This window comes from Agelaius tricolor, unplaced genomic scaffold (assembly GCF_023055355.1).
Source record: "Agelaius tricolor isolate 1412-34295 unplaced genomic scaffold, bAgeTri1.0.p SCAF_2, whole genome shotgun sequence".
Classification (NCBI taxonomy): domain Eukaryota; kingdom Metazoa; phylum Chordata; class Aves; order Passeriformes; family Icteridae; genus Agelaius; species Agelaius tricolor.
In genome coordinates this window covers 55,804,078-55,948,256 of record NW_027269262.1, presented here as the reverse complement: position 1 = coordinate 55,948,256, position 144,179 = coordinate 55,804,078, and the positions used below count along the sequence as shown (strand labels likewise).

General features: G+C 36.9%; 2 protein-coding genes across 4 annotated transcripts in view; one reads left to right on the top strand and one right to left on the bottom strand.

The window, feature by feature from the left end:
• Positions 1–3,352, bottom strand: part of NPBWR1 (neuropeptides B and W receptor 1) — a 3,950-nt gene extending 598 nt beyond the window's left edge. Inside the window, exons 1-2 of the mRNA XM_071419431.1 lie at positions 2,275–3,352; positions 1–1,483 (exon numbers count right to left, since the gene is read on the bottom strand). The exon at positions 1–1,483 is cut by the window's left edge and continues 598 nt beyond it. Coding sequence (XP_071275532.1) covers positions 456–1,439 — 984 coding nt within the window. The 5' untranslated portion in view covers positions 1,440–1,483; positions 2,275–3,352 and the 3' untranslated portion in view covers positions 1–455. The remainder of the gene's footprint in view (positions 1,484–2,274) is intronic.
• Positions 3,353–66,128: 62,776 nt separating this feature from the next.
• RB1CC1 (RB1 inducible coiled-coil 1) lies at positions 66,129–132,041 on the top strand. Of its 3 annotated transcripts, none has more exons than XM_071419413.1 (24): positions 66,129–66,397; positions 79,245–79,353; positions 81,338–81,465; positions 83,869–83,995; positions 84,261–84,431; positions 94,151–94,353; positions 95,415–95,850; positions 99,722–99,892; positions 101,689–101,873; positions 102,842–103,028; positions 103,110–103,191; positions 104,031–104,092; positions 105,115–105,218; positions 107,650–107,776; positions 112,839–114,754; positions 118,571–118,730; positions 120,997–121,105; positions 121,225–121,465; positions 123,050–123,101; positions 124,153–124,200; positions 127,198–127,256; positions 128,998–129,125; positions 130,664–130,734; positions 131,074–132,041. In XM_071419413.1, the coding sequence occupies exons 3-24, from the start codon at positions 81,395–81,397 to the stop codon at positions 131,149–131,151; spliced, it is 4,788 nt and encodes a 1,595-aa protein (XP_071275514.1). In that variant the 5' UTR covers positions 66,129–66,397; positions 79,245–79,353; positions 81,338–81,394; the 3' UTR covers positions 131,152–132,041. The 3 variants fall into 3 exon arrangements, with proteins under 3 accessions (XP_071275514.1, XP_071275504.1, XP_071275523.1); XM_071419403.1 differs by having other exon boundaries at positions 128,998–129,134; XM_071419422.1 differs by lacking the exons at positions 66,129–66,397; positions 79,245–79,353; positions 81,338–81,465; positions 83,869–83,995 and adding an exon at positions 89,628–89,682 and having other exon boundaries at positions 84,371–84,431; positions 128,998–129,134.
• The last annotated feature ends 12,138 nt before the right edge of the window (positions 132,042–144,179 follow it).

Sequence of the window (144,179 nt, the reverse complement as noted above, 5' to 3'; positions counted from 1 at the left end):
CCGTAGGTAGGAAAGAGGCTGTGGTATTATTAAGCAAGACACTTGGTAACACACTTTTATTGAGCTTTACAAATCACTGATAGTTTAGACAGTCATGTGGCTTGAGTTCACAAAGCAATGCCTTTTAAAAGGGAAAAGGGAGCTGTGACAGCTCTGTGAGCTCCAAACCCAGGTCAGAAAGAGCATTAGAGAGAAGGAATTAAAAAAAAAAAACAAAAAACAAAAAAAACCCCACAAATAAACTAACAAAAAAAGCCAGGGCAGTGCTAAGGAAATGAGTGCAGGACAGGTGAGAGAGATCCACCCGGCCCCAGTTCATGTCTTGGGTAGTGCAACAACCTGAAGCCCAGTGGGCCATCACAAGGAGACTGGAGAGAAAGCACTCTCTGGGCTGGAATCACCCAGGAAAAGCAGGTGACTGTGAGAGGGACACAGGAGAGAGGGCTGGGCTGGCTTTATGAGGTGGCTCTGCAATCGATCAGTCTTCGAAAGCTCCTCCGGAAGCTTTCATCCAGAAAGGCGTACAGGCAAGGGTTGAAGCAGCTGTTGGCATAGCTTAGGCTGGTGATGAAATAGGAAATCCCAATGACCAGGGGAGTTTGTGGGATGTCCATGATTAGGGCCACCACTGTGCTAAGGTGAAAGGGCGTCCAGCAGAGCAGACACACACCCAGGATAGCAACCACCATCAGCGTCACCTTTTTTTTGGCTTTGTCCAGAGCTTTTGCATTGCAGTGGAGCTGCACGTGTCTCAGTCTGCACAGCATGGTGGTGTACAGGGTACAGATGGTGGACACTGGGATAACAAAGCCTAATATAAGGGTGTAGATCCGACTGCCTTTCCACCACACGCTCTCGGGATGCGGGAACATGAAGACGCAGTGGGAGCGCCCCTGCTCCTCGTGTATCTTGGCAAAGACGGCGAAGGGCAGGATGATGATGGTGACAAAGGACCAGACACAGAGGCTGACAATCTTGGCTGCTCGGTAGGTACGGTAGGACACCTTCCTGGACTTGGTGGTGGCTGCCACAACGAGGTAGCGGTCGATGCTCATGACAGTGAGGAAGTAGATGCTGGAGAAAATGTTGTATTGGTCTATGGAGATGATGAGCTTGCACATGAACTCTCCAAAGGGCCACTGCAGGAGCAGGTAGTCAGCTATATTGATGGGCAGCACCAGGGTAAAGAGTTCATCAGCAATGGCCAGGTTGAGGATGAAGATGTTGGTTACTGTTTTCATCTTTGGTGCTTTGAGAATGACATAGATGACAGCAGTGTTGCCTGTCAGTCCCACGGCACAGATGACAGAGTAGATGACAGGCACTGTGATGTAGTACCTGGGGCTTACTGGAGTAGTGGACATATTCAGACTCCCATGTCCTCTTCCAGTGCAGTCTGCACATGAGGAATTGATTTCAGGGAGGGAGGAGTTTTCCATGGCTACAGGAGAGGATGGCTAGGCTCACTGGTGGTGAGGATGACCTGGAAGTGGGGAAAAATAAGTGAGACCTCTGCTCTTCACTAGGCTGTCTCCTCTGGCACATCCAACCGCCAAAATCTCACATATGCTTCCACTGGCACCCTGATGGCAGCAAAGGAAGATCACCAAGGGCTTCGCCAGCAGCCAAGTGTCCCAGTGGCTGCCCCTTCCCTCCTCCCACATCGTGGGAGCGCCGCTCGGGGACAGTGCCCAGCCTGGGGTTCCCCCCAAAGCCATCCCAGGGTGACAGCGCTAAGCCTGGGGCTCCCCCAAAGTGCCCAGCCATCCCAGGGGGACAGCTCTCACCCTCGGGCTCCCCCAAAGTGCCCAGCCCTGCCAGGGGGACAGCGCTCAGCCTCGGGCTCCCCCAAAGTGCCCAGCCCTGCCAGGGGGACAGCGCTCACCCTCGGGCTCCCCCAAAGTGCCCAGCCCTGCCAGGGGGACAGCGCTCACCCTCGGGCTCCCCCAAAGTGCCCAGCCCTGCCAGGGGGACAGCGCTCAGCCTCGGGCTCCCCCGAAGTGCCCAGCCATCCCAGGGTGACAGTGCTCAGCCTGGGGCTCCCCCAAAGTGCCCAGCCATGCCAGGGGGATAGCGCTCTCCTGGGAGCCCAGAGGCGCTGCCCGGTCCCTTCCCCGCCGGCGCTCGGCGGCGCCTCTGGGTCGGCGCTGCGCGGACTGCGGGGCTCCTGCTCTCGGGGTGAGCCGGTACCCTCGGTGTGCTCCCCGAAAAGCAAAACGCACCCCCTTCCCGACTGGAGAGAGCGCTGTGAAGGGGGAGCAAGGCTGCACTGACCTCTTCCAGCCCGGCCGCGGCGGTGCGGCTCCCGGAGCGGCGGGATGCTCTGCTGGCAGGAGGGATGTGCCGGCACCGCTCCCTTGCTGGATTCTGAGTTACAGCCGTGTCCGACTGATCTGGGCAGCAAGAAACAGGTGACGCGAACAGCAGAGAGGATGGTTTAAGAGTCGGAAGCTGGAGCATTGCAAAGGGGTTTGTGCGGTTACCTGGACTCAAATCTCCTCCCGCGGTCCGGCAGCGCAGCAATGGGGACAGAGATCCCAGCTGGAGCATCTGGAGCCTCTGCTGCTCCTGCTGGGGCTGAGAGCTCAGTACTCAGCGCCTGCCGGGCCCCGGGCGCGGGGCGGGGGCAGAGCGATGCTGTACATCAGGCTCCGATGCTGTACATCAGGCTCCGATGCTGTACATCAGGCTCCGATGCTGTACATCCTCCGAGCAGGGTCCAGGGGAAGGTGCCCCTGCTCATCGCGGGGGGTTGGACTAGGCGGCCTTTCAGTTCCCTTCCGGCCCAGACTAATTTATGGTTCTGGGAGCTTGCCAGGAAAACCCATTTTTCATGGGATGTGGGATTCAGAAGCAGGATGGATGCACAGTAGTTCTGGTTCTGCCTGATACTTTGACTCCTTCACACTGTGCTAGCAATAAATTGGAATATAATCCTGGGAAGGCAATCTTCAGAGCTCCTGATTATTGGTGGTTTTTTTCCAAAAGTACATGGTATAAAATTTATCTAACTTTAGTTTCATTTTGTTGCCTTTTCAATGGGAGAATTTTATGGGCTTGTAATACATTTGACAAAACTTCTGCATGTCTAAAATTGGAAGTGTAAAGAACATTTTTTTTTTTTTAATGCTGCAGGCAGGACTGACTGCATACATTTTCAATAATTATTAATAAATTACTAATAGCATAATAAATTAATCTTTTGGCAAACTGACTTTATTGTTTATTATCTGTAAGCTAGTACCATGGAGAGAGGTAAACACCGCCTGGCTCTGACTCTCCCATATTTTGATGTATAATTACCTAGATCAGCAGGATATCACAAACCTTAAAATCCAAGCAAATAAATTATTAAGTAAATACCTGAAAAAGGACCAGCAAAGTACCTTTGCTTCATTATGGCTATGATTTTGTAGCATTCTGTCTTACATTATTTCATATTTCTAGTTACATTATATAGCAAAGGATACTTCACCATACAGAGTATAGTGCTCCATGATTCTTAACTTCCTTTACAGAAATGTCTGAGATAAAAATGTGCTCACACACTTGTGTACTCCCATGAGAATAACATAAATACTATGCTGCAGACTCATCATGGAGCTCTGCTTCCCTTTTATTTCTGCCTATAGTTTCACAATCCAAGTAATGAAAATACCCCATTTCCTATGGTTTTTATTAGAAGCTAGCATTTGAGCTAGGTTTTGTGACCTAGTTTTAAGTTTTAAGCACAGTTGTCTTAAAGTGAATGTAGCTTTGGAAACTCAATGTGCTTATTCCCCATACTGTAGCAGTAGTAGGACAGAGGTGACCCCCTTCTGAGGTTCTTGGGGAGTTCTTCCACACTGGTGCTTTGTAGGTACTTAATTGCTTACATGCAAGTTCTGGGGGTGACATAACCTAAATGTGCACAAAAATTTTATCACAATGCTTTTGCCATGGTGGTTGTACCCGCTCTCTTCCTTTCAGTTCATCACTGGTTCAATGAGGAATCTTCTTGTTCCCTTCTTGTTCCCAGAAAAAGATCCCCTAACTTTAGCAATAACTTCATTCTGTGGAGTGAACGTCTTGGGGTCTTTTGACTCTGCAGGGTTAAAATTGCAATTCTAATAGAATGCTGACCAGGAAGAATCTGCATTTTTCCTCTCTCTTGGTAGCTGAAGAGATAGATTTGTGGCCTATTAAATTTCTGATGTGTTTATGTGAACTGCTGTCATTACTGAGGCAATTGTAGCTGTCTGTACAGCAAGTCTATAAACAACTTGCCTCTATTATCAGGTGTTCATTGCTGATACTGGTGTAGTGTTTGAAGGCATCAAAAGACATCAGGTCTCATATACTGTTGCAGTGTGATGCCATTTCCTGTTTCACCTATCCCAACCCCCCAGGTGTGCCAACCTCTCCTTTCCCCTCCTCCTGTCCCCGGGTTTAAAAGGAGATGGGACCATGCGGTCGGGATTCTGTTGGGAGCTGTTGCAAGATTCAGAGGTCTGTCATCCTGGAATAAAACTCTGGATTAAAACTCTACGGCAGAATCCTCTCCTTTTTCTCTTCACCATCACCTGAACCTTTTCCACCTGAGGTAAATTGAGTTTCTACTATGCCTGGATTTGTTCCGAGTGCCCAGCTGCAGCATCCAGCCGGCCAAAGGCATCTCCGAGGTGATAAACCACAGCTGCCCCTTTGGCCCAGCAGCAAGGGCCAGACGAGCCCAGGCACATCCCACCCGGAAATATTTGGATTAATATTCCATAATATACAGCAGTTAAAGTAATTATTTTCCCCTTTTTAAACATCAGTTTCCCAGAAAGGCAGTCAAAGGGCTTTATAAGTTTATAGCTGACTTCTGTAAACTTAGAAATTCTCTTTTTGTGTGGATAGTTCCCAGCCCCAGCATGTGTCTCAATGTCTCAGCAGGTGCAAAGACCATCTTCCTTTCAGCTGAAAGGAAACAGAAATAAGAAGTGTTAGGAATAACTTCTACAAGGTGAGGCTGTCAGGATTGGCAAGTTTAGACCGACAAGCACAGCAGATTCTGTGGGAGCCATTAAAATCTGTAGGGCAAATCCAGCTCTTGGCCAGTGAAGTGTGACCCCATTACCTCTGGTGGAGCTGTGCCTGTTGACAAACAGTTGTACTGGATGGTCATTAGGCATGTTCACAGCTTTTGAGAAGATATTGATTTGTAATCATTCTCTTGCATACAGAATATCTCTGACTGTGTTTCCTTCTGGATCCTTTAAGCAGTTTGTGCTACCCAGGTTAGAAGAAGTCATACATCATTTTCTTTGAGCAGTTTAAGTCATAATTGGCTTTTTGCTATATTTCAGTATCATTATCTGGTGATCTAGATGAGCAACAAAGGAGAAAATGACTTCATGAATTGCCACTAAGAGCTGAGATTTCACCATAATGAGCCTACAAGTCTTGTACCTTCTTTATGCAATTGATCCATGTCTGAATTTCAGAATATATCCTTTATTCCTGTGGGCTAAATCCATTTGAGAGAGATCCATTTTAGTGGAGGACTGGGTCAGTTTTGAAGAACTTCCATCATCTCAAGTGGGGAAAAAAGCACCACATAATTCTTTTTGAAGGACTGCATCATCAATCAGTACAGAAAATAGCTCAGCAGTGGAGCAAGGCTGCAGCTTCTGTGAAGCACTTATTCTCTACCTTTGGCACTGACTTATTTACCAACATAATCTGCAGATGTGGAGGAATTTAAAAATATTCAGTTGAGAGGCTCCTTCTGTGATGTTGGGCTAATAGATCTATTTATCAGGTGGAAAGAAATAAAATTGCCAGGAGACATCCAGATCAGACTTCTCTATTCTTCACAAATTCTGTCAATCTTTTCAGTCTTGCATGAGTTCTTTCAAAAAACATCCAGTGATGGCAGAACCACACCCTCTACAGAATATTTGCTCAATAAAATCTGCTCTTCAAACACTGACCTTTTGTCACAATCAAAAACCCTTTGGTTATTTTCCTGCCCCAAATGTAACACAACATTTTCTGTCCTCTGTGGTGATCTTTTCCATGTGTGAACACTTTAATGTCTTTTCTCTAGAGCTGAAAAACACAGTTCTTACTATTTCCTTTTGCCATATCTGTTTGAGATCAGAGGAGAAGTTATTTCAATTCAGTCGTTTTTTGGGGTTATTTTTGTGTTTTCAGGTTTTTTTGGTTTTTCGTGGTGTCTTCTATCAGGCTTTTTAGTATTTATTATCTGTCCTTTGTTTGTGATAGTATCAAAGCAGGGTTTCACATCAGTGAACAAGGCCTGTGGCAAAGCTTCAGATTGTTTTGATTTAGCCAGAGTTGGCAAGCTTCTGTAAACTCAGTATTTGGAGAAATAAAGAGTCCTGTGAGGTAGGACGGGAGCACTGGGAAGTTGTTATGAAAGAACATGTGCACAGTATCTTCTGCTCTGCATTACTCAGCAAGAAAACAACCTGTGTTTATCACATCTTACTGGTTTCAATTCAAAATCACCCCAGTAAAATGAGCTTGTGTCCCACAGAGCAAACTATCTCTCTGCCCTGTGTTTCCTGGGAGCAGCTGAGTTCTGGCACTGCATCAGTGTGAATAAGTGTTAGACCTCAGCGTGCTGGAAGGACAGCAGATCATGCAGGCCTTGGAAATCAATTCTAAGCCTTTTAAAAACATGATTGGTACCAGGAGCTTTTTTAAAACAAAAGATAAGACAGCTTGTTCTAAACCCAAGTTTATATATATGTGTGTGAAGTTAATTCGTGCATTATGAGTGAAGTATAACAAGGGTAATTGAGGAGAAGCAAAGCAGTAGCTGAATAATAAAAAATAAACAAATCCAACAACAAGCCCTATGTGCATGTTTTTGTTGTCTTTGGGGTTTGGGGTTTTTGGTAATAGAAAATTCACTGAACTTCAATGGATTCATCACTTTCTTGGTCTATTTTTATTCCCATTTGTGAAAGAGACTGTCCAGCCTCATCAGTCTGATGAACGTAGAAATTAAGTCCATTAACTTCAGTAGGTACTTACAAATATTTTGGGCTTGTATTAGACTCTGTGCTTGCTGTGTTGGGAATTAGTTCCATAAATTCTTCATTTACCTTGCTATTCTAACATGAGAATTGGAAGGACATTTAAATTTTTAAGGAAAAGGAATCCATTTTCAAGGCAAAAAAATTAGCAACAGAACAGAAGTAACTGCAATACAAAATGCAGCTGTCCAAACTTGATCAAAACTTCTGAAAGACTTGAGTGCTCTTCAGCCTACAAATGCTGAAATAGAAATGTCTGCTTTTTATCTTCCCTGTTAAGATCTCTAACTTATGGAATTCTTTTTCTCTAAGGCAGATCTTTAATAAAAACACAACAAAACTGTAAGATAGTTAAGGTCTTCCTGGCAAGCTTCAAAAATTGGTTCAAATTTTTAGCTTTGCCATGGCAAGACCTCATAGCAAACCTTAACTCTAAACTGTTTTCAACACACAGTGAAGGCTTCCTGGGCAAGTTCTCTGACATTTAAAAAACATTGTAGGGCATGGTGAGGTTTCTTCTTATACCCCTAGCCTAACATGGTGCATCACTCCTCCTCCTACCTGATGAAAATAGAGTCAAGTTATTTTGCTTTTTCCCTCTGTCAGATTTGACATTGTATGCAAGCTCACACTCTTAAATGGTTTCTCATCTGCTGCTGGTTTTCTTAGCTCACTATTAAAGCTCTCAGATTATAGGACTGAATTTGTGTGTAGCTGCCACTTAAACTTTGCAATTCTCCTAAGAAAAATTTTGTGACTGAAATGTGGAAGCCATCTGGTAACATTACACCAAAAAGGTGATAAAATTGTTAAAAAGTTTCATCAGCAATTGCTGAAGTGCAGTCCAATAATTGATTGCCTGCCAGATCTTGGGGGCTGAAGGCAAATAAAAGTTTCCTGCTGCAGAAAACCTTGCTGAAATAAAAATCAGGGAGCTGAGCAGAGTAGCAAATACTGATTATTTGGCATAATGATGAAACTACATGCTGTGTTTTCTTTTCTTTACAATATTTATCAGGCCAAAGTTATCAGTCTCAGAGTCAGCCTTCATACCTTTTCCACCCCACTATTCTCCTTTTAGTTAAGTGTTCAAATAAAATGCTTCCAAGCCTTTTTTAGTCTATGAACCACCAACACCTGGCACCTTGTGACTTGTTTTGTTCCCTTTCCAGAGGCAGTCATCTGTGCTGGGGCAAAGCCAGTTCTGGTCTTGAGGCTGCTGCTTAGCTTTCATCTCCCTTAACCATGATGTGTTTATCACCACATTCAGGCTACAAAAAGCTTCCCCAGAATGAGGAACATTGTCAGAAAGCCCATGCTATTCAAATCATCACAAAGCATGAAGAACAAATTTGTGTACTTCTAAGGCAATGCCCTGGCAATATGGTGTAGGGACAGAAGACAAAAAGCTCCTGTAGTCCTTTATCTAGAAAACCAGCCTGAGAGATGCTTAAAAGCAATCCAGAGATTTCTTTTGTGGACCACCCTCCAAAGTAAAATAAAATTAAAAAAAAAAAACAACAAAAAATGCCCCCAAAAAACCAAACAATAAACCTCCCACAAAACCCCAATTCATAGGCAGAGAGGACTGGAAAAAAAAAGAAGAAAAGAGGTCTATGAAAATAAGTTATCACATACAGTCTTGATTTCTGTGGGTTGGGAAAGACAGAAAGTAGACTTTGTAAGAGGCACCTACTAAGAAATCATTTAAAGAGTGAAATAAATGAAGAAGCAGCACCTACATCTTCCACAAATGTAAAATAGGAAAATAAACAACGAAGGAAGCCATGTTGCTTTTATACATATATAGGGGGATTTATATACAGATATAGTCCCCATTTCCTCCCTAGTTTATTGCTTAGATGCTGGCTAATGAATGTTTTCTGTATGTGAGCTGAAATACAAGGACTTAGCACTTCACTCAGAAAACTAAAATAATTTCTTCTAAACTCTTCATGTTACCTTTAAAATTGTGCCACACAAATAGCAAGCGCAGTGCTTGTTGTTTCATGCTTTGCTTGTGCATGAGCTGTTGATTACCTATGTTTCCAAGACACTGAAGTTTTGGAATACTATTACCTATTTTGTGATGAGTGCCCTTGACAGAAAATTTTTCATTGCTTCTTGACTACAATTGCTTCTGTTTTCTGTCTGTGGCTTCAGCAGGCAGCCATAAGTTTGATTGCTATGGTAAGTGATTTGTATTTGTGGCCTGAGGCCACTTTGCAGCAAGGCCTACGATACTTTTCACCTCTTTGACCAGCTCTAGATCTAAGCCAAGCCTAGACACTGAGTGTTCTTCTTCAGTTTGCTGTATATTCACAGGAGCATTGGCATTCTCAGCTGCTGGGGGCTAGGCCAGTGCAGCCTTGTATGCATGACGATGATTTTGGGCAAACTGTGGTTTATATGGGATGCATTATTCCACCTTGCTGTTGTTCCCACCATGTGTAAATACAGAGCAATACACCTGCTGATGGACTGATATACCTAAATTTCCAGCTGGACTGCCCTGGCCTAGGAATCTTTCTGTCCCCTCTGTCCTGGGACATTATCTGTCCTGTCATTTTCATGGAAGTCATCCCTGCCCATGACAAGGGGGCTGGAACTAGGTTATCTTTAAGGACCATTCCAATTTAAAGCATTCTAAAATTCTGTGATTAATTTTAAGTTGTGTTTCTTCTTGGGTCATTTGTTTTAATGTTTAAATAAAACATAATCATTTCCAAGGTGGAGTGGAGAGGCTTGAAGCTGGCTGCAAAAGCTAAAATAATGTAGAGAGCCAGAGGAGTAGATCTGGACCATCAGCATTTCTCACAGACAGCTTGAAGAGGAGGACCTGCTTCAGTGCCCCAGTCAATCTCTTGATACAGAAGGAGGAGTATGTTCAACCTTTCTGCTGGTAACTCTTTTTATAGGATGAGGAATGAGACAGTTCAAGCACTGCCATCTCTAATCATGGTAGCACTAACACAGATGGAGTTTCCCAAAATAGTTTGTTTCTTTCCTTCTCTCTTAGTAAAAGAAAAGAGAAATTCATGACATCCTCAACTCAATCTGGATAGCAGCAGGCAGCCAGCAATTCTCCTGTAAAGAATATAGCAGGCTAGCAAGCAAAGAATAGATTTAAATCTTTCCCTAGGACCCATAATGTTGCCAGTCAGTATAAAGAGGCAAAAAAGTCAGGCTTGTGGCCAAGACTGTGAAAAATGGGTACATCATTAACTATTTTGACTTGCAGTAAAACCCAGCATCCAGCCATTTTTGCCTCGTATTGAATACTCAGGTATTAAATACTCAATTTTTCCCCTAAGTGCTAAAATATAGAACCTTAAATTGCAAAATGCTGTAATTGGCATGCAAGCAAAACTAATTTAAGATGTGCAGTGTGCAATTTCTTGTCTGCACAGGGACAATGAACTGTTATCTGGAGTTATTTATTACTTTTCAGATACTGAGGTCAGTAGGAAAAAACAGTACTAAAGTGCTAAATCTTATCTTAGGATCCTGTCCTTAGTTCTAAATCCTGTCTCCAAATCACTGGCTTGAGGGGCACTGCTCACTAAGAATGATCCTTAGCCTCTCCTGAGCAGTGCCAGGGAATTGCTTTGGAAAATTGGCTGGCCCAAGTGGACAACACATCAGGGAAAGTTCGGACTGAAAAAAAAAAAGTTATTGGTGGAACTATTTAACCTTCTAAAAGGAATAATTAATTTTGGTGAGATTACTGCTCTCCTGAGTGCTGTTTATCCCACATGTGGGGAGAGCCATAGGCCTGGTGTCAATGTCTGTCAGCAATGAGAAATCTGCCAGTTCTGTCTCTTGGCCAGCAGAACTTTTTCCTTGCAAATACTGACTTGTCATTTATTTCAGCCACAGGAAATGGGATTCTTGTATGCCTGAAATATGTCCATGTCATATTTGAGCATTTTAAAGTAGGTAACAACTTTTATTTCCTTTTCCTATAATGAACAGCATAATAATTATATTACTCTAGAGGCTATCAATGGTGCATTTTTTAGTCAACTGTAATAGCAGAAGTTTTTTTGAGGTTACTTGAGAATGCTTGTGTGAACAGCTTAAAAACAGCTTGAAAATTGTATAAGGAGTAGCTAATGGGAGCAGCTTGAACTCTGAAGACCCAGGCTGGTCACAGTGTGGGAAGCAGTTGGGATTGTGGAAGAGGTGGTCCGGAAAATTTCTCATGGCAAAAGCATCTGTTCTCACCTTTTTTTTTTTTTCTTGTTGCAAATGAAGCAATTTGGAGGCAGAAGAGGAGCCAGTGTCTTAGTGTGGGAGGTGGGGATACAGGCCAGGGAGGAATATGACTGAGCAGGAAGGAGTATTTTTTCCAGGTCCTTCTCTCCAACATGTCCGTGGCTGTTCTTGGTCTCACCTTCTTAACCTGCTGTATGAAACTTCGATCAAAAGTCAGTGGGAAGAGTAAGCTGAGTTTCTCTGTGAATCTTAGAAATGTTCCCTTCACTCTGACAGGAAATCTGGAAATTGGAAATGTTCCCTTCACTCTGACAGGAAATCTCCACTCCTTCCTGAATCTTATTTTAGCACTTCCGTTTTTTTTTGGTTTTTGTTTTTTTTTTCCCCTCTATGTGTTTTCATCTATTCTGCGTTATTGAGTCTCAAGTTTTCGCATAATTTCTAAAACTTGGCTTCGGCCCCCTCCAAGTGATCCTAAGGAGGCTATTCCCTACTCATGCCTTCAACATTGCCATAAGAAACTGCCCATTTTCTCTGGCAGCTAATTTTGACCAGTAAGATATACTTACAGTCTTCTGAGGTTTGCAGACTTCTGAGATTTGTCTCAGCACAAGTGAAAGGATATAGTGTATCTTCATAAATATTTAAAAAGTCACTACTTTATTTCTGCCACTTTTCAGCCACATTTCCAATCAGCCAGAGTTTCACAGGCATGCTCAGCTTTCAGTTCTGATGGAATTTGATGTGAAAATTCATAAAGAAGCCCTTTGCTGCCATGTAGCTTTGGAGCCATGGAAACAGTACCCTGCCCAGAAGGGAACTTGGGTTAAGGCGTGGAGGGAAAACTGGGGATGTGTTCCATTTTGCTGAAGCTGGGGATTTGTTTTCAGAATAAATTAGGTCTTAGAAGGCAGAAATTAGGCTAGGGTGGTAAATGCCAAGAGTTTTCTTCATTCCAAGATTATGTCTTTTTATCATGGTCAGGATGCCAGTTCGCAAGGAATCTTCAAAAAGTATTGCTACTTAACATGTCCACTGGGGCATCAAATGTATCACACAGAAGTAGATGAAAAATTCAGCATTTTTTTAAAATTTCAATATGAAAAGACATCTGTCCCATTAGTACCATTATCAGCCACTACACATTTCATATGTTCACATTTGCCAGCTGCAGAATGAGAATACCAGTGAATAATCATTTTTGTTGCCTGAGTGTGTCCATTGCATCTTAAATTTTAGCTCCTTTGGAGTGTGTGAAGGTAGGGAGAAAAAAAATTATGCTTTAATTTAGCCTAACAAAAAAAAATTACTAAGGTCTGTGACTTCAATTAGGGACAGATGAGCAGGTAAAAGCATTTTCTCTGAGCTTCAGCAACTGGGAAAATTCATTATTTGTTTAATTTATCAACCAAACCAGGGCTTCCAGCATAGGCTGGTAGTGACTTTAGGGCTAACCTAGACTCTTCCAGAGGACCTCTTGATAATAAATTGTCAATAATGATAACAATGACAACCACAGCAACAACAATAACAATAATAAAAATATATCTGGTAAGAATAAAGCCATAAACAGCTGAAAAAATATTAATGAGAACTGGCCAGTATGCCTTCACATAAAATGATTAATAATATGCCTTTTGAAGCTTAGTCCTAATAGACTGCTGTAGCTCAAAGCTGTTTAAAAAGCTTACCCTAAATCTATTCTTACCTTTCTCAAGAACCCATCCTTAAGCTTGTCAATCTTTAGGAATAAATACTAGAATAGACTTATACAATCCTCAGGCAAGGGGAAAAAGGATGTATCTTTTAATACTTGTGGGATTATTGACTAGTGGTTAAACCTTGACATTGCTGTCTTATGATTTTGATTAAATAATGCTATGAAATGCAGCAAGACAGTGACTGAGAAATAAATCCACACAAATATATGATTCTTTGTTTATCATATAATGTCCTTTGAGATTGAACTATTAAAGCTGTAGAGGGTTCTACAGGTAGAAATATTAAATTGTGGGTCTATACATTGACTGTCAGTTTCAGATATCACATTAATTTCAGATAACAGTTAATTTTTCTTCTGCAGACAAAATGATTACAAACTGCTTATCCCAAGTCAGTTTTGTTGGCGTGCCAATTTCTGCATTCTGCAAGTCATAAATTTTAGTGCTTAGGGGGGAAAAAATTGAGGCAATTCGGAATAAGATCCATGCAGTGAACCCCCACTTTCATCAGTACCATTTCATGCTTGGGGACAGGGGAATGGACTGCAGTACTGAAAAGCCCCCGGATGCAGTTCTTGTTTCCCTTAAACAATTCCAGTTCCTAAGTTTAATGAAAATATTATTAATATCAATAAAAATAATAATGATAAAATAACCCTAACTGCACTAGGTGGTGATCACATTTAATTTGGATTAGGAAATCCATGAAATTTCAGGAAATATGGGAACCTGTGCAGTTGAGCAAATATTTCTGCATCAGGAAACTAACATGCACCATACCACACTGGCTCCTTCAGTAAAATTGCGAAGGAAGACTCAGAGCCCTTTAGCTTCATTAGCAAAACTACACCTTTTCTGAAGCTAGCCTTTCTGTTGACTAATTAGACATTTCTTACTAGTTCTGAAGGTATTGATTTTCATTTCTTAACCAAATCAAACAAAAAAACCTCAACATCTTCAAAGGAGAAATGATTTTAAAAATACCCTGTGCAGTGACTGTGAGCACTCATTGTCCATCCTTATCACCGTGCATGTGGACTGATGGAGTGTTTCCACAGTTGCCTCCCAGTACACTATTAATCCATGATGAGAACAGTCATGTCTCTCATGTCAAGTGATTGATAGTGATGTTTGTTTACCACATTACCAAGCCCTTTTCAATATTCTGCAATTTGATTTTCTGTGGGTTTTTTATTGTCCTTCACTCTGATTTATTAATTTGTATTTTTATTTATGCTCCTTGATGTCCATTTTCTACAGAGGGAAATAAACAATGATGGAGAGACTTCAAGGGTTTCTGTGAGTCTTGGAGAGGGTTAGCCTTAGATGGAGAGTATCAGAGTGCCATTTTTTTGGTGGATTTCAGACTTTGTCCTATTTATGTCTCATTCACCTTGCACAGAAGCTGCCCAAGTACAGTGTCTTTTCTACACCAGATGTGACGGAAATGAAGTTTGCCTGCCTTGGATTGCACTGTGATGTATACAGCTGGTAAAGCAGATAAGGTGGCCTGTGTAAATCTGTTTGAATGTCACAGTTATCCGTGCCATGTGTGCTGGGATTCATATTTCCAGGATTGGAAACAGTAAAGACCTGGAATTAGCTAAGTCACTGTGTGTGAAAGCACATTGCAAAACTTGTCCTTAGCTCAAGGCAGCCTGAGACCAACATTTAAAAATTCACTTTACAGTGTATTTTACCTCCTCTTGTCTTTCATACATCTATTTTTCCATTTTATTAATAAAATAAGGAGGGAATCATGGCATTAATCATGCCCAAATACAGTGCTGTTTGCTCATCAATAACACATTCTACTTTTCCAGTTGGATAATATATACCAGAAATAAATAATTCTCTTGTCCTGAAAAGATTGCAAAGGGAACTGTCAGGTGCTAAACCCAACATTATTCTTTAGCAAGAAACAAAGTAGTCCTTAACTACTTACTGTTGGATGGTATATGACCAGGTTTTTTCTTTTGGAGTTTTTTCTTTTGCTTTTCTTCTTTTGGAGTTCTTTTTTTACTGCTGAAAAATTTGCTATCTCTCATGTCCAACTATTTTAACATAAAATCACCTTTTAAAATATAAAATATTATAATCTAGAAAAATCCAGAGCTCTTCACAGGAAGTGTTTCTGTTTCTAGAACATCTATTTTGACTTTATCCAAAAGAAGCAACACTTAGCATGGTAATTGGATAGAGCCAGCAATGAGTACAGGGATGAAAAAATGGATTCACAAATTTTAAAGTTAGCTTTTGATATGTATAGAATAATCTTTACAGAGGGATCAGCTTGTGAATGTATAGAGTGGCTACTAAAAAAGCAGTCAAATGTAACACTAACTAATTTACTAGAGGTAAAATTCTTTCTGAGAGTTATCTTCTTGGACTCAGGGAATGACATTCTGGTAGTCTAGATTATTAGGTTAAGACCCTCTAAAACAAAAACAAACAAAAAACCCCAAACAAACAACAACAAAAACCACAACCAAAACCAAAACCAAACCAACCAAACAGAAAAACTACTCCAACACTGAACAACCCCCCGCCCCCAAATTAAACCAAAAGAAAAACCAACAAAAACAGAAAAAAAAAAAAAAAGAAATTGCAGTTGGCATTAACAGAGACCAGATTCCTGTTCCCACGAGCACCAAGACCTCATAAGTCAAGTTGTTCAGATGCCAGAAAAAGAGAAACATTAATTGAACAGAGTCAAAGGCTCTGCTGGCAGCAATGTTTCAGAATTGCTTTCTCACTTTAGGCCCATCGGCTTCAAATACAGAGCCACTTTGTCATCTGAAACAGAGAGGTATCACTGGAGTGTAACCAGATCCCCTGTTAATGCCACAGGCTTTTACTAAGGAGTCACCTGGGTTATGCTGAGATTTTGCAAATCACACTGCAAGAATGTGTATTTTTAGTAAACACCTGCAAACTAATAGCAATGATAATTTTGGCTAATGGAAATTTTTAATCTCAAAAAAAAGTCAAATGATTGAAAAACCTTGAATTTCTAGCCACCTACCCCAGGCATTTGAGAGTTTTACCACTCACCATGTTGTGAAAAATAATTTATTCTTGTTTTTTTGAGGCTTAGGGAGATGTAAAAATTTTGGATTTTTTCTTCCAAAGAACAGTATCTAATCAGATAATTTACACTTTTTCCTCAAAGTAAGTATCATAAAAGTACCTGTATTATGAAAGGAGCAGGTATCCATGGTGATCAGCAATTTACCATCTTTTGTTCTCAGTTTTCACTTCAAAGAAAATAAAATAGTGACTCACTATTTGGTCTAATGGCTAATTTTTTCATAAGAGAATATAAACTGTAAAATGTCGGAACAGGGTTATAAATTACTTGCTATATTAGAGAAACTCATCTCTGTCAAGCCTACATCTTCAATAGAATCATGCTATCAATAATATATTTTCATTCTAAATGAAAACAAGATATTGCAAGACATTATACAAGGAGAGGTATACCAACATCTTTATTTGGGTTTTTTTTGGTTTGTTTTAAATTAAGAAATTAAAAATTGAAAATCAAGAAATCTGCCAAGACTGAATCTCACAATCTGCACAGAATTAAGGAATGAATATCTGTAGTTTCCTCCTGTTAGCTGCAGAGTGGTTGCAAATTCTGAAGATGACCAAGTTGAATCCTTCTTTCAAGTCCACATTAACATTGTTGTTCTACTGGAATGATATTACTGAAAATGTTACTTTAACATCTTTTTTTTCTTGTGTGAGAACCACAAGACCTCATTTTCTTACTATAACTTTTATTTATCATCTTAACTCTCACACACAGTATTAAAAGACAGAGAAGACGTTGAGCAGCTGAAACCTTGATGGCTTTCCTCCATGTCGTACTAGAACATACAGAAAACTCTTCAGGCTTGATTAGTGAAATAAAGGGGGAAATAGGGAAAACCCTTTTTGCCGTAATGAATTGTATGGGGCTGAAAGAACTTGCCACTTGGCATAAACACTGAAGCCTACTGAGTTAGATGGTTAGATTGAGGTAGATTGAGAAGGGACTCTGTGTCCTGAATGGTGAGGAGAGGATAAAGTCAACAGGATGTGCTGAGTGGGCTTGTGGGAGTTGTTCACTTGTCTGCCTCTCCTGCTAAAGAGGTTAGTCCTCTAATTTCTAGCTAGGAACTACAGCTAGACCTCGTGGATGACACAGGCTGCCAGGCTGGAAAGGTCTCTGGCCACACCCAAACCCAGCCACTCCTACCTTGTTCTTAAATATTCAGATATGCAGATGAATGTATCTTCAGCAAAGCAATGGAAATGAGGTATGCTTCAGGATTATATAACCCTATTAATGTTCTATTCATTCATCATCAATTGATGCCTAACTATGGGTCTGTAGCATGAAGATCTAAAAAAGATGATGGTGGTTCTGAAGTTTATGTATTTTCAAGGAAAGCAAAACTTCTATCTTTTACATTTTCTCACTCTTTATTATGCAACCAGAAATAAGATAGAGATTAGATAGAAAATAAGATAGAGATTAGAATTTGAATAGAAGAAAGTATTTAATGCTGAAACTTTGAAGAATTCTAAAAAGGGGAATTTAGAATAGGTATTATTATTATTATTAGTAGTAGTAGTAGTAAAAAGAGATCAGTATTGATACCATTTAATGAGAAATTGTCAGTTTTACATCAGTGGATGCAGAGAGAATAAAGACATGGTTATAATTTTTTGCTACTTTAGTCTTCCAAAGCTACAGAAGATGTTGCAAGTGAAATAGAGCAGATTTCAATAGCAATTAAAATGCCCTTTTATTAGATTTATTCATCCAGAATTTAAAGAAAATTTTCTGTAAACTAAAAATGAAAGTGTGAGGAACAAATACTGCTCTCCTTGATGAAGCCTAGACATAGGTTTTGAGTCCTATTAGTCTTGCAGACTAACCACTCCAATTAGTCAGCCTCCTAAGTATAAAGGTAGATTGCTGGCAAGAAAAGGCTATTAAGTCTGTACTGTCTGGCTTGAAACTCTGAATTCAATATCTTCTTTTAGATAAATGGGGCTATGGAGCTTGACAAATTTGTTACTACCCAGAGACATATGTTTCTAGCAAAACCTATTGGTAAATAAAGGCCATTTAAATTGCTTCTCAAATCAAATGAATGCTTTTCTATCTCTAAAATAAAGATAAAAAGGGAAAGATTGGTAAAAGTCCAGACACCAGCCTTTTAGCGTACAATCTCTCTGTCTGCACTTAGATTACATTTTTTTCCAGCCTTTTGTTGTAGGATATTCTAGTGTGGTTTTGATTAAAAGTAATTTGCTTCCTAGCTCATTCTATCTGTGCAGCAAATAAATGGTCCTCTGAATCTTTTCATATGCTCTACAGCACAGTATTTTGCAGATGTTCTCGTATTCTTACAATAGCTCTCAAACAGCTTTTCATGGAGAAGTTGTGATGCTGGAGATGCCCAGATAGGCAGCTGAGTAATAACAATTCTTCAGACTTTTGACTTTTTTCGCTCAAAATGATATTCTCCAGCATCACTACAAATTATTTTCCAAAATATCATTTCTCACAGTTGTGATTCCTGGCATTACTTACAGTTGGACTTCATTCAGAGCATGTGAAAAGCAAGGAAAGCAAAGCTTTGCTTGAATGTTCTTTATAGTGCCCATAGGGGTTCCACAGTTGTCAACACCACTGTGCAGCCACATGGGAAACCAAACCTCTCTCACCCATAAGCCACAGAGAGCAATTGTCCAGCAATAAACTGTGGATAGTAAATATTTAAAATGTAAACATGATAAGTAAAAAGGAGTCTGCTCTATGGTTAAAAATGAAGGCTGCATTTTCCTTTCAGGCTGTTATGCTGTGATACAACTTAAGGCAAGAGCACTTCATACAAGGTGTCATCATTTCAGTTTTACTTGCTCTTTTCCAGACATGCAAAATGTCCTGAATCCAACAGCAGCACCCTGAGTGGGGTTGTTGGAGGAAGTTTTTTTCCATACCCTTACCTGCAGACTGATGCAATGTCTAGGCATTCAAGTGATGCTAAGACCCACTCTAGACTGCTTGCCCAACACTGTAAACAGTGTGCTCATCCTTCCTCTCCCACTTCATGGCCTCAGAGGGAAATTAAAAAAAAAGAGTGATAATAAAATCACTAAAAGTACATTGACAAAGAAAGTAAGACTTTTATCTGGTTTGGTACTTCAGGGAAGAGTGTTGGGATGTTTATTGTGAATGAATGGCATATTTTTGTCCTCAGGCCTCAGAACCAAAATAACAAAACAGTTACTAATTTTTAGAACAACAGCTTGTCAGATCTAGCCTTCCTATTGTTGAAACAAAGTACTGTGTTGTTATAGGATTAAAAATTAAGAACCAGAAAAGAGCATTAGTTTATCATACGAAATGACAGAGCTTTAGGCTGAGGAATTGTTCTGAGCCCTGTGAGGTGACTAGTGGCAGGTGTTTGCTAGCAGGAAGATGCTGAATTTTTCCTTCAGCTTTATCAGATTAGTTACCTGAGTGTTTTTTTCCTGGGCAGCTTCATATCTGTGATAGCTAGGTGAAACTAGTACCCAGGTACACACATGGGAGTAGAAGAGCCTGTCAGGTCAGTCTGGATTTTCTACAAGAAGTTATCTTTACTTGGGGGGTCTCCAGGCAGAGTCAGTAAGTCTGGCTGCCTTGGTAGGACTTGCAGCCAGACTTATGTATCCTCATACATGGAACCAGTCAATAAACCAGTGCTGCTCTTTTTAAGCTGGGATAGTTCATTGACATCTTCCTGGATGTCCTGAATTCTCAGCCAGTATCCATCTCCAGGAGTTCCTCTGAATGTTAACACTACTTTTCTCAAGGGATCACCTGAGCTTTTTGGGATAAAATACCTGCAGTATTTTTGTGGCAAGAATATAACAACATAATTTACTCAGATACATATTGTTGTATTAGTGCATTTATCTATCTATTCTATTTATTGTTCAGCTATAAACCTTTGTATTTACACTTTTTACTTGTATCAAAAATTAAATTTAAAGGGACTTCCTGTGAAACAGAACACTTCACTGTAGCTGGGGCTTTCACAGACATTCTGCCCTTGCTGTGGAACTATTCCTATAGACAGATTTTTCAATATGACTTGCAGGAAAAGGTTGGACTATGTTGTTTGAGGAAAACATAAATTCTCTAATTAGAAACCAAAGTAGTTCATGAATTTAAAGGTTCTGGTGAAAACACCACTGGGTGCTGTGTTGAAATCTATTGCACCCCCCTCAGCTAACCTGGAAGTTATTGTGAAGTGCTCATCTCAGCACTCAGAGCTCAGGCACCAAACCATCATTTGGTTTTATTTCACCAGAGCCCCCATCCATCACAGCCCACTGTAAGGATGCACAGCACAGCCCCACCATTTCTATGGGTCTATAAAGTTACTGCCTACAGGCAGTGATGTACCATGTTGTTATCCTTCAGTAATTCAAAAGATTCAGTCATGTTTTCAAAGGCAAACAGATTTCTTGCCAGAGTTTGATATTGTTTTCTAAACCCTGTGCCCCTACAAAGTATAATCTCAGCTCAGCTTTAAATATTTATGCTTCAAACCTTTCTCCCTTCTGGGACTGGAGTGTCACTGAGGAGAGACTTGCACAGTTTTGAAATGGCAGTATGATATAAATTGCCATAAATTGAGCTGGTGACTTGAAGGAAGTGTTTGTGAATAATGTAGCATATTTTTCTCAGTATTTTGAAAGTTCTGGAGTGTTTCTTATTCTGAAACAAGAAATAGAAGTAGATAAATAATTTTCATGAGCCTCAACTGATTTGGGAGCATTGTTGTGGATGTAGTGGCATTGGATAAACACATTGAGAAATAACTTCTGTTCATTATATGCCAATATTAAAATCAAAGAATAAGAATTACAAGGTACCTAATGGGACAAATGTTGGAAAAAATTTCTCATTATTTCTATTTAATATTTTTTTCCAATTTAGTAAAAATTAAAATACAATAAATCTGTACAACCCACGCTAATATAATTTTCATTTTCTTACAGTATTGTGTCTTTGTATCTAATATAGTGATACATAACACAATAAATACTTTGAGACTGTATATTGCTGGTGATCTTTTGATATAGGCTGTAGATACAGTATTGCTTTATTGTCCATTCCCTTAAAATCAGAAATTTTGAATGTGTTAATTTGCATGTTTGCTAGGCATATATCCCAAATTTCTGGGGACTTGATTTCTATGGCTGGACATCAGGAGCCAAGGACTAATTCTCACTGACTTATGCTGCATCATTGGTTGTACACTAGTCTGTGAAATTAGTGTCACAGCAAAAAGCTCTTTTGCTATGTGTCAAAGAATTATTTCTCCACTTTAAAACTTAGGGAGGATGGAGGGGTATCTTGGGACCTTTGTCTACTTCTGGGCTCCACAATCTGCTGGAGTTGACAAAATGCCATGGTAAATAGATAACATAATCTCCCTGGAGTCAAACAGTGAACAATTGAAAAGCCTATTTCAACTCACATCTCTCTTGTTGGTAGCTACCCAATTGTGGTTGCATGATCCCACCAGGGAGCAGAAGAGGAAACATGCATTTATCATCTCTGCCCTCTAACCAGTTCTCTGGCTCTTTTCTCCCAATTTTTGTTAAAACCTTTCTCAGCTGTTATGACAGGTTTAGCAGCAGTAGAGCAGAGTGCCATGAAGGATTTTTGAAGCTGGGACATGAGGAATTTCAATCTCTTCAGTCACCATTTTCAGCAATGAAAATTTCCGATGTGTGCAAGAAAAATATTTTGGCAATGAGAGAGGTAAATCACTGGAGCAGGTAATCAGACAGATTGTATAACCTTCATCCATTGGGATGCTCAAATTTGGTTGGACATGGCCCTGAGCAACTTGATACAATTTGGAGGTTTGATTTTGTTATCCCTGTTTCGAATGGGGAGTTCTAATGAAATCCTCATTTTCCTTTAAAGAGGTGATCAACTTCTGCATTCAAATTCTCACAGTTCTGCAGCCAGTTTAGAAGAATAAATTATTGAGAAGCTTTGTAGAAAATGGCATGGTCCTTTTAGGTGTCTTTTTATTTCTGTGGTATGTTTAGAAACATTTTAAGATTTTGGTGCATCCCAGTTTTCATAGTTCCCACGTAGATGAGTAAACATGATAAATTGTCCTGTTATTCTCTTCAAAAAAACACTATATAAGGTCCAACTTTTTCATGAGTGCAGTGTCTGGGAAATTCTGGGGGTCCACAAGTACAAAGTTAATTCCTGTACCTAATAACTGGGTCAGAGTTCTGTGGCATATCAGATGATTATGTCTGCCTGCTCTGAAATTCATGAAGTCTGGTTCACTTTCTGCTTTCCTCTGGGTTGATTTAATCACAGTGAAAATTCACTTACATATGTGGCAGCACAAGACCAAAACCAGAATTTAAAAAACTAACCTTGAATACTGATTCTTACTCCCACAACCCTATTCAAGCATATAACTCACCCTTCTTTTAGTAACACTTGAGAATCTTCACTATATTGGCAGCACTTGGTTTATAGAAAAATTATAGTGTGAAGATAGAATCAGGAACATAACTGAAAATGGAAAATTTGCATAAATCATATATATATATATAGATATATATATAGTGTAGTATACTCTATACATGTACAAAGTATACTATAAAAGATAAGGTTCTCACAAGTTCTCACAAGGTTTTTTTGGTTGGTTTTGTGGTTTTTTCTGGGTCTTTTTTAAAATAATAAATATAATACTTGATAAATACAAGGCATTAATCTGGAGACTGTGAGAACTGCAGACACACTCAGACAAAATGATAATGGCGAATAGACTTGGCCATCCCTTGTGGCTCAAGTTGGAATATGTAAAGACCTAACTGATAATAAGAAGTTGCTAATTACTTTTCTTTAGTTTTGACTGTAACTTTGAAGCAAAGTATATCCCTAGAGTCTTTACAAGGTTCTTTAGCTTCCAAAAAGGCCACTGGAGAGCCCACAGGAAGAATTTTGTATCTACACTGTAATAAGCACTGATGAAGGTCTTGAATTGAGAACATTGACAGCAAAAATAGCATAATTGCCTTTGAATAACCTTTTTTTGATAGAGGGTAATAACTTTGGTTTTTATCCAGTTTCCTTACAGATTGAAATTCCATAAACCAGAGAGAGCTCCATGGTAAGAATAAGCAGGACTGCAGCTCTCACCTACTATTTGAGGAACCACTGTAGAATGGAAAAAATAATTTGTTTCAATGCTTTGGCCCAGGGATAATTAGCATAAACAAAAATTTTTTAAATGAAAAATATAGGAATGTATTGAGGAAAAAAGTACAGATCCTGTGACCTGTCATGTTTTTAAATATCTGGCCTTATAATTCAGCATCTTAAGCTGCAGGTGCCACAGCAACAATGCTAGTATACCAATAGCATTGAATTCATAGAGGCAGAATAATGAGGCCAAGCTTTATTATGCTGATTAAAAAAATGGTTTCTGAGTTCTGTTCCTGGTCCTGGGAGAGCAATTGTCTGCATCTGAATAAACTGCAAAACTATTCATTATTGATTTTGCCCCTCTCTATTTTTCTTCCCCTACATAGGAGGAGGTACACAGTGCAGAATAAAATGTGAGCTTTTCATTTTCGTAAGCCAGCTGTTCAGGCAATCAGTCATGAGTCTGAGCCTCAGAGTAGGACCATCTCCAGGGAGAAGGATTATTTCCAGGAGAAGAAGGGATAATGGTACTTTTGAAGGCTAATCAAACACATTTGAAGGAACAGAGTTGGGAAGAAGGAGAAATGGAAAGAAAAATCTGGAATGCACAGAATACTGTCTAATCTTTATGAAGTGGGGTTTTGAGAGCTTCTCCTAAGAGTGTGAGAAGAAGAACTGGTTAAAAAAGAGACTCAGAGTAAAAGAAGCCATTAAATTTTGTGACTGCCACCCCACCACCCTGCCAATAAATAAAAAATTCCCCCAGAAAAATCCAGTTTTGCTTTGATTGTGGTTCTATTTTCTTTTCCAGCTTAATCCTGCTCAGTGGTGGCCTGAACTGTAACTGGAAGTTTTTCCTCAGAAGTGTTTCTGAAGTTTTGCTGGGAGTATGTATTAGAAATAGTACCTTCAATATATTAGCTCCTCACTCTACATTTGGCAGTTTTTATTTCTCATTATTTGGCCACAAAAATTATAAGAGTTTTTGTGGCTTTTAATAGCTGTCATTGTATTTTAAAATTTCAATTAATTCAATAATTTGAATTTATGTGATCTCATTGTATATAGCAATTTGAATGCACATGACATGTTGAACTTCATGAGTCTCTGACTCTTTGGAAGCAACAGGGAATAACATCTGTCTTTTTTCACAGGCTGATCATAATACTGACTTTTGGTTGGAAATTGCCTGCCATATCCAGGTCATTCTCAGTTACCTCAGATTTGTGGGCATTTATGGCAGTGACAAAAAGACAAAAAAAAAAACCAAAACCAACAGATGAAAATAGTCAGATCCATTTCCCAATTCCCACCCTTCAGGAATTCTGGTAGGGAAGTCTCTACAGGCAAATATTTTTCTTTCCATTGTTCTCCTTCATCCCACCAAATACATCACCTTTAGTTACCTGCCATTACCAATCCATATTTTTGCTGGTTTCCTACAAATTTTACATTTCTAACACATTTTATTTACATTTCTGTTTCTTTAGGAAATCCATCTTTCATTCAAAATATGTATTCTCCTCCAGAAAACAAATAAAACAAACATTTTCTATTGGAAAGGAGGACACGATTTTCTGTGACCGTGTTCGCAGGGGTCTTAGGATGAGGGAAGAGACAAGGATCTGACTCCATGTTTCAGAAGGCTTGATTTATTATTTTATGATATATATTATATTAAAACTATACTAAAATAATAGAAGAAAAGATTTCATCAGAAAGCTAGCTAAGAATAGAAATAGAATGAATAACAAAGGCTTGTGTCTTGGACTCTGTCCGAGCCAGCTGACTGCGATTTGCCATTAATTAGAAACAACCACATGAAACCAATCACGGATCCATCTGTTGCATTCCACAGCAGCAGATAACCATTGTTTACATTTTGTTCCTGAGGCCTCTCAGCTTCTCAGGACAAAAAAATCCTAAAGAAAAGATTTTTCAGAAAATATCATAGCTACAGTTTTCCAGTGAGCTCTTGTTATTACTATTAAGTCACTAGACCTTTTGGGAACTCTGAAAATCCTAATAACCCTTTGAAATAAGCTTAAATGAGAGAAGTCTTGCATTCATTTTTACTCCAAAGGTAAATATTACTCTTTCATTTTTTTAGCATATGTTTATTTTGATTAGTAAACTATGTCAAGGATTTTGAGCTAGTAAACATTCTGTCTCTGTTCCCACAAAAGTTAAGATCTTGAGTAAATACTGAAAAGCTTGAATGGTGTCACAGGTAAATATTGACAGAATAAAATAAATTACTTGTGAAAAGTGGCATAACACTGTAATCTGAAAAGTGAGAGGTGGATAAGAGTCCTGCTTGATGGAAAACAAATGTTCAGAAATTCTAGTGGGAAGACTCAGCTGCTCATAGATGAACCTCCTTCTCAATAGCTGGATACAACATTTAATATCTTAAGGACAACATTTATTTTATACTTTGAAGCACAGAATCAAGTTTAAAGGTTTGAATTTAAGCAATGTGTTGAGTAGTCATCTTCATCTTGAAGGAAATAATTTTCAGATACAGCTGTGTGGGAGATATGGATGTCTACAGGACAGATGGCGAGATATTGCAGTTTGTCATTCTTAGATGAAGGAATGTGTTCAAATATTTTATTCTAATTGTATTTTTATACTTGCTACAGTAGATCACTTATAAAGACACTATCTTTAATTTTTCAGTCTAGCACAGCTTGCTTTTACTGAGAAGAGTAGAGAAGGCATCAAGAAAGCTGTGATATCCTTTAATATTTGCTGAATAAAGTGCCAGAAGGAAGATTTAACATTTTTCTATGTGTCTGTTTAAAAACGCAAAATCATTTTTCTAGGCATTGATTTCCAGAGGAATTAAGAAGCTTGATTAAAGAATAGGAAGTTATTTACTGAAAGTAAAATGAGATGCAAAAGTAAGAATGTAATAGGATAAAAATATACGTGATTTGAAGTTTTGACTGGAATGTCTGTGCCAAGCTGTCTCTGACTATGTGATAATAAAATTCTGGTTTATAGGCTAGAACTAGTTCTAGTTTTTTACTTCAATCTCCTCTTTTCTGACCATTGGACTCTCAGCTGCATATCTAATTTTTTTTTTCTTCTAAGACTGTTGTGAAGTTGTCAAATGCCTATTGCAGCCATGGCACACTGGAGTGATTCCATATTGATTGCAAACTTTGAAAGGTGGATCAAGCTTTTGGATACACTTGGTTCCAAATATTGATCACTTGGCTTTCTGTTTTTTTTAAGAGGTGGTGAGATGACATCCATTATAACTGCCGTTAATGTGAGAACTGAATTTCAAGACTAGGTTTTGAAGGAAATTTAGAGAAATCTTTTTCTTTTATTTGCAGTATTTCTGTTAAACTTCATCTAGAACAGAATTGTCTTAGCAAGTTGTAAGACCTTCAGCTTCTCTGGTTTTTAAAAGCAAGTAAGCAATTCTTAAGCTTCCCTCCCTAAAATCTACAAGATGGATGGATTTCTTTATCAGAGGAGTGTATTTCAAGTGTAAAACTGTGTCATGTGCACATATTTCAGGTCATACTCATCAGATTTCTCACTTCCTTAAATAACAAGTACGCATTATTGGGACCCCTGCTTAATAATTACCTCCATTTTGCTCTACTGCCTTGGTAGCATGGCTGCTCCTTAGATGCTGACCTGCTAGAAATGGTTTGCCTGGAAATCCATTTTGATTTTGGCTACAGCTCAGAAAAAAAATTCAGCACTCAATAAAGTTACTACTGGTAAAGTTTTGATTTTATAAATTTCTCAATACTGTCTTATTAGACAGAAGTGCCGTTTTTCTGGTGTAAAATAATTAATATAATCTTGTAGGTGATTTCAGCCTATAGGGTCACTGCTTTCTAGATAGATGAGATTTCTTACCCTGTGAGGCTTTTCTCTTCCCTCTGAGGAAACAGACAAAAAATAATTTATTGAGTTGCCTTTTAGTGATGTTTTTTAAATGTGTTGGTAAATTTCTGCTTTCTCTTTGTATATGGCAAATCCTAGTACAATTTTTTCATAATTCTATCTGTAGGGAATAAAGGGTGCCTTTTTAAAAAATGATTTTTGTCTTTTTTTTTCTTTTTAAGTGATTTAACATTCTGTGATATTTGAGGGATTTCCTTTATCATTCTTAATGTGAATATTTCAACAAATAAAATGGTTATTGTTGTCTTTTATAACACTTCATACTGCAGTTTTTCGCTTCAGTTAGGGACATCAACTCAAAAGAGCAAAGATTTCATGAGTTTTAAGTAGCACCTGATATAAAAACTATCCATTAAATTCAGAATATAATTACAGATATGCACAATGCAAGTCTGAGGCCTGATTAAACTGATGTTGAATCTTCAATTGTTTAGATTTTAAGCATTTGGAAAGTCAATTAAATTACAGTGATTACATTGCTTAAAATACTTTTTCCCCAGCTATTGAGAGTGTTAAAGTCATAAAACCTAACTGTTGGATAGCAACCAGATCAGGCTAATAGAGTATCAGTAGCAGCATTTGACACAAAGCTTAAATCTGCTTCAGGACTCCAAGGTGGAAAACTGCTGTGTGCAGAAGCAGTTCATCAGGGACTCCAAACCTCATGCTGTTTACTTAGAAGCTGATAAATGTGTCACTTAAGCTCCCTCTTCTGCATGGTGTCCACCTTATTCTCCTCATCTCCCCTGCTTGGTTCAACTTCATTCAACTACAAGATAAAACTCCTGCAGACTTGATCCCAAAATGAGCCACTCTGAATTAATTCCCATGATTTAAATGCAGTTCCTGAACATTTTGGTATTAAGAGTGAATGTCATGATGGAAGATTTGGTTCAATAATTACAGCCTGTTGAAGTCAGTGGGATCTCTGATGGAGCAAAATCTTACTGAGCATTATGCAAATGACCCCAAATCATTATACAGTTATTAAATGACTGAGTGCACCAGGAAGGAAGAAAAACAGTTGGTGGCCATAAATGCTTATAATTAAAACTGATGGAAAGTAATGGAGCAAAGGGAAATCTGGGCTGAATGCTAGAAAAAACACTTAATGATAAGGTCTATCAAACTGCATAAAAGTTCACTGACTAATGGAAGGAATTTCCAGTTATTACACTGAACTGGACAAAGAACTATAATGTATTCTAGGAACATTTTCTGACATAGTGAGCTCAATAGTGACTTTTCAGAATATGTGAATAATTATTTTCTCTAAAAATCTTGTTAGCCAGGCTGTAGGTTTGATCAGGAGCTTACTTTCTGCTTAAAGGTTTTATATTCTGAGTTGCAGGTGTAGGGAAACATGTAACTTTCAAAATACAATTCTGGTTGTGTAACAGGTAGAAATTTCCCATTTGCCTTTAGAAAACAAAAACAAGGGATGTTCAGGACTTTGAGGAGAAACGTTTTGTGCAGAATTGAGAAATGGGAGAATGACCACAGGCTAGACAAAATTGTATTTAATTCTTTAATGGTTCCCACAATCATGGAATGGTTGAGGTTAGAAGGGACCTCTAGAAAGCATCTGGTTTAACCTTTGGCTCAAGCCACTCTAGGGTGACCTAGAACTAGGACTGTGTCCAATCAGCTCTTGATTCTCTCCAGGGATAGACTCTCCAAAACCTTCCCAATCAACTCGCCTTGGTCATCCTCACAGTCCAAAATTGTTTTTTGGAGCTCAGAAGGAACCTCCCAAGTGTCAGTTTGAGTCCATTGCCTCTAGACCCACCACTAGGAAAGCAAATTACCTGGTTACTAGCCAAGGTAATAACTTTTTGGCTTTTGGATGCTGTTTACTAAAATGGCCAAAACCGACCCACACCATTTTTTCCCCTTTATTTAAGTCCAATTCCATTTTCCAGCAGAGAACTCTACTTAAAAAGAGAAGTAACTCTGTAGCTGTGCTTTCAAACTGTAATTAATAATCTGGTTTGTAAGAAGTGAGAAAATGTAAATTGTGCATGGATTTCATATCATCTCTGTGAGGTGATGCAGGGAAGCTTGAGAAGGATTCTGAAAAAGCTGAATTTGTAGACCTGGAGTCTGAATTGTTCAACCACGTGTTGTTCAGTCCTTAAGAAGCTGCAAAATACAATTCACCCCACCTTAAAAAACAGACTGGTAATACCTGTACCTTCTGCTTTTATGGTTAATACTTAAGTTGGAATCATCCAACATTCTTTTGGATGGTGATAAAAAGAACTAGAGGTTGGGATAAGAAATCTACCACTACCCTAAGAAAATGCATCTTAGAAGAAGGTTTCACATGACCCTTTTATTAGTATAGACTTGGCAACAGCTTGTCTTAAGTTTTTACATCTACATAGACATGTTTGTGTGCAAGAGGCCTTACATACATACTTTATCTTTACCATAGTTTTCAAGAGAAAAATTAATCACCACAGAAGTACCCTGAGAAATTCAGTAAGCAATAATTTCATAGCAAGCATTTTATATATATAGATTCACACTTACTGGTGAATAAATATGCAGAAACAATTCCATACAAGCTGATTTATTATTCATAACAAATAAAAGGACTTGGCAGTAAATCAAACACAGATCAATACAGAATAACTTTTTTTTTCAATATCAGTGACAGATGATTTTTATCTTTAGGTGATATAAAATATTGGAACATGACTTTGGTACCTGGCATATAACTGCTAAGATTTAATGTTGCTGAACAGCTTGCTTGGATGCCTTTCCAATGATTTGTAAAGTTCTGATGATTTCACAGTGATTAACTCTACCATATGCTTTTTTTTCAAAGGCCAATTTTGCCAGGCCATAAGTTTATATGCAGATTAAACTGGCAAGTGTGATCAAACTTTTAGAATAAAGTAAATGTTAATTGCTTGTAACTACTTTTAGTTTTCTTATTACAATTGGAAAGTTACAAAATAAAGAAGATAGGTAATAATGAAATTCCCATTTGAGATGACAGCTGGAGTAGCAGAAAATTCTCCTGTAGTCATGGGCTATAGCAACTAGTTACTTTACATATAAATCTTTTCACTCATCTCTGGTTGACAGGATTTCATGGCACCACCAATATTTACAGTGGCTGATTCCCTTAGAGAAGGCTGAGAAATATTTTCCTTCCTCACTGCTTATGAATGACTTCTATTTGGTACCAGAAAGAAGGCAGATTTCTAAGTAGACAATAGAGGTTTTGGGCCCTGGAAATGAACAGAAATTGGCAGGTATGAAAAAATACACCATGAGATTAACTCAATTGGTTAGAGCACAGAAATAACACTAGGATCATGGGTTTCATCCCTCTATGGGCCTATCACTTCAGAATAGGACATGATGATCCTTGCAGATCCCTTCCATCTCAAATATTCTGTGATTTAATCAGCATAGAGAAACCCTCCTTCTGCAGCACCCCATTGTCCAATGAGAGGATAATAAGTGTTGCTTCTCTGGCCATAGACAATAAAGTGAAACTTCTTACAAACTGGTTTCTAAGAAAATGTGAAGTGTCTGCCATAGTAGGCTTAAAACTGGGGTCAAGAATTCAGTAATTAAAAAATGTACTTCATTACTATTGTCTATAGCTCAATTAAAAGTACACACATAATCTCATATATATATGTATATATGCATGTAACACAGATTTCCAATTTACAAATAGGTTGGTGGATAATCTTTTGTCTTGAGACCTCAATCTCTTTCTGCCAGGAGGGAAAGAACATTTTGCTCTCAGAAAACTGATGAACTGCTTACATATGGCTTCACTTAAACAATAATGTTTTCCTAATTTATAAGTATGTGAGGAAGTTTTCCCGAGGAAAAAGCTAAATTCAAAGTCTTGACTGATTTCTGCTCTAAGAAATATTGATGCCATGAAAAGAGACAAGTCTGAAAAAAATGCAAGGAGAGGTTAAGGTTTAGAATTCACCTGTGTCCTTGGATTGCAGAACCCTTCTAGTGTGTCAGTCCTAAGGTTTATGTAAGGGCAGACACAGAGCTGAGCTTGTGGTTAGATGACAAGGGAGATAACTGCTAGGTGACAAGAAAGGAGAGATCTGACACTGATACTGATGAAAGCCTACAGCTTGTTTTACTTCTGTGAAATTCTAGACGTGGAAATGAATTACTAATACTTATCCTATGTTCTTTGCAAACACTAAAGCATTTAGATAAATACTTAATAGAACTTCTACGGATCTTAAGGGAGAACAGGGACATGGTTTTTTTAGAGGAGCTAAAACATCCTGTATTTGTAACACAGCTTCTCTGTGGTGGGAATACTTCCATGGGAAAAGACTCCACAGTAACTCCCTGCTGATGGGAGAAGCCACCAGAAATTCAAGGGTTTACAGTATGTTTGTAGATAGCTTCCTGCTCCTTTAGACTGGAGACACCTAGAAGAGATACTGAAAGCAATCCTGCTTTACAGTAGTAGATTCTGGCACTAACTTTTCTGTTCTAGCAAAAGGTTTCTATGCTGAACAGGTAAGACACATTCAAAATTAGGGGAAGAATAATTTTATTCGCCTCAACCAAATTAGTAGCTACCATGGTGAAAAAAGTTAGCAGGCACAACAGGTATTCAGAAGGTGAACTTTTTTCTGCAGAGGAGAGATGGGAAGTTCAAAGACTAAAATAGATATAGCTTAGAGGGGTCAAAAATTTAAATTAGGGGAACAAATGAACACAGAATAAGAAAGAGGAAATGAAGACCACAATTTAATGGATTGCAAGGAAATGGAAATATTAGCTATAATTAAACACTTATCAGGGGAGACAGAAAATTAAGAAAGGATGAAGGATATAAGTGATTTACTAATCAAATCATCTAGGAGAAATCAATAAATGCATCAAGGTGGTACATCCTAGAAAGAAGAAACTGCACCACCATGAATATAAATGACTCAGTAAGAAAGAAGACTGTGCATAAATATTGAGAGTCTAAATAAACAGGAGGTAAATTATACCTCATTAAAGGGCAGGTGTAGGAGTACATGGAAATACTGCCCATATTGATCATTTGAGACAATATACACTTCCCATGATACTGGTAAAAAAAATCCATTATGGAATGAAATTGGACATAAGGATGAATATTTCTCAAATTTCAAACTAGGTTAAATAATAAAATTAGAATAAGTTAAATGTCAGGCCACATTTAGAAGTACATATCTTAAAGAGGCAATTAATTTAGTTAAAAGCTGTAAACTTTGTTTTGTCTTAAGAAAATATGCTGTATATTGTAAGAATTTGCCATACCTCAACAACTTTTAGAGGACTGCCTTTTTTATTTTTAAAGGTTTTTTTTTTCTTTGAGACCAATTCTAGGAAAAAAAATAGGTTTAGTAGACTAAAATAGATTATGAGTAAATAATAAGAATAGAACTAAATGAATAAAATATGTCAGCAATTCTTTCTTTGTTGGACCACAGAAGCTTTCTTGAGGTGACCAGAGGGTAGAGGAGGAAGGTCACTAACTCTGAAGAAAACTTTATTATATGTAGGAATTGACCAACAGAGAAGGAAAGTTTCCCAAAGCTCTTTCATGGAGACAATCTAGAAGAAAACATGGGGGATGTGGGAAACTGAATTGCCGACCTCAACATTTCCATTTTACTTGTGATATCTGTCAAGAAAAATGGAAAAGTTTGAAATCCTTTGGAAAGTTTTTCCTTCCCACTATGCGTACACATGTACACAAAGAGAAGACATGACACTTGGAAATACAGCAGCAAGGAGTAAAGGAGGAAATAGAGAGAAAATGGCAATAAAGAAGAAAAAATATATGTAACAAAATGCCAAGGCTCGTGGAGATAGTAAGGAAATATTTGAATTGTATTTCATCAGTATCATAATGCTAGCCCTTGTGTTAGGAAAAATATGTTTTAATGAACATACCAAAATACTGCCTTTTATTTTTGGTTGTCATCTTCAGAATAAGGGTTAGAAAGCTCTCTTTGTTCCCCCTCTCTCTCTCTGCCCTGCACAGGAGAGGCAACCCAAAAGCACAAGTTAATGCTTACTGTGTCCTTGTAAAGGGATACACAGGAGAAAATCTTCCATTTACACTGAGATCCACTTTGGTGGAAAATGAGTCATGAATATAGAGCCTAGTATAGCCCACACTAAATTTATCATCTGCATGGTGTTGCAAATTAATCTTAAACTAATCAGTCAGCATCTTGAAAAAGTGGATGTGTCTGAAACAAAATTCATGAAATACCTTGATTATAGACTAAATAACAGGAAGTCGTTTAGAGAGCCAAACACAAATGGTTAGATTAAAGGTACCTATTTTCATGCTAACCCTATGAAGACAAGACAGGTGAGATTGCTACAAAAAAAAAGAAAAATTTTGATTCACTTTAACTTTGACCCTAAAAAGTTTGGTGATCTGGAGATATATTTAGGAACAAGCCTCCTTATGATTTCTGGTACCATGGCATGGCAGGTGGGTCTTGATGTAGAAGTTAAAACCATATCTTCCTATGGCAAAACATGGAGATAATCTTCAAACCAGAAGCATGAATCTTGGTCTTCTCTATTTTGCAAGCCCCAAATGGCTGAGGTTGGAAAGCAGTTCTGGAAACAACAGAACTGCCCCCAGCTCAAAGCCAAGCCAGCCAGGGTAGGATGCTCAGTGCTACAGGTGGATCCCTAAATCCAGAGGTTATAAAGAATGTTGAATTTCTTTCTTCAAAGCTTCAGAGCTGGAGAAAGAGTAGTGATGTGTTTTTAGGGAAACAACATATCATGTAACCACTTTGTTTATGTGAGTGCTGGCAATCCAGGAGGTGTACCAGTAATCAAGCAGAGGAGGTAAGTGGACATTTTTTGGATTAGTGCTCCAACAAATCTGTTACAGCTTGAGGCAGGCTATTCTAGACAGAATCCTTCTGGGAGAGAAAAGATCCCTTTGTGGCTCTCCAGCTTGTTTAAATATGCTAGTTACTTGTTCAGCAATGTTATTTGTGGGTAATTCTGCACATATAGCAGAGAGGTATTTGCTGAAATTAGGAGGCAGGCCCCCTCCCCCACTTCCAGCTTGTTTTTATGGAATTGTTGATTCCCCAGGATAAGAGAGCAGCTGGATGGAGGTTTCTGGGGTTATTTTGGATTCAAGGGGAAAGTTAAGTCACTCCCTCTCACTTTCAGTGATTTTTAATTTGAGCTGGTTGCTGAAACACAGGTAGATGGCAATATAATAATCTGTAAAGTTGTTTTTTTTTCCCCTTTATAACGACACTGACAATAGCAGATAAACTGAATTCATAAGTAATTAGAATGAGCTGTTAATTGCCCCAATGCAACTTGCCACTCCAGCTGATTGATTTGCTCAGAGACAATCTTCTGACATTTTCTAAGGGCCCTGGGGAATGTGTGGCTGAGCACCCAGCTGACCTCCCTGCTGCCCTGGGTAAACTGCACGTTTCCTGAGTGATTTGTGATCCCACATCTCACTGCACCTTTTAAATACCTGCTCAGTTAGATTGGCCACTGGTGAAGGTGAATTAAATGAAGCTGCTGAGCCATCATGAGGGAAGCAAGGCAGAAATATATGTTCCCACTTCTGGTCTCACTAGAAGAGTATTTTGTCAGGGGTGGGACAGAGTATTGTCATTTCTGAGTTGCTGAAGGATATGTTGAATCACATATAGGTGTGCAGAATAAGAACAAGCATCAACTACTAAAAAATTTATCTGTCTCTCTTAGAAGCAAAGGGACTGAAGTAATGAAGAAAGGAATGGAGTCTTCCTGTTAGTGTATCAGGTCTGAAACAGAAAGATTCAGAAGTGTGAGTCCTTTCCTGCTGTTTTTGAGACAGGGTTAGGAGCCTTTGTTAGGAAAGAGGATGTGATGGCCTGCAGACTCCAGCAGACCAAAGTGATAGGTGACAATCACACTGAGGTCAAAGGAAGTGAAGGATAGGGTTAGGTTTGTTCAAATCCCTGGGTTCAAACCCCAGGGTGACTGTGGTAGCTCGGTAACAGTGAGTGGTGCCTTTTGTTATGCACCATCCTATCCAGCAAACAGGCTGGAGGTGAGGTAAGATAAGATCGATCCGATTGTCCTAAAATCTCAGCGTGTGTGGGAGGAAATACATAAAATATTCCTCTTGTCAAGTATTCCTCTTTACTCAAAGTAAAGGCTAGGTAATATAAATGAAATATATATCTTTTTCTACTTTGCCGCTGTTATAAGATGAAAAGAATGGAAACCCTAGAGCAACAGTCAAATAGAAAGTTTGGAAATAGGAAACAGCACAAGGATGGAATAGTTTTAACTGCAAAGAGGAGAGATTTAGATTAGATGTTAGGAAGAAATTCTTTACTGTGGGGGTGGTGAAACAGTGGCACAGGTTGCTCAGGGAAGTTTTGGATGCCCCAGCCCTGGAAGTGTTCAAGGCCAGTTTGGATGGGCTTTAAGCAACCTGGTCTAGTGGCATCACTGCCCATAGCAGGGGAGGTGGATCTGGATGATCCTTCAAGTGTCTTCCAACCCAAACCACTCATTACCAGAATTTTATGAAACATCTTGATTGAAGCTGAAAAGACATTTCAACACAATTTGGGGGGAGGGGGGAAGGAAAAGAAAATCATTGATTTTGGATAAATTTTGGTTTGGTTTAGGTATATTTGATAGAAACTGCTGTCCTTTTAAATTGATAATTTGAAATTGAATTTTGAAAAGATTTTTCAATTCGGAAAACAACTTCCAAACCCACTTTCAAATAGCCTTTTCAGAAAAGCAGAGTTCTGGTTTAATGAAAAAGTGATGTTCCAACTCTTGGTTTTCTTCCACAAGAAGAAGAGTAAAATCAAGAATAAACTTTATTCAAAAGCAGCCAAAAGACTTTTATTTAGACACAGGTTAAGATCCCTAGCCTCTCTTGCTCTCAAATACTGCATTTTGAACCAGAGAAAATATCTTTCACTGTTATTATTTAAATGATAGACTTCCATTAAAAGTCTTTTTAGAAATTTGATTTTTTCAATTGCTCATACATCCATCGAATGAGTGCCACTGTAATATAGCATAAGTTTTAGTGGAAAATCCTGATTATACCAGATATTTATGGAAACTAAATTTCCCGTTTAATTGGTCTATTTCTTACACACATACATATTTCAGAGCACAGTGGGACTGCATAAAATAAAAGGGATGGGTACTGGTTAATATGAAAGGCTATCATTATTGAAAATTAAATTTATTGTATTATGCCTCATGTGCTATTGGTTTTTAATGAAAATAATAGAACAAAACAGCAGGATTTCTTGAGAAGGGAAAAATTCTGTAAACAAAGCATCAAATACCTCACCAGGAAGCGTTAAATATCTGAAAACTAGAAAGAAATGAACCATAATTTTTAACCTATTGGGGAAGTTAGAACCACAGTCTCTAAAATACTGTCTGTACTTTCAATTCACAGCAATGACTTTGCTTAATCTTTTTAGCCTATTGCTGGTAAATTCAGGTAGTGTTCAGAGTAACTTGTTTCATGCCACAAGAAGATTCTTCAAACTATGCTCAACTGAATAGGACTGGATCATATTTAAAGACAATTTCCATATTCGTCATTTACTTCATTCTGCTTCAGAAATTCTTGGAATAGACTTTTAAAATTTTCCTTCTTGTCTCTGTGTGTTTAATTTTGTATTGATTACAGATCTATTGAATTGATCCATGTACTGTTTGCAAGGTAATTGCTGTGATTTCTAGAATGTCCATTAAATAAACAGAGGTTAGTAAAGCTTGCTGTTATCCACCAAAATATCCACGGACTTTGAATCATAGCCCAGTTGGGTTTTTCAGTGTAAGGGCATGGATTTTTTGGATTAAATTTGTACTGTGCCAAAATGGAGCCACTAAAAGTCTTTTCAATCATCACAAGACCTGTTCTAATCTGGAGCCTGAAAGCTGCATAAATCATAAATCTCACCTGAGTATTTAAAAAAACTCACCAGAAGGAAAATTACCCCATCTGAACACTTTTCCAAATAGAAGAGAGCCTGAAACATCTATTAAAATTCATAATTTTTTTGGTAAAACCTGGAATCCAATATTGATACATAATATTCACTAAAATGTGAAAGTGTAAATACCTAGGCTGTATACAATGAGATGTTTAAATCAAATGAATTTAAATCAAAGAAAATTATGGTACTGCATTACTGCAGTAATCTGCAACTGTTGTTTGCTTGCTTAGATAATTTTCTTTTTCTTTACAGGTGAAAATCTATGTAAACCATAAATGTTATTGTAGTAATTTTTTCTCAGGTATTTAATTTGATGCTTCACTAAATTACCTCCTCAGCTGCAAATTGCACTGCAGATCAGTATGACACAAAACAATATATTTACTGGAATAAGAAGATGGCCAAGAGTTGTTCAAGTGGAAAAACAAGAAATCAGTTGGAGCAGAAACAGAGAAGGATTCTGAGGAGTGGCAGTGATGCAGACAGAAAACAGGAATCTGTAAGGCAAAGATTTTGACTTGCATCTGTGGAGTGAACTTGGAGTAAGAGCCCTATCCAAGACACACTGCCTACCATGATGAAAAGTAGAACACCTGGCCAAGGGCTTAGTTTCATGCGGGGACTGATCTTTCAAAGAAAGAAAAATAAAAAAGAAAAAAGAGCCTTTTATAGAAACAGCCAAATCACTGACAAAATGCAGTTAGAAAGCTTTAAATCCTACAGAATTTAGTGAAATAGTTTGATCTTTCTTTCTTTCTTTCTTTCTTTCTTTCTTTCTTTCTTTCTTTCTTTCTTTCTTTCTTTCTTTCTTTCTTTCTTTCTTTCTTTCTTTCTTTCTTTCTTTCTTTCTTTCTTTCTTTCTTTCTTTCTTTTTCTCCAAGTGATTCAACTGGATTGAGAAAAACAAAACTTCCAAAAGTAAAATGAAAAATTTTTCTTTACTGGAATCGATGATCACCAAAAGAGGTGTAACATAAAATACTTTTAAAAGTTTTTGAAGATTATTAAGTCTCTGGTGGGAATGCTTTTAAAACTGTTTTGAGGCTGATCTATCAGTGACTAACAGACTAACACAGAAAAGTGGAATTGGGATGCTGTGCCTCATGGTTTTCAGAGATATCACAGCTAAAAAAGGAAAAAAGTACAAAACCTTGACAAAGTCTCTGGTGTTGAGATGACCCCAAGGTGTTAGAAAGTCTCTTTTTTTCAGCTCTGAGACTGAAGAAGAAGGCAGAATTCTTTGGCTCTCATTCTCAAGGTTGTTTATTTGCCCTTATCTATAACATTCTTTCTCTGACCTGCTGAGCTCTGTCTAGCACGTCGGCTCATGCACACTGACTGCTTTGGGGCAGTATTATCTTTTTATACTAAAAATTATGTGTACATTATTTAGAATAATTTTCTAATACCTATCACTTATGTTAGACAGTTTGTCTCTAAACTAATCTAAAAGTGCTACTATCACAGCAGAAGATGGAGGACAAGAAGAAGGAGAAAGACAGAACACGCTCAGATTCTTCTATCTTGCCTCCTGAACCCCCATTCTAAAAACCCCAAAATTCTACATTTTCACTTGGTGATAAATTCACTAACATTCTACTCAAACTCTTGTAGCTTGTAACTCCTTGCACAAAGTTGGTAATTGTTTCTAGGGGCTAAAATCAAAGGCACAGGTGTTTTTGACTCTGTGCCAAGGTCTCTGAGCCCCCTGTCAGGGACTCGAGTCCTCCAGGGCAGTCAGAGGAATTTCTTGGGTTCTGACAAACCTGACAAATCTTATATCTGTTTTTTATGGATCTTTCTAGGGGAAAAAATATTCAAACTAAATGATTCATTTCTTGCACTATCTGTTTCCTTCTGTTTTCCTTAGATTTTGTTGCTCAGGATCAAGAGACTTGTTTTTTTGCTTTCAGGACACTGTTAATAAAAGCTTAAGAGGTAATTTGAGATATGTAGGTTTAAATCAGGCTTAAAAAGTTGCATTTATGCATTTACTATATTTCCAATAGTGTGCATCATATGGTAACAAACCTTTAAAATAATGTGGTAGGCAGTGTTATGAACAGCTCAGCAGGATTGGCTTAAACAACATCCAAAGCATCAGACTTGCCTGAAGATAAGTCAGAACTTCTGACTTTTTCTTTGACTTCAGTAGGTGCTAAAGAAGGGTTAGTTAAGAGGCTCCTCATATAATGACCCTTAATTTTAAAATTAAAGCAATGCTGTACTGTCTTAGGTCTATAAATGTGTATTTAAGTGGTGGCTGTGACTTTCTCACTGGCAGGGAACACACAAAGTGTTGTGCCTAAATGCTTTTTGGAAATTACCAGCCAACCTGCCTAAAGGTGGCATCTGAGTGAAGCAGATGAGTAATAAATATCCTTTTTAAGGCTCAGAATTAAAACTGGTCTGTGAGAAGGGAATGCTGGGGCATTTTCAACATTTTCATAGGAACAGTAGGATAGAGGAACACTACTTCAGTAATATCAATTCAATCAATTCAGACCCCATAGGACCATTCCTTGTGGCAGATGGTAGGACACTCCTGTGCACAGAAGCATGGACCCCTCAGATGTCTTTGGTATTTTTCACTCCATTTCTTACCATTGTAACTCTGATATTTTTTCAGTATCTCTTAGCCTATTTTGAATTTCATTAAGCTTTTGTCTTCACTACCATTTGTGACAGTTAATGACAGCATCCAGGACATTTCCTTACTCTGTGAAAATTTCTGTTTCTGCTGTGAAATGTAGATTTGGTACTTCTGGTTTCATGCACTGGCTAGGGACTCTCACCTTGGCATTTCAGGCTTATCTAGCTTTCTTTAGGTGTTTTCAAAAACTCTGTGTATATGGTTTTATAACTATCCCACATACAGGCACAGTTTGTGTATCTATACTGCCTTTGACAACTAATTTGATGTGCATCCCTAATTTGCTCCCTCTAGAGGGATTTAGTTTAAAAAGCCTTTGCAAGAAAGAGATAAGATTCAGTCCTGAAACACTGCATGTGCTTAGGTGCACTGGATCCATGCCTAAATCAAACTATAAAAAGCAGTGGCATTGTCTTGGAAAATGTTCATGGACAAGGCAACAGTCACACAGAGGTGATTGTCACAGTACTCTTCCATTGCATTTTCATGCCTACAGAAAGGTAATTTTACAAAAAAACTCAGTTACATTGAAACATAATTTCATTTTGAAATTGCATCTTCATTTGATTTTAATTCATGAAAATACAAATGCATTTACATTCAGTTTCCTTTATTAATTTTTTGTAGATCAGAAAAGCTGACTTACCATTCCTTGTTTTTTGAGGCTGACTCTCTCCTCATGCTCATGGTGATAGCACTACACTTTTTCACAGATATAATAGTACTTAACCAGATGGATGAAAACAGATGGGCTGGTTTTATATCTTCTTTTTTTTCCACCCTTTTAGTCTCTAAATAAGGCTAAATTTCCTGCACCTAGTAAATTGCTCCTACTTTTGTATGGGAAAAAATAATTGGATCTTTAATAAATTAATTATTAAGCCATAATTAGCAATTCATGCGTGAAAATTTTAAAAAATTCAGAAATATGTTAATAAAAATTGTGCAAAATCCACAAATCAATACAATTCCTCCACTGAACTGTAAGAAACTATTCAAATGCAAATTCTTTTATTATTAACCTTTTATTTAAACTTACGGCTTATAGTATCACGGATGCATTTAAGAAATTCAATTGAGTACTTAATTTTATTAATTCCTCTTAACAATACTGTTAAAATGTATCTTTACATACCTTTTAAAAAGGTATGTTTAAAAAGTACAAAACTGTGTGAAGCCTAGCAATTTTGTTGCCTTTAAATCAGGTTTGTGCCTATGAAATTCTTCCTTGGTCCACATTTTATTCTTCAGAGAGAAAACAAAATCACTAACTCCTTCATCAAAGAAATTTTATGCACTGTGAAGAGCTGACCAGGTATGTATAGTTTCAGACATTTTTGCTGTCTGCTTCAAGGAAGCAGCATCTTCTGAAGAGCAATTTGACAAATTGTCTTTTAGTAAGGAGGCTGAAGGTAAACACAAATTGGTTTCTCTTGGTTTTGATTTGTTTCTGTTTCAGCAGCAGCATGTTTGCAACAAGCAGTAAAGTCTTGCAAAAGAATATGTAGAAAGTGTTTGTAGGTACAGAAAAATTCCACCCCCCACCCGACAGCAAGTAATAAAACACAAAGCCTTTTGGAAGATTTACAGAATCATAGAACCATAGAATGGTCTGGGTTGGAAAGGACCTTTAGATATAATCTAGTCCAACCCCCCAGCAATGAGTGAGGACATCAACTGGATCAGGCTGCTCAAAGCCTGTCCAACCTGACCTTGAAGTCTACATTTGTTACCACTAATGTGCTCTCTTTGGGAGAAGCACAGGGAAAAAGGCTTGGACCTGGCAGGCTTTTGTCACAGTCCTTCACTGAGGCAGCTGGACACATCTGGACAGTCTCCACCTCCATCCTCTAGACTGAGGATCTTGTCCCTTTTTGGATGTCAGAAGGTACTGAGAGGAAGCAAAGAGTGCACATTTGCTCTGGTATGTGGTGTTCCTCTCCAGGGTGGTTTCAGATCATCTGAAGCTCTGACTGGAAGGTCAGTTCTCCTGAGAAGCATTTTACAAAGGCTTGAAATGAAACTGAGCCAACTCATTTTTTGCTGAGCAAGGCTTTTACATTTTAATGATAATAAAAATCCCCCCTACAACAAATCCTTTGCTAACATTTTATTATCTTTTTCCTTTTGGGGAAAATCACAAGGCATCAAACATGTCTTAATGATGGGACTTGGGAGGATGACACTATGACTCAAATACATTTAAGAGTGTCCTGATTTCAGCCACAATAGAATTAATTTTTGCAGCAGCAAGGAGAGGACATGTCTGAGACAAAAAATTTATTCTGTACCACTTCATGTTATTTTCCAGGATGAGGGAAGGGCTCCCTTCTGGGTTGTGCAGTGTGGTGGAAGGGGTGGTTGGGTATTATGGAGGTTTCTGTGAGAATCATTTCCCTGTTTCTTGTACCCTGAGTCATTAGTGCTGTTACTGTTTTGTTTTCTTATCTCATTGTTGGTTTCAGTAAACTGTTCTTATCTCAACCCCTGAGCTTTGTGCCTCCAATTGCCCTCTCCAGCCCATTTCAGGGAGAGATGGAGGGGGAGTGGGGTGCAAGTGAGTGGCACGTGGTTTAGAGAGTCTCAGTAGAAGCACTAAACTGGGGAGTACCAATCCTAAACCACAGCTTTATTTGAAAATTAACTCTGTCTTCGTTGGAACCAGGACCATGAGCTATTCCAACCACCCTACGTAAAACTCCTGCTTTCTGCAAATGCAGTTGTGATGGTGCCAACTCTATTGAACCTGTTGTTCAGTAGAGTTGGACTTTAGTGTTTTTAAAATATTAAAAAAATGCCATATTCTTAACCTTCCTGGGCATAATTTTAATGTATTCCTCTTTGTAGCCATCAACTTTATTTGCATTTCATTCTTATAAGTTTGAATTTCTTGCCTCTATTTCTTGTGTGCTAGGTATTGGAGATTTGTTTTCTCACAGTTTTCTTTCCAACTCAACAAGTATTGAGCTTTAATTAAAAGGTCTTTCCTTCTCTGGAACATGCTGAAATATTTTAGGATAATTCCACTTTTTTTTAGTAACCTTTATAAAATTTTATTTCTCTCCTCTTCAGTCTTGTATATATACATTCCACGGAAAATTAAAAAAAAAAATTTACCTTGATTTGTGTCTTATCTTTCTAAATTAAAAATTAACCATCTTTTCACTTTTTACTGACCATATTAGAAATGAGTTTTCAGCTTCCAGACCCAGCAGCAGCATGTCAACATTTGGGTATTAGACTAATAGCAAGTGGTCATAATTTTGTCATGAAAATATTCAGGACAATGTAAATAATTTTTTAGAAATGCAAAATATAAGTCAGAGGGAAAACTAAAGGATTAACCCACCTGTCTACAACTGTTAATAAAATTGCTAATCTGCTGCTTGCTCAAAAAATGAAAATCATCAGCATTTTGATCCCCACAATTTTCAGTGACAGACAAAAAATTACAGGGAAGCAAAGCTTACAACAATTCTAACTTGGTTTAGTGCATATATTTATCTCTCTATCCACACTCAATTAAATAGTGTGGTATGTGGCTCATCTAATTTCCTTGTTCCAGCACAAAGACACCCACCACTGAAGTTAATGGGGTTTATACTATTTTACAGAGGTATTCTAACTAAGTTGAATTAACAGGAAAATTAAAATTTTCCTCAGTGTTGCAGTGGAGAGTCTCTTGCCAATCTCAGGGGCATTACAGCTTGGTTCACACAGAGGGTGTGCCTGGTTAAACACGTCCACACACAGATATGTGCTCAACTCATCTCATGAACACAGACAAACTGGCTGAATTGTATCACATGATCAGAGCTCCAAGAAGCTTGAGTTAATGTCAACATTACCCTTCTTGCTATTTTCAATCTGTAGAATGAAATCACAGGTGGAGTATTTGGAAAAACATGTCCATTATTATTAATCTTTGGAAACTAATGGATTGACCACTGGTAAGGCTAAGGTTGAAATCACGACAGTTTCTTCAGGATCTAGAAAACAACCCTTATGAGAAACAGCTCAGGGAACTGGGGTTCTTTAGTCTGGAGAAGCAATGGCTCAGGAGTGACCTCATTTCTCTCTACAATCACCTGCAAGGAGATTGCAGTGAGGTGGGGGTCAGTCTACTCTGCCATGTCTCAAATGAAAGGATGACAGGAAATGGCATCAAATTGTCCCAGGGGAGGTTCAGATTACATATTAGAAAAAAAAAAATATCACTGAAAGAGTCATCAGGCATTGGAATAAATTGCCCAGGACAGTGGTGGAGTCAACATCACTGCAGGCATTTGTGTGTGGGAATATGGTCTTGGGGTGATTATGGTGATGCTGGGTTGACAGCTGGATTAGATGATCTTAAAGGTCTCTTTCAAACTTGATGATTCTGTGATTCTGGGGTTCTTGCCTTGCTGTACTTTCTCCAGCATGGAGATGTAGTTTAATTCTCAATTGTACATTGTGAAACATTTGCTGTTTATTTTTTTTGTAATTTTTAGGAATGGTACCTCAATAAAACATCTAATTTTAATGTTCACTTGTTCAGTAGGAGCATTCCTGTGAGACCTCTTGTATTTTCCTCTATCACCGCCCACCAAAGATGAAGTAGAAAAGATACAACAGCATCTCTTCCTGAAAATAAAATTGACTTAAGCGAGATTTGTCTGAAGTCTTAAGTTATTAACAAATAGCACTATATAACTTACAGAAGGAAAGTCTATTTTGTCTTCTGAAAATAATAGAATTACTATTTGCTATGTATTCATAGTCTTTTTCAAAAATTGCATCAAAAATCATAGGAAATGTGATTGCATTAAATGTGTTCAAGGAGTATATTTTCACACAAGCCACATAGAAAAAAAAGTTCTTTATTTTCACACATAATACCCTAATACATAAGATATGTATTAGGGTACATATACATAATACATATGTATATACATATACATAATACATAAGATACCATCCCAAGAAGACAGAGACTGGCTCTTCATAATGGAGCAGGAGGAGTATGAGAGCACAAGCACAACATGAAAAAACAGAGAGGCTGCCTGGATATGCAGAAGAACTTTTCCCCATGAAGACATTATCCATCACTTACTTGGATCTGGTAAAGCACATCCCGTTCAGCTGCACCACGTGAAGTAACAAAGCCTCGTGTATGGTTTATAGACATAAAATCAGGGTAAGTAAAAATTCAACTCTCCTTTGGAGGGCTTCAGTTAGTCCTGAAGAATTCTGAAAGATTTATAAGAAAAGTATTTCAAACTCAAAAACACCTTAGCGATGCTTTAGATAGCTAAAGCAGGTGGAAGAGCCTGTGAACATTTTACTTAGGCATTTGGAAAGGCATCAAAAACCCCCAAATTTATTGCTCTATACTGATCATCTAAAAAGAAGAGAGACAATTCCACTTCTCTTCTGTAAAATCTCAGGTAATTTCTTTACTTAATACTCTCTCCTCTTTATTAATAACAGCAATAGGGTTTCATAGGGAAAAAATCATGGGGAAGTATTTCAGTGTCGTTTCTCTTAAGAAATGACACAAGTGTTGCATTGTACTGACCCAAAATGTAGTCTGAATTTTGTATTTTAGCAATATTAATCAATATATCTAGATCACTTGCTGTTGTATTTCATGAAAATTATTGTTCATTCACACTTTCAGTCTCCAAGAGATCAACTTATCTCAGCTTGCCAAGTATTTAACACAGCTCCTCAGTGTACCATAACCTTTTCCTTCTGGGTGAGCTAGGGGAGGATTTGATGTGGAGTAATTAATTTTGGAATTTTCTGTAGGATGGGATTTCTGTTTTTTAGTTTCTTTTAAACCCAGTAATTGTGTCCTCCATAATTCTCCCTGATCATGTTCTGAGAGGGTAAATAACGTGATCAAGTTGCACAGGCAGATCTCAAGGGATGAAAAACACTAGTGGAGAAAATTAGCAACCTGAAAACATTGTAACCAAGTTCCCAAGCAGAAGAATTGAAGCTGTGTTTCAAACAGGAATTTCCATGTCTTGTACATTCCAGACATCAAATTGTGCCAAACCTCCAAGTAGAGTTAGCAGCATATCAAGTAATTTCTTACAATAAAAGAATGGGCTGCTTCCAGCCCCAAACCCTGCTTCTGTCCCACTGTCTTATTAATATACTGTGATCAACTGGAAGGGGAAATTCATGGCTGAAAATTAAACCAGTGGTGAAAACAGGCTATTTTTACCTTGTCCCGCTCCTTGCCTATCAAAAAGCTCCACAAACATAGTGATGGAAATGAAGCAATGAACTGGAGCAATAGCTGACATGACTGTTCAAAGAAATATAAATATAAATTCATGATTTTCCTTCATCATGATGAGCTGGGTATAAGTGCTTGTGAGTCTTCTTTCCCCTTATAAAATTATCCTTTGAGAGCTGTGAACTGTGAACTAATTTTAATGAAATACCAACTCTGAAATTTAAAGATGTTAAGGTTACTGCTGCACATTGCTTTGTCACTGCTCATCCTAGCAGAAGGAGCCAGTTAATGGGATCCTCTCCTGATTCTGCATTTCCATTTCAAATATTTGGAACTCAAATGTACATAAAACATTCAACAAAATTACCAAGAAATTCTTAGTTTCCTGTTCCCTCACTCAATTTCTTTCCAGACTTTATGGATGCATCTGTTACTGACCAACTGGAACTATGACTTTCCTATGAAACATATATGGTGAAATGGATATTAATATTGATTCATGCTGTCTTCTTCCTTGAGCATATTTTCATAAAAAGATTAATATTGAGTAGATATTGTGCCATCTTTTCTTTTCAGAACTACTTAACTCCTAACAGCATCCTTCTCTCTTGCTTAAAGTTATTCTTTGATTTAGGCTCAGCTTTTCTGCACGTTTTGTTTTTCCTGCTGTTTGATGTGATTATTGAATTGTCTTGAAGACCAAATATCTCAAAATAGCAGAAATCTCCTGGCACCAAGCAAAAGACAGACAATCTAAGATGGTTTCTTTGTGCTCACATTAACATGCAGCTCTAAGGTCCTCTCAAGCCAGTAATGAAACATTCACTGAACATATTCATCAGACACTGAGTAAGCATGTGAATAACTCTCTAAAATCATGTAGCATATCTTTCTGTTACGAAGACATATTTCTTATTAAATAATGTAAATGCTATTACCTAAAGGAATCCTTAAATACTTCCACTGCAAAAATTATTTCTACTTGTAAATGGATAAAATAAAGTTTTCATTGCAGTAGTCTTTTGTAACTCAAAAAGTCATTCAACTGACTTTTTGTTGTAAAATTCAAGTTTAGGTAAATGGTCAGGTTTTTAACTCTTTTAGATCAAATGCACACAGAAGTAGCACCACAGATTTTGAATTGGTTTTGATTGACTAATTAGTTTAGAGGGAAAGAGGCCTGCTTTGCTCATGCAAAATGAATGTGACCATAAATCTGCATTTAGTGATGACTTGTGAAAGTAGTGCATGCTCAGTTTATATTTCAGCCACAGCTGTACAAGAGTAGTGCTGTTTCTTCCACATTTGTCATTCCTGGTTTTGCTCCTTTCTGCAAACTCTATGTTGCTACAGTAGATTCCCCTTATTTCTCAAAAATTAACTTCAATTTAAGTGTTTGTTTTTAAAGAATGGATTCAAAAGTACTGTTTCAGAGCATTTCTTTAAGCCTGGAATTTCACTGAGTATAATTACAGTTTTCAGTCATTTATCTTTAATAACTAGAGATATTTAAATAAATATCTGTAAGTATATCTTCTAATAAATCCCTCAAGAAATTTGGAAGAAGAAGCTGTGCAAATAATTTTATATATTAGTTAGAATCATCAAAGAAAGTTTTTTTAAAAATTAATTTTCCCCCTTCCATTTTTTTGGTCTGTATCCCATCTGATTCACAGTATGTATGTGGGAAGACAGAATTTTTTAGACAACTATTTCTCATATATCCCTTATTTTGACATCTCTAAATCAACTTGAGCATGACTTTCCATACTAAGAAGTTATCTTTCCCTGAGTTGAACTTCATTCACCTTTACTAGCAGCAGGGTGAATTTCTGGAGGGGAGGAAAAACATGTTTTTAAATAGATTTTATACTCAGGAAAAAAGAAGATAACAAGTTGTCACAGTTACAGTACAAATTTTTCATTCCTCATGATGTGGCTGCTTTTGAACCTGCAGATTAGCTCTAGGTGCTTCCATGCAGGCATCAATTTGGAAAGAATTAGCTATGGGCATGAGTGAATTTATTGCCCTGATACCACTAGGAAGAATTTCTAGTGAATTTGCTCTAGCACCAAAACTGTTGCTGTTCCTTGTCAAAATTTTAGGTGTTTCAGTAACTCAAGCAAATTTTTCAAATTTCACACATTTTGTTAAGTCAAAACTATGGATCTAATCAGTGGAAGTGTCTTTCCTTTACATATGCACATTACTTGGTTTTCCATTACCCCAGTCTCTCTCCTGCAGAAAAGCAGCTTTTTCTTGCTAACACAGTTCCAAGGTGCTGCTGTTTGAAGGAAGATTATTCAGGTTCCCAAACACTTGTTGCTATACCAACCCAACTGATGGCACAGCCGTGTTGCTGAGCAGCTGGCTTGATACAAATTGAGGTTTTACAAGCTAAACCACAAACACATGGCTTTGTTCCAATAAATGCTTTACGAGACAATCTACTGCTCCTGAAATCTACCTTAACACATTTGCTGAACTAAAACTCAAAGTTTTCATTTAAATAATTCAATTTCTATTCTCAGGAAAAATAAGCTGTATTTATGAAATCTAGTTAACAAAATATAACTGTTCTGTAACAAAACCCTACTGTCATTGATTTTCATGATCTGTCAAGACACTGAAATAAAAATTAGAGAATTTTCATATCTATAATCTGGAGAAAAATCTTATTTGCTCTTGCAAATTCTCTGCTCTTTTATCACCCAGGAAATTATTTGGTAAAGTCTCAGTACAAGACCGAGATAGTATTTCAGAATCTCAATTAGAGCTAACTTACTTAAACAAATATAAGGGGTTTTTTATTATCTTATTTCTTAATTAACTAGTGTGCTTTATTACCTCTATGTTATAAAGGATGTGCAGTCCCAAATAAGTCAGGGTCAGGAGTAGAGGTTTGGCTCTGGCTGACTGAGGATTAGCCCTGCAGAAAATGGCCTGGGATGATGGAAGACTTTAGGTGATGGAAGAATTTAGGTGAGGTTGCAGTGTTCCCCTGTAGTGGTGGTGTGGCTGCATTAGCAAGAATGCATCAAGAAGTCAAGGGAAGTGATTATTCCTTTCTCGTCACTATTTGCAAGGGTCCTCCTCCTCCCCAGCACAAAAGACAGTCTGAGGTACCAGAAAAAGTCCAGCAAAAAGGTTCTAACATGGCTGGGGTGCTGTAGTTGAACATGAGGAGACACTAAAGAGGGTGGCTTGTTTCAGGCTGGAGAAGACTAAACATGTAACTGGTCTTCAGCTACATAAATGCAGGCTATAGAAGATTCTGACTAGAACTTCTCTACAGTGCATAGAATGACAGACAGTACCCTCAAGCAGTAGCAGGGGAAATTCTGACAGGTACAAGGAAAAACAAAAATAAAAATGAGAGAGGTTAAGCCCTGTAATATGCTAACCAAAGATGTGAATTCTCTATCCTTGCAGATATCTAAAAGATGACTGGACAAGGCAAGAAATCCCTCCTGGACTAAAATATTTTGTGATTCTAAGGTCAAGTTAAGCAGAGAGGATATCTGCTCTTTCCCAGGAAAGTAATAAATGGCTACATTTAATCACTCTGATAAGGTCAGTGAAAGCAATAAATGCCTCCCTAGAACTGCTGAAAATGAATTAAACACTGCCTTCAGCTAACCCAACATTAGAGCCATCACAATCTGTCTACCCTTTCCAACTCATTGTCCAGTGACACATTTTGGCAGTGATGATTTCAGATAAATGTATCAATTGCAGAGGTGAAACTTCGTTTAGTGAAACTCCCCTGGACATCTCTATCATCTCATTGGCTCTCCATGTACTATGCTTAGAATTAGTCTGCCTCAGAGATGAAGGGGTTTGTGTATCTTCTATCTCTTTAAAACCATGACACAGGCACTACTGTACTGCATTACACTGATATTTATGAATATAGGTCTTCATAAAAATGTAATCTTGACCTTACTGAAACGAGTGGTTAATCCCCACTAATTGCAGTAAGGAATGCACACCTCTTCATGGAAATGGTGTATGGGGAAGAGTCTGGAGAGAAACACCCACAGTGATTTCCAACACTTGAAATAAGGAATGAGTAATGCTTTTCCCAGTCTTTATTCAACAGTAGTAGCTGCAGCAGTTTTATAAATCAGATTCAGAATGTATCTCTGGGAATATATGTCATAAAAAATGCCACAGGAGACTGTGCTATTAACCCAAAATGTATAGAAATGAAAACTTGTATGTCCATGCCAAAACAAATTTCCTGTTCTGTCAAAATATACTTTATGCTTTAAAAAGGTTGCATAAAAATTCTTGAGTTTAGCATTATTTTATGCATTATCTATGAACCATTTCTTTTTCTGTGTCTAGCTTGCTTCTACACCTACGACAGCATTATGTCAGGAATGCCTTCAATTTGAATCTTTTCCAAATGATGACACAAACCAGATGGACTGTATTTTCATTTCCCAGGAATACTTCCTGACTCTGTTTAACAGTTTTATCTTTTTTAAGTCTGTGAAATAAAACTTGAGCAAAAGGTTAAAAAAAATTATTCCCAGGCAAAAATCCCTGACACATATTATTTGCTATCCAGACAGTGACTATGGCTGTCTGTAGCACTGGAGCAACCTCATTTCACCATTTTCAGGATACCTCTGAACACTGAAAGACTTTTGACATTCCTGAAGAGGACTTCTGTAAGGACCCCTCACTGACTTGCAAAATAGTATGTGGCTTGGAAAGATATCTCTGGGTTTAGTTTCACTTACTTTTCAGAGAGAAAAATATGGGACAACACTGGTTTAGCATATTTCATTCTGCCTTAAAGTTTCCTTGACTGAAAATAACCAGTCCTCTCTTCAGTTTTTTAGCTGCCTTTTTAAATCAGCATTTTTATCAGCATTTACCATTAACCTTACGTGAGTGTGACAGTAATGAAACAATTCACCCATCACTTTTGGATTATTTGTTGTGCTACAGTAAGAACTGCTTGCTGGATATGAGGAGCTCTTTGTACTATCAAGACAAGCCATACTGCTCTATTGTACTCAATATACTATCCTGAAACCAATTAAATCATGTGGTATGTTAAAAAAAAAATACATACTTTCATTCACTTGTTGATTTAGACTCACTGAAGAAATCTAAGGTAATTCTGTTTGTCATTTGCTCTAGACCATGTTTCATAAAAACCTCAGTATTCTTGAGATATATCTTGGGTGTAAATTTGTCACTTTTTAACAAGACTGGAAATAGTATTTTCTATTTCCCCTCTACAGTCTAGATCTGCCTCTCCAAAGGCAGTCTGGATCTCATATCAAAACATTCCAAACTCTTCTGAGACCTGGAAAAGGGGTTGTGATCCAACCTCTGGAGAAGGCTTCCTTTTTCAGTGACAACTATATGTTTGAAACAAAGATTGTGAAGTATTTTCAATTTAACTTTCCAAAATATACTGTCCCCATTTACCAAAAGGCATCGGGATTTTTAAAATTAAGTTCTGGTAGTCTATCTCATCCATCTAAAATGCAGTATCCTATTCTCATAGTTTTATATATCTTTTCCATTTTTATTGTAAACAGCATAGTTTTTTTATGTCTGCCCTATTACTTTTTCTTGTTTTCTTTTGAAACAGAAATATGTTGCCAGTTTCTTGGCTCTGCTACATGTTTAACTATTCTGACTGGCTTTATTTCACTCCTTCCAAAGATGCTTATTAAAAATATGCTTTTATTCATCTATTATTACTCTGGATTTGTTATTGATAACGAGAATAGCTCAAGGCAAGAAAATTTGGATGAATGCTTTTTCAGACTGCAGAGTTTTGTTGCATTTGAATTCATAGATAAAGTAGCTGTTTTAATCTAGTTTTCCAAGTCCTTAATGATAAGACTGCCAGTGATGCAAAATTTTGTTTTCTTTCCTTTCATACACAATGGAACATTTTTTTTTTTGACCGAATAAAGAATTCAGAAGCAGACCTTTTACCAAAGTATACTTTACATTTATCTGGTTTTTTTAACTCTGGCTGTGAGCTGGATGCAGGAAAAAGAAAATTGGAAATGATGGAATAGTACCTTAACAAGAGTTGATGTGGACACTCAACATCTAAGATTTTGGATACTGGATTAATTTCAGAGGTGGACATTGAGTTTTAAAATGACTGTGAGCCAAAGCACAAGCTTACTTCACCCAGAAGCTGTGATTTTCAGAAATAGTCACGGAGTAGAAGAAAAAAAATCTTTGGCCTTATCAAGATATGGTAATTAGAAATAAAAAGAATGTTTCTTTATTGTCCATGCAATTACTTTTATTTTTTTCTTCTGTTATCAACCTCTTCTTTCAAGTCTAATATGAAATGAAAGTGCAGTATGTACTAATTCAGCTCTTAGCTGTGTCACAGAACCAGTAATCCCATTTACCTTTGAATTAAACATGCCACAACTTTCTAAGAAAAGGAATAAAATTAGGTCATTAACATTCAAAATACTGAAACAAAAACATATTTAGGCAAAATTGACGACATTGATAATATTCCTTTTTATATGCAAATTATCTAACACCGTAAATATGATCCGTGATCATAGTGGATAACCTTACAGGATGTGTTCCCAGTTATCAGTTATCAAAATCTTATTTGCATTTACTATCTTTCACTGTCATCTAGTGTACAAAAATACTTTTTGCAAGTGCTTGGTGAAGAAGAAGAATGCAAGAATGCACAGAAGAATGAAACACTAATTTTTCCCAACTTAATTTAAAAGCTTTTAATCAGAAAGTAATTCCTAAGGTTTACTTCTCTCCATCTAGTTACTCAGTCTTGAAAAGTTTATATTGCTGAACATGCATGGCCAGCAAGGAAATATGGAGAGGAAATACAGAGCTTTAAAGACCAATACCATTACAGAACCTAGTGGAGCAGAGATTTCAGTCTCAGTTGTATCAGGGCTTTAAGGGCTACAGGAAAGTACAATCAAAATTTGTCTGTCAATTTGAACAGAAGAAATAAGTACCTAGTGAAGAAAACCATTTAGAATATATTACTAAATAAAACCCCCAAGCTCCCCCCCCCCACCAACTAAAAATTTAATTGCCCAAACAAGAACATGCATTAAATGTATTTCATATTTTCCCATGAATGGTTCATTTTTTCTACATAAAATAGCAAGGAAGCAAACATGGCAGGTTTGAGTCAAGCTCTCTTAGGGCATTTGTGAGGTATTTCAGTGAGGAGTGTCTCAGTTTCCACAGTGAAGAACAGAGCCATACTCATAGCTTATATGTTTGAGCCTTACCCATCACAAACACCCATGTTTATAATTTTAATTAGCAATATTGCACTGAAAGTATCTGATCACCTTTTCAAGGAAATATATACAAATTTTCAAAATGAAAGATCATATGAAACTATTGCTTCTACATACATGCTCTTGCCACAGCCACATGATCAAATTCAGTTTTCACAACATTCAAAGACTGCACAAGTTATTCTGAGTAAAGGGAGGACTATATTCACACACCCAAAAGGAAACAGGATTAAAAAATAAATGGGAGTAACTTGAGATGATATTAATCTATTTAGTCCTAGTAAAAATGGCCTCAAGGAACCATGGCACCAGATACTTAAAATACCAAACTTAATGCAGAGCATTAATATCTGTTCTTAAGTGTAAGTTTGGTGCCAAATCTTCATTACATGTTCACTTCATAAATGTTACTCAAAGGGCAAAAGGCAGTATAGTGAAGCTAAGTAACCCAAAATTACATAAGGGCAATTTATTAACATGAAAAACATTAATAAAAGGTTGTTTTTTAAAAATAATATCTAAAGAAATTGCCTTTGCAACAAAAATCTCGAACCAAATCCCACATAACAACAAAATTCCACCAATTATTCTTTGAGTAATAATAATGATAATTGTAGAACAGATAAAAGTTGCACTGATTTACAGTTGTACAAAGAATGGATTCATATTCATCTTCTCATCCTAGCAAAGTGGCAAAAATATTATTGCAGGTTCAGCTGAAGGAATCTGGATTGGTGTCCATACAATTGAAGATCAAAAAAAAAAAAAAAGTCCTCACAAAATTTAATTTTACAATAATAATTTTACAGTTAGTGGAAGGGTAATGTAAACCGAACATTCTTTATTAAGGTAGATATTGAACCTAAAACTTTAAGGAAGATAAAGTTTTCAGCCTACTTAATATTACTTTTCTTAATTAATTTTTTCCTGTATTTACTATATTTAGAAATAACCAATGACATTGACCAGTTTTCAGTGAGCAAGAAAACACTGTTCCTATTTCTCCACTCTATAACTAAAAAAATTTCATTAGCTCAAGGTTCTGAAAGTATTTGAACTCATTTTCTGTAAAGAAAACAATTTCTTCTACAAATTTGTAGTAACATTTCCTTGCATTTTTTTGTTGTGGTTATCTTTGCCATGAACATGGCAATTTTCAATTGAAACATAACTTGAAATCCATTAAGCAGTTCAATCAACTTCAATCCTTTGTGAAATTAAGTACATATATCAAGTAAAATATCTCTGTATCAGTACTTGAACATTTGATGGCACACTGCATTGAACCTTCTCCTTGCTGTTTTTTAGTGCATTAGAAATATTCAGGGATATAACTTTTGTAAATAATTAAAAGAAAAAAATCAGACAACTTTGCAATCATTTGACCATAAAAGAAATAGAATAAAGTTAAAATAACTTTCTGAAAACTCTCCTAGGCTCACAAAGGAGTCTAAATATGATATTCTGCATTGGAATTCAGTAGATATTCCTAATATTGTCCTATTATGAAAAATATCAAAAACTAAATCCATCCTTGCTAAATGAGAGTATAGAAAAATACTTTAAGAACAAATTAGAGAGAAACAAATAAACTGCACAGGACTGGCATGCAGGTTGCTAAGACCATTATGCTTTTGAATGTATATATTTTCTTGTCTCTTCTGGGATGGCTGTCTTACTCCTAAAAGTCCTTAAAAAATAAAAATACAGGAACTATTTTAAAAATATTTCTCAAAAAATCCAAAAGGAAGTGTGAAAACTTATGAAACCATACATCAAGAGTGGATATTGATACCAGACGTACTCCGCATTCATGCTTGTTTAGAGAATTTTAAAAAGCAATTCCTGTCGCCAAACTGAGAGTTCCCAACAGTTGCTTTCAGACAGATTAAAAATGTAAAGACTAGCAATGACCTCTAGTGTTGTGGTTTCAGTACTGCAAAATACTCTTGCTAGCAATAAACCACAGCATCCATGGAGCATCCAGGGAATTTTAGACTGTATTATTCAGTTACTAGTGCAGCACACAAGAAGCTTCTTTAAAAAAGAGAAAATGTTTTGTCTGTTAGCTAAAGCTAACAGCAGCAGAAATACTTTGCTATTTCTCCAATTTTAAAAAAAGTAGTTTACTGTTTGAGTTGAACGTGTCTGCATCTGATGATACAGTGGGTAACTTTCTGTACTCTTCTTTGCACCAGTTTCAAGAACAAGGATTATGTACCAGGTGAAATGCCACTCTGGCTGGGCATTACAAGCCCAGGGCAAGTAGGACAAGGGGAGCAGGAGATAGTGAATGAAATTTCAAGAGGAAGAGTAAATAAGAAGGCTTTATATTTCATACTCTTGTTGGACACACATATTTTGGACCATTTGCAGAGAAGGGACAAAGCAGTGTTGCTTTCTAAGATGACCTTCATGCCATTACTGTCCCCTCCACAAGCAAATGTCCATGCTGTTGTGTATTGGTTTTGTTAGCTGTGAGAGTAAACAGAAAAAGCTTCAATACACAAATGTTGTTATAAAATGACAAAATGACAGTACTGGGACCTAAACCAATTGCCCATTGAGGCTTGAGAGGAAATGCACTACTTGTCTTTGGTAATACCACAGAATTATTTGCCTTACTCCTACAGCTCAGACCTTGCTTTTGGATTTTTTTGCACTTATTTAAGAAGCAGGATCTTTTTTTTTTTTATCTACTACTTTTTTTTATGTTGAACAAAAAATCTCTTTAGCTTCAGTGAAATATGAAATGGTCTTTAGGGACACATTGCCACAGCAGAATGGTTAAAAAGATCACACGAAATTTGCTGAGAAATCCTTGTGTGGGTCACCTGATGATTGAGGGGTACAGCTGAACTGAAAATACAAAGTGATCTTCTGAGGTTTTCCAGGGCTTCCTCTCATCACCAAGCACTGAAGAGAGTAATGTTTCTGTGTTTAATTCCACTTTTGGATCTTGCTTACTCTCACTTGTGCCTCATTTTTGTCCTTAATATTTCTTTCTTTTTTTCTCTCTAACAACAACATTAAACACACTGCTGAGTTGTTCCTTACAGTAAGAGTTTTCATGTGCTCTTTATCACTTTGGTTTTGTCTAAATGCCTCCATTTTACTGCTAATTTCTATATCAATGTGGATATGTTTTTTTTTTTTTCAGAGTACACCTGTTCAGTACTCTAGCCAGTCTTTATCTGCGATTTGAGATTATTTTTATCACAGACTTTCAGAAATGTAATCCTGTAGTTAGACACCATAAAACCTCCTGCCACAGGTTTGACTCTGCTAGCTGTAAATTGATAGCAGCACTGTGATGCCATAGCTGCAAGAACACAGAGCTCAGGCTGGGCTGGCCCTTTGTGGATTCCCCTTGGCTGGCTCTGCAGCCTTGCCTGAGCCACACCATGGTTCCTACACTTGTGTGAAGCAAGTTCCCCTCTGCTTTGATGGTCTGAAATCCCATATAGAGCATTAGCAGTGTGTGCTCATCCTTAGACTAGCTGCCTGCAGTAAAATCACAAAACACCCCCCTTCGTGTTAGAATATACATCACAAAAATGTTAATAAGCACAATGACCTTAAGGCTGTGTGGGGAAAAAAAAGGCTTTTTGAGATGGTAGTCTGGAGAATTTATGAATTACAGATAATTGCATGAAATCCTTGAATTTCTATATGGCATTGGAGAGCACAATGCAAACCCAAATTTACGCAGGCTCAGATTATAAGAAGTATTTGGGACAGACAAAGGTTTCTCCTCTTCTGCATCCTAAGCAAACTCATAAATTGAGCTAGCATGTAAAGAAATAATAAAAAAAATTTATGACAGTTTCTCCAGTACTGTCTTTAAAAAATAGCCTCATGACTAAGCTGGAAAAAAAAACCACCAACAATTTCTTCTTTAGATAAATCCAGATTAACTGCGTCTTTGTGACTGTTGAGCGACCACCAACAGTTTTTATGTTATATTCAAAACAGATATATTTTGTTAAGATTAAAGGACACATGTAAACTTAGCAATTACTTTTGACTAAGTTTCCAGAGATCAAAGTACTGAGAAAAATTAATTGAAAACACACATACAAATTAAAACATAGACAAAAACTGAGTATCTTAAAAGGGATTTAATAAGCAGATAAAACCCCCAAATTTTGCAATCTAGAGAGGGCTACTGCTAAAAGCTTTCTTTTCCAGATTCACCACTTATATAAAAATACAGTTTGAAATTAAACAACAGCAGTAACAAATCTAATCAGTATTATGTAACAAAATATAGAGGAAAACAGAGGAAAAGAGACACTGATAGGAGTAATGTGAACTCAAAGCTATGAAACACAGTCCATAGCCAGCCAAGGCAGGGGTTGGTTGCTCTTTTTTTCCCCAGAGTCCTAGAACTAAACATTGAGCCTACAACAAATGGCTGAAACCATTAATAATATGAAAATTATCTGCTGCTAATTAAGGAAGTGACTGGACAGAGATGAAATTTAAGGAAGTTGAGCTAATTTGGGGTTTTATGCTGTGGTCCACTAAAGTTAGTATTAATAAAAATGTGAAAATTAGGGAAACTTCAGAAAACTGCAAGTATTAATATCAGGGAAATGTTCAAGAAGGGCATATAGATAAAACTGCTTAATCTATAGTCTGATGTCTACTTTTCTTTATGATGCCAATGGTGCAATTCAGTTACTACAGATAGTAGGATTAAGAACAGGAAGTGTTGCTCAGAAAGGTTTTGTGAAAATGGACTCCAACCAGTAAATTTTAATTGACTGTAATCATGTATTTGAATAGAGCACATACTGCTCACTGAAGTTCATTTCTTCCTTTTTAAATAAGAAACAATTCTAAGCTTTATGTACAAATCCAATTTTGTACCTAGAGTGCTTAAAAAAAAAAAAAAAGAAAACCAAAACTCCAAACCAGTCTTCAAGGAAGTAAGCAGGAGCAGGGATTTTGGGCATCTCTAGCTGAAACCTCAAGCCACAAGCCAGCCAATATTGCAGCAGTCAGCCTGGAAATCTACATCACCAGGCCCTCCAGGCAGCCAGACTTGGCTCTACAGTTTTGACACAATTTTTCTTTCTTTCTTTCCTGTGCTCAAATAATTAGGCAAGTATTGATCTCTATTACCTCTAACTTGCTTATTTCAGTAGAAGAGATTTGCATGTGTCAGTTTCTATTTGGTTGTCCTTCATACACAGCCATAAAAATGTACTAAATGAGATAATTTTAGAAATTTATTTTAGAAAGACATTAATTTAAGAGCCTTGGTATTTCTAACTGCAAAAGAGCCTACCACAATCTCCATCTATCTAAAGAATTCCCTGTCTACACAGATTTGAACAATTTATACATGCTTTTAAAATGCATAGGAAACATAAATGATGCAATCAAAGCAGAAACCATCTGAGCTGCTGTGTTGGAAAGCTCAAGTGAAGAGCAGATTCCAAGGCTGCAAAGCTCTGAAAGAGGACTCCACCAGCACCCACGCCTGAGCTCATCAATGAATATAAAAAAGCTCCTAAGAATGAGTAATGAATGCAAGTGCACTCAGAATAGTCAGATTTCTTTTTTCTTTTTTTTTTTTTTTTTTGGAAAATGATTTAAAACCTAGTTTAAATTAGTCTACTCCTACAGTATCTTTTAAAATAATGTAGCTAGGTATTTAGGAATATTTGAAAGGTATAGTCTCTTCTGGAAATGCAAAGAATCACCATTTCAGTATACTTAGTTCATCATTTCAGTTTACTCTGTAAATTGAGGTCAGTGACTAATTCTTTGAATTGAGACCCTGGGAGCTGCAAAAAAAGCAAGATGGTTTTGTTTCTATTCCATTCAGAAATAAAAGTGAAAGGAAAAGCACTGAATAGTACAAGTCAGCAGAACAAAGGACAAATAGTATTCAATATGTTAACAGATTCTATTTTCAGTTAGCAATTCATCTTTATGTAAGTACAAAGTGGGTTTTATTTATTTGGTTTAAGGCTCTTTGTAGTTTATTTAAATATGCTAATAAAACATATTAAACAAAGAGTTTTGGTATCATAAATTTCTAGTTTGCATTACTAGAAAGGTTGGGAAGGAGAGGGGAATTTAGATGCTTATTTAAAAAAGGCAATTAGTACTTACTAACAAAATGTAAAAAACCCCCAAATGTCTAAATTAGTGACTCAGATTAAATATAACCATACTTTTCTAACCTCTAAAAATAGACTGCACATTAAAAGCTAAATATAGAAGTAGTGGACATAATCTAGAAGCATATGAGTTTAACTCTCTGGAGTGCTTGGTGAGGTACATTTCCAGGCCAGCTGCTGTGATGCTGGCTGGCTTGTGGCCTGTGGTTTCAGCTGGAGATGCCTAAAACCCCTGGTCCTGGCACAGCACTGCCGTTTGGATCTGGATTCCCATACTGTTCCATGGGTTATAGTGAGAGACAGGTCCACTGGCATGCAGGGCTAAGGGAGAAGCTGAAGCTTCTATCCCTTGTTTACAGATTCTGTCTTTATGGTTACCAAAGCAGGAGAGTGAGTGATGTGAATGATGAAAGGATCAGAGTATTTCATCTGTGAACAGAAGATCATTAAAATGCTATTTTGTAAATGGGGACAGTATATTTTTTTTCATGACTGTAAAAAGAAAAATATATCAAGTTTCTAGCAGTACAGGCCAAACAAATTCCTGGTATATCTTCTTCAACTGAAATATCTGCATACATAATATTTTTTTGTTAGCAGGAATTAAACTTAAATTTTAAAACCATGCTTTTATATATAAACAAGGAGACCTGCAGAGATTAACAAGGAGCTCCTGGACAAAAGCAGAAAGGGGAAGCCAACAGAGGGTGGAAGTGAGGAACCTGAGAGGAATGCTGGCAAATTGTCCCAGCAACCGAGGATAAGGTTAGGACAACTAAAGGCCTGAAAGAATTAAACCTGCCTAGGGATCTCAAGGACAACAGTAAAAGCTTCTATAAGTACAAAAGTAGTAAAAGGAAGACTAAGGAAAATGTGTGTCCTTTCCAGAAGGGAATGGGGAAGCTGGTTACCCAGGAAATAGAGAAGGTTGAGGTACTCAGTGGATTTTTTTTTTGCCTCAGTCTTCACTGGCAAGTGCTCCAGCCACACCACCTGAATTGCAGAAGGTAAAGGCAGGGACTGGAAAAATGAAGAACTACGAGCTGTAGCAGAGCAACAGATTTGAGACCATCTAAGGAACCTGAAGATACAAAAGTCCATGGGACCTGATAAGTTGCATGCATGAGTCTTGAGAGAACTCACAGAAAGTGGCTGAGGTACTTTCCATCATATTTGAGAAGTCTTGGCACTCCAGTGAAGTTCCCACTGACTGGGAAAGAGGGACCAATTCCCTTTAAAAGAGGAAAAATGGAATACCTATGACTAATAGCAATTTGCCTATGACTAATAGCAATTTGCTCGCTAGTGTCTCCTCAACTCCAGTCCTTATTAAAGCTCTAAGATATAAGAAAGAAGTTTTTTACAACAAAGGTTTTAAAATGATAGAATAGCCTTCCTGAGAGGTGGTGGATGCCCCATTTCTGGAAACATTCAAGGCCAGGTTGAATGGAGCTCTGAGCAACCTGGTCAGGTTGAAGGTGTCCCAACCCACAACAGGAGGTTGGAAGTAGACGATCTTTAATGTCCCTTCCAATCCAAACCATTCTAAGATTCTATGAACATGACTTCAGTGCTTTAATATAAAAAAACAAAGCTGACAGACAGTAAAGAATGGGAATTCTATTCTCAGTAACACTAAATATTCAGTAATGCTTACACAGCTATAACTTTCTATAAATATTACTAACAATATTACTGTTCTACGTAGTCTACACTGTAATGCTTGTTTGACCTTGTTGTACTCATCTGAGTGTTGAGAAGTGGTGGTATTGGAAGGTCCCTTATACAAATGGAGCCTCTTAAATGAAAATGCACAACAAGGGATTTTCACAGGATGATTCAGGCTGCATGTTTCCCCTTGAGAGCTTTTGTCCTTAACCACTTCTGAGGGTACGTCCATTCTAACTTTTTAATCTGAGATTTAAATGCCCTTTGCATATTTCTCCACAGGACCAAGAACTGATCTCATGACCTATATGTTAAATTGAACCTAACTATTCCCTTCCTGCAAGAAGCTCTCACAGAAAACAAGAAAAATCACTTGTGAATTTAAAACTTGTGTAGTCAGAACTACTGAAACATTGGGAAGCCACACGATGTTAAAATCACTGGTTAGGAATGATCCATAACGAGGTCAGAGGGAGTGGCATGCTTTCAAAATGGCATCAGCTGTTCTTGAGTCACCGACCATTCAAAAACAAATTAGTGATTGCTTATGGACCAGTCAGTGCTCTCAAAAAGAAGCAAGAGATGAGACAGGACTTGGTGTTTGCCATGGACTGCCAGGCTACGTTAAAGGATAATCTAAGTTCTTGAAGCCTCTCTCAAAACACGCAGGAGCACTGGTGTTGTTGGATACTGCTGTTCATTTTGCGTATTCCAGGTCAGAACAGTACTTTGTCCTTTAAAAATATTGGTTTCTGAAGTGGTTGTTTAGTTGGAGGGAGTCTTAAATTGAAAACAAATACTTGTTGAAGATCACTTTGCAAGATGCCACAAAGCATCAACAGAGAAGGAAGGAACTTGGGTTTAAAGCATTAGCCTGACCTAGCAGAGGAATGAATATAGCTGTTTTTAAGTATTTGGAAAAGGGGAAAAAGAAAAAACAAACAAACAAAAAAAACCCCAACAAAACAAAAATCAAGGGAAATTGATGAAGATAGCAATGTGTTTGGTTTTGACTGGGGCAGAGTTAACTTTCCTCTTAGTATCTGGTACAGTGCTGTGGATTTTAATTTAGCGTGAGAATAATGTTGATAACATACTGATGGTTTAGTTGTTGCTAAGCAGGGCTTATCCCAAGTCAAGGACTTTCCAATTTCCCATGCTCTGGCAATAAGCAGGTGCACAAGAAGCCAGGAGGGAGAATGGCTGGGACAGCCGACCTGAATATAAACTGGGGGGAGTTAAGGCTGGGAGGGGCTGATCACTGATCCAGGCAGGGCTGGGCATCTGTCAGTGGGTGGTGAGCAACTGATTTAGGCATCACTTGTCTGGTCAGGTTTTATTCATCTCTCTTTTTGTTGTCTCTATAATTATTATTTATTTATTTATTTTTAATTATTAAACTGTTTCTATCTCAACTCATGTGTTTTACAATTATTTCCTGCTTCTCCTCCACATCTCACCACAGAGGGGAACTCTGTGAGCAAGCAGCTTTGTGGTACTTGGTGGCTGGCTGGGGTTAAACCAAGAGACAGCAGTGCAGAAAGCAGAAGTACACAGGGCGAATTTCTGGCAAGCAGAGCTAAAGAAAATAGGAAGATGTGGGTTCTGAAGTACATTTGGAACTAAATAAATACTGACAGTACCAGTCCCTTACCAGCATGCAGATAACAATTGTACAGAAAAACAGTCACCAGAACTCACTGATACTGTGGGACTGTGCCCCTTGTCCATGAGAGTGCCCCTTGCTGCCAGCCTTGGCTCCCAGTTTGCTTTCCCTTAAAGAGCAGCCTGCTCTTTTTGCTCTCTGACTACAGCTGCATAAATATGTAGTTTAAGAGACATATTCTTTGGTATGCCAAATTTAGCACCCAAAATTAAAAGCACACAGTGGAAAAACCCCTCCAACCTTCCTGGTTATTTTACAGAATGTGAAAAAAAAGTATAGGTGGATCCTAAACAGTATCTTGAAAGAATTCTGTACACTTTGTACAGCACCTTGAAAAAGTGAAGAATTCTCAGTAACCCTGATTCAATGCTTTCTTTTTGTATATCCTAGAGCAAAAACTTCTTCATAAAATGCTTTTTTTTAGGATAGAAGATAATGCTACATTTTAGGTTTTGTTCAGACAGGCTCATGAAAAAACCCTGTAATTAGTTGTTTGGCATGAACTGGCTCTGGAACACTTTGAGAGGAAGCAACATAATGAAATGTTACAAGAACAAGCCAGAACAACCTGCTCTGCTAGCAGCACTTTGCTTACTCCCCAGAACTGAAGTTCCTGCTTCAGTCCTGCCTGAGCTGCCTCTCAAATCAATCAACAGTTGTCCAACACGTGCTGTAAAAACCAGAACCATGCTTAAGTGCCTGAAGCCTCACTTTATGCAATTGTTGAGAGCCTGACTGGCAGAGGTTCTTTGCCAGAAAACTACAAGCCCTGTCGGCACTGCCACTTCAATGCTTGAAGAGATGCTCCTGCTTCTCTTGCCAATGTCAGCTTCTCAAACTTCAGGAGGTCACTCTCAGCAGTTTCTCCTCAAGAGAATTTTAATGATACTTATTTGTGCTTCAGGCTTACCAAACATCACAATTTTGGGTTTTTTTTCTTGACTTCTGACAATAGCATGCATGCCACTTGTTCTGTATTATACTTCCCATTCCATTACATCTGTTTGAGTACTGCTGTCTTCCCTCCTCCGTTTATTGTTGTAGTCTGAAGTGTCAAAGGTGTCTTTCAGAATTTGGATGCATCTCCCAACAAGCTGCAGAGTTGGGGAGTACTTGTTTATGGGGTTCCACAAGGTGGCAACTGGGGGCTTTTTTTAAAAGGCCAAGAAATTCCTGTCTGGACAGGCTGTGACTATTCAACATAGTCTTTAATGTGTCAAACAGGCAGGAAGCTCTCCAACATAGCAGAGGTGGCTACTACAAGTTTACTGTGAAAACCATAAGCTTGCTCCAGCTTGTGAGAAGTACCTTAAGGTATGGAAGGCCACAATTAGGTCACCCCAAAGCCTTTTATTTTCCAGGATGAACAAAGGAAATTCTCACAGCTTTTCCTCATAGGAAAGATCCTCCATTCCTCTACTCAACCTGGTGGCCTCCTCTGGACTCTTTCCAGCATGTTGATGTCCTTCCTGTGCTTGGGACCATGACATGCTTGCACTCTTTTTTGCAATTCTCCTCTTATGTGCAGAGTATATTCTATATCTGAATATACCCTGGCCACAGCATTGCTTTGCCATGACTTACTGTCTGTGGTGTATGTTATGGAAGGAGAGGTAAAGGTAGGCAGCAGAGAAAGTACAGTCCAGCTGTATGGTGTTCTCAAGGGATCTTGGCTAGAGGATGTTCTTGATGCCAGCATTGGGATCCTCTCCGGGATCTCTGAGTCAAACAAGCCTCTTACATGTACTCCTCTCAAATTCACTCTTCTCTAATTTATGTGGAAATGTCCTCATCCCAAATAAAAGTTCTGTGGGCTAAACCTCTAAAGAAACTTGTAATAAAACAGAAACTAAAAGTGATGTGTGTGAGGTTTACTTTTGTTTTCTCAACAGGAATAAGAGGTCAGTTCCCATCCCACAGCTCCTGGACTGCTTTATGTCAAAAGCTCTCCAAGGGCCCATCCCTGGGGGATGGAAGTCCAGCCTGGACAGTGAGTGCACCTGGGGCCACCCTCACTTGCTGGCACAGGGATGAATTGAACATTTGCTAAATTCTGCCTAGCAACAGGAAATGCAAACAGCCATCATTTTAAATGCTGAAATAATAGTCAATGCCTTTAGCAGGAAAAAGAATATAGTGACAGAGAGCCCCCGATTCCCATCCTATGAATCCTTCTCTTTTTATTTCTTTCTAGTTTATCCTTGCTAGCAGGTGTCAACTTCTGGTCTTTAAAAAATTCCTGTGTGTTTGGGAAATAGACACATCCTTTGGTTGGACTGGCCATGGTGATCTCACTTTCTTTAAGTGACAGGTGATACCTAGAAGTTTGGTAGGAACTGGTAGCCCTGTAGTTGTAAGTTACATTTATAGCAAAAGTGTTTGATAAGTTTCTCTAGTAGAAGCTGACATTTTTCTATTTGTGCAGAGCATAAGAAAGTGTCATCTAAAACCATCTCTTTTTTAAGACTTCTTTTTATAATTCCAAATGTCAGTGAAGCATGTAAGTTATTTCAGTATATCTCTTTACAATAAAACTCAAAACACACAGGACATATATTTTAACCTCTCTGTAGATTTCCTAAACTTTTGACCTCTTGTCATCCCAGATTAAAATGAAATTGAATACACCCCCCACTCGGGTAAGGCCACGGGCCTGACTTCCAAATGCCAATCATGTTCCTGGGTTGGATCAAAAGCAGAGCAGCCAGCAGGACGAGGGAGAGGATTCTGCTCCTCTGCTCTGGTGAGACCCCACCTGCAGTGCTGCATCCAGCTCCGGGGTGCCACCAAAGGAAGGACTTTGACCTGTTGGGAGTCCAGAGGAGGCCATCAAATTGATCAGAGGGACGGAGTACTGCTCCTGCGAGGAAAGGCTGAAAGAACTGGGGTTGTTCAGCCTGGAAAAGAGATGGCTTCGGGGCGACCTGATTGTGGCCTCCCAGTATCTCAAGGGAAGGAAGGAGGGAGGAAACACGGGTCAAGACTGTTTACAAGGGCATGCGGGGACAGGGTGAATGTGTTTAAATTGAAAAAGAGTAGGTTTAGATTAGACACTAGCAGAAAATTCTTTAGTGTGACACTGATAAGAAACAGGTAAGGTGGCAAGATCTTGAACACATCCCTGGAAATATTCGGGCTGGGGTGGATCGAGCCCTGAGCAGCCTGGTCTAGCGGACGGTGTTCCTGCCGTGGGCAGCGGGGCTGGAACAGGAGCCCTCCCGGGCCCCTCCACCCCAACCACTCCCGCTTGCGTCCGCCCGGGCCCGCGCGCCGCCGCCGCTGCTTCCGCCGCGCGGTCCCTCCCGCGCGCCGCCCCCTCCCGGCAGCCCTCGCGCCGGAAGCGGCTGACGACAACAACAAACACCGGCGGCGGCGGCGGCCGCCCCAGGCAGGGCTCCCCCGCTCCCCGCGGCCCCCAGCCCGCCCCGCCGAGCCGCCTCTCCCCGCTCGCCGCCTCTCCCCGCTCGGCCGCGGGCCCCGCCGAGGCGCTGCGCGCCCCCGCGGAGCCGCCGGGCCCGGCCGCGCGGCGCGGGGGGGGGGACGCGCCGCCACCGGCGCAGGATGAGCGGCGCTGCCCGCGCGGGACCCGGGGGTGAGTGCCGAGCGCTGCCGGGGACGTGCGGGCTCCCCCCGCCGCCCCGCTCAGCCCCTCCCAGCCGCGGGGAAGGCGGGGACTCCGGTACCGGGAGGGCGGCCTTGGCGAGGGGCGGCGGTCCCGGCGCTGGGCGCGGGGCTGTACCCGTGGGGCGGGCGACAAAGAACTGGGAGGCGGCGGAGCGGGGGTCGAGGAGGACCGGGATCATCCCGCGGCCGGTGCCGGGGCCGCGGAGTGACCCCAGCGCAGCTGCTGGGGGGGTGGGGCGGCGGCTGCCCGGCGTCAGAGGGGAGCAGCGCCGGGCGGGCCGGGGTGCTCCTGCCTGCCCAGGGCTCCGCTGCCAGGGCGAGGGATTCGCGGTGAAGTTACTACAAGGAATGACTCAGCCTGGCAGCGCCTCCGTGCTCGCCGTCGGCGGCGGTCGGGCGAGCACGGTGCAGAAGCGTTGAGTGTTTACAAACGTTGTTCTGCCTCTCCCTCGGTTGTTTACTTGGTCCTGCTCCCGAGGAAGCATGTGTCCTGTAATGAATTGTCCCTTCGGTTTTTTTCTTACGGCTCTGTAGTAGGCTTGCAGGATGTTCTTTGGATCAGTGCTCGCTTTTCTTTCTCACTGACCCCCAAAAGTACTGGCTGCCAGTGATCCAGAGGTAGAAATACAAATATGAATGCTGTGAGAATTAAATGAGCTGACCTTTGTAATGTTCGTGTTTCTTACTTAACATCATCTAGACATGAAATAAAAAGTCATGTCTGCTCTCAAGAAATGCAGAAATGTTAGTTTAGACCTCATATGACCATAGCTTTTTTTTCTCTTGTGTCATATGTTTTTGTCTGAAGTAATTACATGGTATGTCCTGGCCATGAGCCACTTCTTGTGGTTCATATTTAAAGCTTTCACCTTTAATTCTTTGTGGGGAAGAATGAGGAGGTTGAGGTTTGGTCCTTTTTCCTTGTATTCACATATATGTGTGTCAGAAGTAGTTTGTGCTGTTGGGTTTATGGAAGGACTTACACTTCTGGAGGTGTGTGTTTAACTGTATGGTAAAAGGTACCTCAGCGTTGCTGGAGAAATGGCAAGGATGGAAAAACATGTTTCAGACAGTTGACTTTTATACAGCTGAGAAGTATTGTGAGGAATAACACTATAAATAGAATCAGAATTATAGAATGGCCTGGGTTGGAAGGCACCTTTAAGATCATCTAGTTCTGACCTGCCTGCCAGGGGCAGGGACCCCCTCCACTAGACCTGGTTGCTCAAAACCCCATCCAACCTGTCCCTGAAGACTTCCAGGCATGGGACATCCACAGCTTCTCTGGACAACCTGTTCTAGTGTCTCACCATCTTCACAGTAAGGAATTTCTTCCTTATATCCAATCTAAAATTAGACTCTTTCAGTTTAAAGCTATTGCTCCTTGTCTTCTATACATACCCTTCTAAAAAGTTCATCTCCATACATCATGGAAGTACTATGTAATAATAGTGATAATGAAAACGTGCACTATTATGGTATATTTCCATTGTGAATTTTAAAACTATTTAGTATGTAGTACCTTGGGAAATTTTTAGAAGATGAAGCACATAAAGAAATGACCTTACTCTTATCCTGTAGTCTAAGACAAACTTTTGTGCCAAGAAGCAAATATTAACAAGAAAGGATTTAGACTTTCTAGCATTGTTTAGATTAAAGTATGCAGAGGATGTATTTGTACTTACTCTAAATGCTGCCTGGAACTTAAAATGGCTTTATTTTATTATGCTGAAAGTAGTAAAGAAAATTACTTGCTGAAGAACATGTAGTAAGGGACTTCAGCTATGCCAGTTTTAGAGCAGGAAATGCAAACGGGTTCTATTGGGATAGTGGATTATTGTAAGGTAGACCTAATTGTGCTTTGGAAGTCCATTATTGTTGTCCACTCTGTACAAGTAGCTGTTTCTTTTGTAGATTGTAAAATAGTAATCTATCTTGGCCACAATTGTGTTGCTCTAGGCTTGTGCTCAGCACAGATTTGGGTTAGTAGTTTCTGAGATCGTGTCCAAGGGGCTGTCTCTCTCCCCTTGTCAGGTTACTATATTTATAATTAGAAGTGTATGCAGCAGACTTGTGCTCTGACTGGAGAAGAGGGCAAGGGTTATTTTGAGGTCTTTTGTGGTGTCTGTTTAAAAAACGGTGTGTCCCTGCATGTTGTCTGAACACAGCTGTTACATGGCCTTGCAGAAACTAAGGCAGAAAACAATTTCTAAACTGAAATTCAGTTATTTTTTTTAAATAGGGGACTGAGTGTATGTTGGGGATAAGGCAGTAGCACAAGTTGATTTGTTTTTGATAAGAGTGGCAGTTACAGTGGAATCACTGGAAAGAATTTTTCTTTATGTTATCAGTGTGTCCTTAAGTCTTTATTTGCTTTTAAACTAGCAGTTACTTTCTGTGAAAGAGTGGTGTGAGAGTCTTGAGACTTAAATTGCCCAGGATGGGTTCATTAGCATGTTGAGGTAAAGGGGAAACTAGTTAAAATGAAAAACTACAGTGTGTGTACCCAGTTGTTACATGAGCTACTTCAGTCATTTGGATAGTGCCCAAGCAGTCATGTGTCTCCTTCTGCATTTGCAATATTGCTCAAGAAAGTTGTGCTCCTGATTTTTGGTCCACATCTCAGTGACATTATATGAACGGTTTCTGAAGATGAGGAGGGGTAAAAACAATTAATACCTTACTACTTTCAAGGAGCCTATTAATAGGTAGCATTCTGGTGCAGAGTTGCTAATCAGTATTACTGAGTAGCAAACACTTGATTACAAGATGCCAGCTTACATAATAATATTGTATTGTACTGCAGGATGTGATTGAATGCAGTGATACCAAACACACAAAAAAAAAAATCATTAATATGTAAATTACTAATCCAATTGCAAAAATTACAGAGTGCCTGTTTTCTAGCTGATTTGCCAGAGTAATGTTTTTGGTGTACAAGTTGAAAGATCTTCACATGAATTGCGTGTTGTAAAAGCCTATAGCACAATTAATGGTGATAAAGAAATTGCTAGCAATTATTTTTGTCAGCTAATTAACATTCTGTGGTTACTGAGACAGTCACTTGTTTATTTATGAGTTAATTCATCGTGCAGATCCACTCTTTATTTTGTTTTAATTTAAATTTTAGTATTTTTAATGTAGTTCAGTTGAAAGACAAGTTGGAAGACATCATGGCCACAAAGCAACTCTAAAATTTTTTCAATTTGTGAGCAGGGTTGGAAGTGGATATGCTTTGTGTTTTCTAATAGGATTCAAGCATAACTGTATTGTTAATAATACATGAATAATTTTGCAATACTAGTTATTGGAAGTTGTCAATAGAAGTATCTAAACAAATTTATTGTTACCACATTTATGTTCATAGGTTGAGACAGGGCTGGTCAGGAGAAAAACCAAGGCTGTCAGGGCAGTTCTTGCTATTCTTGTGTCCGTCTCCAAGTGTGTATTTTCCTTTAGTTGTTCAGGTTTGCTGTCCATGGTTCAGAAGGGTTCTGAGCTCAAGCAACAGCTTAGTGTAGCTTTTTATGTCCATCCAAGATGTTGACAGTTTCTTTTGGAAAGAGATTTTGCAGCTGGGCCTGCTGTCTTTATCGCATCAAGGTGAAACGCTTATGGCGTGCTATATATAAAGCTCTGGTAGTTTGTGCATCTAGAAAATAAACTGTGGTAGAATGTGGTGGACTGTTTGCTATGAGTTAGTACAAATAAGTTAAAAAAAAGGCTTGTTTGAGTGCTGTATGAATTTCTTTCTGACCTATGTAAATTACTTGTTAATGGAAAGTAAAATGTGAAACTGCTTTGTTGAGTAGTTGGGTTCCAAGTGTCCTGCATCTGTCTTGTTGTGTAATGCTATAGGATCAATGAGAAGAGTGGTGAGTGAATATTTCAGAGCAGCTCTGCCTAAGTCATGTTCTAAGGATATTTTAACTGACTTCAGAACGTGGACGTATTTTCTCTTTATGAAATAACTCATATTTTCTTGCCTCTTAAGACTTTCTTTTGAAACAGAATTTTTGCTGTTTCAGGAGAGTAGGAAAGCTGTGGTGGCAATAGTGAAATAGTATGTTCAGTATTTTGATTGCCTGTTGCTTTTATTTGGAGGGGTTAGGTGGAATTAATATCTGTATGATACATCAATCTTCATTATTTTTTTGAAGATGTATTTGACAGGCCAGTATGCTGTTTTCTTTTTGAACAGATTGAAAACTGTATGTATTTTAGAGGTAGAATGCAGTATTGGAGAACTAATTATAGGGAGAGTTTTACTTACATCATAGATTCAAAAAGTCATACCACCCTCAGCAAAGCAAAAATATAAATTCTGTAAGAATTGCACTTTGCTGAGGTCTGATTTTTGAATGTTTGAGGTAGCTGTTTTTAAGTTCCCAACTTCTATTTTGATTTAGTTCTATGATTGAACATGTTATGCTCTTTTTGTGTTATAGTTACTGCTGCAGTACTTTTTGCTCTTTATCATTTGAATAGTGTTTTTTCTGATATTGCAGGGGCTTTCAATGTCGGTGGTTTATCTTGAACTTTATTTTGAGTTTGTTGAGGCCAAGTAGCTGTGCTGGTACATCAAAAGTGTGAAAATTTGACCCTTATTTATTGTAGTTGGTTTAGGATAAACAGGTTATACTGACAAAATGCTGCTTTTGTTTATATAGTTATTCTTCCATCCTCCAGAGTGTGTATTTTTATTAAATTCAGATGAAGGGAAGATTCTTACATAAGAATATATTGTGTAACAGGACTAGAAGCTGTCTTCTAATACATTCTGCTTATGTTGTAAGTGTTCTACTAGTAAATTCAAGATGACTTCTCTATTTAAAAATATTCTTCACAAGTACTTGTGTAGTCTACTGATTGAAAGAAACTTGATTCTCACCCAGTGAATGGTTTGAAAATATGACTCAAAATTCTCAGTTCTTTCTGAATGAAGGGGGGGAGGGGTAGTGTATAAACTTTCCTTTTTAAATGAAAGGCTTGGTGGTAAAATATCTGTACATTTCAAAAAGCAAATGTATTGTCACAGCATTTTCACATGCATGTTATGGCTCTAAACAGCACAACCAGGGTTCAATAAGGCAGGAATATAGTTGTAATACCTCAGTCATTGTAAGTTGTGGTTTTCTCTGGAGTTTCTTTGGTGATTCTATAGTTCTTATATTGGTAAAACTGCCTAAAAGAATTTATTGGTGCACGTTGTTAGCTGTTATAAGCTGCCAATGATTTATATTCCAGGAAGGTGAAGAAGGGTAGATGAAGATTAGAAAACACCTTCTTGAGATTAGAGGCAATTTAATATTCTGCAAACTATCCTGCAGGTTTTTCTCATTTCTCAGGACATTGCTGTTATCTTCTTTCGCACTGTTGCCAGTAGAGATACGAAGGTGATTTGTAAATGTGTGATATCCAAAAAGAGTTGATAAATTGATCTGAGAAGAATCTTGACATTTCTGAATATATATACCTAGGGAGACTGGAGCTTATATCAGCTCTGCATCTTGCTGATGGTCCTTTACTTTCATATACCACTGGAAATAAAAGAAGGTTGATGAATATGAGGAGGTTGGTAGGTGACATATGAGTTATAAGTAACTTAAAAAAGAGAAATTTGATAAATTCTATCTTTAGATCTTGAAAGTTCAAATAATGATTTTATAATTAATGTAGGATAAGAAAAGTTTGAAACAAGTTGTAAAGTTGCAAAGCAATTAAACAGTTTACCAAGATGGTAGAGGATTTCCTTATTACTAGAAAACTTTAATCGTTCTTTTAAAATCTGATTGCTTATGAATAGCAATTAAGGAAGAACCTGTGATTTTTATGTAGGCAGTCAGACTAAATCACAAGAATCTTTACTTGCCTTACATTTCATTATTGTCAGTCTTTGACTTTCTTTTCCATCTGTAGTGTTTTCATTCCTGTGAAGTAAATGCCATTTAATCAGTCCTATGTTCTGTATTTTCATATTTTAAAAGGTTCTGGCCAAGATTTTTCTCTTTTCCATATAAAATAAAGCAAGAAATAAAAAAAAAAAAAAAAAAAAAAAGTTGCAGCATTAGGATGTTGTATCTGAAGAGGGAAGAACGGGGAAATGGCCTCTTGGACTAAATTTTGAGAAACTCTGTCCTTGGATGCATCTGTAGTGATTGCAAATTTGTAAGTTATCTTAGCCTGCTTTTTGGGAGGGTACTGATTTGGGCTTTTTTACTAGGTTTCTAAGAAGTGATCTGTTAGTAACTGAGGATGGCAAGGGAGTTAGAAATATGAATGATGCCTTCTGAAAATTTTCACTTGTCTTCTTAAATGATGGTTCTGATGTTGAGTAACCTCTGTATTCATTGGCTTTTCTCAACAGCCTTAGTTGATTGTAGTTTGTGGAGTTATGTAATGAACCAGATCATGGAACCAATTTGAGCAATCAGTATCCTGGAGAAGTATGGTGTTTCTAACTTACTACAGCAAAGTCATCCAGTTTATTCCACAGATATACAGGTAGTTGCACCATTGAAAGTTGATGCAGGGAAAGGAGCAGAAGAAGAACTGGCTGAAGAAAGGGAATAAGTCTGGTGCGCTTTTTGTTTGTGTTCCAGAGTTTGTGTTCTTGTTTCAGAGAGGGTGTTAGTGGAAGAAGTGTTGGTGACTTGTCTGAGTTGGGTATAAGAAAGAATGAATTTTTTGTTGTCTGTTTCTTGCAGAATTGTTTGCCAACACTGGAGGATTTTACATGCTAATTATTTTAAAGAGTATGTACCTACAGGAAGAAGCTTCCCACCACTATGGAGTCAAGTCAGTAACTTGAATAAAACCACCTGAAGCTCCATGTACCTGAGAGTACCAATCTTTGCAAAGAGAATGTATTAGTCTCTGTAATTCAAGGGAGGCTTATACTCCACAAATGCTCTCAAATGGCAAAATTATACATTTAAAAAAGAAAAATCTGACAAAACCTTCAGTTAACTTTGTCAAAAGTAAGGCGCAGACAGCTGTGGAAAGACTTGTTTCCATCAATTAAAAAGAAAAGAAAGAAAGAGAAGGGATACTTCTGCAGGCTGTGGGCTGTTTCCTAGCAATAAGATTGTCAGAAATCCTAGGTTTGTTTTCTGGCTTGTACCTGTTAACTGAGGCACATAAGTTTCACTTTTTATCATGTAAGAAATGCGAGGTTTTGAAAAATAGGGTAAAATTGTATTTACTATTGGAAGAGGAGAGCTTTTGTCTGGTCTTTTATATGGGCTGTGTTTTGGCAGCTCCTCAAATCAGTGAAAATAGCAACGTGAATAGATGCTAACCATCAGATTTGAAGCTTTATAATCACATCCATATGTATTCATGACCCAGTGCCTGATCATATGCTTGTTGTCTTATGAACATGTTTGAAACTAACGCGTTCCTAAAATTCAGTGTAAGTTTTGTCTGAACTTGTGAGAAGCTGCATTGTTTTGGCCCACACCGATTTCAAAGCACTCTTCAATGCACAGTGTTTTCTTACCTGCCCAGATTTGCTTTTGATCTGCTCTTTCACCCTTGATGTTGCTGAGGACTCCTGAAGGCATTGCAGCACCTACTTGGCTGAATGAGGAGCTTCCATGTAATTCAGAGTTGTAGGAGCAACTCTGAATATGATGGCCCATATGTAACTGAAGTATTAGGTTAGTAATATATAAAATGATTCATCTTAAAGGAGGGGAAGGAAGGAAGAAGCCTCTTAGACTATGAAATACTGAATTATTGACTTTTGAAATTCCTCTTTAGTGAATTGGGAAGCAGGGGTTTAGGAATGTGTCTTGGCTGCTCTGCAGGATTGCAGCTTGGCTCTTGGGTTGAGTGGAAAAGGCTTGCTGTGCTGACCGGCAGCTGAGTGTGAGAGCTGTTAAGAACACAGTGACTGTTGGAGATGCTGTAATTAAGTAACCGCCTCTGTGCCTGATGCACATCTCAACATATAAATAGAGCTCCAGATGGCTGCAACCTTACAGATGTCAGGGATTGACAGCCTTTCTTTAAGACTACAGTGTGGCTTGAACATGAGGTTTATAGGCTTTGATACAAGGTGGCGGTGGGAGATAGGATCGCTGCCTTCAGTAATATGTATCTTATGATTAAATGTGGTCTTCTCATGAAATTTATTTTGAAGGAGTAGGAGAATTAAATTATTCTCTGCACCTGGGTCTGGAGGAGCCCTACTACTTATTCATCACACAGCTTAGGGGTGGGTTTTTTTTATTTTTTAATTTTTCTTTTAAGTTTTTTTAGTGCCTTTTAAAGCATATTTCCTTTCAACAGTTGGCTATCCAGAAAATTATATGCATTTGCACTGTATTTTAGAAACAGCCATTTCTGTTGCATAAAGCATTACTAAAGAATGTGTGCCCTCACAATGAGGTCATACTTTCTATTCTTTCCATTTCTTCTTCGTGGTAGTAGTAATGTTCTGCAAAATTAAGGTATTTCTGGTTAGATTAATACTGCAACATTAGGTTGCAGTATTGAAGAAAGGTCCTTGAAGCCTACTTTTAAAGAGGATCTTACAACTGACATTAAGAAAGGTGTTAGTTGCTTTAAATTTAGCTTCAGTTTCTTTTTTAATTTTCCTTTGATTTATGTGCTATAAAATACTGTGCTTCTGGGGTCTGCAAGTTGAAGCAAGAGAGCAGTTTTGAGAAGGGCACTTGGAAAAAACAAAGAAAGTGGAGGTAGAAGGCAGGTTTATAGAAGAAAACAAAATGAATTGTAAGGAATATTCTGTACTGGTCTTGTACCTTTGTCTATTATAGAGTTTATTAATAAGTCGAGGTGAAGCAGGAAATCCTGCTCTGAAAGGTGAAATCACAGAAACTGTAGCATCTGAGAGGCAAACCTTAAGATTTGTGGTATGGAAATGAAGCACGATTTAATAACATGGTAATGTGCACCAAAGTTGACTCCATCTTGAGAGGTAATAAAGGTATATTTGCCTTGAGGGGAGATGTTACCCTGATAAGATATTTACTGAATGATGAACAGCACTTGAGTCTTTTTAAGCATGTCACAGACTTGTCAGCCTTTACCTCAGATGAATTGCCCTTTCAACAGTCAGAAATTCTGTGGTGGTGTCCTGTGAGACTCCTGACCTTGATAATTGGGGGTAAGGAGACACTGTTAACCTGTAGTGTAGCCTCAGTGCTTCTGCAGTAAGGGAAGTGAAACTTCTTTATCAGCCACACACAGATGGTGATCACATAGAAATATGTGAATGTCTAGTAGCAATGTGAAAATGCAGGCACTGTGTGAACAGTCTTGCCTTGATCAGTTCTGTCTGCTTTCAGGCTTGAGCCCATTTTGACCTGGAGATACACACAAGGGGAAAAGAATTTGGGCCTCTTGGTTCTGTCTGGCCTGGCAGTTGAAGCATTGATGAGTACAACACTTAGCATACAGATGTGGAGCCAACACTTCCCTGCTCTTCCCTGGGAACAAAAAGCAAGATACCATGTACTGCTTATGTGTTGCTGTTGTGGATGGAATTTCACACCACTGGGTTTAAAGGAAAACCATTACTTTGGCATAGTTCAGTTTAAATTTTATGGTGTTAAAGAAAAATTTATCAGTATCTCTGTTTGCTCAAGTTTAATTTGTAATCCAGATTATAAAAGGAAGTATGGGAAGTGAGATGTCGGAAACATGAGCGTGAACAATTAAGATAATACAGGGAATTTAATGACCAAAGTGAAGTTGATTAATGTCCCATTAAACCCAAACAGCATAAATGTTGATTTCTGTCTTTGTCCTGCTCTGAATGCCATGATTCAGTGTTTTGAGTTTGTGAAGTTGGAAAGAATTGTACCATGAAACAATGGAACAGTCAACATTAGGTAATTAGAAGTAGGGATTCTGCATTTAAGGGCAGAAATTGATGGTTAATATAGCCAGAGGATTATATGTAGGGTGGTGTGAAACCTGTGATGCCTCTGCTGTAAATGCAATAAGAGTCTGTAAGCAGACATTAATTTCCTTTTAGAGATGTAACAATGAGCAAATTCTGAACCAAGATACATCTGAATGCTTGTAAACAGCACGTGTTGAAAGTATTGATCAACACTGACTTCAAAAGCAGTTGGTTGTTGAAGAGTTTATATTATAGAAGAAAAGATTGCAGTAATTGCATTGCAGTGTAGAGTGTAGAGCAGTGAAATACGTTGGAACCAGCACAATGTATTCGTGGCTGCTTTTGGTGTTTTATTACCTAATGTGACACTATACATATTTTCAATTAATTGTGGAAGCTTTTTATACTTTGTGCCATTCTTACGTTCTTGTCATCTCATTTATTTTCTTCTATTTATGCCTACCATATTCTGTCTGATCTGGCAGCTGTTAAAGAAAATTTCAAATGTTCAGCTTTTTTTTTTTTTTGGTATTACTGATAATTCATGACAGTTGGTCATACAGACTTCTATCCCATAGTGTGAAGGATCTAGTTTATATGATAGCATGAATTTAATGCTGCAAGTCACACAGTTTAAACAAATAATCTGAGTGGATTAGTTGTTTGTGGTTTTGTTTGATTACATAGGTAGCAGCTGTCTTCAGCAGCTGTCAAATTGTGTAGTTGTTGAACCTCTATTAAAACAAATGAAAATAATTTCAGCTACGTAACATTATAAAAGCCTTGAAACTTGTAACACTACCTAAGAGTTTAAAGCTAAAAATGAATCAATAGAGCCTGATACTCTCCAAATGGCCTGTTGTGGTAATACAAAGAGAAGAACAAAAAGTGTATGGATATATTCTGTTGTAACTTGGTGTGACTTTCACTCCATGATTATGTTAAGAACTTGTGTTACTGCTGGATGATTCTGGAATATTGGGAACAAACTTAAAGGCTAATTTGTGATATGTAGCTGATCTTGCCTGTAACAATCAGCAATAACCTGACCATTGAAAGAAAAGAAACATAGGCAACTGTGATAGGTTTTCATGCATACCCCCGTAACTTTGAACACAGTCAGGCAGATGTTGTCCAGAGATGCAAGACTAGGGAGAGCTCTCAAAATTAGTTTTCTTCCAAAGCTGTGAAGACAGGCAGCTGGAGAGAGGCAGTTGACATAATTCCTGCTGAAGGGAGGAAGGACATGCTGGAGCATGTGTTTGTTGGACATTAGTGAATCTGCAGGAAAGGTTGCTGCTTAAGGCGTATATTCTCTGGAACTTTGCTTTACATCATTCCCCTCTTCCCTGAAATGTTCACTGAAGTTTGTAACAGCCTTGAGAGTAGGTAAATTTAGTGGAATTATGTGAATTCTATCTTCTTTTTTTTTTTTTTTTTTTTAAAGAGTAATTTAATACAAGTTTGTCCTACCTGCGTTAGTGGAGTTCTTTTCCCCCAGCATGATTTGATGAGATGTTGGGTAAAGAAACAGCACCTGTTTTTTCTGTCTTAGTGGTTGCAAAGCAATTACAAGGCAAGAGATTATTGTGTTGTATTCCTGGTTTGTGGCAGAAGTATTTCAGCAGTTTTGTGTTAATGTGCATTACTTTGACCTAAGGCAAGTATTCATAAATTCATTTTGCTCAAGTACAGCTACTGACTGCTGATAGCTAAACAGGAGAAGGACAGTTCAATTACAGTTTTTTTTAATGGTAGCACTTAAGCACACCGGTTATTTCCCTTTTATTGTACCTTTGCTTCTGATAAAATGTCATGTATGCATTTTGCATGGGTTTGATGAGGGAGTGGACAAAAGGGAGGAAGATAATTCTTCTGTTCCATGACAATAAAATAATTTTTTTCATTTATTAAGGTTTTAGAATGTAGGGTGGAGTGTTTTTGATTTATCTGTAGTAGCACAGGTTGTGTAAAATCGTTTACATGTTCTAATGGTTTTCAGGCTTCCGCAAGCCTATTTTTAGTAATGGATTATCACCCTTTATAGTGCCTGATCATCTTCTCAGAAAGCTTGCTAGGGCATTAACATGATAGAAATAATGTTTGTTTGCAGTCTGGAATTTGTGCACTTGCTTCACTGCCCTGAGCCCAACAGGTTGTCCACATGTTCTTTGCCAAGGCTCCTTCTCCTTTGGCACTGCTACTTAACTGAACACAGTTAAAATGAACTAGGGTAGCTTAAAAAAGGTCACCTTTGCTGATCTGGCTCATTTTGTAGTTTAAGAAGCAGTAGTTGAAGAAGCAGTTCTGGGAGAGGAAGCCCCTGGCCAAGATGTAGGGACAGTCTGGGAGTGGTAACATCTTCAGTTTATTTAAAAAAATAGAATCAATAAATCTAACACATGCTTTGAAAGTAGGTGAATGGCTTAGCAAAATAGGTAACGTGTCAGGTAAGGAAGGTGATACTGATTCCTGAAGGAATCTGTGGGAGGCAGCTGCTGGATAAGACTGTTCATTCAACAGCAGTAGCATGTATACCTTATAATGCTGGGTTTTCTTAGATAAATTGCATTGTTAAGACTTTCTCTATTGCTCTCAGCATCACTGTACCAGCATTCTGCACGAGTGCTGAAAATAATTTCAGTTAATGAAAAAGGAAACAGTTCTTTATAGTAAACTAAATTTCTCTCCTTGTAAACACTCAAAATTATGATTAACAATTATTTTAAGCAAAAATGATGAGCAGAAGTATTCAGACATATAGCAGATCTGGGCAGACTTGGAAGTGGAGAGCATTGTTAATTAACAAAACCCCAAAAAACTACCACATAATTATTCTTCTGGCATTAACGTACACTGATTTCTGTATTAAATGCAATTATGATCATAAAATACTGACATTTTAGTAATAATTGCATTCTGAATCTTTTCTTTGCAGATCTTCTTCTCTGGCTTTGAACAGCCATGCTACTCTGTTGCCAAAAATCAAGTAAAGTGAATGTGTGCTTGAATTTGAAGAAGGCGGTAGCTCTGTATAATGCCTGAAGGTAATTCTTTCTTTGTTAAAAAGTTAGAGACTTCTGATGTATGGCAGATGCTGTCATAAATAGTGTTGATCTTAATAATGTTTCTTCTTTCTATGTTTTAGTGAGGTTTAGTGTTATGGTATGGATGAGTAAATGCTTGATTAAAATTCTGCTTTGTGTGTGTCTTGGACACATTCTCTCTTGAATATTGCTTTAGCTTGGGTAGTAATATTCACATGAAAACTAGGTACTATACAAGCCTTTGCCTTTTACCATGCTTAGATGGAAAAGAGTTTCTTTTTTTTTTTGCCATGTGGTCTGTGCGTGGAACATTGTATTATTTAACCCTCGTTTCTAATTCTACCTGGATCACAGTCACGAATACCCTTTGGTAAAAGAAGAGTGTGCATGAGACTGATAATTCTGAAACATGGTCCAAAGAATTTATTAATAAAATCAAAAACTTTTACTTTATTCTTGGTGTTCAGCAGTTTTTACCTGTCTAATAGCTTAGTTTATAGAGTATGTTTTTTTTCTGATTCAAAATGAAGTTGGTCCCACTGAGTACAGTAGAGTTCAGGTGTAAGGACAACAAAACTCTCTTCAGATCAAATTATTTAACTGATCCTTTTTTATTTGATGTGCTTCTGTTTCTGAAACCATTTTGTAAAAATATATATTTTAACTAGGTCTATAGTTAAAGCTTGAAAAGCATGAGGATAGCTGCTCTTTTGTAAGCAAACTCTTATGACTTTCTGGAATAAATATTCTCATAAAACCTCTCCCCCCTCCTCATCTTAATGGCATGTTTGTTATTTTTCTCTGTGCTTGTCAATTTTTCTATGTCTAGACAAAGAGATAAATGCACATTCAGACTAATTTTCGAGTAATATGATTGGACATGGCATGGACACGGCATGTGTGTCCTATTAATATTTCAAGGAAAAAGGGATGACTTACGGATGACTTATATTACCTGTGTAGAAATTTAATCCAAAAAGTAATTTTTATAATTATATAAAAATATTGCTTAGTGACTAAAACTTACAGCTTAACTTTCTGTAATTCCTTCCACATAAAAATCTCAGGTCATTAGTGACTGCAGTGCTTGTATTTCTGCAGCAGTTTTGGTAGTGTGGTGGAAATTACTCATAAGCTTCCTAGCTCCTAAGGAGAAGAGAAAAAGGCTCAGGAGTGTGAAGTACTTCAGTAATAGAATCTCAAATTAAAGCTCAGTGCTTTATGAGGCAGGTTAAAGTTTTTCATTTGTCACATACACTGGAAAAACACATGCATAGTTACTCATCCAGGTTCTTGTAGGGCACAGGACTGAAAATATGTGTTGAGCTTCTTGCTTGAATACTTCATGTTTGCTATCAGTAACAAAGAAAGAAGCTACAGATTTAGCTAATGCTGATAATAGAAGAAAAGATTTTTAAAGCTGTTACTTATTGTAGAGAAATACAAAAAGGAATTTCGCCTTTTTTCTTTTTCTTTCCTTTTTTTTTTTTTGCCTATGCTTCAATTTCTGTGGGAATAGTATGGATAGGGATGACAGTTAGCAGATAGACTTAGTAGCTGTAAGTTGAGGGGTTACTAGATTGTATTGCTGTTCATAAAATCTAAAAAAGATGTCTGGAAATTACTATCTGGGGTTTTAAAAGGTATTTCATAATCGAGAAAAGCCAGGAAATCATCTGGGATGATGGCTTCTGCATTTGGAAGTCATATTTTCTTACATTTTTCTAATTTAGTTTCTTTTAGTCTTCTCAGTGTATATTCTCAAGTATTTCCTGTCTGTGTATGCATATGTATGTGTATATGTTACCTTGCCCATGTTTCTGGCAAGAGGAACAACATCTCTGTCTTGGGTAATGAATAAAGAGCTGTGGAATGTGAGCACTGATGTATTCACACACTATATATCTGAAAGAATGTTTTTGAAAACATATGTCTGTCTTTTTCATAACTCCTGTGAAACTAACTCTTGACATTTTTGTTTCAGTTTCTAAATGATTTTAGCAGTGGAAGTTACAAACTTCAGAGACCTAAAGAAATCATCATGAAGCTATATGTATTTTTGGTCAACACTGGAACTACCCTTACATTTGATACTGAACTTGCTGTACAAAAGTAAGAGAGTAAATTAATTGTGTATTGTTTGTTTTAAATTAAAAAGTGTGTATACTTTTATATAGTAAGTATTTAAGTATTTGACAGATGAAGATTAGGGGTTTTTTTAGTATGTCATTGTAGTTTTCCTTTAGGTTTTCTGGTATTTTCTGGAGTGAATTTTGGTGTGTTTTTTCCTTAATTTTTTTATGATTTTCATAAAAAAAAATTAATTTCATATGATTTTCATTTTCATTGCCTTGCCAGGTGATTGTGTGTGTGGAAGAGTAGAGAAGTTACTTTCTGGGATAGTGGCAGAGGCTGACCTGCTCCTCACTGAGTGTGGTGTGTTTGGTGATTTTTGAAAAAACCGTCAGAATGACTTCTGATCTTTTGTTCCCTTTTTTTTTTAATAATATTTTTATGTGGGATTTCTCTAGTAAAGGCTTATTTTTTACTGTCTGGCATCATAGAGGGAGTTCTGGGGGTTGTTCTTGCTCTTGTCAGTACATTCATCCTGAAGAAAATATGTGCTCTGGAATGTTTCTGGATGCTAAAGAATTGGCGTGAAGGTTTTTGTCTCATGGCTAGATGGGTAAAAGTTGGTTTTGTGCTAAGTTGTAAGGCTCCAGACTATTTTAGATGATTTTATATGTAAACCATGAACTTCTGAATGCCCATCTGCCTGGAGCATGATCAGTATTAGAGGATCATGGTTAAGTCCCAAGAAATTTACTGTTCCTATTTTTTTTTCACTGCATTCTAAAAGCATCTTGTAAATGTATAGATACTTTTTAGAGAGGTTTGTATTGTATCCTTTTTTATTGTTCTCATGTGCAAGACCTTGGGGGTAGCAGGGGCCAAGCTCACCTGCTGTCTTCATAGTTTGTTGGTGATGAATGTGTTGCAAGTAATTGGGTAAGAAAGTTTTCTACCATGGATTTTTTTTTTATAATTAATTGTTTCCTTTCTCCTGGATTCGTGTTTGTAATTTTCATGACTGAAAAAAGACTTTCCAGGCTGTTTTTGTGTGCTCTTCTCTAAAGAAAAACTGACAGTCAGGCTATTACTGAGCATGAAATAGTGTTTTCAGCCATTCTGTTTCTGCTGGGTCATTTACAGATGTGCCCACCCCCCTATAAGCTGTCTGATACATTTAGACATTACATTTTTAAATCATGATAAGTCAGGTGCAGCATCTAAGTTGCCATGCCAGGCTCTTAATAGTTTGCTATGGGCCCACTTTTTGCTTTGAATTGTTCTTTGAGAAAGCTTTTCAACAACTGAACCATGCAAAATCAGACTCTTCAGTTGAACAGTGTAACTGCTTATTCTGTATATCTGCCTGTATAGACTTGCATTTTCTAGTAAGACTGACTTTATTGGGTTCTTCGCCTGTCTCCTTGTACATGGACTGGCCAGGTTATCTTCCTGAAGCCCAGGGAGGTGCTAGGTGAATGGTTACTGTAACACAGCTAGCAAGTACAAGCTTGCACTCATGAGAGGTTTGTAATGCATTTGTGATGTCATGCTGAATCCTGGTTGTTTTAAATAACAGATCTTTATGATCTTTTTCAAGTAACAGTAACACTTATTCTTCCTGCTAGTTACATAAAAACTGTTGATGCTTATATTATTCACTTTGTACTCTGAAGCTTTTTTATACCTTTGCACAGATGCTACCACAGTGTGTTATGTTAGCTGGGGTCAGTGACTGTATCAGATTAGTGAATTCTTGTTTACTGTGTTTACAAGTGTCTTAATGACAAAGTCTAGAACTGTCTAAAATATGCAGTAATGTTAAGATGTCATCAGCTAGAACTAAATGTGTAAGGCTGGTGAAGGAAGACCAGAAATGGTCTATTGATCCACTGTTTCTCTGTTAAAATCTGTGATATTTATGTTAATTTGTTGTATACATATTGATTGTTGAGTTTCCTGTTATTGTTAAGTGCTTTATGTACAGTAAATCAGTCAGTTTATTAGGTGGAATTGTGGTTGTGTTATGACTAATGAAGTGTTGATAGTCTTGACTTCTAGGGCCTTTTCAAGTCAGCTCTTTGGTCATACAATAAAAATTCAAGGAACACAATATGACTTTTACTGTTGCTATCCTAAATGCTTGGTGTGACTTAATCCAGAATTTCAGCATGCTAACAGATCTGGGAAAAAATATTGCTGGTGACATATCAGCAATGCAGAGACTGTTTTCTTTTACCTGATACTGTATTAATTGGATATCCAGAATGCAACACATCACAGCACTTATAAAATTTATAAATATGTCATTGTGCAGAATAAAAATACTTCTTTTAAAAATGTTCTGCTTAGATACAGACAAGTCACCTGTCTCTTACAGAAATACGTAAAATTTGAGACATAAGTAATCTGATAGCATCAACTTCTCTTCTCATTTTTTTTCAGTGTGGCTGATCTGAAATATGCAATTCAAACAAAATATAAGATTGCCATTCAGCACCAAGTACTGGTTGTCAGTGGAGGAGAGTGTATGGCACCAGACAGAAGAGTGTGTAGTTACAGTGCTGGAACAGTAAGTGCATGCTGCATTCTTAGTCTAAACTTTCATTTATAGGGGAAGAAAAAGACATAATTAAGGACCATGCCTTAATTTTTAATTTTTCTTCCATAGTTTGCTGGATTTCTTTCATTTGAGAAACAGGTGTTTATATATTCAGCTTCTAAGTGTAGATTTTAACTTGTTCTCAAGACACATTACTGACATGAGGAAATAATTGATAATTAAACAGGAAGTTACCTTTACTCAGTGTTTGGTTTTGTTTCCTTTTTGAGTGTAGGACACCAACCCAATTTTTTTATTCAACAAAGAAATGATCTTGTGTGAACGTCCACCAGCTATCCCCAAAACCACATTTTCAGCAGAGAATGAGATGGAATTGAAAGTAGAAGAATCTCTTATGATGCCTGCAGTGTTTCATACAGTAGCATCACGAACACAGCTTGCTGTGGTAAGTAGATTGTTACTGGATTTGCACACCAAAGGAAAATGTCAGAGGGAAAGCTTGATGTAAAATATGAAATAGTTTCTTCAAAAGGCAGTAAAAATGCTGTATTAGTGATGATGTACTCTTCAGAGCCTTTGTCTGAGTTTCAAGGTAAGTTTTGAGAGATGTGCTTGCTTCTTCAGCATGTTCAGAGCTGCTTTCAGAACTGTAGTGTGAGGCACCTTTTGGATGTGTATGTCTGCAGTATTTACAAAACAAAAACGATCAGATTGCTTTGGACCATGCCTTAATGCACTGCCTTATTTTCAGTGTCCTTAGTCTGCCTCAGCCTGAAATGAGAAAAGTAACTTTGGAAGTGATGTTAACTCAAGTAAAAAATTAACACTATAATTTTTAAAAGCATCTTGCCACTCTTCTGTTTTATGCTTATATTTTATGTCTAAACTGGTGAGGAATTAATAAAACAAAGCTTTTTCCCACAGTTCAGGTTGCTTATTATTGAGTACTGCCTCTTACTTGCATATTGCATATATTTACTTGCAAGTTGGTCAGAAGTGCAATTTGATTATTTCTGTGTTGTTTTGATAGGGAAAAGTTGCTCACTGCAACATGGTCAGTAAGATACCAAGTGTGCATGCAGTAAAAACCAGCTGCATGCTCAAGACACTGACAGAATGCCTCCAATAGTTAGGTAGATTATATTTCTGTATTAAAAACTGATCTCATTTTCTTTACAAATTTTACATTTAAATTTATTAAGCATTTTTCATATCTCTAAAGATTATTCCAGTGGTTGGCAGCAGGAGAATAGTTATATGGAGCACCTCACACAAAATGAATAGTGATATGTTTTTTGTCTTGGTAAAAAGTTTCTTCGTTTCAGTGACAACTTTAATGCAGTTGAGAAAAACATGTAGCACTTGAAGTGGCTGGGATTTAATACTACAAAGCAGAATTTAGAGAAGTGTGTTAACTGTTGTATAGAGAACAGGGATTTTGGCATCCTGGCCTGTCAGGAGGGGGAGGGTTCTCCTGAATAATGTGAAATAATGTGACCTTGACATACTGTCTGATTTAAGGCAAGGATTGAGTCCCATAGACTCCCTTTCTCTCTCCCCCACCTGTTGACAGTTGGAGCTGACTTTGTAAATAGGACCTTGAGTTATTAGGTGTCTGGGAGTCATATGACTGTCATAGGCAAGAGTAGATATCAATGTGAGTTCAGCTAAGGAGTAGGAGGTTTTCAGTTGTGCTCTGGTTTTACCAGCTGAAACTGAAAGTGCTTTAAAACCATTCTTTGTGAAGTATTAAGAGGAGGTTATAAAAGTAAGGAAGACTGATAGCTTCTAAATACTTAACATTGATTTGATGTGAAGGTGGGGCTGTAGTAATTGCTACAGTCTTTGTGTTTTGTTGAGGATAATGGGAGTGAATGGTGATGATACTCAGTTTCATGTTTCTCACTGTTGATTTATCTGGTTTCTCTGTTCTGTACCCTGTTTTTTGCTCTTAGATTCTTAATTTGGCTTTCAGTTTGGTAAAATTACTATACAACAGTGGAACATATTTAGTCCCTCTGGAGTAAGCTTTTTTTTTATTCCAAGGTTTTATAAAAAATACTCCTATTTAAACTTGAAAAGAATTGTTGGTGCTGCCTAATATTCCCTCTTTGAGTCTGAAGACTGTATTAATACACAGTGCATGCAAGTTTATTTCAGTATTTATGCCTTTTAAATATGTTACTTAGAAAATCTTTCTAAAGATCTAAATAACATATTTATAGTTGTTTCTACATTCTGGGTGCAGGTCTATAATACTATTAATATTTAGCTAGAGACTGGAAACTTTATATGGAGAGAGTGATCATGAGTTGATTTGCAAGGAGAAAATAAATCTTTCCATACTTACTGTCACCTATTAGTAGTATTGCAGAACTGGAGGAAGCAGGGACAGGAATTGTCTTTGAACATGGATCCAGGTAGAATGCAGGTGTTATTTTTAGCTTGCAGATTTATTTTCCGGAAGATTATTATTTGTTCCCTACTTTTGACAGTTCTTCCCTGCTTATAAAATTATTATAGTGATGGTATTTGTTTTCTTATTAAAAACTTGGAAATTTATTTAAAGATTAAATTTATTTAAAGATTAAATAGGTAGTAATATTTTTAATCTGATTCACCTTTACATTGACATTTAATTTTATCCAAGATTTTTAATGTTCTAAAGCCACAGGCTGTGTGCTAGGCTGTGAAAATGAATTGAGTACTTCTCTGGGATGTCAGGGGACTGATAAATCCATCATATGTAATAGAAGATTAGTAAATAGTCTGTTGTGATTTTTAGATGTACCAAGGTGTGAAACCTGTATAAAGAATTATTGCAGTGTTGTACTAAAGTAGTTTTTCATGCTGCCTGCTTGAAGAATATTGAACAGTAATTCAGAAGAAGCTGAGGGAGGACTGCGAATGTGGTTAGAGCATTAATCTTTTCCAAGGTTCACCATAAGCCTCTTGCCTGGGAGGAAGAAGGAACATGGGATATTAATCCTTCTCAAAATTGATTGAGATCTGGGGAGAGCTGGAAAGGCTCTGAACCTCTGTGGTTGTGTGATTGATGCACCCAAAGTCACACTGAGAGTACTGTATGGGAGAGTTCCTACAAAATAATCCAAGCTTTGTCTTTTTATTAATTCTAGAGAAATGGTAAACCTGCTTTACCAGAAAAGCAGAATGGCAGTACTTGATGATGGAGAAGTTTTTGCCTGTTGTAATTATTTAGAGCATTTTGATTAATTAAATTTGACTAATTAATATTTACTGCTAATACATGTGCTATTATATGGTAATGTAGTAGGAAAATCAAGGTTACATTCTAAATTATTGCTTATGAAAAAGTCTTACCTGTTCTTGTCAACAACAAGGAGCAGTGATATGTAAATATTAAGGGAATCATATTTGATAGCTACTTGTTTCTATTTAATCTGGTATCTGCTCTGCCCAGAGACTATAGGATATGATCTTTAAAAGCAGACTTGATAGGAGGTTGCAAACATAGAGTGATATATGGCCTCTTAATTTTTTTTCCTCTCAGTAAAAGTAGTTCTAGGGTGGTCTCCTTTAACAAGTATTTTTATGAATCTATGCATTGTGGCCTCTTCATCATTTTTTCTATGTCTGTAATTTTTCTGTGTCTGTTATTGAATTAAATTATGTTTTTGCTTTCTGCCTTTTTTCCCATAATCTGTTGTTACTACTCAGGTATGGAAGTCATATTTTAGTTCATAGTGGAGGTCTTGGCATTCTTATGGCCTGTTGCATTTGTAGGATATAAGTATATGTAAAAGCAGCCATTCCCCCGCCCCATAATTAACACTAATTTCTTTGAGTTACATAAAAAGTAAAAAAACTGCATCAAAAAAGTTACAATCTTTTTTTAGTTTCATAACTCCTAACCAAAAATTATTCCTGTGTAGAATGTATCTTGCATTTGGTTTTCCATGGTACTGTGTTTGTCATACATCCATTTTCTGTTTCTTTCTGTTTTCATGATTTTAACATCTATTATGGATTTTCTTAAGTTCCTGTTCACCACCTATGATCTCATTATGTAGAATTCAAAGCATAAAGATTAGGTAGCTTTAAAGAAGCTACATCTGTTCCCTTAACTCATTCCTTTACTATTTAAACTGAAATTCTTGTCACAGGCTTTGTCATTTGCAATATGATGTCTTTGTTCATATGTTTTTTTAAAAGGCTCAGTTAATTCAACTCTCTAAGCCTGTTTTCATTTTGTCTTGGCATTCTGGTTTCTCCTGGGCTAAAAACTTACATTTGAGATGTCTCTGCCTGAAGGGTTCCAGGTTGCCTTTTTTGCAACTAGCCTGGTCTCCCACCTTTCCTGCAGTTGAGCAGTTCTTGCAGTGAGCTGCAGTATGTGGACAGTGAGGTGCTCACAGTGTTTGCAAAAAGTTACGTGCACACCAGCTGAGAAAACAAGCTGTTCTCTACGCAGTATGTTGTGCAATAGGTTGTGTTGTGTCAATCTCATGGTCTTTTAACACCACTACTTAAAATAATTTCTGGTAGCTTAGCCTTTAGGAAAGGATTTTTATTTTTTTTTTTCCAAGTGATCCAACTGAAGTTCCCATGTCATTTGTCTGGGAGGGATATTGAACTTTTTGGGAGCGGGTATCTTTCACACTTCATGGGATGCTGCTGCTGTCATGATCAAACTGTCAATTCCTGTCAGTTTTTCTTTGAGAAGTGGAAATGAGGATGCGAAACTGTGTGGTCATTTCTTTTGGTTGCGTAAAACCGCGACTGTAGTCATAGTACATAGTCATAGATCATTCTCAGTTTAGTTTCAAACACTTCAGATATTTAAGCCAAGAAGTATACTCATGCTTCCTGAAAACTGTGGATCTACTCTTTAGAGAAATGTTTTTTTCTACTAGAAAGTTGCTTTAAGACTCTCTGGAAAGAATTATTTTAAAATATTAATGTTCTTCATGGTGTGTAGTGTTTGAAATAATTGTGTGGCCAAATCAATTTTGACTGAATTATTTGTCTAATAGTCAGGCACACTTCCTGGCTCCTCCTAAAAAGTCCAGATTTCTCTGTAACTTAGATCAGTCTCAATCTTTTAAAGTAATTTCGCAGGGTGAGGTAAAATGGGTTTTAGTTTATCCCAAGGTATAATGAAAGATTTACTCCAAGGTAGATCTTTCTAAATGCTACTATAGCATTTTTTTTGACCTTTTTAAAAGCTTGATCTAAAGTTTTGGTTACAAAATTGATCAGAATGAAAAAAGTTGGGTGACTTGGAATCAAGCTAGTGGAAGCTGTCTACTGAAAGGAGAGAAGTTGCCATGAAATATCAGTCTCCCTCACAGTGAAATTAACTGCTCCAATTACAGGTTTTAGAGATTTAAAGGTTGAAGTGTACCTTAATTTAGTAGCTTCATGTTATAGCTGTGTATGTATTAGAGATAATTGTCTTGGTTACTAATTTTGGTAAACAAGGTAACAGTTCCTTGTTGTGAAAGCATTTATCTGCTGTTGCAGTGTGTAAGTCTATGGAATTTTACTTTCAAGGATCATTTCTATTGGTCTGAGGTTGATTGAAACCTGTAAGGAGTCCCTTTTACAGGATTCAGACACATGGCAATAGAGGACTTTGACTTATTTCCTTCTACCACAGGGTTTTAGAAAATGGAAAGAACCCTGCATTTCCTGAGAACTTTTGTTCTTTAGAGGTAAGTCCAAAGACCACTTAAGACAAACAGACCATTGTCAGATTTTGCTCATTCAGATGAGCAGAATTATGACAGTAGGATGCAGAGACAATCTTGAAATTAATACTAAACTCTTCACCAGTTAATTTCTGCTTTAAATAAAACATACTTTGTTGATTCTACTGATTTTTGGTTGAAACCTAGGAAAAAGAATTCATTATAATAAGATTGTTCATCAGAAGAATCACCTACATTTAATTTGTGATTCTCAAAGGAAATAATTCAGCTACACACTCTGTTACAACACCTAGCCAAAGATTAAATGCGTTTTGGTGGCCCTGTGGATTTCTTGAAAAATTGGGTCATGAAGATGTCATTATTTACTCTTCAACATAACAGCATGTGGGGATTAGTCTGGGTCTTGGTATTCATGTTCTGCTAGTAGTGCTCTTTTAGATTCTCATTCCAGTGGTGCAGTGAGGCAATTGCTGTTCTAGATATGCTGCTGTACCTCTGTAGGATGATTGTAGCCCTACAAGGCAACTGAAGTTAACTTTTGTGCTCTGTGAAGCGTTGGGTGTCTGCCAGTAAGACTTGAGTGTGTCTGTGAATAGTCAATGACAAAAGCAAGCCTGTTGTTAGGCAGGCTTCCTTTTCTGTGCTGGAGCTGGCAACCCTACTGAGAAGCATTAAAACATATGTTGGATTGCAGGCCTTTATTTCTGTGCTTGATATAATTCAGTTTTTAGACTTCATTTAGCAGAGAGCTGCTTAATTCTTTCTTGTATAGAGCTATACAGTTATATAAAATTGGTCTAGTGCCTTCTAAAGTAGCTTGAGATCTCTCACAAAAATGTTGTCTATGGAAGTAGACAGTGTGTATGAAGAACAAGCCACATCACCTGAAGGTTTATTTCAGAATGATGGCAAGATAAGAAAGGTACATTTGTGTAGCTTTTAATTTCTTCACTTCAAAGAAAATAGTTAAATTACATAGAAACTCCAAATGATGCGCAACAACTTCTCTGCTGTGTTTTCTTGCTCTGTGCTTTCACATTTTGAAAGCAGGATGACTAAAACAAAACAAATGAAATATTGATTTAACATAGTGTTCTTCTTGTATGCACTAGTATCTGCTTAGTGTAGTAGAAGTCTGAAACAGTTCTGGCATGTGCACAAATAGTTACTCCATGTGGTTTGACCTTCATTAGAACCATCTGTTTGGAACCTCCTGAATTCAGAGTAATATTCTTTACTATTTAATGTAATGAGCTTATTTCATGATATAGCTTAAGAAACCAGCATCAAAAGCACTGCTGTGTTTCTGTGGACTCTAATTCCATGCCATGCTGACATAATTCTCCTGTTTGCCTCCTGCCACCTAGACAGAATTTCTGTGGCACATGTAAAAGTAACTTTGAGAGGATGATACAGGATGTTGTTGTAATACCTTGCATATGTGCCCTGAAACATGTCTGGTCATTTGTACAATCTGATTTGCAGTCTATTAGCACATGGATAACTTTGAATACATGTTACTTGAAAGAAACTTTGCTAATGAATTTTGATCTCAGAGTTACCTCAGAAAAAAAATCTTTTGCCTCTGAGAGACTTAGTATGTTTCAATACTTATGATTGAGATGTTTTATGAACAATATTCATGATGGCTTTCATAAGAGGATTTTAATGTCCATGTCTCCTGTGTATACATTAAGAAGCTGCAGCGTATCTGAAAATGAATACCTGGTTGCATATTAGATGGCCTTGGAGTATTTTTATATAATAGTTCCTTTGGGCATGTATCTGTTTATATGAGAGATTCTGACGCTTAGTAGAATGTCTTCCTGTTACAAAGTTTCTGAAAAATTAAATAGTATTAATTTGCTACTCTGGGAAATACTGTTCACTGTTGCATTTCTAGGAACCATACTGCTGGGATAGGAGCTCCTGTTCGGGTTAACTTTGAGTAAGTTTCCATAGGTTAGACTCTTAGATACAACGTGTCAGTGCTGGTTTTCAGTTGTGTACCAAATGGTTTCAATTGTGAGGATTTTTTTTCTACTTGTAACTTCTGTTTTGTGTTTGAAAGTGTTTTGCTGGGGAAACAAGCTTGTTAAAACGAAAATCTTAAATCGGCAACACTTAGGTTCTGAAACGAGTATTAAAAATGACATAAAATAAAGCTTCATAGGGCAGCTCTGACTTGGAACTTTTGACTTCTATTGTGAACACAATGAATGGATCTAGCTGAAAAAGCAAACCTTGCCCACTAGTTAAGAATATGTCTCAGGGTGGTAAGTGGGGTCATATGAAGCCTTGTGCATACTTTAATGTGTTAAACACATGAGCTGTGCTGTGAGCTGTGCTAAGTGAGCTTGTCCAAAAGAAAATAGAACTGGCAAAAACCTCTACTCAGGGCATTTAAAGAAACAGCTGAGTCCAGTCTTTCCTTTGGTTGATATTTATTTGGAGGAACTGCATAAAAAGACTTTATGATTAGTTTTGATTTTGTAGGTGGCTTATATTGTTTTAAACTATTTAAAACTAATGTATGTTTTTGTATATTCTCTCACTTCTGGAACTATGGCTCATAGTGATTTTGAGTGGTGTGGCTTCTCATTTGGCAGAAGGTTGACTTTGAAAGAGAACAGTTTTTGTGAGTTGAAGGTAAAATGTTTGTGTACATTTCCAGGATGTACATTAGAATGCAGCAGAGACATTCAGTTACCTTTTCAGCTTCATATTATTGGTATAATTTTTTGGTATATCTTAGGGTAAAACAGCCTGTTCTTTTGGTTCCTAATATGATAACTGAGGAAGCAGTAATTTAGCTTTTTTTTATATACTGTGCAATTTGCCTTTGTTCTTGTATACAAAATCAATTTAAGACAGTAAAAAAATGTTCAAATGTTCAAGTCAATATTGCATTGGTCAGCTTATGTACATTTAAATTGTACAACCAAACGTGGGATAGTCTGGAGAAAATGACTTGTAGATTTCAGCATTGTCTGGATACCATCCCAGTTGTGTTATTGGTTGATTTTTGACTTAGGAAGCAGGAGTTCCTGGATCAATTAAAATAACCATTCTCTTCAAACAGGAAATCATCATTCTCACATACACGGAAACCTGCCAAAGTTCAGAAAACAAGAAGAGAAATACCACCTTTACTACAAAGTAATAGGAATTTTTATTAACAACCTAGGATTTCATTGGAGTTGCATATATGGCTATTTTGAATATTCATCATTCATCTGCTGATAGCTTAGCTATCAGTGATTTGAAGGACAGTAGAACTTTGTCATGCTGCTTGAAACAAGACTTGGACTTCTGAAACAGGGAGGATGATCATAACTTTCAGTATGAATTGTGAAATGTTTGTTTAAAATGCCATGCAGTTTTGTGGTTTATTTCAGAATGTAAGTGTTGTTGGTCCCTAAATTTTTTTGAGTGTGCATATGTGCTGCTAACCATGTGTTCAGCAGCAAATGCATTCTGAACTACACGGATGTGTTAGGTTTTAACACTGCTTTCTCACTGTATTTTGTATAACTTGTTTTTCCATGCATGGTTTTCTCACATGTATGATGGCACAGGGGAGTTGTGTTCAGTCCTGATTTAACAGCGTGCTCAACCTGCAAAAAGTGAAAATACCTTTTTCTTGTAGGTTAGATAGATACTAAAACCTAAAGTACAGGTGTTTGCCGGAAAGTATTTTCCAAGGAGTTTGTAACTGGTAATGTTCTGAGCTGAAGGATTTATTCTATGCCTTTTTTGTTGCTTTTTAATGTTTTGATAGGCTCTTTGAGGGGAACAGCCTTTTTCTTAAATTGCTGAATTTAAAGTAGTTTTTCTTCCTACTAGTTGAAACTTTGGAATTGATTATTACGGGCATTGCTGTTAGTACACTTTTATTAAGATCTGGTAATTGCCATATGTAGACCTCTGTTTTAATTTTGCCAAGTGGGGCAGTAAATTCTCACCCTATTATGGCAGTAAAATGCTTCTCTGTCACCCAGTGCTTTAACAGAAAACTTAACTTCTATATTGGTTTGCAGATGCCAAGTTTCAGGATATGTTTTAGAGCTTTGTGAACACTGTACTGCTTCTTGTCATGTTGCATCTGGATATTAATCAATGAAAGACTTAAATTATTTGCCCTTCTGTTTCCTATTGCATCTCTTCTTGCACCTGACCCACCTGTGCTTTTTGCTGACTGATTGTGCATTTTATTGTCTTGTTCTGAGCTTCTGCTTAGCTCATCAAAAATGTACTCCTTATTGGACCTTGATTGCTAGTTTTTTTCTATCATATTATTATATGATAAATATAATGAGGTTATTATTCATGTGTGTGTACCCTGAATATTTCATATTATCAGCATTTGATTCATTTTATAAGGTGGTTTTGGAGCTACAGTTTCCACCTCTCTGTTTTGAAGAGTTCTACAACAACAGCCTGATTAGTATTTTGTTGATTGTTTTTTCAGGAAATGTATGAGGTTGCCAAGAAGCTTTGCTCCTTTTGTGAAGGTCTTGTACATGATGAACATCTTCAGCATCAAGGCTGGGCTGCTATAATGGCCAACTTGGAAGATTGTACAAACTCTTACCAAAAGCTGCTTTACAAGTTTGAAAATGTGTATTCAAGCTATTTGCAGTCCATAGATGATATCAAATTGAAACTTACACAGTAGGTTTGCTGTTAAATTCATTCTCAGTCTCCAAATTGACTCAATTTTAAACTTAGTTTCTTCAAGTGTTTTATGTCTGGTGCTTATTCTGATTAATCAAGAATGTCTTTGTTTGATTATGTGTCATGGAGAACATTCTTTTTCTTCTATGCTAGTGACTTTTTCAAACTGACATTTTTCCTTGTATTTGTCAGCACAAAGAAACCTGTATTGAATTATGTGGAAGATAAGCTCGTTAATGAACAGCTGCTTAAGAGCTGGAGTCATTCCAAATGTGCACAACAAAAAGCTGGATAACAAATTTAGACATTAACATCTTTAAATACCTACTTGCACTTTTGAATTAATTGGTTTTTAACAGCTTGAACTGATATTTAGACTTACAATCTGTGTTGAAAGTATGAAGTCATAGCATAAACTTTGAGTGGATTTGTATACTTTTGAAAGGGATAGGGGGCATGTATGTAGAGATATATCTATTGTTTGTGTGTGTGTCTGTACTTGTGTCCTGCAAACTCTGGGTGTTACTTCAAAGAAAATCTTTTATATATTTGTAGCCACTGTAGTATTGTGGTATTTCTATGAGTGCTTTGCTTAATAGAATATAAATGGATATTGGATCCTTAAAAAAAAATGTTTTAAAATATGTTTTGTCTTAAAAAAAAAAAAGTTCTGCTTCATAGATTTTACCAAATAGAAACTATTCAAACTTTGCAGAAGTAGTCAGACAGAGGACACTCAAAGCTCTGATAAGAAGTGTTGATATCCATGCAGATAGGACACATAAGCCCCAGTTGTGCATTTAAACAAAGAAGTGAGTGTCTCTGTTTATCACTTTTTTTCATTCAGTATAAGCAGAACTTTGACTTCTTTAGCTGTCCTTCTATGATGTTGATATTCAGCACAGAAGTTTTAAAGGGCAGTAGCAAAATCATTATGAAATCTGCTTCAATTCTAAAATGACTATCAATTCATATTGTGGGTGATTTTTAACTAAGATTTCATATCATGTTGGCTTCTAGATACTGATAGGTTTTTTCTTTTCACTTTTTCAAAAAAGCTTGGGTTCTGCTGTTTCTATCATGGCCAAGATACCACTGCTGGAGTGCCTAACAAGACATAGTTACAGAGAGTGTTTAGGAAGACTGGAGTCTTCACCTGAACATGGAGGAGCAGAAAGTGAAGAAACTGAGGATGGGAAATCTCCTGAATTGGTGCTTTATCCTGATATACCTAAAGTGAACAGTAAATCAATGTTAGCATCATTTTGCAAGTCAGTTGAACATTCAGCTTTGGAAGGCACAGATCCTGAAAATGTAAAAGATGATAAAGAATCTGGTCAAAATGCTACTGTCCAGGACAATGAAATGTCAGTAGAATTGAAAGATGATGATCAGCCTTCCTTCAATGTGTCTTTGTTAGACTGGATAAATGTTCAAGATAGACCTAATGATGTTGAATCCCTGGTCAGAAAATGTTTTGATTCCATGAGCAGGGTAAGTTAATGATTTTTTTTTTTTAATCAAATTGCATTGCATTGAAGGCTACAGCTTTTTTCTTCCACATGCAGGTGCTTTTGAAGTGACTGACTCATCTCTTTTGTGGCTTGTTTCTTGGATAACTTTCTGAATGAAAGCCAAAGCAGAGACTGGGGGGGATAAGTGTGGGGAAAGTGTTTTATAAGTTTGAATGTTAAGAATTTGATCTTTAGGAAGATGTATAATTTTATGAATGCTTGTTGTCTTGCTTTTTCAAATAGCTGTTTCTTTTGGAAAGCCAAAATCTTCTTGTAGTGTATAAGCAAAGGGACACTACTATTATTTCTTTGCCTTTTTCATAGAAGCTACATTTATAATAAAAAGATTTTCCTGGACCAAATTAATGTTGAATTCAAAATAGTTAAATCTTTATTAAAATATTAAAAATTGTATGGTTAATTGTGATAAATTTATAATTTATATCTCAGACTTCTTTATTAGCTGATACAGAGGTGCTCAGAAGGGCCCAGTCAGCCAGTTTGTATTTCTGCTGCTGGAAGAATACAACAGTGCTCACTTTACTTTCAAAATTAATATTTTAATCAGTGAGCATTATAACCGTTTAAATTTCTTTTGCCTATAATTTTTCTTCTCTCTTTGCTTTCACTGTAGCTGATGTTTCTTACATTGTCTAGCCTTGTTTGCATAGGTATAATATACTATTACAACACAACATAGCTTGAACAAAGAAAACATTTTGTGTTGTCTTTGACACTTGATTTCCTCTGTAAGGTAGGACTGGAAGACTGAATCAGTGATTTCTAAAATCCATCTGTTGTAGGGAACATCATGGTATGGTCAGTTCTGTGCACTGATATTTTGATTCTGTCTTAAAATTAATTGGAGAATTTGGCTTAATTTTAAGGGCTAAGATTTTAGTAGTGCAGAAAGGCTAAGGAAAAGATTGGACATTATAAGTTTGTTTTTTTCTTCAACAAAAACAAGAATTAATTTTGTGTGCTAAAGACTTCCTATTGGCTGAAGCCTGAGACAGTTCTCCATCCTGTTTGTTCATTAAGGCTATAAGGTGCTTTCTACTATTATAAAGCAAGAGTAACAGAACCCACTAGATGGGTTGTGAGACAATAAATTTCATTTCTACATAATATAAACGGAACACAGATGTGTTCTAAAAGTTTTAAAAACCAGTATTGATGAGATGAATATTAAACAATTTCTTCCAAATAAATTATAGCATTCCAAAAGACACAAAAATGCTAAGAACACTTTGGTTAAGTATATACTCTACCTTTTTTGATCAGCTTGTAGTCTTATCTGACATATACCATGTGTTTTAGAGGCTTTGTCTTGTACTTGGCTTTTCTGTCCTTGTCTTATCGAAGATTAGGCAGAAATCCTTTATTTTGACTATTGCAATTGTTTTTTAACTGTAGTCAATTTTTATGGGAAAAAGTTGTGATTGAACCTGCAAAAAAATGCAGTTTCTTTTTGTATTTGTGGCATAAGCAGAATTGGCAGGTAAGGAAAGTCCTTCAGTCAGAGTATTCTGGCCGTCACCAGAGCAGTTGTGATTGATCAGTCCCAATCCATTTTAGTTCATGAAAAGCTCCCAGAGCTTTGAAGTAATGTGTTCCTGATTCTCCATAGGAAAACATTGATTTACTCTGTTTTGATAGCAGCAAAAGCAGACAAAGCATTGAATCTTTGCTTACCACTGGTTTAGAATTAGTTGAAAACGGAAGTGGCTTGCAGCTGAAAAGGAAAAGAAAATCCTAAATAAATATCTTGCAACACAATTTTTCTTTTAATATTCATTTGAGGTGACACTTTAATATAAAAAACAGAATAATAGAATAAAATGGCACTAGCTTTTTAAAATTGTTTTTCCTGCATTCTCCCTGTGCCCTTTCCTTCTTAGAAATATGAGCCATACAAATGGTTTGTGATTGCAATTCTTATTTCAAAAACTGAATTCAGGTAAGATTTTCCTGAAAGCTTAAAGCACAAGAGTAAGAGGTAGTCTTGACATAATTGGTGTGTTGCACAGAGTGCTGCTAAGTTTCTGATGGTTCTAGCCTCTAGATGTTTCTACAAAATGGCACTTCTACTTCTTGGCTGCAGTAAAAGCACTGGGTAAGTAGGAGCTAACCAGATGTTTTTGTTAAGTGCTGTTATAGCCTCTGAAGTAAGAGGCTAGATTGTCTGCCAGTGAAAGTAGAGATGGATCCTACAGATGCAATTAGGGTAAAGGTGGGATAAAAAGAGTGGATGGAGGAAATAGGTAAGAAAAGAATGAGAGCAATAGCCAGTCTTTGTAAAAAGACATAAAACAGCATTAGTTTAAGAATGTAAAAAGAAAAAAAAAACCCAGTATATTGTTCTTTAGTATTTTGTTTTTAAAGAAACTCTTCTGGATGCTGCAGTGGACTAATTCAGGATGTCTTAGGGATGGCAGTGAAGATGATCCTGTAAAATCAATCTAGTTAAATACTTCTGTTACTGTTTCTTGAAGATGGACTTGAGAAAACACCAAGATTCAGAAGACATCACATAATATGAGAAATTAACCTTTGTTTTCAGAGAGTTTGGATGTATTTTGTCACATTAATAACAGCACTATTGTTTATTCTAAGGAGTTCTGGGCTATTATTAGGTTTTGGTACTTTGCCATTAAGTTCTTGGTTGGCTGGTTTTGTTTGGTTTTTTTTTTGTTTGTTTGTTTGAAGTCAATGGAAGACCTGTTCTTTATAGTTGCTCCTTAATTTTTAATGTTTCTCCTCTCCAGATTCCTCTCTCTAGCCCCCCCCAGAAGGTTGTTTACAGGATGAAGTGCTGTTGTGTGTGAAAACTTAGTTAAATACTAGATTGAGGGGGAAAGAACACTTTTTCTTATGCTACTATTGAGTCAAATAATTGCTTTTTTTTGAGGATAGGGGTTGATTGGTATGCTCTGTAAGTGGCATAAACTCTGCATGTTGATGAAAGAAGCCAGTGCTGTGACAGCTCACAAATAGCATCTTTTTCACTTGTTGATTCTCTTGTAAGAGATAGCATACCATAACCATTTTGGATAAATTTGGGCAAATTTGTTCATCTTCTGCTATCACCTAATGGTTTTAACCATGTCCTTCACTAATGTATTTCAGGTTTACACTAAACTCTGACCTTCATAAGAAGCAGCAATTGCCTATGTTGTTTCTAGAACTGTTATTTTAATTCACTACTCTTACAGTGAAGTGTGAAGAGTCACCCTTAATATCTGTGGATATTGGTAGACTCTTAATGTTTCCAGTATTTCTTTTTTTCTCAGATATTATGAAACAACTTCAAAAACATGTTTCTGTTTGGAAAAAACCCCTCTAGCTAAAAGTATGACAAATATGCTATTTTTCCATGAGGTCTTTTCCAGTTGCTTAGAAATTATCTGCTTTAAGTAGTCAATTAAAACACATATGTAGTGGGAAAAGATTTGCAGTTCTTGCAGCTCTTTCTGACTACCCTCCCTTCTGCATTTTCCGTTGAGCCACATTCATGATGGGTTTTGACTGTAGCTGTATAGACTCTGTCACAGGTCAGACTGTCCATTAGCTACTAAGTGCCTCTTCCTCCTGCACCCCACCTTGTCCCAGTGTCCCTTCTCTTTATAAGATTGCTCTGATGGTCTGGTTGGAATACTTCAGAAAAATTCATGCTGTGATATAGAATCCACATACTCATTTACTCAGAATTCTGAAACAGATGATAGATGTAGTCATACATTAGATTAAAAAAAAATTAAAAAAGGAAAATATTTGAGGTTAAAAAACCTCATTTGGCTAACTTAAATCACCTTTCTGTGTGTCAAATACTAATAAATTTCCTTTTTTAGCTTGATCCAAGGATCATCCAGCCCTTTCTGGCAGAATGTCGCCAAACTATCGCCAAACTTGATAATCAGAACATGAAGGCTATTAAAGGTCTTGAGGATAGACTCTATGCATTGGACCAGATGATAGCAAGCTGCAGCAGACTGGTGAATGAACAAAAAGAACTTGCTCAGGTAATACACAGTTGTGTGTGCAGCATGGAAAGATGGTAGGCTTTTTGATATGTGTATGCTGTTAAAGTTACAATGAACCAATTGCGTGTCTTTATGCAAGATAGTTTTCAACATACCACATGGGGGTTAGTCAGTATGGTGCTATTTCATAATAATTTGACATTTAATATCAGCAGTTTTTACATCTTGTCATGTTTTCATGTGGTTTAAAGGTACAGCTAGAAAATCAGAACTTTAGTTAGAGATAGGTAATAAATGTTAAGTAGATCAATTTTACTTTTGAAGGGAGATACTGAATCCTTGATCATTTATTACTCAGTCATACAGGATCAGGGAATAAGTTAATGGTTGATCATCAGTATTGTAGTAAGGAGAAAAAGTAGTATGCCTTCACTGGACAGTGCAATTTTAAGTGATTAGAAATTTAGTTGAAGACTATTTTAAATATAAAATATGTAGCTCCTATTTTTAACAAACACTTCAGTATCATGTGAAAGTTATTTTATTAAATACAGTTTCTGTAAAAAGCTTCAGTTAACTTGATAATTAGTATTGTTCTTTAATGTCTTGTTTGCTACTGAAAGTAAATAAAGGTCTATTTGGCAATACATTATAATGTTCAGATTTTCACCATGACCTTGGAGTTGCGACTCTGAAAAAGGCATGAGTTTCTTACTCCTGCTTACACACTGATATATTATTGGTAGGAATAAATGAACAATCTTGCCTCCCTATTTTGAGGGAGCTTAGAGAGGCCCTTTTTGAGAAGGGCAGCGCTGGGCTGAAAGTTGTGTAGGACCATGCTCCCTGTTGCCTCTTTGGTCTGGTATGTGAAGGTGGATACAACCAGTACTTCTGGCAGCATTATTGAAAAGTGGAGCCTGTCTCCAGATAAATTCAATGAGTGAGTTTAGAAGCGAATGCTAAATCTCAGTCTCGTGATCTTTATATTGTAGGCCAGTGCTAAACGCAAGTGAATTTAGCATGATGGCTAAGCTAGTCTTCCCATCCCTATGCTTGGTTGCCCTTTATTGTGAGTGGTGCTTTTAGCTATTTTTACCTTCTTCACCTGGGTGAAGAGCCTACCTCAAGTTTATGAATCCCACTTTGGAGTAAGAAGTGTTACAGTCAGCTGGAAAGAGACTTTGTCACCTTGTTTAAATGCTACTGTAAATTTAGAATTTGTACCTTTTCAAGACTTGGCAGAGACTTCAGCTTTCAAACCTTCTTCCTTGACATTTCCTTTTATAAATCATCTATTCCTTTACTTATGATGTAAGTGTACAGTTTGCATGCAAATAAGATGTGTGGCTCTTGATCTTGGCTCTTGAGAAGAATTAGTTTCATGTGGAAATTTCTTTATGCAAGAAATAGAAATTCTTTAGCCCACAGTAGTATTGAACATGCTCCAAGTTGATGTTTAATCTTTCAAATGCTAGAAGTGGGAGGAGGGTTGTTAGCAGAAGTTAGAATGATGGTTGATCCCCTTCATCCTAGCTATGTTTCTGCTGATTAAGTTCTGTGGTCTTTCACTGGTGTTGGTTAGTTGTGTGACGTTCTGTTAGGGTTGTGTTGGTAGCTGTTTGGTAGGGAAATATGGAACAAAATTGATTTGGACTGGATTATAGAACTGAAAGAAAGCGCTGTGACACTTGCTTTCTCCATGTATCATTCTGTTATACTTCACAATGGTTACAGTAAGTTTGTTAAAATTCTTGCATTCTTTGAGAAGATGTATCACTTTCACACTTCTTGATTGTTATAAAGCTTGTGTAACAATGTCTCTCTTCCTCTAGGGATTTTTGGCTAATCAGAAGAGAGCTGAGAACTTGAAAGATCCTTCTGTGCTGCCTGATTTGTGTTTGAGTCATGCAAATCAGCTGATGATTATGTTAACTAATCACAGAAAACTGTTAGATATTAAACAGAAATGTACCACTGCCAAACAGGAGCTTGCAAATAATCTGCAAGTCAGACTGAAGTAAGTTAAAACTTCACAACTTTATAGTACTTCCACTTGCAGCAAGTCAGTTTAAGGAATGTGTGTCTGAAGGAAATCATAACTATAAAAAGGTCAAGAGTGCAAATCTTGTAGTGTCTCTGTTAGTATATATTCCTAATTGCTTTCTGTTAGTATATATTCCTGATTGCTTGATGTTGACTTGTTTGTATTTGTTGTTTTATTTTTGCTGCAGTTCTGTCAGTTAAAGCAGTTTTATGTTTTTTGTTACTTGTGGGATATACCTCCACCTTAAGTATTTTCTGGTGGCAAAGTTGCTGTAATATTTCTCCTCAAGCACACCAGTAGATCACCTTCCCAATAGTTATCCTGTGGTTTAGTTATATTGGTGTCTGTGCTTGAAATTTTTCTATTTATTATATGATTAAGGGAATTGAAGATGTGGTTACAAGATGTGAGAATTTGTTACAGTCGCTGTTGCTTGTAGTGCGTGAGTACATTGTGTGGACTTCCCAAACAGTGTTGTGTTCTTATTTCTTTAATAGCATTCTAATCTTGAATACCTTTAGCAAAAGCTTTTCAATAAGTATTTTTAAGATCTATACACAAGAAGTAGTCTTTTTTTTTTTTGCCCAGGATGTATCAGCTTTTTTTTAATTCTACTGGAGAAAGTTGCATTAATATTACTCCTAAAGTTATTTATGCTAATAACTTGAATGTCTTACCAAGACATTCAAAACCAATGACTTAACTCAAATGGTGGTAGATATCTGTTTTTGATCACTGATATGGATATTCTGTGTGAGAAATTAATAGGAAACTGCAAGGTGACTACTGAATTCTGTACAGCTTGGTACTCTTGTTAGCCTCTTGTCATCCCATGTGAAATGATGTCATTGTTCATTTCATCCAGACGTGTTGCTGATCTAATATAAATGAAAAACAAATTGCCAAGATGTGATCTTCTCAAGTGTAGTCTACTTTTGTAGGTGGTGTTGTTTTGTAATGCTTCATGCTGACCAAGATGGAGAGAAACTACAAGCACTGCTTCGTCTTGTAACAGAGCTCCTGGAAAGGGTCAAAGTTGTAGAGGCTCTCAGCACTGTTCCTCAGATGTACTGTTTAGCTGTTGTTGAAGTTGTGAGGAGAAAAATGTTCATAAAACACTACAGGGAGGTAAGTAAATAAAACTTTGAGACCAAACCTTTGTATCAGCATATAAATTAACAAGTAACAATGTATTTTCCCCTTTCACAGTGGGCAGGTGCTTTAATAAAAGATGGCAAACATCTATATGAAGCTGAAAAGGCAAAAAGGGAATCTTTTGGTAAACTCTTTAGTAAGTACTTTCTTTTCTGTGAAGTCGAATTCTGTTGAAGTATGTCTCTTGTCTTTGTAGTTAAAATAATTTTCATTATATTCTTACTTAAAGACTTGAACATTTTCTTTTATTTAAATAGGAAGTACATGCTGGTCCTATTACAAAGAAAATATTTTTCCATTGATCAAATCAACTTTTTCATATTGATTATCCAAAATAATGTGAAAGCTGTGAAATGATTGTAAAAGATACGGATTCTCATTATCACACTTTATTGCAGTTTGTGCTTAAACATGCATTGTGAGCTTTTATGAGCTTTATTGTTCTTTTAAATAACACTTCTAAAACCATTACTGAATATTTGGATGCTGCTGTGACTTTCTCTGTACTACTCCAGGAAAATCCAAAAACTAAGGCCCGTGTCTAAAGACCTTCACCAGAAGTTTTAAGCACATAATTAAAAATAAAGATTCTACTAAAAGAATTTTGATTACTTTTTCTGCAAAGTCTGGCACTTGTGTTCTGAATAAACAGCTAAAATAAGAAAATTGAGTGAAAGTTTATCAATTTTTTTTGGAATGGAAATGAGGAAGATTACAGTGAAAATTTCAAAAATAACTTGAGGCTTTTGCCTGTGTGTACATTAAGCAAAAAGAGACTTCTGTGAAGGGAGTTCTGCTTGAATGGTGGGTTGTGTGATGTTCTGTGGTCATTTACGGTTTTATGTGGACATCAATATAAGTAGTAGTGCTTCCAAATGTAGTTCAGCTATTAAACTGCAATAACTTCAGTTGATTTCTCTTGGGATGTTGCATTTCTTCCTTTAAATAAGTTGTTTGTTTGGGTTTTTTCTTCAGGGAAGTCTTTTCTAAGGAATCGTTTGTTTAGAGGACTTGACTCCTGGCCTCCATCCTTTTGTGTATGTATTCATATTTTTGGGTTTATTTAATTTCTAAATAGTTTTACAAATTAAAAATCTGGGCTTTTCATTGAAGCTATATGCCCTTTGCATTGCTGTGACACATGAAGAAGCTGGGAGCTAGTGTTCTCTGCCATTTCAAGTGACCTATATTAACATTGGCTTGTAACTTGCAGTGCAGTGGGAGAGGAAATGTCAGCTCTCCTTTTTAGTAGTGCAGTCCTTTTTTTAGTCTGTGGTATTGAAAAAAAATTAATTGTAATGATCAGAAAAAAGAAGCCAGGAGGAATAATTTGATCATCTAATTGTCTTGTGAATAATAGAGCAATAAAATTAATTGGATGGTAAAAGCAAGTAAAAGTTTTCCATGTAATCAGTGGATGAGTGGAAAAGGATTTTTGCCTCTTAATTAGCTGATAACGTGAGGGCATTGTAATTAAATATTGCCTGTTAGCTTTGATTTCATACAGCTTGGTTAATTGAAGTAAGCTAACTCCCTTGATTCTAATGTTGCCATCTCACTTTGCCTTTTTAACCTTTTCAGCTTCTCCTTTTCAGCCTTTTTTTTTAATTTAAAGGATACTTGGAAAATAAGAATGATACTCACTTCAATGTCTCAAATACTGAACTGAATTAATATTTGTATGTGTAGCAGCACAATAAATAAAACTTCAGTGCCATTTTATATCCCTTAACTTCTAAACTCATCTATAATGTTTATGAAGCTTGGTAATAGGGAGGAATTTGGACTAGATGCTCATTGTAGTTCCCTTCCAACAGGAATACTCTATTTTACTGCTGCCCAAGTACTATGGATAATTAATCATTACAAATGCAAGGAGTGTTTTTTAGGGGTAAAGGACCAGACATGGTTTCTTAAAAATTAAAATATTTTTAAGATTTTTAAGAGCAAGAGATCAGTTTACTGCTGACTTTTCCATGTTATTTATTAAGCTCTTCTTGATCCTTCTTTAGTCATCTGATACTTTACAGCAATGTGTAAATTAATATCTTCTTTACAGACACGAAAACCTCGCAGATTTGACAGTGAGCTTCCAGATATCTCATTGAGTGACTTGCAGTTTTTGCAGTCTTTCTGTCCTTCAGAAGTACAGCCATTACTCAGGTAAGGCACCTCTTTACAATTTGTGTGTTACAGAAATAGGTTTCCTGGGGATCCCATCCTCATCAGTTTTCCACCTCCTTAGGTCATTTTCCATAAAAAACAAACAAGGATTTTCTGATCTTATTACCATTCTTAAGCAATGATCTTCACTGACTTAATGCAGATTCATATGTATTCAAGTTCTGATGGTTTGAACATACCCATTCTGTACTGAGATGTAAAGGATTTTGGGTGTTTCTTTGATCTACCTCAGAGATAAAAAGCAAAAAAATTGCTATCAGTTTTAAACTGAAATAAACTCATAACTATGTTTTGTCAGATCAGAATGAGATTTGATACTTGTTTCTTTTGCTCTTTGTTGTGTGGTATTCTGTAGGAAATAAAATAAATGTCTTTAGCTCAGCATGAGATCATAGAGATCTCCTATATTCAATTGCTACTTTTTCTCCAATTTTATTAGACTGAATTTGCTAAAAAGTGCATTTTCTTAAGTGCCTCTGCTGTCAATGGAAATCCATCATTTTGAGTAGAAGCTCTATTTCTATGTTTCTTACTTCTCAATAGTGAGGCAGACATGCATATGTAGACAGGAAAGCTACTGGTTTGTCTTAAAAGCAATTTATGGGATTAGTTCCTTATCTAGAACTTGGAGCTATCTAGTGAAAAAAGATGACTGCTAGTGTGAGCTTCCAAACTCAGAGCAGTCAAGGTGGAGAAATGCCAACCAAGATAATGGGCCAGAAATGGGTAGTAGCAACTTGTATGTAAGGTCCTGCCTAGGAGGAGATCTGTCAGTATGACCACAGTCAGATCATCATCATCATCCTCCTCCTGAAAGAGATCTGCAGTTAGAGATTTGAGATTTGCTGTGATTCCTCTTTTTTGGTTTTTTTGTTTATTTGTTGTTTTGGGTTTTTTTTTAGCCCCAGGCCCACAGTCCCACAAAATTGGGATTGCATTTACAAAGGTAAATGCAAGAGGAGGATGCTTCACTGTCATCTGTCAGGTCCACTAACAGTGTCAACCTAATACCTGTTATTGGTGCATAAGGCAGGAGCTGGATTCACTGCTTTTGTTCACCTGTCTTTTGGACTGGCAATCTTTTTGATTCAGAATTCCTGGCTATCTTTATGATAGTGTTGGTGGAGTTAACAAGTGTAGTGAGCTTAGTCACCATCACAGTGGATTTGCCATAGGTAATTTTATAGCTGATGTACCCTTTTAATTTCTCTTGTTTTGCTCCTTGGGTTGCTCCTCATCTATTTTGTGGGGAAAAAAGTGCAAATATAGGATCTTATTCCTAATGTTTACCTGATTTTTTTTAATCTGTGAGAATTTTGGAATCTTCCTGGAAGTTTATACTGAGATCAGGAAGAATTTTGCCCTGCTATTGTCAGAAAACCAATCACTGACTTAAGACGTTTCATTTGGTTTGAATTGTAGTGACATAGCTTTCCACTTGATGGCAATAGAGGTGGGATTATGTCATTCCTCCTGGTTTCTGGGCTCAGGGTTGCATTTGGTGAAAAATATAGAGGATAGTGTTGAACTTGTAACTTGTGTGGGTAAAAGCTGTCACACACCTTGCTTCGATGCTGATCTTCAGAAGAAAATTGAGAGCAGTACTTTCTTTGGTGTTTTCATTTAACATGTAAGGAGTAAGCAGTAAGCAAAACAGACCCAGCACCAAGTCCTTTTCTATCAGCACTGAACCTCTCAGCAGCATAATTAAAATGATGTTTTAATTTACTTACAGTGCTTCTGTCTTCTGAAATTGTGTTTGAGCAATGATTGAAATCTTAATTCTGCAAAAATACACTTAATGCCACTTGCCCTATATATTGAATAGAGAATGCAGAATACATTGAAGTGTCATCTGCTTTTACTATATTGTTAGTCTAGATGAACTCTTGCTTCATGTTTTCAGCTTATCTTGCCACACTTGAAATGTGATCAGGATGCATTAATCAGTTGTTTAATTTTAGGTTACCTGTCATGAAAATAAAACAGTAGAGAATTAATTGCTTCTTCAGAGGAAGAGCTGGATTGGAGAGAATCCAACTGGAGACAAAATATAGTCATTTTCAAACACAAGTGCTTCAATTAGAAATCTAATCACTTCTGTTACTGTCATTGGAACTCTAGGTACTACTGGCAAATGCTTTCCTTAGGAGGAAAGACTGGAATTACTTGCTCATTACTGTGTTTATTGTTACAGACTCCTTAAAAGTGCCCAAGTTTTTAATTTTAAACAAAAATACCAGGGAGTCTTCATAGACTTTTTTTTTCCATATAAAATAGATGAAATTAAGAAAGTACAGACCTTACACAGAGGCAAGCTTAGTATTGTTGAAATATACACATAATAATTTAGTAGATTGGAGTATTAAATTAACAGTGTGGAAAAAAGTAATCCTGTACTGTTTTTAAGGGTTCCCATACTTTGTGACTTTGAACCTCTTCACCAGCATGTACGTGCTCTACATAACCTGGTCAAGGCAGCACAGAGTTTGGATGAAATGTCACAAACTATTACAGACCTGCTGAATGAGCAAAAGGTATTTTTGCTTTTCTTTATCAATAAATAAGATAATATTATATTTAAAACAGTAGAATATTTTCATAACATTGTTTTATCAAACACTTTAGAATGCATCTTTTTTTTTCCTGATATGAAGATTACCTGTGTAAGTTTTCTTTCTAATCATAAGCTAGTAAATAATCTGAGAATATTTACAGGTGTTTGTATTCCACAGAAGTTGTAGAGGTAGAGTTGCTCTGTTTACATTTTTGTTTTCTGTCACTTTCAAATCTTCTGTCTGCAGAATGCATTGCTTCAGTTTGTATTCAGTGAATTTTTTACTTCTCTGGATTTCTGCGTTGTTTCTTAGGCCCTTTTGGCACAAGCAGTTAAGGAGATTTTGGGGCTTTGGTTGGCTGTTGTGCAGTCTTTCTCTTTGAGTACAGAAGGAACAGATGGTAAAAAGATCCCTTCCCTAGTTTCACTCTGCCTGTCAAGCAGATTCCTTCCCCTAGAAACTGTGTTTCTGCCAATCACTTCTGCTTCTGTGCATGCAGCCTCTAAATTCCATAGTACACCCAATAGGTTCCTTTTAGCTTCTGACTGTGGCCTTTCTCAGGGAAACACTGGGTGAATTTAGCAACGCTTAAGATTTTTTTGTGAAGTTGATCACTTCAAACTGGGTTTCTTTTGCTGTAGAAAATCGATAGGTTTTTCCAGGGCCTGTGTTATTGTCTGCAGTGTAAATTCTTGTATGCACTTGGCTGACTGGGAAGCATCTTATATAACAGATAAAGCTATGGTCATGTTTAATTTTGAATAGCAATTTCCTGCTTAAACCAAGTGACATGAAGTTCTCTATCTTTTGATTTCTCTGGGATTTGAACAGGAGATTTATTGAAAATCTTTTATTTATGTAAAATATGAAATCTGGGCTGCTCTTTGTTCTGTAACATAGAAAAGGTGTATTACTTAAGTATTATTTCCCAGCTATTTTCTCTTTTTATTAAGATTGTTTTTCAAATGAACAGCCATTGAGAAAAAGAATATTAGGGCCTGAACACTGTAACAGCCATTGAAATTGCTGGAAGTGAAATTCTGTGAAATTTTGGTGTTTTCTGAACATGCTCTTACAACAGACCTTGCTCTAAAATATAGACATTCACTCCCAATATGGAGTCCCAAATCCCAAAATTTATCTCGTAAGAAATTAGGATAGTGACAGTTGTTCTAATAAATTAATTTTTTCATAAAGGCCTGCAGTGTCAGAAGAATGTGAAATTTAGGTTTTAATTCTAAATAGGCACAAAAACATTTAGAAAGATAAGCAGGAAATGTACCTGAATTTGTGAAGTTTGTAATTTCCCCTTCTTTCTTCAGACATACTTATCTGAAAAAAATGTATAAGTATCTGGCTGTACTGAAAAAGATGTTTGCCAAATCAGGAAAATTCACTCTTTTATTTTGCTTTTGTTTGACTAATTTGGATTCTTCACTCACACAGAAATGTCAGGTGCTCAGACAGATTTGGATAATTGTCTATTTCCTTGGAACAAATTTCATTGCACAATCAGAGCTGGGCCATTCATGATGTCATCTTGAGAATGCCCATCTCTGTGTGTCATTTCAGTGATTCATTTGAACTCTTTTTGGAATTGAAGCAAACAGATTTGTCAGAGTTTTTTTACTTTTCAAAGGCAATGTTGTTTTTACTATTTGATGAAAGACACAAGGTCTTTCTCTGTGTTGTTTTACTCTGCAGCTAATATAGAAGTGTTTTTTTAAATTGTATTACTTTTGCCTGTGTAGAATTACTGAAGTAATTTTTAAAATGCTCCTTTTTAAATCTTCAATATTGCTGAGAATTCACAATAAATAATTAGAAGAATAAATAAACATTTAATAATTGTCATGAAGATACCTACATCTTCATGCATCCACTTTTTCTGGTGGTGAACTGTCACTCAGCTTGGTGCAGAGTTGGCTGTGCAGGTGTTGAGTGCTGCCCGTATTATTATTCTCATACTCTACAAAAGAGACACATTCAACCCTAGCATTTCCCTTTCCATACTAGTGGCAGCAGAAGCTTGGTTCTTCAGATTTGACTGGGATAGTTTCCCTGGATTGTTGGTAGTGCATCAGTTTAATTCTGTCTGGGTCAAGTGAAAGTTCATCCTACTGGATCAGCCACAGCAAGTGTCCTTTGATAGTTGCTTTGGGCAGGAGGGAAAAGTTGTGGCTGCAGACAAGGGAGTAAAGAGCAAGTCAGAAGAGATTGAATTACTTACTTGGGGTGTTGAAAGTATTTCTCTTCAAGTGTCTCCATAGGTCTTATTATTTCAGTTTTCAAGTTCATAGAACATTAATGATAATTTTTTACTTTAGTATTACATTGGAGTAGTTAAATGACATTTTTTGTGGATATTTGTTTAATTTGTTAATACTTTGAAATCTGTTTTCATTTTTAAGACCTTCTGCTTATTCTTTGTAATTTAATAGCCTCAAAGATGTTGCTGTGCCCTCTTATTTCCGTAATACAAAGTTTAAGCAGGTCAGCAATTGGGTTAAAGATGTCCAGGGAAAGCTAAGGTGCCCATGGGTAAGATGATTAAGGTGTCTTCTCAGTGATTAGTAGGTAATTAACATATGCAATCCTTTGGTATTAAAAGTTTTTGTTATAAGGGAAGCTGGTTTTTCAAATCAGATCATAAATCTACCATTTCTTCTAGTTGAGTTGGAATTGAAACACTGCTTGTAATCTTCCTGAGAATTGCAGTATTCCTGATTATTGTTTTTTTGTAGTAACATAATTTGAGCAAGGTACGTAGTCTTGAAATACCTGAGAACTTGGAAATTAATTCTGGTTTTCTGTCTCTATTTTGTTGTTTGCTCTTGACTCCTCTTCCTTTGTCATGACAAAAATTAGTGTATGACATGTGCATACATTGCTGCCTGTAGATTGTAAACAGACTAGATGGCAAGCACAGGCTTCTCAGTAAACAGTCTTTGTATAGTTTCAGACACTCAAAATGTGAAGTTTAACTCTTCTCTAAGCAGTAATCTTGTGCTCTCATTAGACTCCCAACTCACAGAAGCCACTGCTGAGGCATGTAGTGTGCTACAGCCCCAGGTCATGAGGAAACAGAGGTCCTTATTGTTCCACAGAGTGGCTATTTCTTTTTTCTTCTTTATGCTAAATCCTTACTCTTTATCTTCTAGGATGAGTCTGCAGGGTTGCCAAAAGTAGATACTATCATTCCTTTGCATGTGAGTTTCTGTAGGACTTTCCCATATTCAAAGTCTTTGAATTGCTTTTTTTAGTGTGTAGTTGACATCTGTGATGATAGTTTTTGTTACTTTTTCTGGTATATTAATGGTAGATGTTTGTCACTTAAAGCATGCTTTGAACCTAGGCATGTATCAGCATACACAGTATCCTTCAACATCTATTTTTGTAAGTTTTCTTAGATAAACAACAAACTGAAATTAAGTCCAAGGGAAATGCTTAAACCTGGGCTAATAGGATCATTTAGAAATGAGCATTTCCTTTTCATTTTTTTGTTTCGTGTCCTCTTCACTTTTTGTAAATACAATATTCTGTATGCAATGATCACAAGGGTTTTTTACAATGCATTTAAAAACCATTGTATGATTTAGATTCATAAAGATACAAAAGCTAAGAGAGCTGAGGTGAAAATGCAACTTTGCTAAATAGATGAGTGTTGAAACTGGAGATAGTATTCTTAAATCACAGCTGAGAATTGTTAAACATGCTATATCTCCTTTAAGGAATATTTCCTTGGTGCAGAGGAGGGCAAGGTACCTTTTTGAGTAACAATCATTTGTACAAGATGGAGACAGCAAAAAAAAGGCTATTTATACAACAGCTGATCAATGTCTGTCACTTCTGGGATTTTTGCTGTTGCTGAACATTTATTGCCAAGCTCCACTGACTGTTGCCAGTCAAGTAGCTGAATTCAATGGATGGCAGAGGTCTTTCAATAATAGCAAACATAGTAAATAACACCAGACATGCATTCTAGTTGCATTGAGGCAGTGTGGATGGTTTGGGAAAGAGGCATGAGCAAGATCACAGAATTTATTAGCTGGAGGCAGTGTTGGATTGTTGAAGAGCACCCCCAGATTTCCAGCACTTTGAGACTGAACATTTTATGGGAATTTTCTGCTAGAAAAATTCCCATGAGTTTTTCTTCAGGAACTATTTCTTTTCAAGGTTGTCACATTTCTTATATGAATAAAATCAAACAAGTTCTTAGTGATGAAGGATGGAAGAGCAAGGTAATAGTTGAGCTATGATGTTACAGAGAATGCATCTGGGATCTTTCAGAGCACTGATACGTTCAGAAAACTTTGCATCTCTTCCAGTTTGTGATCCTGATGATCCTGTGCATACCCCTTAATTGTGTGTCACAGCTACTTGCCTTATGTATTTTAACTGTGTGTGTTTCACTATAATTTTCCTGGGAAAAATTGGCTTCTCTATCCATCCTATTACAAACATTTTCAGGAATGCGTCTTTGTTGGATACTGAGGCTGTACATTGCTTTTTGGCTTACACTGGAAAGTGTTCTGCACTTGCTGAAGCTTAAGGTTTATTTTTTTGTCTTAAGAATCTATGGATGTATCGTTGGCATTAGGGCTTCCATATTCTATGTTGTGTATAATGGTTAATAGCATAAGGTACTAAAGGAGTTTTTAATTACAATATTGGCAATAACAGAATAAAAAATATTTTACTAATGAAATTTTTAGGAAAACTGAAATAAGTATGCTGTAAAGAACCAGTGCCTATTTCTGACTGGTAAGATACAGTTGACTATGCTCTACGTAGGACTTTGGGCTAGGTGAACATTTAATATTTATGTGTTTACGAATGATGTTTTTCTGAAACTTAATGGAAGATCTCCTTGATTTTCTGCAATTTTTGCTTAAGTTTTAGTAGTACATATTTTGGATTGTTACAAATAATAAGGCTGATTTTTTAAAATTCTTGTTTTGCCTGGTGGTTTTGAATTAATTTTTAATATTAACACTTCTGCTTATCACTTTGTGTTCATTTCTTGTTTTATAACTTGTAGGCCTCCAATAGTCAAGCATCGCCACAATCTGCTACCACGCCAAGGACGGAAAGTACTACAGGAACCGCAATTGCTACCTCTTCAAGAACTCCTCCATCACTCAGTCTTCAGGGTCCCCTGTGTCCTCCTGTGTGTCCCCCAGCTCCTTTGGAAGAATTGTCTCCAGACAGCATCGATGCTCACACGTTCGATTTTGAAACTATTGCCCATCCGAACTTGGAGCAAGCTCTTAAGCAAGGATCGTTAGACTTGGATTCATTGGCAGAGAGTCCAGAATCTGACTTTATGTCAGCAGTAAATGAATTTGTAATAGAAGAAAATCCAGTGTCTCCTAATGTCATAAGTGACCCACAAAGCCCAGAAATGATGGTGGAATCTCTTTATTCTTCAGTTATCAATGCAATAGACAGTAGGCGTATGCAAGATACAAGTTCTTGTGTAAAGGATGTTTCAGTAGAAAATGCTTCTCTCAGTGTTTGTGTGGAGAAGTGTAGGGTTATTGCTCAAGACTCAAAGGTACATTTAAGAGGTATAAAAGAAGATCTTTGCCATTTCAAAACACTTGTACAAAGAGAACAGTGTGACTTTTCTAATTCTTTAAAATGTACTTCCTTAGAAATAGTAAATACAATTGAAAAGGTAAAGCTTTCACTTGAAAAAACACTAAATGATAAACATCAAAATGAATTACAGTCTTTGAAAAGTGAGTATGAAACTAAAATTAATAAATTACTGGAGGATGGTGAAGAAAGTAAAAAGAAAATCAAAAAGTTAAAAGGTGACCTGTTGGGTCTTGAGGAAGTTCTTCAGAATAAGAATGATGAATTTGCAATAGTAAAGAATGAGAAAGAAGCTGTGGTTTGCCTTCAGAATGAAAAAGACCAGAAATTACTTGAATTGGAATGCCAAATGGAGACACAAAATTCTGAAATCAAGGAACTGAGGCAGTCACGTGAAATTGTACTTGAAGACTTGAAAAAACTTCATGTTGAAAACAACGAGAAACTACAACTCCTGAGGGCAGAACTTGAGAGTTTAGAGCAAAGCCATTTAAAAGAACTGGAAAGCAACCTACAAGCCAGGCATTTACAGGAATTTGAGAAGGTCCTAGCTGAGCACAAGGACTGTTTGGATAAGTTAAAAAAAGAGAACGAGCATAGACTTGAACAAATGCAGGAATCTCATGAGGTAGTTATGAAAGAGAAACAACAACAAGTAGAAGAGTTACAACTGAAGGTTTCAGATCTGTCTGATTTGAGGTGCAAACTAGAAGTTGAACTTGCCCTGAAAGAGGCAGAAACTGATGAAATGAAGCTTCTTTTGGAAGAAAGCAGAAACCAGCAACAAGAGACCTTAAGATCTCAGGTTGACAAGGAAACTGAAAGCTTAAGAAAGGAGATAGATAAATTAAACAATAAAATACAAGTCAGCAGTGATGAACATCAAGTGGGCTTATCAGAACTAAGGACTCTGATGACAATTGAGAAAGATCAGTGTATTTCTGAGCTAGTAAATAGGTATGAAGAAGAATCAAATTTGCTTAGAACTGAATTAAATAAAGTAACGCTTCTTCATCAAAAAACTGCTGAGGCAGAAAAAAGACTTTCAGAGCAAATAACAGAACTGCAAAGTAAGTTAGAGTTGGAAATGACTGCCCTAGAGAAGGAAAAAACAGAAAAATTGTCTCTCTGTGAGAAGCAGGAAAAATATGAAGCTATTATCCGTAAGCTAAAGGAAGAGAAAGAACTGTTAATATCTAACCAAGAACAAGACAGGCAGTTGCTCATTCAGAAGCTCAATTGTGAAAAAGAGGATGCAGTACAAACTGCTTGTAAAGAGTTGGAATTACAGAGGGAAGCTGCTGAAAAAGGGCTTTTGGAAAAAATACTGCAACTTGAGATGCAAGTGAATCAGAGGTACTGTAAGAATTAAGTTACTGTGTTTTCCTAGTATTTTAATCAGTATGGTATATTCATGACATGCTGTGCAGTAACTAAGATTGTTGTATTTGTAATAGTGCTTATCTGTAATGGTTTCTATATTCACATTTTAAAATGTTTATAGGTAGTGGTGTTCCCATATCTGTGGTTAGTCTCAAGGATTGTAAAATATCTTATACAGGATTATTTCAAGACAGCAATGAAGGTTTTATATTTCAGTCATGTTGAAGGAGTGTTTTCACAGTAGCAAATTGCAATTTTGGTGGTCTCAGCTCCTCTCTCTTTTCCCATCCTTGCTCTGCTAGCACTGTGGGAGCATGTAGTGGCTGGCTTTTTGGTAGCCTGGTAACTTTCTTTATTGGCTAACTGTACACCAGCTTGGTGATAATGGGGCATGAAAACTTGTGTGGGAGTTTATACAGGATTGACTGAGAGCTGTCCCATGGCCACATGGACTTCCAATGACCTTTGCTGCCCCACTTACCTATTTCAGTGTCTTCAGTTTGAACTTCATAATGAAACACCAAGGTGCAATATAATCTTAAAGAACATCCTAACATCACAATTTTTCGTTGTTAATTTCTGCAGAGATTTTTCCATTTTAAAAATACATTTTTCCCTAGCCAAGAATGTGTAGAATTATTCTTTCTATTGTATCTTACATACTTAGGAATTTGTAATGCCTACTAGCAGCCTACATTATGTTGTTATAGAATGGAAATAGAATTTTTCCATGTGACTAAGGCTTAGCAACAGTATTTTTTTAAAATGTTAGCATTTATCATTTATGTACTTTTGGTGTGAATCAATGCAGCAGAGAGATCTTGTTTGTAAAATATCTTAATAGAGAAATTTTTCCCAGGTATTAGGCTATACCAAGTATGTGAAATGGGAAAAGATCAATAAAATGGAAAGAATTGACATAAAAGCAAGAATACTGCAAAAAATGAGTACAGACTTAAGTTAGCTTTTAAATGTTTAGTGTCAAGGTACTGTTAAAAGAAAAAAAGGTAGGAGAGGGGAGGTCATGCAGAGTCCAACAGCATAGTCATAGTCCAAGGGAAATGAGAATATCTGTCACTGTAATTGTCTGCTACCTCAGGATTTTCACATGCGAACAAGTCCATGAGTATGTGATGTTGTGTTAGTGCCTATGTTTGCTTGTCAGTGTATAAAGAAATGCATCAAGATAATATTGCTTCTTTGAATTAAGGTTGGGATAATGAAATCTAAGAACAGCCCTTCTTAATTGAAGAAAATATTCTCTTAATGAAATATGGTGTGATGAGAAGAAAAAAGCTAAATTCTGCATTCTTTTCCTTTTCTGTGTATTTATGCATTGTAGAAATTTGAAGAACTTGACTCAACAGGAAAAAGATGTAGCTGTGTCATCAGACTTTTTAAAAATCCACCTACACTTAACTTTCAACTTGTGATTACAGCTTTGTGAATTCTTATCCAAACTGGATAAAACAGATAATGTATTTCAAAGAAATATTATCTGCTTCAATCCAAAGAAGTGCTGTTAGTTTGTTACAAAGTTCTGTAAAGTAATATAATTTTTAGTGTGACATTGAAATATATTTTGCCTCCTCAGGGTTCTTTTTATGCCTTTGTTCTGCTGTTATTTTTTTTTTTCTCTAGGAATCAAGATATATACTATGTTTTTATCTCCAAAGTGCTCATATGTTGAGTAAATCTGTCCTAAGATATCAAAGTCACTATTTACTTGTTTGATTTTTGAATTCTTAAAACCCCAAGCTATGTCAATAACTCAGGTTGATTTGTTATTCTCACTCATTGTTTAGCAATTGTAATGGTAGAAAACAACTTTTATTTGGCATGTGACAATATGTTTGTTGTTTTCTGCAAGACTAATGTTACATAAGCCATTCAGAAAAGTAATATTACATAAGCCATTCAGAAGGTACAGACAGAGAGACAGATTGTTAAATTTTACCTGAGTATTGCACTGGTGTCAGGAATTTAGGTTTTTCCATGAAAACTAACATAAATATTAAGAGGCAACAAAGGAATGTTTGCTATCCATGCATTACCACAGTATAAAAATTAACATAGTTTGGTGTGTCTGAAAATCAAGTCATTTTGATTAAGAAGGATAATAAGACTGCAAGGCATTTGTAGTTTCATTTACTCTATCTGCACTATGTAGTAGTGTAAAACAGTAGAGAAAACCACAATATCTTTAATGACTTGTTGTTAAGCATTTTGAAACAGTTTTCTGGTTAGTTAAAATATCTGTAATACTCTAAAGAATGTTAAAAGTAGAATAGGAATCCCAACTGCTTTAAAGATGGAATTACTGCTTTGATATCTTGCAGTCTTAGTATTGCCCAGCCACTTCTGTCAGACCACCATATGTAGTGGAGCTTCAGAGTGCATGTCCTCTCTCTCTCCTAGCTAGGCTTCATTTAGAAATAAATTGAAATTTAATCAAGCATGAAAATGTGTACTTGGTGGCACAAAAAATATTTGCCTGAGTGTTTCATGACTTTGTTTTCTCTGCTTATTTTACTTCTGACTTCTATAATGTCAGAGGCTGTTTAGCCACTCTGAGAACTTGGGTTGGCTTTTAGAGCTCTTTTATTTAGAGGTTCTTATGGGCTTTTTGAGTGCTTAGCTGCTGCATAATAGTTTGTATATTCAGTATATGCCCATGTGGTAGAACAAGTAGCAGTGTTACTAAGTACATTCTTTGTCATTTAGAGCAGTGCAAGTGTTTGCTTGCAAAGAAACCCCAATCTGAAGATACGTGCTTTTGGTATCTTGAAAATAATGAAGCCATTAGCCATTGTCATTGTTGCTGTAGTTGACAAGAGCTTTTCAGATTAAATATATAAACCTACTGCCTGGTACAGTGATGAGATATAAAAACTAGTAATGTGCTAGCATCCTTTGCAGAACAACAATATCATTTACTTGGCTGTCATTTGCAAGCAGTAGTCCAGGCAATCCATCTGAGAGGCAGACAATTTCTGCTTTGGTTTAGTTCAGCTAAGAGCTTTGGGTTTAAATATGATTAGTTGTAATATCAATATGGTTTAAATATGATTCTGGTGCAGATGAATAATAGAAACTTAAAATAATACAATTTTTCACAATTGTTGCCCAACAACAGGGTTTCTCTATTCTAAAGTTCTTCAGAGGTGTTCTTGATAACTCAAGCCAAAGCACAGAAGAGTGTAGTTAGTTTTTGCATCAGTGGTGAAAAATACTTGGCTTATGTAACATTGTTTCAAAAGCCATTTAAGGTCATTATCCTGCTTTTGTGACTGTTGATGGTTTCCTTCCTTTATGATCATCACTGCTGTCCTCCAGATTCTGCAGTCCAGAGTTTTGAGTTTCAAATCTGGATTCCTTAGCATCAGATTTCTGCTGAATTATTTTCCTTATGTGATATTTCTGAAGGTTTTGCATTTTGACATACTAAGTATCTTTGTGAAGTTGATAGTTTCTTTTTGCTACTTTCCTGACTTTCTGTTACGTTACTAAAAGTATAAACAAAAGTCCTCTCCCACCACAAAACTTCAAAATTAGAGCCAGCATGCTATGCTAAAAACAGAGAAAGCCCGAGTAAGAATTGGTGAGATGCTCATGATTAAAAAGTAGAACTTGAAGTTAGTAATGGTTTAATTGTAATATAGTATTTTGTAAATACTTCAGAAATAATGTCTCAGAATGAACGTCTGACTTCTTGTGTGTATGTTTATTTCATGTATTGTGGGCCTTGGTATATGCTGCACATTTAAAGCCTAAACATTTTCTTTTAAGTCCTCCTGCTGAATCATCTGCTGAATCAAACTTAGTCGCTGAACTTCAGGAGAAGCTTCAGGAAGAAAAAATGAAGTTCTTAGAGCAACTTGAAGAACAAGAGAAAAGAAAAAATGAAGAAATGCAGAACATCAGAACATCACTCACTGCAGAGCAGCAGGTAAAGCTGATTTTTTTTTTTAAATTATTTTTACTCCCAGGACAGTTGTGTTCTTTTGCTGCTTTGAAGTTAGAGTACGGTTTTCTCTTTTGCTCTGTAACATATCCACATCCTAAATTTGTGTGATTATCTGAAGCCAGGATATTATGTGTTAATGTAGTCAAACATTTAAGCATTAAGGAAAAAAAAAATACAACAAAGAAACAAACAAAAAAATTCCACTGGAAAAAAAAAACAAAAAAACAGAAGGCGAAACCAATTACCAAACAACTGGCAATCCGGAATCAATTTTTGTGACTTCTTTTGCTTAAGTGCTTGGAATCTATATTCAGTCATTTCTTCAACTGCAGAAAGAGACCAGGTATTAAAAAATTTGTGGACAACACTAAATTAATTATTTGAAATACTAATTGATCTGGAATCAATTAGTATTTCGCTGGCTTTTAAAGTTTATTACCATGGACAGGTGGTGTTTTGAGGTTCAAAGCATAAATATATTGTATTTTGAGGTTCAAACAATGTATGTTGCATTTTACATAATAAACTTAAAGCCACCGTGTAGTCCTTATCTTGATGAAAAATCACATTGCACTGGATTATTATTTTACATCTGTATCCACACATTTTTTCCTTTCAAAACATCTTGAGCCTCTTAGTTTCTGTAGAGGAGTCTCAAGTTCTTAAATTAAATCTGTTAGTAACAGCTATTATCTGCAGCTTTGTTGCATTTAAACACTGAGAAAGGATTTTCTGTTTTAAGCACTTCTCCTTACTGTAGCTGTGGTAGGATCAAATAAGGACAAAGAGACAAGGGTGGTGATCAGCCAGCTTGGTGAATGAATGCAGTGAATCACTTGATGCAGGGAGTAGGGAACACAAAGTTGCAGATGGCTGTAAAGAAAGGGGTCTTACTGCAGTTGGGCTGCAAGCATTAATGCTGAAGTTAGCCTTACATAGTAAATCTAATAGGAATTTTTTCCTAGATTGATAATAATTCGATTTATTTTTCCAATATTTCTTAGTATTCCATTTTCCTCATTATCTAATAGTATTCTTCATTTCTGGAGCAGAGCATGGAAGGGAAGGTTCTGAGGCATTGACAGCAAATTCCAAGGAAAGCTGGAACATTTTTAAAAAAACAACAAACAATGAACAACCCCAAAAAAGACCCCAACCAAAGCAAACAAATACCCCAAACCCAGAAAAAGGATGTAACAGTCAGTGCTGACAGTTTACTTTGCTGCCTCTGCTGATTACTGAATATTTTGGCTATTTAGTCTTGCCTTTGTCTTTTTTGGGTTTTGTTTTTTTTTTCCTCTGGGAAGTTTCCTTAGAGGTGTCACTTATGCTTTTGCTATGTAGACATATAAGAAAGTTATATATATGTATATTTGTTATATATATGTATATAACAGAGTTTTGTTATGCAGACATATAACAAAGGCTGCTGTGCTCTATGTAAGTTGTGTAGCCCACCAAATAGTTTGCATTTTAAGAGTTGATAGGCATATATCAAGAGAATCTTCAAAGTCACAGAAGAATTAAAAGTAATTTGAAATATCCTTTTAATAGATGGTTGTTAGTAGGTTTTGTCTGTCTCTTCAGCGGCACCCTAAGAGTTAAAGGGCACAATGATCAGTAGAAGGACTGAAGAACTGGAAAGATTTGTTAGACTGGTACTGAAGGCTATGCTGGCCACTTCTTATGTTCACCTATTCAAGCTATTAACCAGGATTCCTGTGTATCTTTTGCAATAATTAATTGCTCACTGAAGAATTAATGCATGACTTGAAATGTATTTTTAATTTAGTTATATAGTGTATTGGTAATGGTATTTTTTTTTCATTTGATGTAACATATCTGGATGCAGTTCAGCTTTATCTTAATAATATGAACCCTTCAAGTAACTGTTTTAAATATAGAATGCTCAAGTAATTTACATTAACTGGAATAAAAAGTATTCATATTAAAGAAAAATCAACAACTTACGGTTTCTTAAAATTATTTCTTACTGTACTACTTGTATGTATCAGGCTTGAGGGAATTAGAGGGTTAAAAATGAAATTAATTACAAAAAAATTTTAAAGAAAAACATAAAAATAAAATGTACTGGCATTTTATTTCTTCATCAAAGCAATAAGTAAAAAAGTTTTGATTTCTTCTTTTATTGTAGAAAACTGAAATGCATGCTGTCTTTTTGTACTATTTTGCATTACATTTTTACAGTACATTCCTTATTTCAGTAATACTTCCTTTCTGTTTTCAGACCAACTTTAACACTGTTCTGGCAAGAGAGAAAATGAAAAAAGAAAACATAATTAATGATCTTAGTGACAAATTAAAAGTGCTTACACAACAGCAAGAAAAAGATAAGGGTAAGCAAGGTTCTGAAGAAGTTTCATCTTTTCTAATAGGACTGTTCTATTCTTTGCAGATTGGTTTTGATCCTTAGTGCTGCTGTAATTAAAAGAAATTCCGTTTATTTCTGTCCTAGATTTGATTGAAACACTTTCTGAAGATAGAGCTCGCTTACTTGAAGAGAAGAAGAAACTTGAAGAAGAAGTTAGTAAACTGAGAAGTAGTAATTTTTCTCCATCAACCTACTTGGCAGTAGCATCAGAAGCTTGTGGAGCCTGTGCAGCTGACGTGCCCACAGACACAGAGAGATTGGTTGCTGACTTTGGGGCTGAGGGGAGAATGGATTCCACGATGGAAACCAGTATGATGGCTGTGCAGTAAGTATGGGGCATTAGAGTAGAAATATAGCATGCTCTTGTTCTGGAAATGTGTGCTCTTGGGGAGTGTGAAATACAGGTGAGCATGTTTAACTCTCCTGCCTTTGATGCTCTTCCTGCAAATATTCTTTTAAATATACATGTACATACAGTTGTGGTGTCACAATCATTAGGAATGTGTGGGTTTGATGACTTTCAAGTGTGCAGCTTCAAGGTGAAACTTGGCCCCACAATCCTGATGTAAAAGAATATACCTAAGTATTCAAAACTTAAGTCAAACAGAAGGAAAATTGTAATGGTGAATGAGCTGGGAGGCTGCATTTTACTAACATATCTTTTGAACAGTGTCTCATTTTCATGCCACCAGCGTTTTAAAGAACCCCAGGCTTCTCCTCCATACCTTTCACAGAAGTAAGAAACCTGACAGGCAAACACACAAGAGGAGCAAGGTTTTTATCAGAGGACAAGAGCAAAATAGTTAGATGTACTTACATTGACTTTAGTCAGTGTGCATCACAACCAATGCTGCCTAACCCAGAATCACATACCCAGAGCACTTAATGGCTTTGTAGAAATAAAGATGAAAACTTGTCCTTGCCAAGTTAAACTTGCACTGATAATAAAACCAGGAAATACCCCATCTTTAAAAAAAGAGCTGTTTTTTTATAGTAATCATTCTAGCCCTGCACTCTCAAAACAGATGTACAAAAAAAAATTTAAGGTGAGCTTGTTAACAAAAAAATTATGACCCAAGGTATGATTAGACAGAAACTTTCACAGGTTTCTGTTGACTGCTTCCTATTACATGAGAGCTAAACAGCCTTTTAACTGAAATGAAGTAATGAAAAGTATGGTTTATTTATAATCTGTTAGTTTTCTGATAATTTTGATTGGATTTATAGCATGTTTCATCCCAAAACTTGTCTGTTTTCTCAACCAAATCAGTTTGGACTAGAAAATCATTGTTTCTTCCCTATTTAAACTGCTTTTAAAGTACATTATAACTGTTTTAGGAATTACTGTTTATGTTCTTAAGCAATTACTTGGGATGTTAGCATTTATTTTATCATGCTCCAGTACTCAGTTTATACCACAGATGAAAGGCAACAAGTAGCAAGTTCACATTAGTGTCTCTACCAGAGAGTCCCAGGGCATTTCAGAATACTCCCCAGTAGCTTTTGAGCTACATACCAGGAAAATAGGACATGATAGAGCTGAATTGCAATATCAGGGGTTAACTGTCAAAGCGTGTGGGGCTGTATCTTTCATCCTGGTGTCTTGAAAACAATGCAAAATACCAAGAAATGCCCTGATATAGCTTGATAAACTAATCAATGGCTGAAAATTCACTGGCTTGTTGCAACAAAGAACCTCTTTGGTTTAAAGAAAAGGAAAAAAAACTCCAAAACCCCATCTAGAAATATCGATGCTGATTCCTAAATGTCTTTCTATGCGGTTTCTTCTGTGCTAGCAAATGTATAACACTCCTCACTAAGTGAAGATAACAGGTGAGTGTGGAAAAGACAATTTTTGATTACTAAAAAAAGGTTAGTTTTTAATCTCTCCATTTTCTTTCTTTTTTAGTGAAAATGTTCATATGTCTGAAGAAAAGCAGAGGATAATGTTGCTAGAAAGAGTGAGTAGATTGTTTGTTTGTCAGGTTATGTACTTATAACTGAGTACTTAAAAGTATGTACATGTGAAGTGCTGTGGTCAGTTATATGCTCTGATGCATCATAGTGTCTGCAAGGATTATAAATATGATTTCAGGGAATCGTTTTTATTGTATTTTTGGATCACTGTAATTCACTGAAGTAATTCAAGATAACTATTAAAACATTACTCTTGGCCTATCCTTGTTAGGTTCATCTGGGTTTTAGTACAAGTAACTGATCTGTCACTCCTTTTAGGAGTGACAGATCATTGATACAGAGAATTTATATAGGGGAAAAAAAGTTACAAATTCTTTTTCTAATTAAAAAACACAAAACAGCTGAACAGGATTTAAGGTTGATTTGCTACTTTCTCATAAAAATGGGTAATTTTTCCTCATAGACTGTATTCTTGGTAAAATGTGAGATTGACCTCTAGTAGTTACGCTGGAGTATTTCAGATTCTAGTAATTTTTAACTGGCCAGTCATATCTAATTTCATCTCAGTTGTCTTTGAAGTTGACCTTTTTTTTAAAAAAAAAAGGTATCATTAGCTTCCAACTTTTTAGGATCACTTGGACTGAAATCTGGGACCAAATAAAGAACAGGAATGCTTTCTGTTAATGGATTGTGACACTGTATGAAGCAACTGCCTGGATGTTTCTGACTATGAGCACATACATGCTTTTTTATGTCATTTGATTGCAAAGGATTTTTCATGGGTAGAAGCTATAACATAATAATATATTAGATTTCTTTTGCTGTTCTATCATTTACGTGTTTTTCTAACTGAAAGAGAAGTATGACTATGCAGGTACAATCTTAGCATGGGGGTTTGTAGCACTAGGATAATTTCTAGAATTCAAGGGGTTTTTTGCATGTCTTTGTTCAAAAGATGCTTTGATAATTGTTTTAGAACTGAAGGATGTAGTATTGTACAAGTAGTTGGGCTCTAGTCGTATTAGAACTTTAAAAAAAAAATTTGTACTGTATGAAGTATAATATCCAGTTAATCAGATTAAGATTTTCTTTTAGACTTTGCAGTTGAAAGAAGAGGAAAATAAGAGATTAAATCAAAGATTGGTAAGTATTTGTGCAATCCATTTTTTAAGCCTCATGAAAAAGTAAGAAAAGCTTAAAAATGTTAAGTTTGTTAATATCTAAGATTTTTTTTATTTATTTAAAAATATTTAAAGTGTTAAGGCAAGTGGTGAATAGGGAACCTGATAACCTTCCAGAGGTTACATGAGCTTAGTCTTCTCATGGAAAAAGATTCACAGGACTGAAAAGTGACTTCTTCCCAAAGAACACAGACCATCCAGAGTTGGGGTAATGGGGTGGTAATTTCCAGGGCACTGTGACTCAGTTTTCAGCAGCAGTAGATTGAAGGCCAGTTTACATGAGTACAAATATGCCTACACTTTAAGCATAATTGGGAGTGTTAACAATAACTTACAGATTGTTTTGGGAAAACTGCACCTGCCACCTCAGTAAGGTGTGAAACTGTAATTCTGCCTATTAGCTGGTAGCAGGCAGCCACCATGTGAAATGCTACAGTAAATGCCTATGGAAGGAAAAATAATTTAGTGACAGAGTGCCCTTGATTCCTGTAATATTAATTCTTCTCCTTTTATTTATTCCCACTTTATCTGTGCTAGCAGGTCTCAATTTTAAGTCTTAAAAAATTCCTATGTGTATAGGAAACGGGCACATCCTTTGGTTGGACTGGCCATGGAGATCACACTTTCTTTAACTGACAGGTGATACCTAAAAGTTTGGTAGGAACTGGTACCTCTGTAGTGAGAAGTTAGACTTCATACCAGGTGTAGGGAAAGATTGCAAGGCATCTAAAAGTATAATTTTTCAAGGATTATTTTTAATTCAGAATGTCAGTGAAATACACAGAATTTATTTAAGTGTAATTTTTACAATAAAAACTCAAAATACACCCAGACAGTTTTGTAAACCTCTCTGTAGATTTCCTGAATCAAACCCTTGATCTCTTGTCATATTAGAGTAAAATAAAATGGAAGAAACACTGTGTATGAGACAAATAGAGGATTATTCTTGTTATGATTAATACAAAGCCATGTAGGAGAAATTGGTGGTTCTTTGGTCTCTAAAGCAATTCAAATTTGATTTCTAAATGGAACTTCATAGCTTTTCAATTCCTTACTTATAAAGTGAATTTTTACATAGTGAGTTTTTATCATTTATCTCTTCATCCTTCTTTCCCTCTCCCCCTCCTTTTAAATGCCCTTCTAAAATTGAGGTATACATCAACACTTCAATACCCGTGTTTATTTCTATTGAGGTACTTCGGATAAGGAGCTCAGAAGGCATTATGTGTGAAAAAGAAAATCTTCATAGGTCATTGACTTTTGCAGAAGAACTTGTGGGTTACTTCTACAAGGACCAAAAAGGAGCTCATTTTAATACATGGAATGTTATTACAGGATTTTTGTTATAGTAAATGAGTTATTGAGAAACGGAACAATTTTTTCTGTATAAAGGCTATTACAATTGTATTAATAAAATATTCCTTACTAGGTTTTAATGTAATTATTCTCAGCGTTCTAGTTTGTTCTGTTTTTCTTGAAGTTAGAAGTTAAGGAAAACTACAGAAATCAAGCTATTTTGTGTTTTCATTTAACACTTATTCCAATTTGAAAATATAACAAGAAAATATCTGGTCTGTATATCTGAGGAGAACTCTCAAACTCTTCTGTAAACAGTCTAAACAAATTTGACAAATTTTATGCTAGCTGTGACTTTTTCAAGAAAGAAAGGTAGCCTCTAAAAAAATTTTTTAAATAATAAAAAATAAAAATTAAAAACAAAATTCTGAAGTTGGATCCTGTAAAGAAAACTGCTGAAAGTGTCATCAAAATTTGAGAGCATTCTGTGATGCACTGCATTCAATTTGGACCCATTCTTTGAAGAAATGAAGAAAATGAGCTGTGGATAGGTTTCAGGCTCATACAAAAACAGGCTGGTACTGCCTCTGGGGAAGGCAGGGGGCAAGATTGACAATAGGAAGGAAATTCTCTGTAGGGAACAATATCTGAGTTACAGCTGAAAAATCACATGCTGAACTTCAAGTGTGAGCAATCTTGATTTGAATAGCATGTATAAATGGTCCAGGAAGTAGGAATGGATGGAAAAACTGCAGGACCTCTAGTCAGAGTTTCTGTGGAGCAATTATGAATTGTCTGTTGTAAGGAGGTTACCAGAGGGTACTGGAACTGATACATTTATGTCTGAACAGCTTCCCCAGCTACTTGCCTGCCCAGGAGATAGGTGTTCCTTTGGAGATAGAAGTAGCATTAATTACCCATTGTCATTTCTTATCACAGTCCTTGTAGAAACTTTGTGTGCACTTATGTTTATTTTTAGGTCTAGTTTGTCCTATTGAAGTTCTTACATGTGCCAGTGTTTTATTAATTTAAACAGAATTAAAAGCAAATGTAGATATAGGAGCTAATTCTTATGCCCAAGACATTACAGAATTGAACTTTTGTTTGGTCTTAGTAAATCCGACTCCAGTTTTGTTCCAGGGAGTGCTGCCCTGTTGATTACCATAAACTTGAGATTTTGTGACTGTAGAAAAACTGAGAGACTCTCTTGAGCTCAACATCTAGAGTTTAATTGCAATAAACATGTTTAATCTCTGGTGTTCTGCCATCAGCCTTTTCTGGTGCCCGTGACTTCTCTGTTAGAATGGACAGTTTTATCATAGGTCTTGTGTATGCTAAGAGTAAATCTTCACTGGCACTGATATGAAAAGCTCTTCCAAGTTTTAAATAAAGAGGGAGAAGTTAGTTATGCAGGAACATTTATAATCAAAGGTAGCCATTAAAAAAAAAAAGTACAATAATAAAAACCAAAACTGAACCAGAAACAGCCAAACCCACTATAGAACAGGATCACAAAAGTATGGTGGGTTTTCTGAGTGAGTATAAAATCTGCAAGACTAGGCACTCTTTGAAATCAATGAAAAATCATCTTGCCATACTCTTACCTGCAATGTACATTTCATCATAGCTTGCCAGTACTTTACAGCTTTTTCTCTTTTTATAGATGTCCCAAAGCATGTCATCAGTATCCTCAAGACATTCTGAAAAAATAGCAATTAGAGAGTAAGTACATGTTAATTTTCATATAAACAGATGGATATGCTTGCAATAAAATAAGTGTATAGTTAATGTTATAATTCTGCTGTTCTTGCTCTGTGGTGAAAGGTTGCATAGATCACTATAATTTAGCCATCAGCTATTGAACAGTTCCAGTTGAGCATAAATCAAATTTTATAAAACCTTTTTATAAACAATGAAATGCCTTTTTGAATTCTCTGTCAGTGACTTTCTTCAATTCCGTACTTTGTAGGATTTCTAGAATTCTCTGAGGCTTTTTTTAGATTATTTTTGTTTACTTGTAACCTTGAAGTCTAAGAAAAAGGAAATCTGTTCATCCTGAATATGCATAGTGCTGTATTATATTTCAAGAGAAATCTTACCTTCCTGAAGTCTTCCAAGTTCTTGTCTTACTCTAACTGAATGGAATAAAATAACTGAAACATTTTATTAAGTATTATCAGTCTGTTAGCAGCTGCATTTAGAATTGTTGCTGGAAAAAGAAGTGTTCTTGAAAAATGTTAAAGCTACAGACAACTTTCAATTAATTAGTCTCATATATTACTAGAATAGTAAAAAAAAAAATCTTTGGAGAAAGAGAAAACCTGCACAGATTTTTCTATTAATGTTTTCTGAATTACACCAGTTTTAATTTTTGCTGTAACAAGATCAGGATGTGAAGAATAATTTTGTTTTCTCTGTAGCATCTGAAAATTGTCCCAAGTGTCTTGGTAGTTTTTGAGGAGGAAAATGGTATGAAAGAAGAATTCATCTGTCCAGTAGAGATGTTTTTAAGTCAATATAGCCTGTCTTCATAGTAAGTCTAGGCAGAAAAGTTTGGAGTATTGTTTATTTAATCCAAAAATGAATTTTAAAGATGATGACCTAAATTTCTCTAGATTTACTCAATTGATTGTCTGTGTATCTGTAGTCTCCTTCTATGGAGAAGTTTTTCACTTTTTTTGCACTTCCTCCCTCATCCCCAGAGGAGTAGTAATATTTATTCCTAGAACTCCCTTGTGATCTAATGCTTAATTTGTCACTAATTTAGATTTCATTTCATTAATGGGTAAATAATTTATTCGCAGTACTTTACACTGTGGAACAAGAAGTTTGGAGACAGAAGTTGCTCTCTGAATTCTGTAATTAAAACTTCACATGAGAACTTGGTTTTTTTGTATTACCCTGGTATCAGAAAAGCAGAATTTTAAAATGTTTTATATACAGATGTCACAGTGTTTCTTTGGCTTTTTATCATTTGATCAAAGATAAACACTTCATCCCTTACTTGTCTTGTGTGCTTAAAATTTTAAGATTGGAAGCTGCATAAATGTTCTTGCTGTATTTTTCTGTGTTCAATTTTGTTTCAGTTTAAAACAAAGAAATGTTTGTAAACACCACTACAGTGATGGCTACCTTAAGTACAAGTGAATAAAAATAATAGAAAATTGAAACATTAGCATTTAGTTAGGTATTAAAGAAAAAATGAAAGTTCTTTTGAGAAAAACAATCTGAGCCGATGGGTGTAGAACATTTCAAAAACATTTTTTAAAGGTAGCCTGCTTTTGTTGTCCTCAGAAAATAGGAAATGTATATGAGTTGGCACAGCACATGGAAATGCCTGCTGCTCTTCAACCTAGTCTGTCTCATGCAATACATGGGGGGAAAAATGTAGTGTAATTAATGTAGCTTTAAGCTTCTGTGCTTTTTGTTTAGTTAAGTTCTGTGATTTTCTTTTTTCCCCTAGTTTTCAGGTTGGCGATTTGGTACTCATAATCTTGGATGAAAGGCATGACAACTACGTGTTGTTTACTGTTAGTCCAACCTTGTATTTCTTGCACTCAGAGTCCCTTGCTGCACTGGATCTCAAACCAGGTGAGTGTGGTAAGTGTCAGATTTTTTTCTAATTATCTCCTCTTACAACTGACAATCTTAACTTTCTAACACTAAGTGATTTTTATGTGCATATGATAAATACAAGAATAATGTAGGAGTTGTCAGCTATCTTTGTAGCTTTTGCTACTTGTTCTGGTGCAAAATATTTTTCAAAGCAGAACGTTTTTAATTAAAAATTTATATAGATGTTAATATCTTGGAAAACTGGGAAAAAATATCTGCATCTTCAAAGTAAGCTGTGGGAAAAAAAAAAGAGGGAGAATATGCCTATTTGGTACACACACAGAGTATGTTAACATTCCCATTGGGCTGCTTTAACTACTCAGCATAAATAATAAATAAAAAAATGTAGACAATAGTATATGGGAGTTTGCAAGCAATATTTTTGCTCATATTACCAAATTAAAATGGTATTTATTATAATATTTTCAGAGAAGACTTCCAGTATTTCTTTATGTTCAAATTGATGACACATTTACTTTTTTTATCCCATAATTTTCAAGGCTTTTTGTTGGCTGTTTTTTGGCAGCTATCTAAACTTAGCATTGAAATCTTTTTAAATTGAAATCTTTTTAAATGAGGAAAAATAACAATGCTTTGCACTAAATCATGGGCTCTACATGAAGTGGATTGAAGGAAATGTCTTTAAACAATCATGGTTTTTTGCAAACCCACCTGTGCTGCCAACTTTGTAAAAACATCTTAGAATATGCATCAAAAGAAAATTTGTATTAATTCTAACTTATCAGGGAAAGTTTCTGTGTTATTGCATGTCAGGTGTCAAATAATTTCCCTGAGCAGACTCACTGTAGATGCAGTTATGATGAAAGATGATAGATCTTGAATAACTGTGTATTGTCCAGAAGACCACTAAGCCCTAACTGGATTGTGAGTCTGCTGAAGGATCTGTGCCATGTGTCATCTGTGAAACCTGAGGGGAAAATGCCTGTCTTACTTCCAGATGTAAAATATTCTGACCTATGGCATTAGTAGTGCATACATAGCTTTGTGAAATATGGTAGACGTTTCTTACTGGTTTTTGACATACATAAGATAAAAGCCATGTCAGTTTGTATGTTACTGTGAGTACTTAATTCACTGTTTTCAAATGGATTTGGCTTGCTCTGGTCCTTACCAATTGCTGAATAGAGTTAATCACAAATCTAAGAAAACTGCAGATAAAACAAATATCAAGACTTAACAACTGCCTGAGGGACCCATTTGTCTCTGTCTCACTGCTTCAGGAAACTATGTCTTGATTCTACCCCTGCATCAGAGAAGTGGGGAAAAGTGAAATTCAGAACACTAGTTGTATTTGTGATAGGTTAAAATTGGTGTTGGCCTTAGGTACTCAAGTTACTCTTCTAAGGGCCACCAAAATGTTGCATTTAAATCTGATCTTACTTAATGTTTGTTTATTTAAACTGTTTAAAAAATCTGCTTTTAATGAAAATATAATGTAATATCCTGGTACCTGTAGTTGCTTATCCAAAATATTAAAAACATTTTCTCTTTAGCATCGGGTGCATCTAGGAGACCGTGGGTGCTAGGAAAAGTGATGGAAAAGGAGTATTGCCAGGCAAAAAAGGTAAGAAAATAGTAATGAGAAGTCATCTGTGATTAATAGAGAAAAAAGTATATTTTAGTATTTTTAACAGTTATGACAAATTCTCTCTGCATAAGAAGTTAGGTGAAAATTGTCCTGAGTTCTGCTATTCCTGCTTTTCTTTTGAGTCAGTGAATAGCAAGAGTAGGGGAACCAGAAGAGTTGAGCGAGCAGTGGGTTGGGTATTTGCATCCACACTGTCCAGAGCCCTGCCAGACTCCTAAGGGTCTCCTGAATACTGAGTAGTGGGAATCAGTTTCAGCTTAAAAGCACAAAAATCAGTAGAATAATTCCACATTTAATTTTTTTTTTTTTTTGTAGGCACAAAACAGATTCAAAGTTCCTTTGGGTACAAAATTCTACAGAGTGAAAGCAGTACCATGGAACAAGAAAGTATAACACAACCAAGTTTTAGTTCATTCTGTCTCCATTCTTTTTTGACTTGTCCTTCAGTGCTCATTCATCGCTCCAAACACCAGGCCATGTTTTTTATACTGAGGTCATGTGACAAGATACGTCATTGATGTACTGCTTTTACTTTTTAACAGGTGACATTTTAGAAATTCATCAAAAACTCTGGCCCTAACTGCTTCAATTTTTTTACCCAGATAACTTTAAGAGTGTGGACCAAATGAGTTCATTTTCTCTAAGGGCAACCACATGAAACATGGTTTGTTTGCCATGTTAATTGCCTGTTAAATATACATTAGCTTGTATTTAGATGTTAAATGTTAGTTACCATTATTACCAGCATATGTCCTTTTGTGAAATCATTATCAAAGTACTTGCACTCTTTAACAGATTCTTTATATGTGTAAAATTCATCAACTATTTAAAGAGGGTGTTCATTGCATGCAGATAATCATATAATTTTTCTTCAACATGAGTTTGCCTCAGTAGATGAATAAAAATAACTACTGCAGCTTGTTTCATTACATGAAAATGCTCTTTAATGTTAAAAAACCCTTGTAATTTGATGGACTGATTTTGAAAATCAGTCACAGTTAGATCTGCAATCTTCAAAAGCACTTTCGATGGATTGATCACACAGATTCTGAAGGGAAGACACCTGTGCTATTTATTCAAGGTGAAGCACTTGTTCTTCCCAACAAAACAGAAGTCTTGTATTAATCTATTTAGAAAAATCATATTGATGAAATTGTATTTCATGGTTGAGTTTCAGGAAAAAACTCATTGTACATTAACCATACAAGAGTCATTTAAGTAACAAATTATTGTAATTGTAAAAGACATGTAGAATTTTAAAACAATAAAGATTTGAAACTGTATGTGTTTGAAGTATTTGTGTGCCTTTTAAATACTATCTCTAATATTTATTTCATGCTAATCTCTTGCATCTTCTCTATGATTTCTCCAGCTGTTTCATTACATAGAAATACCCAAATTTTCTATGAGAGGTAGCAATTTTCAAAAGCATTTGGGAATTACAAGAATTACCTTGTAATCATAAAAATGAATTTAAGTAGACAGAAATTTTAATTTTTGTCAGCATATTAAATGCATAAATGACATTTTTTAGTAGTTATACTGCCTACATTTTTAAAATGTAGCCTTATTTATTTTATTTTTAATAACAGTCTAAAAGGGATGTACCATAAGTATGTAACCAATGGGAAGTGAATTTATGAGTTCAGCTATGAGCTTATGCCTAGGATTCAATCCATAGAGTTACTCAGCTGTGATTTATCTTCAGGTGTGGAGTGGAAGAGGAAGAGAAAAAGAAACGATCACATGAAAATCTCAATGCTTCTGCTCATATGTTTCAAATAGTATTTCTCTAGACTAACCAGTCCAGTTGAATACCCAGAAACATCTGTATATGCTTTATTTAAAATTTTGTTCCATAAAAATTTTAAGTTCAGATTTTTATGAAATGCATGGGCTTGTAACTGTATCATATCTTTGATTAAATAAATCTAAGATAATTGATTTGTGGAAAACAGAATGTCATTTCGTCAAGTTGCCTTCTTACCTGGTTGTTAAATTTACTAGTTGATGTACTGACTTTTTAAAATTAGTTTTCTAATGTACCTTGTTCTTCAAGAAAAGTATTACCATAGTTGAGTACTGCCCAGTGTCAAACATGTAAATAATATAGATCTATAGGACAGGTCTAATGCAGAGAAACAACCCATGATGCAATGGTTTTTTTTAATCATTGAATTTTTCACCTTCAGCTAAATGGGAATACAGTTCTGTCTGCAATTTCGTGCGGTCTTGTTCCTTAAGTCAACTTAGTCACAAGTGGTTTAAGAAGTTGCACACATAGTATAACTCATTTCTTTTAATATGCCAAATGTTTAGAAGCCTTGATGTCTTTTACCCATTGAAAAAACTTTCCGAGCCTCAGATACTACTGCTGTGAATATTGTAAGTCTTGCAGGGATTAGTTGGAAGCCATCAGGCTTTGCTAAGAGGCACTGAATCTCCTTCCATTTCTGGGAGGGCAGTTATTGAGTAGCAGCAATGAATCTGTGTAGCAAGGGGCAATCCAGTGCTGTAACATAGGACCCCACTCTTGTTATTGAATAATCTACTTCAAAGATACGTGAAATGTTGCCTGGAATTTTCTCCATGGAGGAAAGGATGTGTTGTCAATCAAGTTCTTCCAAGATGGATAAAACTGCTAATTTGATGATGGCCCTACATGACAGAGTACCTACAAGGGGCACTCCTCCTTTTAGGGCATACAAAAATACACTTTTTTTCTTACACTGTGAATCATTAATCACTAAGGTTTGTGTGTTTTTCTGCTTTGTGTTGATGACATACCATGAAGTTTATTTGTTGTAGGCTCTGAGATGGTGCCCTGAGTGCTGAAGTGAGGTGAGTACAGAATTCATGCTGAGAATTGACTTCCTCGCCGAAAAATAAAAAAACCCCCTCAAATTCCTTATCTTTGTCTATGAAAACATCTAAACTTTCAACTCTTGTTTTACTGTTGCCTAGATTAAAAATACATACTTTTAAGCTTATATATGGACAGTAGCAGCAATGATTTATGATCCTGTGAAACTTGGCTTGATTTCTAGTTTAAGATAAAAAGACATGACTGAGGTTTATATAACTCAGAAACACATGAACAATATATGAAAGTGAACTTGGGAAGCACCTAAATAAATTGATTAAAATAAATTGCTGTAATGCAAACTATGAGGGAAGAAAAACTTCTTCCCTGCTGATATCTGCCACTTAATAGAATGCCAGGATGTATCTGTTATTGTTACATGACATAATATTTTAAAAATATAAATAAACAGCAGTGCCTTTGGGTTTTAGGAATATTTGTCATGTGTTTCATTTTATAATCTTTATGTATATTCAAAATGGAAATTCTGTCAAACAAACTCCCAACTTATTCAGTAATGATTCTGAACAGTCATTGAGAAAAATGTAGTTTACATATTTTTGTATGTCACAGCCTTACTAGTTCTTGAAAGTATGTTTGTTATGTACCACCTATGTGCTTCATCTTGCACCATAATAAAAATTTGTATTTAGCTATATGATTTGGATGAGAAGCATAGTCAGAAGGGGGGGGGGGGTGGGGGAGGAGTTGGAGGATAAATTTGATGATCCCAAATTTCCCTAATTCTTTTGTGGAGCAGCATGTTGGAAACATAGCAAATACCAAAAATAAAAGCCTCTTGTGCTACTGCTAATACATGTTTATTCCAAAGTCTGGCTTTAGAGAGAGGAAATTTATTTTTCTGAACTGCAGAAGGGAAAATGAATGGTAGAAAAAGTTGATTGAAAGCAAATGCTGTCCTGCAGACTTAACACAGAAGGGATGTGATAATTTAAAAGGGATTTTTTCCAGTGTTCTTGGAAAGCTATATCCATTTGAATACTCTGAGAAGCGTATTAGTTTTTGCACTGCTCTGCAGTCAGTCTCCTGTCAGGAGCTTGTGCTGTTTAGAATTCAGCTGTGTTGCATTTGAATCTTAAGATGGTCTGAGTAGGACCATTTTTACACTGAAGTACACACTTTTCCCTAAGTTACCTATGTTGTATAGTAGAACTGGGAAGTCTACCCTCTGCAAAATTATTCTGTGCCTTTTTGCAGCACTAGTTTTCTTTGTGACCTATATTGCTGCCTTATTTTGTGGAGTTTAGCTAGAAGGCAGATTGGCTGTGAGCAGCTACGGCAAAAATTGATTAGTACTTTGGAGTGCTGTTTTGTTCCTATATTTTTTAATTAATAAATTTTCATTTAATTATTATTTTAATTATAGTATTGTTTATTATTATAGTTAATATTATAATTGTTATTAATTAATATATTTTTAAATTAATAAGTGCAGGCAATTATTGCTTAGTGCCAAATTAATAATTCAGAAATAGAGCATTCTCTATATAAGAGCTCCTTTTCCTTCTCAACCCTTTTAAACTTCAGTGATCTATCTCAGTGCTGCATTTTAAGGTCGCTGATTTCTTTATCTCACTTTGCAGCCATTCTGCAGTCCTGAAGCAGTGATGATAAATGGGAAAGGCTAAACAGTTACTTCCTTTAGCACTCACTCTATTAACACTCTCTCATATTAACAACATCCACATAAAATACTGAGGAGCATGGGAAAGTCTAGTCCCCAGACTTCGAATACTCCCAATACTGGCTAAGAACTGAGTTCAATGTTGGTGCTCTCAAGCAGCATCAGATTTAGAGAACAGTTGAGGTTGTAAGGAACCTCCTGAGGTTGTCTTGCCCAACTCTCTGCTGGGGCTGGAATCCTGTGATGTTTTTAATAAGGGTCTTCAGTTTGCAACTGATGTGGCAATTTCATGTTTTCAACATTCAATTTAGTCCTTTGTTTTGAAGCCTGTATTGAAACTGCTATTGTAATTTGAGTAATTTTTAAATTCTCCCTTATTTCTGGCTCAATTTTCTGAAATTAATCATGGCTGGCATCCTTGCTTTCCTTTTCCTGACTTTTGCTTCTTTGGACTTAAATTCACTGTGGGTTTGACTTTTTAGGCAAAATCATTTAGTAAGTAGATTTTTTTCCTGCACTAAGAGCTGTTTTCTTACCTCCTAGTCAAAAATTGGTACTGTTTGCAAAAGGTAGTTAATGAAGACTTTTTTTTTCACCATGCTCAGATCAATAAGTTCTTTTTCTGCCCCAGATCTCTACATGAGATCTACCTGTTCTGAATACAGGGATGCATGCTTGTGCACACAACCCAAGCTCCTGTGCTGGGAGCATTAAAAGTGCAGAAAAAATTGATAAGTAATGCTTCATTTTTATTTTTTAATGAAGATTAGGTACAGAGCTATGAGTTACATATAACCAAAACATTCTGCTGTGTTGGAATTTTACAGTTATGAGTTTACACATTGTATAGTCATTATCAAGGACATAATAATGTTTATATATCAGTTATCAAGGAGGGACCAAAAAAATGGCCTGAAGATCCTGGATCCTTAAGGGGTAGCAGTCAGTTTTAAGTACCAGTCTATCTCTGAGCCAGTTAATTTAAGCAGTTGAAATGTCACCTCTTGATGTCTAATGTAATCAAAGTGCTCACGAGGAGACTGCTAAGCTATGCTTCTTGTGGGGTGCTGGTCAGCATGAATTGTCTACCATGTCTCTTGTGAACGGTGGGGAGTATTTTTAGCAATGACTTAACAATGATTGAAATGGTAGAAAAAGGGTATACTTCTATTGAATACAGTACAGATACTGCAAATAACAAATGATAATTTTGTAGACAATTGATAGCATTTTAAGCTTCAGAAGAGGCATTTATTTTATGTAACTATACAGAAAAAAAAACAGGTATTTATTTTCAGTTGAAATCAGCTGACTAAAACCAACTGTCTGCTTTTAAAAGGCTGTAAAATAGAAATAGCCTTTTTCAGTATATACTAAGATTTCTTGAATTAGGCTGAAGTAATTTTTCAGAGATTGTATTTTTTAAAATCAACAAAACAGCTAAGAAGTAAAATATTTTATTTTAATTTTAGACCATGTAATACTAATAATATTTCTATTCCTTATGTTTGTAGCTCTTACTTATAAGTGAATTTTTGGAAGCTCAAATAATTTGCCCCAGGATATGATACATGCAGTTAAATATGCTTCTGTTGACCTTCTAACAGTGCATTGTAGAGCTTGAAAAAAATTTCCAAATTACCAGTAGAATGTAAGCATATATTCAGTGTTGTTGCTACTCTGGAACACAGGAGTTCCAGTAGATCTTTTTGTCTCGGTCCCTGGGCCAGTCCCGAGTCGGCAGACACCGGGGGGCAGCCCCGACACGGCCGACAGCAGGGAGACACTGTCTGTGTGTGCCCCGAGGGTACTGAGGGCACCTGGGCTGGCAGGGAGACACTGTCTGTGTGTGCCCCGAGGGTGCTGAGGGCACCTGGGCTGGCAGGGAGACACTGCCTGTGTGTGCCCCGAGGGTGCTGAGGGCACCTGGGCTGGCAGGGAGACACTGTCTGTGTGTGCCCCGAGGGTGCTGAGGGCACCTGGGCTGGCAGGGAGACACTGTCTGTGTGTGCCCCGAGGGTACTGAGGGCACCTGGGCTGGCAGGGAGACACTGTCTGTGTGTGCCCCGAGGGTACTGAGGGCACCTGGGCTGGCAGGGAGACACTGTCTGTGTGTGCCCCGAGGGTGCTGAGGGCACCTGGGCTGGCAGGGAGACACTGTCTGTGTGTGCCCCGAGGGTACTGAGGGGACCTGGGCTGGCAGCAGGGAGACACTGTCTGTGTGTGCCCCGAGGGTGCTGAGGGCACCTGGGCTGGCAGGGAGACACTGTCTGTGTGTGCCCCGAGGGTGCTGAGGGCACCTGGGCTGGGGGCCTTTGCAGCACAAGAGACACCAGAGACATCGGTAGAAGAGAAAGGGCCGACTCTTAGCTGGGGTTAATCCAAGGTTTTATTCTAGGAGTCCCGGAGGAGCTCCTGCACCTCAGGGGCCTCCTGCCGAGAGCCCCGGGAGATGTGCCAAGGTTACATTTAAATGGAGGTGGAAACCAAAAGTAGATAACATTTTACCAACCAATGAGTGACCCTAAGGGATGGGTACTGGGGGATAGACATGTAGGACAGCGTATGGGGCAAGGCTTGGGGGGCTGACCCCTGGCCTCTGGCTGATCACTCGATGACCTGGACTGAAACTTCTGGATGGAGAGGATGGGATGCTGAGTGATTGACAGAGAGCCAGGGTGGGGGTTTGGGGATGATCTCATCCCGGGAGAGGGATAACACAGATAAAGGGAGGGGGCTACAGTTTGGGATAAACCATTTGGGAAAAATAATGGGAATACAAAACAAAACTACTTCAAAGTATTACAAAATATAAAAACACACTACAACATCTTTTGAACATAGGTATAGGATAGGGTGATTGGTAATAGTTTTAAATGAAAAGAGCGTAGATTCAAACCATATAAAACCAATTTTTTATGATGAGGGTGGTGGAACACTGGGACAGGTTGCCCAGGGAGGTGGTGTGTGCCTAATCCCTGGAAACATTGAGTGTCAGACTGGATGACGCTCTGAGCAACTTGCTCTAGTTGAAGATGTCCATTCACATTAGTGGGAGTTGGACTAGACATTCTTTAGAAAGCCCCTGCCAATCCAGAATATTCTACAATTCTATGTATGATTACAGAATGTGTTTGTATACTGTAATGGCATATGCTTCTATTTTGGCAGTTTTAAAGCACTGAAAAATTGAGAAATGTCAGCTTATGACTGCTTGTCAAACTTGGATTTTATATGCCTGAGGATGCGCTTTTCAATTAGCTAATTAGGTGCTCTTTTCCTGTGCTTGTGCTTCCACATCTGTTCCCAGTTATGCATAAAAACCTTGCCTTGAACATATGATTACATTCTTGTCCTTTTTATGGTGGCAATTTCTGAGCAGAATGCTTGCTATGTATCTCTTACGTAAGACCTGAGTTTCTCCAGATAATTTACTTATTTTTGGTACCTGACAACCAGGGTGACCAATTTAAGATACTTGGGCTGCTCTTTCATACCACTGCAGTTTTATATCTTCAAATCCTGTGCTCTCACCATTTTGTTCTCTCCATTATGTAAGCAAGAAGGTAAAGCAGTGTGCTCAAAGGCATTTGACGCTTCAAGTAAAACTTACAGCCTTGCTTCTCTGCCCTGTGTGATACTTGTGATTCTCAGGCACCTTTGGAAACTGTTGGTATCTGTGTGGGTCAGTTCTTACTCTGTAAACCAGTTTTCCATATTAATGCAAGATGCACTCTTGTAGTGTAGCATGTGTGTTAAATCACATACTTACTGTTTTTCTTTGACTGAGAACCTAATACACCAAAAATCAATTTTTTACAATTTTTTACCTGAAAATGTTAATTTATTTTCAATGGACTTCTATAGGTTTCGGTATCTGTCTAGAGATCTTCTGCATTTTTCAGCTTTATATTAGACTTCCTTAATGTATTCAAAAAAAGGGAGAAAAAAAATCAATCTTGGCGCTTCTCCATCTGCCAAATTATTTCTTTGCCAAGCTACAAGTGTCATCTTAAACTTTCAGACTTTTGTTCCTCTAGTCACCTAGTCACCTAGTCATCTTGGGAAATTTTGTTTAAGTTATGGCCCAGTACTGCACAGGAAACAGGATGAGCCATGACTCTTACATGGTGCCTTTGGACTGTCTATTTTAATCTTTCTTCCTATACCTTTTTAGTGTCACATGTCCTCTTCCCAGCTCTTCAGTGAGTTCAGAATGAGGAACTTAACATTCACAACTCAACTCCATTCCCTGTATGGTTAAATGAAGCAAATGTGTTTGTCTCATTGTGTAGATGAATCACATTTTCCATTGCACACAGGTAATTTGACCTACTCACTGGTGGCAAAAAAAAGTTGGGCAGAAGCTTTGATGTGCTGGAGCTGGTTGGTTAGGGTGTAGTACAAAGTTCTTTTTTGGAAAATCTCAACTCTTAGAATCTTGAAAAGTTCCATGGATGTACATGGAAGCTGCTGTGAGCAGAGATGCCACAGTGTGGTCTGGCATGAAAGGGGCCATGTGGCTCTTGAGGGAAGACACCTCACTTCTAACTCCTGGGCCACTGATTAAATAGCTTTCTCCAAGGAGGCTTGGTGTTTGGGGCTTGGTTGCGTTTTTTTGGTTTTTTTCTCCTTAACTGCAAGAGTTAAGCATCAAAACTGCAGTGCTTTCTGTAAAGAGGAATAGCTGTTTAGTAGGCATTGGTAGCATCAGTCTCCTGACTGCAAAACATTCTTATAATTAAATATTTTAATTGATATGTTAAGAAACTATGAGAAGGGGGAATGTTAAAATGCTTTTATTTTCTGTAACTATTAAAAAAAAAAGTCTATTTTCAACTTTTTTACCAACTTAGTTTGTTACGTTGTGTTCCTTTATCCATCACATAGTGACTTATTTATTGGTTTTGTGTTTCTCAAGCAACTGAAATCAATACATCTGTTATCTCATCTTTTGTTTTAAACAGCAGGCCACAGCAGTTTATTCTGCAGGAACATCTTGGGATGCCACAGACTCTCAGCCTAGTTTAGATAATTCTCTAATTTCACTGGCAATCAAATTTTGAGACAAAAACCAACAGTTTAGAGATGGCAATGTTTATTCCTTCTTGCTTCCTATGACAGCTATAGAGGATGAAGTCAGAAACCTATTCAGGTATTCAGTGCATAATTTGATTTTTTTTTCCTAAATATAGAATTTTTTGTTCAAGCATCCTCAATATTGATATAGAGAACCAAAATTATACTAGGAATTATTATTTTTATTGTAAGGAAAATCAATCTGTAAAGTATGTCTTGTACTTCTAAGCATAAATTAATATAAATAAGAAGGAAATGTAATGAAGGGTTATTTAGTCATTGCTCAGTAGATTTCTTGGACACTTGATTGATCAAAATTGATTTCTTCACAATTGGTGAGAAAAATGACAAATCTGCTGTTGTGCTGATGGCTACATTTCTCATTTGCTGAACTTTGCATGTTGGCCATTGAGAGAAGAATATCCTTAAGAGTTTATGATAACCATCTTCACTGGTGACATTTTGCTTTCTCCTTGCACAGAATTTAGATCATCTTCCATAAATACTCCTCACCTGCCCTTCATGTTTTCAGTTGCTCCAAATTTGTTATGTTTAACTTGTTAAATTATTTCCCTGGGCTGGTGATATTTTGATCTCTTTTTCTCTTGTGAGATTTCTGCAGAAACTTGAGTTGCTTTGCAGTGGGCTGGATGTTGTTTTGCTTTATGGCTGTGCTTTGCATGTTCAGGAAATGTGGCACAAGGGAGGGAGTGGATGTTGGATGCGTGCTCAGGAGCAGCAGGACCCCAGTGGGATCAGAGCTCTGATGCTGGCAGTGGCCTGTGGTCATACTCACAGCACAGGGTCACAGGCAGGTTCTTTAGGATGCTGATTTGCTGCAGGTCTCTTCTTGCATTGATCCAGGCTTCTGTGGCTGTTCTGACCCTGGATGTAGGGGTGAGGAAGATGACATCAGGAAGAGGAGGGGGTTGAAATAGCTGTGCCAGAGGCTCCCTGTGATTCCTCTTAACATTAATCCCAGAAATTGGTACCAAGATAGAAAAGCCATTTTAGCAGAGGTTTTAGAGCCTTGGCTACGGGAACTAAAAGTAATTTCTAAAGCTGTTCTTGAAGTTTAACCCTGAAGCATGTCCTCTGCAGGATCACTGGTCAAGTAATTCTGCACATGTTGTTCTGAAAGAAAGTAAACCCAGGACACTTTAAAGCTCACCCCATTTATACAGTGTGATGCTGCAAGAGGTAGAGATTTATGAGCCCCCTCAAAAATGCAGTTGGCTGCTCTGCAAGCTCTGATGTTTCCCAATTACAAATATTCAGTTCCAATGACTTGTGGCTGTGGCATTTCCATCCTTAACACACCTCCAGAAGGTACAGTCTCCACACTTTTACCTTCCTGAAATAGATGGATAGTTTCAACAGGATGATGACTGTCACTGTTGCATAACCTCTGTTGAGTTCTTTCCGAGAGAATATTTTTTTAAGTCTATGAGCACAGTTATTAGATAAATGACAGAGCAATAGTAGCACTTCCATTTCTGCATGCTTAGTTACTCCTTTTTAAACAAGCATGTGACTACGCTTCCACATGAAAGTGGAAGGAGTTGATTTAGTAGCTATTTTCATTTGAAAGCCTTTCTAGATGTGGAAAAAAAATAAAAATTCCAACTCAGGGATGGTCTATTATTAAATTTTTGAATGCATAAAATGAATTGTTGTAAGTTACTATTTTAAATGTGTCCCAAGAATCCAGAAGTCTTTTTAACACGAAATATGTGGGTTACTTCAATGAAAAGCAAAAAAAAGCATACTATTATCCTCATGCAATTCTCTGACTTAAGTAATGTTTAAATTTATTTTAAAAATATATGGAATTAGGTGCTTTCTTATTTTTGTTTTAAACAGCAGATTTAAGAAAATAAAATTCCCTTTTATTGGACTGCATCCAATTATGTATGCAGGGTGGTTAAACATTTATTTTGTGGGTTTGAGACAATTTCTGGTTGTTTTTTGTGATCAGTAAAAGTAGAGAACAAATGTGGAAACCCCTTCAATGGAATTCCCTGCTTTCTTCCTTCTGTGCTTCATTCTTTGACTGAGGCAATATGCCTGAGCTGTGACTTCAACATATATTTCTGTATAGGTTGTGTAGCATGGAAACAGCATTGCTGTTACTCTGTGATACTCACGAACAGCTGTGTAACTCTGTGATATTTTGAATGTGCTTAATGTAAAGCTGATAATTCCCTTTGTCTGTTTCTGTCTGACTTGAGATTAGTTCTTTCATTAGACCAACTTCCTCTAGGCCTGCTTTTAAAAGTTGCATGTGTTGAAGATGGACATGAAAAAAGGGTAATTTTCTGCAAGGAATTAGTTTAGCCTCTGTTTCCTCTCTTTCCACCAAGTTCTAATTTTGACTCATGAGTGAAAATATATTCTACTTAAAAAGTTATATGAAAAGAGTTGTAAGGGAAGAATGGGTCTACACAATCTTTGTGCTTTGTAAGAAGCAAAACCCACAGCTTTTTGAGAAATATGAGTTTTGGAGCAAATCCCATGAGGAGAACAACAGATAATGGATAAAGTAATGTGCTGACTAGCCACAAGAAAATACTTTCCTAAGAATAAGTAACAATATTTTACTATAGAGGATACTTTCTTTAGGATAATTAACACTGTTTTACTATACTGTAGTTTCATTTCTTAAGAGCTGTTACTTATAATTCCAGTCACTTCTCTGTATCACTTTTTGGTAGGTGGAAAGAAGTGTCTCAATTGAGTTGTTTCTCCAGGTCCCTGTTTCATATAAACCAGGCCTTACAAGTCTGCAACTGCTCAGCATATTTTTCCTATTCCCCAGTTAGAGATTTTCTTCACCTTCTTAGCCTTCATTTTTTTCCTTGTCTCCTGATTTCTAATCTCTATAATTTGATTCTGCTAGAGAATATATATTGATTTTTTTTGCCTTGAAGAATTGTATCCCTTGCTACCCTGAAGTGCTGAACTGTGAAAGAAGAAAAACAAGCAGTGCCCTGGCAGGCAGCTAAGGTCATCTTGCTGATGGTTTGCTTCTGACCTGAAGACTACACACTTTGAGTGACTCTTTGATGGCAAATTAAAGGAGAAAAGGCCTGCTTGCTTTTCAGGAAGGTTTTGAAGCTATGAAGAGGCAAGAAAAAAAATGTGTTTTCTTCAGAGTAAAAGTGAAAATTCATTATTTGTGGCATTTGCTACTTGGAAAAGCTGCAGTATTTTTAGGAATACCAGAAGGGAAATGATGCTGTTCAGGTTTGAGGTGAACATTAGCAATGTGGTACAGATTCTAGAATGGTCCTGGAATTTCACAGATTAGGTATTTCTGTGACAGAAAGAGCTTTCCACTTCAAAGGAGGAAGGAAATTTTTTCTGAAGGATTGCCGGTGCTTAACTGAGTATTCCAATGGGTCCTCATTTTCCCAGTGTCTCTGGTTTTCTGGCAGGGTTCCCATAATCCTCCCTGTTCTTAAGATGTAAATACATGGGGTGGTATTTCCAGAGCAAAGTGACATTTCCTCACATGTTAGAGAAAGATACATTAAAATAATATGTGGAAGTCTCTGGCCCTTTCAGAGGTTTGAGGAGCCCTCTCCAAATAGAGCTTTGGCGAGAAATCCTGAAGAAATGCTCAAGGTTCTGCTGTACATGTTAAAAATAAAGATCAAGACAAGCAAGAAATCCCCAGGCTGGTGGTTTAGGAAAGATCAATGTTTTCCTAACTGGTTTGTGGGGGAAAATAGGGCCTTGCCTTACACGTGATCCTTGAGTTCTTGCACCATTACCCTTGTTTAGGCTTTGGTGCAGTGTTACCTACTACAGAAAAACCTCACAAGGACTTCA

Coding starts and splice junctions, on each gene's coding strand:
- RB1CC1 (XM_071419403.1), top strand. CDS start 81,395: ATGAAGCTATATGTATTTTTGGTCAACACTGGAACTACCCTTACATTT. Junction 81,466..83,868: donor ACTGAACTTGCTGTACAAAA/GTAAGAGAGTAA, acceptor ATTTTTTTTCAG/TGTGGCTGATCTGAAATATG. Junction 123,102..124,152: donor GGATAATGTTGCTAGAAAGA/GTGAGTAGATTG, acceptor ATTTTCTTTTAG/ACTTTGCAGTTGAAAGAAGA.